Genomic DNA, 114,723 nt, shown 5'->3' with positions numbered 1-114,723 from the left:
AGCCCAGCCCAGCCCAGCCCAGCCCAGCCGGCTCGGCACAGCTCTGCGTCGTCTTACCACGAGGGGGCGCCATCCCCGTGACCGGGCCTCGCCCGGGGATTCCCCGCACAGCTTGTCCCCGCGCTGGTTCTGACAGCCCAGGTGCCCCGAGAGCTGTTTTATCTTTGTCTCTCAGACATAGCTGGGGAGGGGCAGGGTCCCTGGCCGGGGATGCTGACCTCTGAGTAAGGAAAGGAAGTGAGGTCATCGGTTTGCTGCTGACCAGGTTGCTAGGTGAGAACAAGTGTCTGCTAAATAGATTTGTGTCAAATATTGACTGTTCCATTAGCGGTGTTATGTTCTGGGGCAGATGCTTCCTCCGACACTTCCAGAACACACACGGGTAGGAAGTGTGTGGGGTCTGAAGCGGGCTTGGAAAGTTACGGGCCTACGGACAGACAGCTCATCACTCCTGCAGTGGCCCCCGCCTTGGAATCTTCCAGAACGACCATTTCTGTTGTCTCAGCTCCTGTTGTTTGCTTTCCTTTTGACGGGGGCTGTTTACAAAGTCCGAGGGATGCACCATCTGGTCATTTTCACAATGAGTCTTTTTATTTGTTTGTTCGATTTTTTTCCCAGAGTAAACCCATCATTCGCCTGCTTCTCAAACGGGCTACTCCCCCAATGTTCCTCGGCGGATTCTCCAACCAGGAATGCAGGTGTCTTCCTGAGTGTCCCCCCTCCCCCAGCTCAGCGTCCCCAAGCCCGGTGACAGGCTCCTCACTCCGTCTGCCACCTGGACCACCGCTGGAGCACCCGCTAGTCAGCCTACAGCTGGGTCACATCTACTCGGGATCCCCCCACTCCAGCCAGCGGGGTTTTATGGCTTGTGGCCATTTCTTCCTGACACTCAGTGTGGTTCCTCATCACGCTCCACAGAGCCTCCCGCCCATGGAGGCCCTCTGTACACACTGTCTCCACCTGCCCCAAACTCATCCGCATCATCCCCTAGGAGACTGGCAAATTCTTTCCTCCGTCCAGGCGCCATTTCCAGCTCTGCTGTCTCTCCGGGCCAGCCAGGGGTGGTGCGTCCTCCGAGCCTGGCCCTCGGTCTCTCCCATCAGGCCAAGAGCCTCCCACGGTCCAGGGAGGCGGGAGAGGGTCTGTTGCAGAGACCCGTCCAGCTCACTTCTGGGCCCAGTGCCTGGTGCTGCTCAGTGACCAGGGACCCACAGGGTGTCCACTGCATTTAATGCAAGCAGGTCCCTCGGGGCATCTCAGGACACTTCGTGAGGAAGCAGGAGCGGTATCCAATCTTGTTTCCTGTTTCCCGTTTCCCATTTAGGAAGACGAGGTATTTTTTACGTCTTTTCTGATTTGCCCCAGCCTGAACCATATTGTATCTCGTATGCTTTTAAGTTAAAAGTAGCATTCCCGTGCTTCTGTGCCTGGGGTGGCCCTGAGCCCCGTTTCGTGCTCGCTGCTCCCACGGCCGTGGTGCTCCCCGAGCAGGCACGAGCCTGGGGGACTGCAGCGTCCCTTGCAGGGAGCCGCAGGCTTCCCCTGCCTGCTGCTTGTCCGATTTCTTTTTTCTTTTTCAACTTTTAACTCCCTTGATTTCTCTTATACAACAATGACGCACAGTAGCCCCATCCGAAGTCCGGGTTCTCTTCCTGGCCCCTCAGGTGGGTCATGACAAGACAGCAAATTCCTGAGCAAAGTCTCCGTTCAGGAAGGAGTCAGGGCTGTGGAATGGAACGGGGCTGTACAGCCGCTGGCCCAGGTGTGGCCGGCCTCACCGCCTGCAGCAGCAGCAGCAGCAGCAGCTGCAGCTTCTTGGGCAGGGGCCGGTGGGGGCTTGCTGGCTTTGTTCCTGGCGACCCTCCACACTGGGGTGTTGGAAGCTTGGCCGAGGCGGTGGCCCTGTGGACGGCAGCAGCAGCGTCCTGTGAGTGGCCTCCGGTACCAGCCAGGGCTTTGAACCTGGGGCCGGCTTTTACCTCTGCAGGAGCATCACCCTCAGAACCTCAACTTTGAGGGACATCAATGACCTCAGACTTCCTGGTGGGCGTAGTGGGTCGAGTAATGCCCCTCCCCCCAAAACACACGCCCACCCTGTCCCTCGGAATGCCACCTTATTTGGAAATTTGGTCTTTGCAGGTGTAATTAGTTCAGGATCTCAAGATGAGGTCATCGCAGAGGGCCTTTGTTTTGTCCTGGTCTCAACAACCGGTGTTTTGGCCGGACCAGCCCTTGTGGTTCTTGTTGAGATTGCAAGATGCCCTTCAGCAATGAACTTCAGGGCCACACAACAGAAGGGGGTGAAGGCGCATGCATGGGCGGGGTGTTCCGCCTTTATTGGGGTGGAGGATAGGGGCCTAGGGTTTTGCGGACTCACTCTTTACCAGGCAACTGTAAAACCTAAGAGAAGGTTGCCCAATGGTCATGGTCTGTTATTGAAATCAACCAAGATCTCCAAACAAAGGAAGCTCAGTGGGGTGCAGAGACCTGGCTCTTTATCGAGTCACGTGGCTGGAAATGTATTTATTCAAGATAGCCAGTGGGTGATTCTCTGACATGGATATCTCACCATCAAAGCTTAAGTCAGGCACTTGCATTACAAAAAAGGAAAAAACAAAACGAAACACAATGTCGGGCTTACACAACAGCCCTGAATCTAATGACTAGTGTTCTTATCAGAATCGGAGAGGGCAGGGACAATCAGACAAGGCCACTTGGAGACCGATTGGAGAGAGGCTGCCCCCAGCTACGGAAGTTGAGGAAGCCAGGCAGTGCAGGCCGCACCAGAAGCTGGGATCATAGGCCTGAACCAATTATTCCTCAGAAGGAGCCGAGCCTGAGCGTACCTTGGTTTTAGACTCTGGCCTTCAAAACTGAAAGAATCAGTATCTGTTGTTTTAGGCCCTTCCCGCACCACCACCGCCCGTAATTTGTGACGGCAGCCCCAGGAAACTCACGAGCGGTAAAGAGACAAGCTCCAGGGACTTGGTCTTTGACCAGGTGGCTTACTGGGGACAGGTGACAGGTGACACACCTTGTGCTCAGTTTGCCTCCACTGCCCCAGGCCTCAGCCCTGTCCAGCCTCAAGATGAAGCCCCGAAGGCTGGGGGGAGGGGCGGGGGTGTCGCAGAGCTGAAGTGCCCTTGAAGGGTTACATTTGTGCCTTCTCTCTCCCCGGGTCCCAGGCTCCCACTGCCCAACTGTGAGTGTCCCCTGTCCTTTAGTTACTCTCTCACCTAAGCATCCGACCAATTTAGATGCTTCAGAGAAAGCCAGCACTTTGTTTTTTTTTTTTTTTTTAGTAACGTGATGCTATGCAAATAATTGCTGATATAGATTTTTTAGTAACGCGATGCTATGCATAAATATAATTGCTGATATAGATTGCCCACATGACAGTGTTAAAACAATACAAGCTAAGCCACTATAACGTGGAGACGGAGCTGCCGTCCCAGGGGAACTCTCTTGTACGCCTTATGCCTCAAACCTTTGGAATATTAAAACAGGGCAAAATAACCTTTGGACTGGGCCTAAAGAACGTCGTGCCCCAAAGAACTGTTTGCAAAGATAACAAGAAAGCAGACATTACGACTACCAGATTGACGGCCACTGGACTGAAAGTTAAAAACGTCCTTCAGAATGAGGGTCACTGCGTTAGCTCGTTGCACCAATGGAAATGCCTTCCTTCTATGGACGTGGCTGTCCCCGTCCCTTTGTCATAAACACGCCTTGCCTTCGTCTCCTAATCGGAACACTGCTTGGGTTTCTGCCTTCGTCGGTGCCTCCCGAATAGCTGCTCATTTCTGATCTCCAGCAAACGCTTGTCGCCCTTCCCTTTGGCCTTTGCCTGGCGATGTCAGCTCTACCTTAGGACACGATGCCCATTCTGGCTGGAACAGTGCGCTGGACTGGCCCGGAGTTCCAGGCGTGCCTCCCACCTACCCACCCACAGAGCAGGGGGCCGTGGTCACCCCATCCGCTCTCTGTCCCCAGAGAGGCCTGAGGTTCTGCCAACCTGGGGTAGCCCCCAGGCAGCCATCAAATGGTGAGGGGTGAAGAGGAGACATCTTAAAAGGAGTCCACAGAGGCGCTAGGGGCTGTTCTAGCCGGAGAGCCCACAAGGGACTGGTGGGCCGCCGTCCTCTGACGTTGTCCCCGCGGAGGAGCGAGCAGCCCCGACGGCGGGCAGCGGGCCTGGCCCGCGCAGCTCGACGCTCTCCCGTGAAACGTGAACGTGGACAGCGCGCGGGCATCGTCCAAGCCACAAAGATGACCAGGCCTCCTCGGCCCCAGCGCACCGACGGCAGCTGCAGCCTCGCTGGCGGCGGCCCGCGGGGCAGACAGGGTTTGTTAACACACCTGAAGGTAGACGCCCCCTCCCCTTCCCCGAGAGCCGCCAATCCGGAGCGAAGCCCCGCCCCCTCGGGCCTCCGGCATCGGCCCGCACGCCCCTCAGCGAGTCCCCGCTGAGCCCTCTCACCGGTGCCGGTGGCTCCCAGGGGACGTTCTCTGAGGCGGCGAGCCACCCACCCGTTCGCCCACCGGGGTGCTCCTGGCCGTCTTTGCAGGGAGAACTTGAGACCGTGACAATCTTTAAGGATTTAACCAGGGAACTTTCACTAGTTAGACGTGGCCAAGTTTAAAGGCTGGTTTCTTCCCCGAGGTGGCAGGGGCCAGGTTTCATCTTGGATAACAGGTAGAGGCGTTTTATCGCTCCGGTTGGTGCTGCAGGTGTCGTGAGTGGGGAGCAAACAACAGCGGTGGCAGCTGGCCCTGGGCGTGGGGTGTCCCTGCACGGGGACAATGCCCCCGCTTGCTTTGAGGTTGGGGAAGGACCAGGCAGGCCTAGGCGCTGCTGGGGACAAACAGGTAGCTGTTTAACTTTTACAAGGCACATTTCCCACAAAGCCTTAAGGGCCTACTCAATAAAAAGAAGAAATTACCAGCACGTAATTTGGGAACTATGTGATGGTGCCCAGTCCTTCACGCAGTCGGGGCGGGGGCTCCCCAAGGTCACACAGCTATTGAAGGGCAGAGGCTGCACTGGGACCCAGGGCCTGTGACTTCGTACCTGGTCCTTTCCAGTGCGGGAGCAGCCTCCCAGCGGACAGGCAGGGTGGAGGCTGTGCTGGCAGAGAAATACCGGGTCGCGGCAGCAGCTGGACCTTCCCCGGGGATCGAAATGGGAGACTTTAAAATCGATTACTATTGGCGGTCGCTAGCCATAGATAAGGTCTGGGAAATCGGAAGTGCACAAGGGTGACGGCAGCGGGTAATGGAAGAAGGACAGAGTCAGGCATCAGAAGATCTGCCCCTGCCGCTCGCTGGCTCTGTGACTGTGAGCAGGTTACTTAGCCTTTCTGAGCTTTGTTTCCTCATCTGCCAGGTGATTAGAACCTGTGCCCTGCCCGCCTCATGTAGGCATTGTGAGAAAGGGAAGATGATTGCAAAAGTGCCAAACCAGTACGATAATTTTTGCTATAACTTTTGATGTAAGACCTGGTTGGCTGCCCTCAAAGAGGTAAATAAACTGTTTCCCGGAAGGACGAGGCATTTGCAGCAAGGAGAGAGCAGAGGCTCAGAGCTAGAGAGGGGCACTGGCGATGCCCGCTCCAATGCTCACGCCCCAGCCCAGCTGCATGGCCCGCGGCGGCCTCTTCGAGTTGTGTCTTAAAGGATGAGGGGAAGACGTGGTTCCATGCTGTAGCGGTCAGCACGTCTGCTTTACATGCGGAAGGTCCTGGGTTCACGCCATGGTCCATGGTCTGTCCATTCCACGCCACCCCGAACAAGCCCGATGTCTGCTCTCGGAAGCTAAGCAGGGTCGGGCCTAGTTAGTAAATGGAATCGTATAATATGTGGGCTTTTTGCACCCAGCTTTTTTAACTTAGATAATATTTTTGAGGTTCATGCATGTTGCAGCACATATCAGCATTTCATTCCTTTTTATTACCAAACAGTATTCTATCGTGTGGATAGATACACTGCGTTTCATTTACCCATTACCGGTTGATGAAATTTGAATTGTTTTTGCTCGTTAGCCATTACGAGTAATGCTGCTATGAGTATTTGAGCACAAGTCATTGCGTGGGTGAATGTTTTCATGGCTCTTGAATAGATATCCAGGAGCGGAATTGCTAGGTTTTAAGTAAATATATGTTTAACGTTTTTAGAAGCTGCTAAATATTTTCCAAAGCAACTGCACCATTTTACATTCCCATCGGCAGTGGGAATTTCTCTGCGACCTCGCCCGCACTTGTCATGTCTTTTGAGTTACAGCCACCCTTGTGGCTGTGAAGTGGCATCTGGTTGTGGCTTTGATTTGCATCTCCCCGATGACTAAGCGTGTTGAGTGTCTTTTCATGTGCTCATTCCCGTGTCTTCTCGGAGACACCGCTGTAAAGCTCATAGGAGATTATGACTTTTCTCTAACTCTGTGGTGGAAGGTTTCAATGACTCTTCCATGAAGCCCCTCCTGATAGTTCTCATCTATCTATACTGGTCTCTCTTTTCTCTTCAATTCGAAAGCACAAGTCAGATCATATCTGAGGTCTGACCCCCTCCAGAGGAACTTACTCCGAGACTCAGGAAAAGCTGAAGCTCCTTGCCCCTTGCCAGCCTTGTCTCCCACCACGCCCTCCCTCCTCCCTGGCTTGTGTTGCTGGAGCCTCCATGGGCCTGGAGTGTGCTGGGCCTCTCCCTGCCCAGGGCCTTTGCACTCAGTCTTTGTGGGCCCTGGTCTCTTATAACCTTCTTCTGTGTGTGTGTGTGTGTGTGTGTGTGTGTGTGTGTGTTTCCCCAAAGCATTGCTCACCATCTGAAATGATCTTAGTCAGGCATTTACTTGCTTTTATTTTTTTTTTACTTTCTCCCCCACAAAGCCATTATTAGCTCCACAAGGGCCACCACAGCATCTGCCTGGCATATAGCAGGCACCAGATGAATGATAGTTGAATGACTGACTGAAGAAACTTAAGGTGTCTACTTACGTGTGATGGTCCTAGCCCCCGACCTGCGTGACTCCTGCTGCCTGCCTGGGTCTTTGCCATTTACCCCCAGGCTGAGATTAGGAAGAATTTAAGGTCAGGGTGACATCTCGTCCTGCTCCCTCAGGGTCCTTCGATGGTCGCTTGGTGAAGCATTACTGGGCAGTGTTCGCACGGCAGACATTCGGGGGCATTGACAAGCCTCAGCAAGACCAGATGGTGTGTGAGGAATGGTGGAAAAAGTCTGAAGAAATTTAGTCTCGAGGGGAGAAGATTTAGGAGGGACGATGTATGTGAAGGCTGAAGAGCAATAATAGGTAAACGGCGTTGTTTCAGAGGCCAGGACCAGGGACAGTGACAGAAAAAATGAGGAGGCCCGTGTTGGTTCGGCGTAAGGAGGGCCTTTCCGTTAATGTTCTCTAGGTGTCGAATGGCTCATATTGTGAGGTGGTGAGCCTCCCGTCACAGGGATACCGCTCCCAGGGGTGTGGCGGGGAGGATATGTCAGGAACACGGGCGGCCTTCCACCTGGGAGCTTCTAGGAACCGAAGGCCTGTGCCGCGCTGCCCCAGTATTTGTGTGTGACTAGAATTGTCGTCTGGTGCTTCTGGAGAAGGAGAAGAGCCGTTTCAGGGCAGGGGCAGGAAAGAGCAGTGAGCAGCCCGAGGGCCACCGCAGGGATCCGCTGTCTCAAGCTCCTGAGAGAGAATTTTCTGTTCACTCCCCGATTCCTCAGTATCCCTCGCCCCCACAGGAGGTCGGCCCCCGGAGGGCAGGGATTCTGCCTGTTCACTATGCTGTCCCCAGCACCCAGAGCAGCTCCCGGTGTACAGTCCGTGCTCGATAAACCTCTCACTTAAGAGCCCAGCTCCGGAAGCCTCGTCCTCGGGGGAGACCCTGGCCACCTGCCGGCCGTGCGATTTCCAGTTGGCGCCTTCACCTCTCTGAGTGTGTTTCCTTGTCTCCTGAGTGTGCGCGGTGACATGAGGGTGACAGTCATCCCCACCAGCGGGGGGAGCAGAAGCAATGGCTGAGCTCGCACACTTGGGGCCCCACCAGCCCCGGTCGCTCTCCTGCTACGCTTAGCAGTGATGATCCCGTATCTTTGTTGTCAGGTCCCGCCTCCTCCATGCCCACTGTCCCCTGGGCAGGCGGTCCCCAGGTCCTGCCTGCTGGCTTACAGAGAAGGGCAGACCAGCCGGTGGGGCCAGAACATTGGCAAGTGCCCAGGAAGGGTGAGAGCTTGGGGCTGGCAGAGCCCTGGGCTGGGTGAAGGCTGAGTCATGGCCATAAAAACTGGTGTGTGGGGGGTGTCATGAGGACGTGGCACTCACTTCCGATGGGGAGGGTGCTGTGTCTCATGCCTCAAGGCAAGTTAGTCCAAATAGAAAGGCCCGAGAAAGGAAGGAAACAGAAAGACAAATGGGAAATTTTAACCCACAGTGGCCCAGGAATCCCTTCAGCTGGAAGAATCTGGAGCACGAGCTCCCTACCTGCACCCGGCCCGCCCGTCACGTGGCTTGGAGTGCCTTTCCCATTTGCAGGTGCGTGGAACCTCCAGGCATCCCCCTTCCCAGTCATCCGTGCCCCCATCCCCGCCTCGCAGCCCTGCCTCTGGACCACCGCTTACGCTGTTCCTTCAGCCTGGCATAAGCTCGTCCGCCTCCCCACCCCCTGCCTGAAATCCTGCCTGGTCCCAAGGCCCACCCAGTTAAAACGCCCTGTCCTTGAGGCTTCACATCACCTTCTGACACAGCCCCTGCCACTTTCTTCTGCCTGCCCTTGACATTTCAGGTCTCGATGACAGTACCCGGCAGGTCAGTTGGTGTCCTATACTTACCTTCCTCCCTCCTTCCACTAAATCATCCTTCCTTACCCTAGCTTGAATATGGTCTGGTGGCCTCAAACATTTTCATATAGCTCCACACGTATTCACCCAAATTTCTCATAGGTGCCTTTGCTGTTCTCACAGTCACGAGGAGCCGAAAATGTGAAACGGCTGCTCACTGAAAAGGGACTATCACTCTTTGATATTTACCCAAGCGAGCTGAGAACATATGTCCACACAAAAACTTACGCACCAAATGTTTATAGCAGCTTTATTGATAACTGCCAAAACTCAAAAGCCACCGAGATGTCCTCCGATGGCTGAATAGATAAATAAACTGTGGTACATCCAGGCAATGGAATATTATCAGAGATAAAAAGAAATGGGCTATCAAAGCACAGAAAGACATGGTGGAACCTCCAATGCATGTTACTAAGTGAAAGAAGCCAATCCGGAAAGGCCGTGTACTCTACGATTCCAACTCTATGATGTTCTGGAAAAGGCAAAACCATGGAGACAGTAAACACATCAGTGATTGCCAAGCGCTGAGGGTGGGGAGAAGGATGAACAGGTGGAGCACAGAGGACATTTAGGGCAGCGAAACTGTTCCGTTCGATACTGCAATGGTGCGTATGTGACATTATGCATCGGTCGGAGTCCATAGAACGTGTAACAGAGAACGGAGCCTCACGCAAACTGTGGACTTCAGTTAATAACAATGTACTAATGTCGGCTCATCAGTTGTAACAAATGCACCTCAGTAACATGGATGTAAATAAGGAGAAACTATAGCGGGGACTCTGTACTTATTTAAAAACTGATGTTTATGTGTCGATTACAGTCGACTTATAATACCTCTGTGCTTTCTGATCAGCTTTTCTGTAAAACGAAAACTATTCTAGGGAAAACCCACCTCTTCTCTGCAGCACCGAGGGCGTTGCTCCTCTGGAGGCTGTGTGTGTTCCATCCCTGTCATCCTTGCCTTTTTTTCCCAGGGGCCTGAGTCGCAGGAAGCTCTCAAGAGGCGTTCGCTGAGTTTTCCGTCAGGCAGGGTGCTGTCATGAGCTGGCCGAAGAGCTTACGCACCGAGGAAGTGGTCAGCAGATAGTTCTCGAGCTGTGGGTTGGGTGGCCGTGGGGTCAGGTTTCACGTGGGCTGAGGGCTCTTGTGCTCACAAAGGCTGGGGACACATGGCTGGTTCAGACCCTGGCGTTACCTCTCGCCCCCTTGAGCAAGGTTTACCATGTCTCTGAACCATAGCCATTATGATTACTGGGGACTGGGAGAAGCCCAGTACGTGATCTGTCCCAGTAGGTGCTCAGTGAAGGTTGATGGACCAACTATATGAATGAGTGAGTGAGTGGTGGCTGGCTCCCAGGCCCGGGCCCAGGGAGGGCCTGGCTCTGAGTGCCTGCTGTCTGGGCACACAACAAGACTGCTGTGACCTGTAATTAACCCAGGCCAGGCTTGGCGGGCTTGCTGGCTGTGGGCTCTCCCGGTGCCCACATGATACTCCCATCAGCCTCAATGAATGCACGTGCTGCAATCTGAAACCAGAGCCACAGGCTGGAACCAGTTGCACAGAGAATAGAGTTGTCACAACAGGAAGGGTGGGTTCAGAGCCTACAGGAAGGACAGTGGGAAAGGGCTTTAGCTCTGCTCTCCAGAACCCCAGGCCATCCAGGAGCTGCCAGAACCAAGGTGCCTAGAGGATGGCTACCCAGAACATGAATTTGGCCAGGAGCTGGATTCATCCCTGGCCAGCTCCCCCCGACCTTGTTCTTAAACTGTAAGGAGAGTTGTTTGCTCAAGGCCTTCAGGAATCTGCCTGTACTCCACCTCAGGCCTACAGCCCTTCGCTCCCACGGCTCCCATTACCTGCCCCTCAGAAGCGACCTTCCAAGTCCTACTTATCTTCAAGGATCTGCTCAAACTCGGCTTTTCTCGGGACCCTCCAGCACACTGCTTGGGCCCCTCTCGAGCCTTCTCACGGCCTGCCTCCTCTGCCCTCCCCACCACCCAGAACGAGTACTTGAAGGTGGGAAACGTGTATTTTTCATTCATGCCTAGCTCAGTACCCGACGTCACGTGTCTGTTATGTTAGGGGCAGAGTTAGAGTTGGTGTAGGGAAAGGATGCTGGGGAAGGAGCCAGGAGGCCCACGTTTGAGAGGGCTCACCGGTCCTGGTGGCTGGAAAACTTTGGGCCACTCCCTTGACTTCCCTGGGCCTCTGCTTCCTCACCTTAGAAAGAAGGGAGGACTCGCCTGCTCATCCTTGGGGGGCGGGGGGTCTTCTGGCTTTGATGCCGTGCGGTCCCAGGTGCCCCACACAGCCTCCTCCTGCCAGTCCCTCCCACTTGTCTCGCTCCTTGCCCAGTGCTGCACTTCGATGTCCAGTTGTCACCCCTGTGCCCGTTACTCTGACCACTCATTCTGAGCTGCTATTCATCATTCATGCATCTGAAGAAAAAAAGGAATGTTCCTCCGTCACGTGCACTCCTGTGCATCTAGTTCGGATGATTCGAAATGATCTGGAACTCACTCTGGCAGCCTCTGGCTTGCATCTCTCATCTGCTGGCCGGACCCAGAGAAAAGAGAAAGTGGGTGACCATGGGGAGTCCACCGGGCGGAGGGGTTGCTTGAACTTCACACGGAGCTGGCCTCCCCCACCCTCTGGCCTCAGTGGGGCTGTTTGGATTGGAGAGTGAGTTCTGATGGGTCTCAGACTTGGTTGGAGGAAAGGGGGGGGGACAGGGAGACGAGGTGGGGCAGGAACGGGGCCCGGGAGGAGCGGAGGGCCGTGGGAGTGGGAACGCAGGCAGTAGGGCGTGGCGGCCTGTGAGGTGGAGAGATGGGGCCCACATTCCTCTGTGGGTGATAACGCCAGGGAGCCAGGCGCTAACCTGACCTGGAAGTCCAGCTTCCCTGAAACTTGTCCTCTGGAGAGGAGCACCCTTTGGCTCTGACCCTGTCGGGGCGGAGAGTGTGGGAGAGGGAGCGGGAGCTAGCATGTCCACTGCCAGGCATGTCGCCTGCTCACTCTCTCCTTCGCAGACCCGGGGGTGTCTCTGGTGACCATGTGCACGATGGCGTGAGCCAACACTGATGTTGGGGGCGCAAGCACCCACTGCGTGCCCGGGCACTGTGCAAAGTGCTTTCATCCATTACTGCGTTTAGTTCATCAGCAACTCCCTGTCAGGTAGGGGTGAGCCATCATTCCCCTGTCCAGACAAGGACATCAAGGCCAAGCCAAGATGTGGGGTGACTTGCAAACCCCAAAGCCACAAACCTAAAGTTGCTCTAAGAGATAAAGTCTATTAAAACAAAACCCGAAACAGCAACAAAAGTACAGGGAACCTCTGAGCCTTTGACTGAGTCCTAGGCTTTCCTAATTTCTGGGTGGAAACAAACAAACAACCTTTTTAGCACAAGATAAAACTGGGCCTGTGTCACTCCGGCCTCTCCTTTCAACACCAGGAAGTGACTGGGACTCAATTTACTATTTAACAGAGAGTGGGGGTGTCTGTGGAAGCCTGACCTCCACCACTACTTACAATGCAGCTGTGATGGTAACATTGAGCCCCATATAATCTTGGGCCTTGCGAGAGGGGAGGACCTAATACCACCTGGCCTGAGGTTCCCCCCAACCCCAGGTGAGGTATGGGTGACCCTGAGGCAGAGCCCCTGTCCAGTGTTTCACAGATGGTACTGATTCAACAAGACAAGTACAGACACACACAGGGACGGCGGTCCCTCCTAGTCACCAGGACCTTTGGTGACAGCTGGTCTGGGTCTGGGGTCCAAGAGCAGCCTTTGATGGCTCTCCACTGTCTTCAATCATGGTTTCTAAACCATTGTTTTAAACTATGTAACACTTTCCATGACATTTTATATGTAATCAGTAGAAGCATTTTATTGGTATACATTTATTTTATAAGTATTGGTGTACAACTTCTTTTATAAGTTCAAGTTTATTAACATTTATTTGTTATAGAGTGAACCAATAAGAACAAAGTGACTTTTCTGGTGAATTCACATTTCGAGGCTGTTGCAGTTTTTTAAAAAATTAGCTTCGATAGCTAATTTTATTTGTATTAAGGAAATACAGATTCATAGAAATAGTAGCATATGATACCATTGTAAAACAAAAAAAAATCTTGCTTACAATCATAAGATGATTTTCAATTAATCTCATCCGAGGAGCCCATAAAGAAGGGTAAGATGATACTTCATTTTCAGAATGGAATCGTTATCTGTATCCCAAGACCTCCTCATCCCCCTAAATTTTGGGAACTCAAGAAAGGAGTTCCTGAGGGAGTTTCTGTCTTCGCCATGTGGCAGAAAATACTTTACAGTGTATCACATAAAGTCTGGGCTTCTTTAGATCTTCATGTAAAGTTTCAGTCACTTTACTGTATCGATTTCATTGTTGATACTTATTTTACTTTGGTCCCAATGGCAACATTGTAACCCTGAACCCTAAAATGAGTTTTTCCACTTAGTATAAGTTACAAGTGTCTCTCCAGACCAGTGCTTTCAAAATGTATGCGATACAAGAACCAATTGAGGAACTTGTAGAAAATGGGATGCTCCTAATATAGGGTGTCCTGGAGATGCCTGGTTTGGGAAATGGCTGTCCCGATGATGTGACCATATCCTGCATGGGAGGAGGCTCTGGGACCACAAGTCTTGCCCAGTGGCTTTGAGTGGGACATGGCACAGTGTGGTACCCATGAGTGGAGCCGTGTTCTTACTGGTGCGATTTAACATGAGTAGACTTGCGCAGGCCAGGACGAAACAAAACAGAACAAAGCAAGAAAGCCTGGGGTAATTGCCTCCTGATCAATGGCACATTTACAAGGAATTCAGATCTTTACATGACTTGGCAGGGGAGAGCCTCATTCTGAGGTGTATGCAGAAGTGTACTCCTCTGGGCTCAACACTTAATACTTTGGTGTCTCCAGAATATTCATGGTGCACAGCACGTTCTGGGTTGTTTTTGTTGTTTTTTAAAGAGCACTTTTGTAAAATGCATACAGATTCTTGGACGCACTCAGCCACAGACTGGGCCAAGTATTTCCTAAGGTCACCACAGGTGCCATCTCAAGAATCCTCCAACTTTTCCTGAGCACTAGATGCTGTGATAAGCCCCATTTCACAGGGGAGAGCGTGTGAGACCCGGAGTGGCAAAGCAACTTGTCCCCATCGCACAGCTACTCACTGCTCAGCTGCCCTCCCCACCGTTTCCCGCCCTACTTCTCCTGTCTGCCATGCCCCAGCCAAGTGGAACCCTCCTCTCTCCTTGGGAGAGCAGGATAACTTGCCACTGGGCCTTTGCTCTCAAAATTTCCATCTGCCTTGGCTCACTTAGATATCACTGCTTTCAATGTCATTGCCCTCCTGCTGGAGGGTTTCTCCTCCTCTGGGGTCATGGCTGTCCCTCAGTGGGAGGCCTTTCTTCTGGCCCTTCTGGACTCTGTCCCTGCAGGGTCTTCCCAGGAGCCTGAGTAGGACCCAGGTCCACCCCTCTCTTACCCACCCCCCGCCCCCCCCTGCACATTGGAATTAATTATCGTGTGAATGTCTGTAACAGACTTTGATTTTTTTTTTTTAATTGAAAGGAGCAGGTATATCACTGTCTAAGACTTTTACTAGGAATACAACTATATCTGGATGTTTTTAATTTTTGAAGATGTTTTGATCACTGTGAAAGTATATTTTAGCCTGGGCTGTCTGTTTCTCCTGGCTGCTTAGTAGTAAATGGCTAATAAAGGACTAACCTGCTCAGTGCTGGTTCCAGACCCAGATAATGGGCACATTTTGTGGGAAAGAGGAAGCAAAATGGCAGTTGACAAAGTGTGACCACATGTTAACTGCTCAGAATCTGAGCACTCACCTGAGCGCCAAGTCGCTCTCCATGCTTTTCCCTGTTTTGCCCATTTACATCTCGCCATAGCTCTGTGAGGAAGGCTTTGCTAGCATCCTTGTGTCACAGATGGGGACACAGAAGGGCAGAACGTCAGTGACTTGCCCAATGCCCCTCAGTAGGGAAGGGGAGAAGGCAGGATTGGGCTCCAGGCTGGTTTGAATATGACTGGAGGAGGAGGTCGGATGCAACGTTGTGAAATGTTTGTGGGGATCAAAATTGGTTTGCAGCTAGCAAAGGGGAGCTCTCTTTGGAAAAATGCCCTGGTCAGCTGCTGGGACAGAAGATGTGAACCAAAGTGCTCAGCAACAGTGTCAAATTGCTGTGTGGAAGGAAATGAGAGGAAATTGGGTTTTGTCCCAAGAAAGATGGGAAAAGAAGGGAGCGCTGCATGGGTCACATGGCAAGGTGGTGACCTCTTGGGCCAGGAGGCCAAAAGAGCTCAGGAGTTGTGTTGCCAGCCAGCACCAGGCTCAAAGGCTTCCTGCAGCACCCAGTCTGCAGGAACCCCCTGCTAGCCTTGCAGTTGGTGTGACTGGGGATCAGTGTGAGGTGTGTGTAAATGGACATGGCGATGATGCTGAGGACCAGTGGGCATATGGGGAAGGCAGAGGTGACAGACACTGTTCGGAACCCTTGGGAGGGACTCTGGAATTGCTATGCGGGTGGGACTCACCCAGATCTTAGGGGGCCAGCCCCCCAGCTGACGACTGGGTTCAGCGCTCATGCTCCAGAGGTGTTTTTAGGTGGCAGAGTGGTCCCTGTGGGCCGAGTCCTGGAGACCGGCATAGCATGATGCTACCTTTTCTTTCTTTCTCAGTTATTATCGTAAGCACAATGCAACAGAACGGTTTAGGAAGGGAACAGTTCTCTGTCTTATGGACTCTCTTCCAGGCCCGGCACAGGAGTCACAGTTTCAGAGTCCCCACCATTTTGTATCCAGCTTTTTTCTTGTCACATTTTTTGTTTAAGCATTTTCCCATATTTTGTTACACCGTCCTCATAATTGTTTTCAAGGTGGTGCTGTGGAACAGGCCTGGGGTCAGGCTGACCCCGGATTCTAATCCTGGTTCTGCCATTTACTCTTTATTCCGGGCCACACCCCAGCAAGTTACCCGGCATCAGTAGCCAAAGCCCTCCCTTGGGTTCTGTACCGCCCCCTCCACACACACACCTCTCTGCCCCTCCTTAAACTGAGCCTGTTCCAGTAGAAAACACTCTCGTGGCATGCGTCTGAGGAAGCCCTGGTGGCACTGGCTTCTCTGAGTGCCCTAGGGGGAGGAAACTTTTAGAAAGACTTCCCCGAACTCTCGGTCAGGTGCGGCGCTGCCTGCCCTGCGGTGCCACCCACCCCGGGGTGCTCGCAAAGCTGCGAAATCTCGCAGTCCACAGATTCTGAATCACTGCGGGTCACCACCCTCCTCTCAGCTGGTTAAGTAGACACTTCCCCTTTGATTGACAGGGGGAGCCGCCAATGGCGCCCAAGAGAGATCCCTTTTGCGCGCTAGGGGCGTGTCACTCCTCGCTCCCCTGGCCCAATCAGAGGCACCGAAGGAGCTGTGGGGCGGAGCCAGGCGCCCAGGAGCCAATGGGACGAGCGCCGCGGGCGCGGCGCGCTCGGCGCTGGCGGCAGAAGCGGCCGCGGCGGGGCAGGGTAAGGCCGGGCAGCGCTGCCGGAGCGAGAGCGGGAGCCGGGCCGCAGCCGCAGCCGCAGCCGGAGCCGGGGCTGGAGGCGCCGTCGCGGCGGAGCGGGGTGCGCGGCGGGCCCGCGGGCGAGCGGCGGCCGAGGTGAGGGCCGCGCGGCGGCGGTTGGGGCTTCGCGGGCGGCCGGGCCCGCGCCCTGTCAGGCCGCCGCGCTCCGCGAACTTCCTGTGGCCGCGGAGGGGGTGTGTTCCCGGCCGCCGCGCGCGCCGAGGGGTCCGCGGGCGCAGGCGGCGTGGGCCGGGGGGCGGGGGGCGGCGGCGGCGGCGGCGGCGTGGGCCCGCGGCGGGGCGCGGGCGGGGAGCGCGGGAGTGGGCCCGCGGGGTCCGGGGGCCGCCGCGGACGCGGCGCCGCGCCACGTCAGGGCAGACCCGGGGAGGGGCGCGGGCCGCGGGCCGCAGGGGAGCCCCGGGGCGCGTGGCCGGGAAGCGCCCCCGGGAGGGCAGGGCTCGGTCCGAGGGTGGCCTGGACGGAGGGGGCGGAGAGAGCGGGCCGGGCCCCAACGCGGATGCGCTTCTTGGGGCGCCTTGATGACCGTCCTCCGCTTCCTTCCTCCCCACCCTCCCTGGCCCTCTCCTGGCGCTCCGTGGGGGGCGGGGGCAGAGACCTCCCTTGCGAGCAGGTCCCGGGACTGGGGGGACAGGCCGGAGAGGCCGGCCGTGTTGGCGCGTCCGCCCTCGGAGTTTTCCCGGACTGTCGCCGGCTCTCAGAAACGTGAGCGGCGTCCTCCTGGGTTTCCGAGCCCGCCCGGCTCTCCCCGGAGGTCCAGGATTGCGGAGGGAGAGATTTCGGTTGCTGAATTTCAGTGGTTCGTTGGTTTCGGCTCCACCGGTTTTCTTTGCAGGACTTGGACAGGGGAGAGCGCTGGGCTGTCGTCTCCAGCCCCACACAGCTGCAGCCTTTGAGAACGCCGCTCTCTGGTTGGGTGATGGAGGGGAGGTGGTCTTCAAGTGGGTGTCCTTCCCGGGCCTTCTCTCCTTTACCCCAACTGCCCTGTGTTTTGGGGGTTGAGGCCAGTAGGCTGTTCACAGTCTCCAGGGCTACTCATTACACTGTTTACCAAACACTCCCTGGCTGTCCTGGTGAAAATCAAGAGACTAGCTCAAAAAATTTAAACGTGAGCTGCAGACAGTGAGCTCACACCTTCCTTCCTTCTTTTGCGGTTCCTCCCTCTGCAGTGATCCCCATAGCTGAAGTTCTGTTTTAACCCTCCTTGTGGGGTTGGAGCCCAGGGCAAGGGAGCAATGAGGTGGGTGCTCGTGGAATGCCAGCCCTCCCAGTCTCGCCCGAACTGTTCTTTTCCACTCCATTCACAAGCCCGCCTGCAGCCTCCTTACCGAGGCATTAAATAGGAGCCAGTGCAACTTGGGTTTCTTGTGATTCACTCAGGAAGCTCTCATCTCTGTGCATTTAAACTTAATTCCAGAGTCTGGCAACCTCCTTGGTGGTTGTGCTAGTTGAGATACGAGGCTACTCCATTAGAAACTTCTCTGTGGTGTGTTTCTCTTTTAACAATTGTCCTGAAGCTTCAAAGAAACTGGCCATTAGGCTGATGATATTTATTACTTGAGAAAGTAATGTAACACACAGGAGTAGATGAGTGATTCGGTCTGACTCTTTATTCACTTTTTTGGAGAAGAATAAAAACTCGTTTGAATGGAAATGGCATTCTTAGCTCATGCTGTTTGGGAACTAGAACTTTATTACTTTTAGTCTCAAATGTATAAGGTTGCGATGTTGAAGTAGAATAAAAGTATGCATATGTCAAAACAGTTTCCGGGTTTTGAACACAGCCTGCTCCTGGGAAATAAGTTGGCTTTCTCCAGTCCCGGTACCCAGTGCAGATCTCTGATGGCCTGGCCATTTTGGGGGTGGGCACTGGGGGGTGTCTGTCCTTAAGTTTTTTGTTTCATCTCTATTCACTTCGAAGTCCATACAGACTAAGTTAAGAACATGATATTCAGGCTTCCTGATTCCTTCAGGTCATCTGTCGTAGCAGGGCGTTATGGAATATCAAAAAGATTGCATAGATTCCTTAATAATAATAATAGCACCTTTGTGTTCAGAGATCCTGCTAGTATTTACCAAATGCTCTCTGGCCACCCTCACCTGAACCTCTCAGCTGACTTGGGCCTGCCTTCTTATCTGCCATCACATTGTAATGGTGGCTTTGTGGAGGCCACCCTGCAGATTATAGGAGTAATGACCACCTTCCCTCCAGTGATAGTGCTGGCTCAGTTTCTTTCCAATTAGATTGCATGGAACTGCAGCTGCATACCTGAGGGCCGCAACGCCTTAGTTGTGACATCAGTTTGCATTCCACAGGTAGCTACCTTTCTTTCTGGCCCTTGCAGTGATCTTTCACTTACCTTGTCAGTGAAAGCATTGTCAGTGCCTGAAATTAGACTCCTGGCTGGTCCCAGTGGTGGTCCCTGGGACGGCTGCGTAGGAATTCCTTCAGGATTTAGTATCAGTATTAAAGGAATTCCTTAACATTCAGATGATTATGCTGTCTGCTTCCTGGAGACAGTCTTAAAAGAATTCTGAAAGTATTCTGTGCAATGCAACATTCTTGATGTATGTGTAGTTCCAGAGGTAACTGTTTGAGGGAAAACTGCTGTCTAAAAGCACAAGCTTTGGTATTTTGATTAAAAACACACATAAAACAACAACAAAAACTCCTTTCTTTAGTTATGTATTGACTCGTGTATTCTTATGTTTGCACATTTATCTGTTTGCTTGATAAAACAGAGTCCCATGTCTTTTTTGTTTCCTAGAATAAAATCTTTATGTTTAAAAATTGAAATATATTTGACATATAACAGTGCATAAATGTAATTTTTTAAAAATTTCGATATTAAATCATTTAATTGTTTCCTGGCTCCAGGCACTGAACTAGACAGAATGAGAATACAGAAAGGAATACAGTGCAGTCTCAGCTATCACAGGCCTTAGCAAGAAGCCTTAAGAAGGAAAAATAAGGATAGAAACTTTGCTGTAATGTTAGAAACCAAGTGTATGGTGGCTTGTGTAACATACCGTATGACTCCGTGAGGTTTCTGTGACTTTTTTCCTCCCTAGAAATGTGGGATGGTAGAGTGGGAGGAGGACGGGTGATGACTCTGTCTGGCCCTTCCCTGACTAACCCTGAGGCCTGAGACGATCACATTGTCTTGGTTCTCAGTTTTCATATTTGTAAAATGAGGGACGTATAGGTTCTTAACCCTTGAGAATCTGCTAAGTATGGGCTCCAGCCCAGCAAGCACACATGCGGACAGCTTCAGAGGCCTGGACCCAGGTGAAACACTCCTGGATCATCTGTCTCATCTCTAATATTCTGTAATCCTATTTTCCCGGTCATCTTTGAGCTAATAATAATGATGAGTTGTATTTATAGAGGACACACTCCAAAGCGTTTTCACCTCTCATTTTTTTGTCCTTAAAACTTTTCTGAGTGGTGTGGGTGGTGAGGGATAGTCTTTTTTGTGTTAAAGAAAGGGGTACCAGGCAGGCCACCACCTTAGTGGGATCACACAGCCAGAGGCCTGCCCTGGGACCAGAACCGAGGCTTCTGGTTGCCAGCTTGGGTTTTTTTCCATTAGGTTTTATTTCCTAGGTGGTTGTCATTACGAGTTATGTTTGGCAGTGCAAATATCCCAGAATGTGTCACTTGCAGAGGAAACTATTTGTTCATCCGCTGAAAGGACTGTTTATTGTCTGAATTTGGATCACTAAACACCTTTCTGCCTCGCCTTCAAAAGGTGACTTATTTTGTTTTTGTTATTTTTTTTCTTGCCATATTTTCCATAGGGACACATTTGTAATATTTGAGTGTTTTGAACTGACTTGTTTAATGTTTACCAATTAAAGAGTACATTGAAGTGATTACTTCCCAGTTGCTTAGCACTTGAGAAACTTGTGAAATAAATGTTAAGTGAAAATTACAAATCTTTGACTTGTTTCATCCAAATATGTCCTCACAGACAAGACATTCCCTGCAGCCTGGAGGCCCCTCCCTTGGCCCAGAGCTGCTGGGTGGGTTTGAGAATTGAGTATGGATTGTGCCAATGACCAAGACTGTCCAACAGTGGCTTCTTGGGGCCTTCTGGCTAGATTCTGAATATTTTAAGGACTGATTTTTTTCCAGTTTATTGACAGTACAGAGTGTGAGCTATATAAAGATCTCATGCCTACATACTAAGAGTAAACTTCAAAGCCTCATAGGTGTTAGACGGTTTATTACTGATGAAAGAATGATCTGTCATGAGGATGTTTCACATACTTGACATGGGGGTCCCAGGGTGGTGTACGCGTGCATGTGTGTCCATGTGTCCTCCTGTCCTGTCCTGTCACATCCGACACCTGTAAGGAGATGGACCTTCATCATTCACTGTCCAAGCATGAAGAAAGGCATTTGTTCGTTTCACGATGCGTTTCTTTAGGGTTCCCGAGAGGGCGAGGCGGACACACGCAGCCTCTTGGACACTGCACGTGGAGCCTGACGTCACGTGTCAGCTTCCCTAAGCGGATCGCTCACTAGAGAGAGGAACTGGCGGAGGCGTAGAGGCAGTCAGTGAATTCTACATTGAGCAATCGAAAGTTTCCAAAGTAGAAGCCTGGTCAGGAGATGAGGCTGTCAGAGGGCAAGGCCCCTGATGAAGCGTGTAAGCTGCTGCCATGTGCAGGGTTGGCGTCCAGTTAACCACGGACCTGCCGTGAAGCCCCCTTCGTTAGCTCCGTGACTGTGCGTGTGAGCACTGGCTCTGACCGGGAGACCGCACCTGCAGGTCAGCCCTTCTCTGCCAGTGGCCTCCGGCCCGCGGTTCACATATTGATAGGGGGGCAGGGTTGTCAGTAGTGAGCTCGGGATTGCCTTTAGTGAGGCTGCTTTGTTGAAGTGCCAGCTTTTTATTTTAATTTCTGGGCTGAGAGGCTTCGGAGGGAGTGTATGTGGGCAAAGGGAAGTGACTGAGGTGGGTTGGAGGGGACCATCCTGGCCACTGTGTGTGCAGTGCCCCTGGCACCTGGCTCCAACCACGGCTCTGGGGTTTCAAGCTTAAGGTGACTCTGGAACTCTGTAGAGGCAGCTCAGTCAGGAGGCGGGCCTAGAAGCAGTCACGTTTCATAGTGACAGTAGCAAATAGCGTGTACACAGTAGAGGAGACTGAGAAGGGCGAGTGACTGTCCTCAGAACTCTGCAGAGAGCCGACCTTGAGGGAGGTGACTTAGGAGTGGTTTTGCCAGGTCCACAGGCATTTTCCAGGCGGCAGTGACCGGAAGGAGAGGCCAGGCAGAGGCGCAGAGCTGCAGAGCACCTTGGGCGTAAGTGGCTGGCGCGAGAGGAGCCACCGAGGGTGGAGGGAAGGAAGGCTGGTGGGCAGGCTCGGGTCGTGCGCCCCCTCCCGAAGGATGGAGATCCACGCCGAGCCGTTTCGGGGTAGTAGACACAGCAGGTGGAAGCTCTGTGCAGAAGTGGGAAGGCAGTTGACAAGTCGAGGATGCAGGTGGCGGAGGGGTGGTTCAGGTGGCTCATTTTAACAAAGGTCACCTATGTCCCCAGAGACTCGAGGATTGATATCAATGTTTCTAGGAGCAGTGGCTAAAGTCTGACAAAAGAGGCTCCCAGACGGGCTTGGCATCAGTCTAGACTGTGTTTCTTTGCCTGCGTTTACATTTTTGGTTGGTAATGTGGCAGCTGCCTGAGTTTTGCTTCTCTTTCCATGTGATTTGTGCTCACAAATCCATGCAGTCAGTATGTAACTTGCCCTGCCTTTCCTGCAGAAAAAAGGGGATGGCACAGGAAGGCACAGGAAGGAGGTAACGTGGTCAGAGTCACACAGGCCTGGGTTGGGGTTCTACTCCACCTTTAGGTGACTGTGTGGCCTTCCTTGGCCAAATGCTTCAACATCTCTGAAACCCGATGCTGACAGGCTGATGGAGGGCAGTGCGAGGTGATGGACCCGAGAGCACAGCATCTGTCCTGGCCTGTGGCGCTGGCCCAGTAACTTCGGTATTGCTCAAAGTCCGATGTCTACTTAAGTGAATTTGCTAATGAGGTGAACTGTACTACCTTTAAAGTGTCCAAGTCAATGTTATGTTGTCCAGTTTTATTGAAAATCATCCCGAAACGTGTTATTTTCTTCTCCAGCCAAAGTCTATTTATGTATGTGGAACTTTCTTTGGTGATCTGGGTCACAGAATGCTGTCAAGGTTGTCGATATGGGTGAGGCCTCTGGCCCTGTGTGGAGTACCCCCCATCCTGGCCCTACCGGCCCGATTCCCTTCTTCTCGTCACCTCTGAGCTTCTGTCCTCTTTGTTGGGGTGAAGGCCTGAAGGTGGCCATAGCCTCTCTGATTTTCAAGGGCTACCCTGTCACACAGAGGCCTTTGCTCTCTCTCGGTTGGTGATTCTGTGCCTGAGTTGAGTGTTATAGGTTATAGAAAGCCTGACCCTGGGAATGGGATGTGACTGTGACTAGACTTAGTGACTCTTAGAGTTGGAAGGGAGCATATGGGATGGTAACTCATACTTAGGTGATAAAAGATATGAAAACTGGAAAAGGAAATTATAAAGCTATGTGTACACTGATCACGGGTAAAATGTTATTAAAATAACATACAGCAACAATGCCAGGGTTGTAGAATGATGGAAAATTTCTTGTTTTCCAGGCTATACCATTGCCCTTTAATATTTAAGTAATAACTTGACTTTATAATTAGGATAAATATATATAAAACCAGGTTGATTGTGTAGGCATTTGCAGTTTACCGAGAACTTTCCATAGCCCTCATTTTGTTTACAGAGCATGCTGGTTGGTTTGCTCCCTTCTTCGTTGTTCAGAGGAGAAAAAGAAGGGCATTGGAGGGTGGGTGGTTTTGCCTGAGGCCGGTGGGCCAAGACCCCACACAGGCCTCAGTCCAAGTCCCTAGCTCCCTGGGAGCCTAGTTATGGGGCCTCTGCTGGGGCTGGTGCGCCGTCTTCAACATGCAGAATAAACTGTGGCTAGTGTTTTGAAGTTTCCTTTTCCACCGAATGAACTTTTATTATTATATACTGATGTCCAAACCATAGTTTGTGAACATTTTTATGTTTTAAACTACGTTTGTGTTCCATGGTATCCAATTATATTGTTGCCAACTGAGTGTGCCAAGTCTGTGAGTTGTGGTCTTCAGAGGAACCACAGAGCAGGCCCTGCTCCCCACCGGGACCTCCAAGCCCACTATTAGTGGGTTTCGTAGCTGACTGATTGCTGGAGGATGGAGCTGGCTTGCCTGGGTGCCCATTAGCATGGACACGACGATGTTTTAATCAGGGAAGCAATTGTGACCTCTACACCAGCACAGGTATCATCAGCTAAGGAGCCTGGGCAGTGAGTGGACCAGGCGAGGGTGGGGCAGATCAGGAGTGGGGGCAGATCAGGGCTCCTGGGACAGGCCTCTGAGTTCGGGGGTTTCTGAGAGACCATGCAAGAAGCTCTCCATTCCTCATTTAATTCTTGCACAAGGTAGCGTTAACTCCGCCCTTCGTATGGGTAAGCTGAAGTGCTGGGAGAGGACATGACCTTCTCAGGCATGCTATCAGAGCTAACCCTCCACCTGGCTCCCAAGCACACTCATTTCACTTATCTCGCTGCCTTGAATAAGTGAATTCTGAGTCACTCACCTGCAAATATGAAAATAATGTTTAAAAGGTAATCTTCCCCACCTCTCAGAAGCAGAAACAAGGCAAGTCATGTGGTCTTTTGTTTTATTTAAGATAGGATCTGTGCCTGCAACTAACTTGGTTAAGATAATCTGAAAGTTTGTTATAGTTTATGCAGCAGGGAGATAAGGGAAGAAAGGGAGAGGCAGCCTCGCCCGGGCGCTGGTCGGGTTTGTCCACCTGTTCCCTGACTGCCCTGCCGCCCCTGCCCGAGGATGCGGAGGGCCTGGCTCAGGAGTGCTCTTGCCTCACCTTCCACTCGCTGCCTTTTGAAAGGTGTCACATGCTATTATAAAGCAGTTAGCAGGGGGAGAAGACATTCCACTTCTGTAGAGCACTGCTTTTGCTCCACGCTTTGTAAAAATGTGAAAGAGCTACACATTTTGTTGACATCGTGATATCAAATAAAGATTGTTTGTGCAGGTAAATTAGAGCCAATGCTTGTTTTATGTTTTGGATAATCTTCATTTTTCTGTCGGAAGTGTTTTTTTTTTTTTCATATTTTTTAGGCCTTTTAAATATTGAAGGTACAACATAGAAAACAGTTTTCTGAGTGAAGAACTCTCTTTGTATTTTACCTTGCGCACACGCAGGGGTTTATTATGTATCGTAGAAGCCACAGCTGCCACCTACCAACTGCCTACTTTGTTCCAGGCTTCAGAAGAGGCGAGGCAGGTGTGTTGCCTCTGTCCACCTCTGAGGTTACTAGTTTGAACATGAAGACGCCGCAGGTAGTGAGATCCTGTACTTAGTCCAAGGTCACTCAGGTTGTAGACAGGGGAGAGAGGCTTTTAAACCTGCACTCACTACATTGTTATGATTATATAATTCAAATTTGTTTAAAAATTTTATCAAAATTTTTCATGCTTTTACGGATGTCTTTAAAAAGACTTGATGGTTGCATAATCCTGTAATAAGATTAAAACAGCCCCCCCCCCCCCCAATCCTGGGCATTTTAGGTTATTTCCACTTTCTTTGCTATTGTAGGTGAATTTTCAGTTGACAATTTCATTTTTCTTTTTTTTAATCTGTGTAACTAGTTCCTGGGGATAAATTCCCAGAAATAGAAGTGCTGGATTAAAGGATCTGCACATCTTACAAGGTTTTGAAAGCCTGCTCTGTTGCTTGTGAGTTTATTTTTCTGATATCTATGGGTGAAAATGTTGACAGATTCTTTCTCTTTAAGATGCCTTAGCCTTTAGAACTTCCAAGTATCTGTGAGATAAGAAACTTTTGTGAGGGTTTCTTAAATGAGTCACATTTCCTTCCTAAGTTTCTGGATATCGTTTTACTTGAATCAGATGCTTTACTTTTTTAAGCAAGAAACAGTGTTTGAAAAAGTCCTTCCTACTTAATTAATGTGTTAACCACCTGAGCTGAGGTTCTCCATTCCCAGGGTCGTGAATGTTTTTTGTGGCTGCCTGCCTTCATCAGCCCAGTCGCCGGGTACTCCGAACCACAGTGTTTCTTAGAATTCGTTCTTGTTTTCTTCACTTCCAGTCTCCATATTGGGAAAGACTCTGCAAGGTTGTTTGCCCTGGGGCACCCTTTAAGCTGATGTGGGATCTTGGGATCCTCCGATTTATTTGCCAGAGTACCTCGTCGATGCTGCCCTCTCGGATGCCCGTAGCTCTGTTCGTTGCTAGACACACACCTTGAAGAACGTATTGTGCGGGTCATAGGGTTGGTGCTTTCTCTCTCTCTTTCTCTCTGTCTTTTTTGTTTGCTCGTTCGTTTTACTGTTCTGAAGTCACCGTGTTTTTCCCTGTGTCCCTTCGCCATAGGTTGGCTTTTCCCCCTGCTGCTGTCCTTTAGGAATTCACCCTCAGATTGAGTGGAGTCCTGTTTTCCTGGTGGCTCATTTTCCAGAGTCTGCAAAGGAAACCTTACTTAGGAGGGACAAGAAGGGAGCTCAGGTGGGGAGCAGTGTCTGGACCTCAGCTCTCCCCCTTGCGTTTCCGCCCCTGGATTCCGGCAGGTTCTCCATTATGCCCCCTCCCCCACGGGGGCTGCTTCCCCTTTAGTTCTCTGGCCTCACTACAGACAGAAGCTCTTTTCTTGGTTCCTCTTATCCTTGCTAAGAAATGCTGACATTCACAAGAAAACAAAACAAAAAAGACATTACTACACAGTAAGGTAGAAGTAAGAGGAAATGATCACAAGCAACGCAGAAGCACAACAAGAGTCTTGTTTCCCGGGCACAAGTGGGTTTTTGGTGCCAGCACCGTGGGGCTCACCCAACTGCATTGGCTCGGCCGGCATTGCCTGGCTTCCTGCCTCCCCTCTCCGCCCGTGTTTATTCTGTCAATAATTCCAAATTTTAGAGTAATGCTTTGCTCAATGTTTGGCAGTCGGTGTTTGTATCGCAAGTATGGAAATTGTACTTTGCCCTGGTTTCCACCTATGCCTAAACAAGTCTACGTTGGCTGTTGCCTGGACAACTGGCTGAGCTGTTGGTTGTGTGCGTGGTGAAGGCTCTGGCGGGGCTGGACGGAGGCCCCGAGTCATCCCTAAGGCTTCTCAGCTAAGCCCGATGGTAACGACCAAGCCCGAGGCACAGGCTCTTAGCTTCTTTTTGTCCTTTCCTCATAAGTCATGGAAAATATTAATGCGACTGGGTCATTGGAGTGCTGGAGTGTGTCTGCTTTTGTGAAACTGACAAATACTTCGTAGAGTAATTTCCATGCTTATCTTTATTTTACCTTTAATGCTACTTTGATTTCCTTCTGGATTTCTTACTTTCCTTTTTGCTCTTCCAGGTGTGGGTCTGAAGCTGCCCTGCGCCCGTGCTGTGGGTATGTGCAGGAGACACTGTTACATCAGCAGCTCTGCGGGCAGGTTGCCTGGGCGGGAATCCCAGCTCTGCAGTTTATTGTGGGACCTCGGGCCAGCCACTGCCTCTCTCTGCACCTCAGTTTCCTCACCTCTAAAGTGGGGATGAGGATAGGATTGTTGTGAGCACTGGTCGAATGACTGTGCCCCACACCTGAGACAGTGCCGCACCTGGAAAGCCCCACGTGGCGCAGCCATGGGTGTGCCTCTGAGCCTCCCGGCCATCCTGCCGCGTGCCTCTGTGGTTCCCACTTACAGTTGAGGGAAACAGGCTCGCAGAAGCTTCGTCACTCTTCAGACCGGATCTGCCATTAGGTTCTCCCTTTAGCACATTGGTGGTCCCCCACAGGGCCCTGGCTCTTCGGGGCGCTTGCAGAGGGACTGCTCATTCAGGGCTGTGCTCGCCAGGAGTAGTTTGTAGGCAGAAGTTTTACTGGCCCTGTACACACACAGACACCATTTTTATATTACTGTGTATAAATGATGTTGTACTTAACGATTCATAAAATACCGGTTCATTTTAAAACTTGAATTTATATTCAGCCTTTTGCCATCTTGATTTCACTGAATGCCGAAAGTGCATCTAGGGAGCTAGGGACTTTGCTGTTGATCCTAAGGAGTCCTTTTTGTGGGTTCAGTAGATGTTTCTTGCTGCCTTTTTCCTGCCCCGTATTTCAGAGCCTGTGTACGCCTCCCAGGTCAGGGCACGTGGGGGAGATGGAGCCCCCAGTGTGGCTGGGCTGAGTTGTGAACTGGAAGCAAGGTTGGGAGCTCAGAATTCATAGTAGGTTCAAACAGGAGTGCCTGAAGTCCCGTGGGTGCCAAGAAGGAGCTTACATCCAAGAGGCGTCGAAGGACGTCTGCTGGATGCCTCGGCTTCCTGGAGGTGTGGATTCTGGCTCACCCTCCCCGTTGCTCCTGGGGGCTCTGCATGGTGCACGATGATTTTGTTTTGTTTGGTTTTAATCGAATAAATCCCACTCCCTCCTTAACCTGGGACTCTGTTTGGAAGGTACATTCCCACATGCAAACCATGGACCTAAAGTCAGGGCCTGCCGGTGACTGAGCGGCGGTGACATGGCAGCTGGCTCCCGAGAATCTTCTCTTTTCTAGGAAAGCTCTCCTCTTTGTGAGATTTCACTCTGCGTCTTTACTGCCTGACTCACCTAACCTTGGTCGTTGGTGTTCTGAGACATGGGCCTAGAACCCAGCAGTGTTTCTTGACCTGCATTTGGGTCTCAGATCTTCACAGTTTCATGAAAATAGATTCTCTCTATGCCAAAATGGATGCAAACATTTTTGCATGCAATTCCAACAGATTCACAAATCCCCATTCATTTATTCAAATGTTTGAATGTCACGTGCCAGGTAAGGTTCTAGGCAGTGAGGCTACTGCAGGAACACAGTAGACCGAGACCTTCCGTTCTGGTGGGGGAGGGAGGCGGTCCACAGAGCGCGGTTAGACGACCCCTGTCCCAGGGCGGGAGGCCAGGCCTCATTTGCCTGCTTGGGGCTCAGGCTCATCGCCAGCCTCCCCGTTCCCTTCCAGCTGTCACCTTCTCAAACTGGGTTTTGACTTCACCATCAGGGATTTGGAAAATTTAATATTTACCGAGGCTTATTTTGTGCCAGTCGCCCTACTCTCCATGTGTGATCACACTTATCCTCTGACGACTTTGTTTTGCAGGTGGAAAGCTGGGAGTTGAGAGGGGCAGTGACAGGCCTCATGGCTGGGAAGCACGGGGTGCACCTTTGGTTAGTGTGTTGCTTGGTGACCAGCTCTGAGGACATCATCAGAAATGCCAACAGAAATTAAATGTGACCATTTGTTCTAGACCGTCTCCATCCTCTGGTTCCCGTAGCAGCCAGAAAGTTAATCTTTATATGACAGTCACGTCACAGTGCCTTGTCAGGATGGAACATGGGCGGAACATGCTTTCAGGCCTCAACATGGTAGACATTATAGACACTTGAAGTTACCAGATACATGTATTTACCGTTAGCAGAACTGCTGGATCCCATCATCGGTCCCGAGTAATTGCCTCACAAATGACACACTTGGCTGAAGATTTATACGTACACTGGTTTTTCCATACTCGACACTTGTTTTCTTGCTTTAAGTTTCAAGGCACTGCCCAGTGTGCAGAGAAACGTCCTGAAAAGTTGCTTTAAAAAACTTTGTATCCTCCGTAGAGGGTGGAATGAAACAGCGTTTGTGATCTTGACTCAGCCCCTGACATAGCAGAATCATTATTCTGACTGCGAGTTTGCAAGCTGGCATCCTGCTGGCATCCTGCTGGCATCAACAGCTGCTGGTGTGTTAAATATTTACATCGAATAACTTTATAGCTCTGTTTCCTTATAAGGTTCGCCACAGCTTGTGTAAAACGCAAGGCTGCACCTTCGGAGTTACTCTGACACGTGACTAAATGGACGTTTCTGTGCAGCGAACTCCCATACGGAGGACCGGGGTGGTCTGTGGCTCAGCGTCCGGTCAGTCTTCCGTGGTGGTTGGGTCGGGAGAAGCCCCAAGGCTGGAAGTTCTCCTGTCTTTATGTGAGCAAGGGCGGTGGTCAGAAGGCCCGAGAGAGAGTCTGGGAGGCATTCTATATGGAGCTTCCAGTCCTAGGGGGCAAGGCAGGATTGGGGGCGTCTAGGTTTGAAGCCCAATAAGATGGCTAAGATTAAGGACGTGAGGATGAGGTGGCTGACGAGAGAGAACCTGTAGGGTTTCTGAGTGGGGTGGCTTGGGGAAGGCAGCTGTGTGGCTTCTTCCCCTGGCTGCAGGGCTGTGGCACTAGGGGTGGGTGTACCACACAGGACTTCTGTCCTGGGCCCTTTTCCAATGTGACTCTCTCCATGGGGTGGGGAATCTGAGAGGACAAGGGTTTTGCCTACCTGAGACCTGTGCCTCCCTATCTAGACCATACACAGTGACAGAGACCCCGGAATTCCCTGTCCCAGTCACCCCCTAGCTGCTCATGTACAGGACCTTTGTAAGCCTCTTCCCTGGCTGCAGCCCACTGGGGTGGATCATGTCACTGTTTGCGAGGCTGAGGTGGCCACGCAGTGGCTGTGTGTGTGGATGGAGCTTAGGAGTACAGGCTGGAGTGTCCCCGTGAGTGCATGTGGGGGTCTTTGTGGTACAGGGTGCTGCTCTAGATTCATTGTATATTTGGTTTCTCGAAACAACAAACTCCGTGCTTGCTTATTGAGCGTGCTTTTCCCGTGCTCTGCCTGCTCAGGGCACCCTGCAGAGCTTGGCAGGGTACCGCCCTGTCTGACAGCTGGGGCTTGTGGAGGGGGGTTCCAGAGCAGACCTGGCCCCTGCCCAGTTGTTCTCACCACTAAACCAGCCGCAGGGGAGCAGGACCACTTGCACTGTTGCCTTTTTACAGAGTCTCTTTCTAGGGCTTGGCTGATTGAGGTCTTTTGAATTTTGTTGGCGTCTGGCACAGCGTCAGAAGGGTTCTGTCGTGGTCTTTGTTAGAGCTCACGTTTTATTTCGCTTTAGCTCCACCGATGTCAGCCTGAAAGATCCCCGGTGAGCGGTTTACCGTTGACGTATGGAACCTTCTTTGTAGCCAAGTACAGATACTCCGGCTCCAGGGCGGACCTGTTCTTTAGGTCGCGTCTTCAGCAAAGCAGCGCTCCAGGCACGTTCTTCTCGGGACTTGTCCTCAGGAGGGGAGGGACGTTGTGTCAGGCCACTGCCGCAGCTGCCGTGTCCCACAGTACATGTGCCTGTCCTGGGCGCTGCTGGCGCTGGCTGCTGTCCCTCCAGGAGGTGCTGCAGGTTGCTGATGGAGACCGCAGGGGGACGGCCTGAGGAGTGTGGAGGCTTCGGCGGTGTCCCCGGCCCAGAGGGTCACAAAAGCTGGTCTGAGATGGTGTTCTCACCAATGCGAGAAAAATGACAGTGTAATCTTCTGTCTTTCTTGGGAAGGACTCTCTTTTATTATAAAATTGTGACCTTTTAGTTTTAAAATGTCATTTTAGTGTTGGTGATAAAAGCCGGTAGTTTTGAAAGAGTATTCTTTCTTGACAAAATGAAAAGTTAGCGGCCTTATATAATTTTTCTCCAAAATTTTAAACGGTTTTATTGAGTGTGATTAACAGACAATAAATTGCACATATTTAAAGTGTACAATTTGGTAAGTTTTGTCATATGAATACACCCGTTAAACCATCACCACAATCAAGATAAGGAACATACCCGTCATGCCCAGAAGTTTCCCCAAGCTACTTTCTAGTCCCTCCCTCCCGCCTCTCTGCTCCCAGGCAGCTGCCGGTCTGCTTTCCATCACTGTACTTTTAGAATTTTACATAAATGGGGTCATACAGCCTATGCATTTTTCAGTCTGGCTTCCTTCACTCAGCAATGTTATTTCGAGAGTCACCCATGTGATAGCACATATCGCTATTTCATTCTTTTTAATCCAGAGTATGGCTGTGCCGCACACACGTGTGGTTCGTTTATCCATTGCCCTCTGGATGGACATTTGGGCTATTCGATTGGGGACTATTACACATAGAGCTGTTATGAACATTTGCGTACAAGTCTTTGTAGAGACATACGCTTTCACTTCTCTTGAGTAAATTCTGGAGCGGGCGATATAATAATGTTCATGTTAACGAAGCCGTGTTGCATTCCCACCAGCAGTGTGTGAGAATTCGTTTCCCTACGTCTTCACCAGTGCTTGGTATGGTCAGTCTTTTTAATTTTTGCCATTCTGGTAGGTCTGTAATGATGTCTCATTGTGGTTTTTATTTGCATCTCCCTAATGACTGATGTAGAGCAAGCATCCTTTTGTGTGCTTATTTACTGTCAGTATATCTACTTTTTGGTGAACTATCCAAATCATTTGTTCATTTAAAAAATTGAGTTTATATTTTTTATTATAGATGCTCCTTCACTTACTACGGGGTTATGTCCCAATTAACACGTCTTAAGTTGAAAACATACAATGTCCATAATGCATTCAAGACCCCTAATCTATACTGCGCATCATGGCTCGGCCCGGCCCACCTTGAAGTGCTCAGGACATGTGCATCTGCCTGTGGTCGGGCAGAACCTCCCGCACCGCGAATGCGCTCTAGAGCTTGGGGATTCGGCCTCGTGACCGCGTGGCCAGTTGGGAGCTGAGGCTGGTGCCCCCGCCCAGCATCTCTGGGGAGCATCGCTAGCTCGGCAACAAGGTCAAAATTCAAAGTACAGTTTCCACTGGATGTGTGTCTCCTTCACACCATTGTAAAGTCGAAAAATTGTAAGTCGAAGTGGCGTAAGGCAGGGACTATCTGTACTTAGGTTTGAGATTTCTTTGTATATTCTGCATGTAAATCTTTTATCAAATAGGTGATTTGCAAATATTTTCCCTCAGTCTTTTCATTCTCTTAACACTGCCTTTTGAGGAGCAGAAGTTTAAAAAGTTTCATGGTCAATTTGTTCTACGGTTTGTGCTTTTTTTGGTTGGTGTCATAGCTAAAATCTTTGCTTAATCCCAGGTCACAAATGTTTTCTCATTTCCTTATAGAAGTTTTATAGTTTTAGGCTCTACGTATAGGTCTGTGGTCCATTTCGGGTTATTTTTGTGTATGGCGTAAGGTGAAGATCGAGGTTTATTTTTCCGCCTATGGATATCCAGTTGTTTCAGCTCTATTTGTTGAAAAGTCCCCCAGATTTGGGGGGAAGTTTTTTAGTTAGCGAAACCCAAAGGTTTGGGAATTACGGTTCAGGCACATAGCCCTCTTCTGTTTCGTGACTGTTTGCTGTTCTCGTTAGCGTTGCACAGCCCGGCCTTTTCTTTATTGCACATGCGTCTTAAACCTTGTGATGGCCGAGGTGCTGTTGCTAAACAGCGTGTGGGAAAGGGGCTGGGAGATGCTGCCGGACTTCTTTGTGGTCTGTCCCTCTATTCTGTGGCTTCAAGGACTTTCTGGTGGCTGGGTTCTGGGCAGTGTCTCACTTCCAGAGGTGACTGTGGAGGCCTGCCAGGTACAGAGAGGTAAGGGGACAATAAGCCTTCTGTGTCTGGGTGGGTGGGGTGTGGCCCAGGCTGGGGATGTGGCTGCATCTGAGGAAGGTGGGAGGGGCCGTTGCCACCTGCGTGGGTGGCAGCGGTGTGACCTGCCGTCAGACCGAGGGAGCGTCGCTGCACGCTGGGCCCAGCTTCGTGACTGTGTGTGCAGGGCGTGGGTGTTTTTTGTTTCGTTCTTCAGTCACAGTGGGGTCTGAGCCCCTCTGGCTTTGTACCGCTGCAGAGCTGCTTCACAGAGGCCCTAGGGTCTTCGTTGGATTTTGGACCTTGGGCCGTCGGCCTTGACTCATGCCGCTGGCACTAGCATGACTAGTACTGTCACGAGCACCCAACAGCAGCGGAGCTTTCCTCCGCTCGAAGCCCTTTGCATGTGTCACCCGTTCAGTCCTCACAACCCTGTGGGGTGGCCGCAGCCCATTTTACAGGTGAGGGAACCGAGGCACGGAGAAGGCCAGAGGTAAGAAGTGTTTGGGCCACGCCCTCCATACTGAATGTTGGAGGAGGAGTTGGGTTTGTCATGTTTTACTAACTCTTCTGAGCCAAAATAGGAGGACTGGTTTAGGCGATTGTCATCTGAGTTTTCATTTCCTTATCGGTAGTGGGAACAGTTGGGCTGTTTGATCAGATTAACACTCTTCAGTAGCTCCCTGCTGCCCTCGCAGTAAAATGCAAGCTTGGATCGGGCCCTTGCTTCCTCTTTCAACTTCACCTCTTCTTCTCTCCTCAGATGCGCTTTCTCGTCACCTCTGCCGTAAATGCCCGTTCTGCCGTCTTTGCTCGCCGAGCTCCTGCTCGTCCTTTAAAACTCAGCTCTCGTTTCACCCCGTGTCCCTCTGCCCCCCGTGGCATCCTGCCTCTGGGGCCGCAGGGTGCAAGGCCCACACCTGTCCCAGGGCTCCTCGCATAAGGTACGATTGGCTGACCACCTGCTGTTCCTCTTGCTCCGGGCTGGGAGCCAGGTGGGGTGGGGGACAGGGACTGTCTTTTATGTTGGAATCCACAGTCCACATAATTGGATGTAAACGTTTGTGCGATGAACAAACATGGCGCGAATACTGTGAGGAGCCTCAGTTCTCGCGTTGCTGGTTTGTGTTTGTCTGTGGCTACGGGCACCCAGGGCTTCATGGGGAAAATGATATTGATGCATTTAAAAAGCATCATTCAGTGATTCCTTGAAATCCCTAGCAAGGCTTACATAGATCGTTTTTTCCTCTGGGAGAATGAATTTTCTATTTTGTTTATAAAAAAACATACTATTTCTTTGACCATCTTTCAGATCACAGATTTAAGTTCTTACATTCCTTCCCCCCCCAAATGTGTGTGACGCCATTGTAATTTTTATGGTAAGCTCAATACATAAGTTGAGTTTTTGAAAATGTTTCTTTGGAATGCTGGGGTGAGCATGGATTAGAATGAATCAAGTGTCATTTGGTGTCTTTTTGAAAGAGAAGGGTTTGACGAGAAGCGTTAATAAAACTGCTTACTACAGAGAACTATCTAGAAATATTTTGCTGCATTTCACTGTAGTCCATCGTTTACTCCTGAGCAGTTGTAGTCCAAGGAGCATTTAGATTTTTGGCCAGTGGACCCTGAGGCTAGAGTCTTATGGGTTGTTGAGATACGTATGGACCATTGCATTAAATTTCCAGTTCATTTCATAATGTTTTTTCCCTTTCGTTAGTAGGAGTCAGGATTAGTAAATTGCATCTGTCTTTTATATCTGGGGGTGATTTTGGTCCATTCCTGCTCTTGGCATACGCCTGCCTTCTGAACGTGGTGCCAGTAGGGGGTGTGTAGTAGTTGTCCCTGAGCTCAGCGGGTGGTCTTGAACCACCCTTGTAGGTGGCCAGCGAAGGCCCTGAGGGGGAAAGCTGGCTGTGGTTAGGGTTGTTTGCGGTGGACTTCTTCTCTGTGGCGTGCTCACCGGTCCATGTGACAACAGTAGTGATCAGTGTTCCAGCACCTACCATGCGACGGCATCGTGATGTCCGACTCACTGTGCTGCTGCAGGCCAACGCTGTCATCACCTCTGTATACAAAGAAAGCAGAGGCTCAGAGAGGAAGTTAGGCCATTTGTTTAGGGTCACACAGCTAGTAAGTGCAGAGCCAGGATTGGAAGCCACATCTGTCCCGTGTCCCGTGGGGCCAGTAGGTATGCCACACCTTTGGGCTGCTTGGCGCAGCCCCTTCGCTCAGTGTCCAGTGGTCTGTGCCAGGCTGAGCACTTGGCCTCCGCTCACACAGCTCTGCAGTGGGGTGTCAGTGGTGATGTCTGTCCGATGTTTTTCTGAGTGCGGCGATGTGCACGGCTCCGTCCTGGTCGGTGTTGGGGGAGAGATGCGGACACATCCCAGCCACAGGAAATGTCTTCTCATTAACTAAGCACTGAGGGGGTGGTGGACTCCACAGCTGTCAGAGTGGTGTGAGGGGAGAGGGCTCTGGGCACAGACGGGGGTTGGTAGTCAGGGAAGGCTTCGTGGAGGAAGTGGAGATGTGCGTCTCTCTCTGTGTGTATAATTTGGACACAGAGAGGCCCCGGGGGAGCACGGCTGGAAAAGGGAGGGGCGCCAGGGTCCTTCTTTCTAATTTCGTTTCACCACGTGAGCGCTGTGCAGGGTTTGTTCTCGCCGTGCTTCGGTGGGGCGGCCGCCAGCCTTCCCTCGGTCGCAGGGCGTGTGCCGGGCTCGCTGGCCTCCCGGTGGCCGAGCCGCGGCGTACGCCGGGGCGTCACTTTGCTTCATCCTATCGCCTTTGCTTCTCCCCTGGGCAGAGTCTCTCCTCGCTGGCTCTCATTGTCCTCTTCTGAGTCTCCCGGTCTTCTTTCCGTGCTTCTTCTCCCTTGTCTAATGCTTTCTTTTTTGGTATTAATTCCAGAAAAAGAGAAATCAGCTTCGGGTTGCTCAATCAAGACTACAGAGCCAGGGACTTGTCGATTTTGAAATTAAAGCTCGTGCTTCCTGCCTCTGGACATGCGGTGGGCCTGACCCCGAGGCTCTGTCAGGAGACCTTGACGGGTCCTTCGTGCTGGTGGTGTGGGGGATGAAGACGGGCAGCCCGCGCTCTGTGTGAACTGTGGTGGACGTCAGTCCTGCGGCCTGTGGGGGGGGGTTGCGGTGTGGGTGCAGGTGGGTGGAGTTGCTTCGTGGTCATAGGGCCGTGGAGTCTGGGGCGAGAACATGGTTTTCCACAGACATTTCTGGGTGGGGATGGGGTGAGGGCACTTTTCACATTTCAAACTCAGCTCGTTTCTCCAGAATAGGATGCAGAGGCAGACACCGGTTAAAACCAGCTGAAGCTGGGTGACAGACGTGCGTGTATGTGGGGGGGCGGGTAAGTGGCGACAGCCGGGGAGCTGCTCATCGTGCTGTTCCCTTGACCGAGGGGGGCCCTTCTGAGGTGTTAGCCGAGGGCTGGAGGATGGTGTGGCCGCGCGGGGCTGCTGGTTAGTGAAGGGCGACCCTGCTGAGCCCTAGAACGGGTCTGGATGTGAAGGGGAGTGAAGCTGGGGGGACCGGAGGCGGGGACCACCTCGGGGCCTCCAGGCGCTCTCATCTGCTGGTCCTGGCGTGAGGAGCAGCCCCGGGGAGCCAGCCCACCTGAGAGGCATGCTCCTGAAAGGAGAGTCCCCCTCTCTGGTCACCTGGTCGCCACACATTTCCCGGTCTCGTTTTCATAGGAAGCAGCCGGATTTCTGACCTTTGGTCACCAAACAGAACAAAGAAACCAACATAAATCCATCTCTGGGGCTTAATTTTGATTAAGAAGAATGAAGTATCAGCTCCACGTTTGTTTTCCAGCCACCTACCCCCCACCCCCCCCTCTTTTTTGGGGGCAAGCAGTGGCCTCTTTTGAAGTAGTCAGTCACCACCACTTAGCTCTGCAGTCTCGTCGTTATTAAATCGGCGGCATTGTCGATGTGCCAGCGGGAGGCCCGTGTGTCTGTCGCGTCTGTCTGTCGTGGGAGCTGCTGCGCCCTGCTCTGGGTTCAGTTCATCTCGTGACGGTCAAATAGGTCGAAGCCTTGCAACCTTTTGGCACCAGCGAAGTAAGAGAAATTTAATTTCCGTTTCCTCTCGTTTGCTTTGCTCCTTATTCCCAGATGCTCCGAAGCACCGAGTGCAGGGAGTGGTTTTTCTACTTGGAGCCATGATTTCATCAGGCGTCTCTAAACAGCTGTCCTAGGTTAGGCACAGAGGTCACAGTCACCAGGCTTTTGTCCCTGGCAGGTGGGTTTGCACTTCATCTGCAGATTCAGTTTGGAGAGAGGAGCCAGCAGGAGGAGGGAGCAGAGTTTTATTAGGTTAGCATGTCAGCCTCAGAGTACCTGCAGGGAAGCCCGGGGCTTTTTCTTTTGGAAATTGAGAATTCTGAATTAGGTACTTTTCTTTAAGCAAATTCTGCAGCTGCTCTGTTTTCCCCGCTGGCAGGGAAGAACATTCTAACGCCCCGCTAAGGCCCGTGCCCCTCAGCCTGAGCGCAGCTCACTCAGCTGAGTGTTACTCTAGCTTATTTGCCATGAGGTGGCGCCGTCCCAGTACTTGACGTGACACCTGACCAGTGGTCACTCAGCATTTGTCTCGTGGGACTGGGACTGGACAGCAGTGAGACAGCTAACAAAGTTGGATAAAGCAAGAATCATAATACACAATGCATAGTTTAGGCATTTTATTTTTAACTCAAAAAATCCGTGTATCTCATGTGGCAGCCTTTTATTTACCTTTTCCTTTGAATTTGCTGATCAGAACTGTCAGCCGTTTTCTTGCATAAACCACACCTATTGTTTAGTGTGTTTGATATTTGGTTTTTGCTTAAAGAGGATTGAGAACTTAGATGCATGAAGCAACCTGAGTTGCTAAATCCTAGATTTTAACAAAATTTCACTCAATCCTTTATACTTGTCTTACCTGTCTTACACCTATTATTTAGTTAGGATTTTTACAAAGTTTAAAAAATTTTAGCAGCTTATAGTTTTCATAGAAACAACTGTGTATTTATAGGTTTATATAGTTAACTGTGTGTATATGTGTAAATACATATATATGTATGTCTATGTAAATTTGTGCCTACATGTGTATGTTTATAAATATATAAACATATGTACAATTGGGAGAAATAGATTTAGGAAAAACAATTGTTTAGCACCCCGGGCAGTGTGTGGGTCTGTTTGCCACATTTCACTATGCCAAGGGGGGTCCTTTAGCAAATTAGACAGCGATTCTGCTGTCGGGAAGCCTCCAGCCTAGTGGGGGCGATATCTGTGTTCCAGTAACTATAACACAAGGTAAGAAGTGGCAGACGCCTTCAGAGAGAGCAGGTACTCCCAGCAGGAAGGGATCAGAGAAGCCATGGAGGAGCATGTATTTGACCTGGGCCATTCATTTCTTTCTGTGTGTAGTTGAATGTTTTTCTCTGGGTAGAGGTGTAAAAGATGTCAGCATCGCTGAGCCTCGGGCAGTGGTCGGAACACCCGACGGGTCTCTGAAGCCTCTGTGTACATGTCAGTCTTTCATAGAGGTGCGGGCTCCTGGCTAAGCTTTGTAGTTTTATCGTCTGCATTCTGCTGCAGGCGACTGGTCAAGAGGGACAGTGTTCCGTTCAGTCAGGAAGCAGCGGGCCACACACGGCTGTGTGGTCTTAAGCTAACCTGGGCATAAAAGGACCTCCTTGGAAGATGGTAGGTGGGTGGCCTCAAGACTCAGAGGGAACCCGAACAGGAGCCGGGGGAGGGACAGTTGTTTCACAGGGGTGAGGGGGCTCCCCGAACCCCAGTCGGAATGCTGTTATGAGCAAGAGGAATGGCTGGTGGGCAAGGAGCAGCCCGCTCAGAAATGCTTAGTAGCGCGCCCCGTGCAAGGGGTGATGCATGGGCCGAGGCCAGGATGCACCTTGCGAGTGTACTTTGCGTGTATCTCCAGTGAGTCCGCCTGGACTTCTAGAGGCTGAAGAGCAGAGCACATCACTCGCAGGACCTCAGGAAACACTGCAATTCAGAGGAATGTAAGAAATGATGCCAGCGCGCCTCCCCAAGCTTGCTGTCCCTGTGAGCACAGGAGCAGAGCCAAGTTCTGGCCCGTGTGGGTGGAGAAATGTCATCTGGGAGCCAGGAGCCTAGCCTTGCAGTCAGCTACATGGAGGGCACACTCTGCCACCAACTTGATGGGGACCTTGGGTTCTTCTTTCTCTCCGTGTGAACAGAACCTGTTTGCAATATTCTTTGTTAGATTTCTCAAAGTTACGGTTATTGCTTTTGTTACCATGTGCTCAGGCCAAGTGAAACAAAAAGATGGATACCCAGCAAAGTGGTGATAAACTTCCGGCCCAACACCTCGAGATGGTGCAGCAGAGCCTTCCATAGCTTTCCCAGGCTCTCACAAGCATCGGTGCGTGTTTTAGTCAAAGGAAGAGCATTCTGCAGGCATCACTCAGCAACTTGCTGTTTTCACTTCCCTTGGCTACAGACTCCTGATTCGAAACTCTGGGAATACAGATCTAACAGAGTGCCGTGCATGTCGTAGGTGTTCGTTGTTGAATGAATGACGAGTGCTGTACTCTAGAGGACCTTCCCGGTCAGTAGTTTTTGGTAGTTGCCCCAGATTCAGCCGCTTCAGGCTTTCGGAGGACATTCTGAGACCAGCAGTGGATGAATGCATGCTTTGCTGGGCACGTCCACCTGTAGCACGTTTGGTGTCCTTGCTCGTCGGACGGCTGAAATAGTACCCATTGTTCTTGCAGTTTATGTCTTCCTGAGTACTTTTGAAATTGAGCATCGTTTCACATGTTTATTGGCCATTCGTATTCTTCCCTGAATTCTATATCCATGTTCTTTGCCTATTTTTTTCCTCCTATTAGGTTGTTTTTCTTTTCAGTTTTAGGAGTTCTTTGTACGTCAGGCTATAAATCCTTTGTATGTATTGCAAGTATGTCCCCCTGGATTTTGTTTCTGTAATTTGTTTTTATTTTGTTTAGGTGTCTTTTCCCACTAAATTTAAACATTTTAAGTAGTCAAATATGTCTGTCTCTTTCTGTATAGTGTTTAGGTTTCCTGTTCTATCCACGGTCTAGAGGAGACTATAGATCAGTTTCCTGTGTGTGTGTGCGCACGCGCGCGCACACATATGCAGATATATGTTTATATATATATATATTTGCAACATTTCCAAATAAAGTTATTCGAATACAGTAGTATATTAAAAGTTAATTAATTCTCTATGACCAAGTAAGGTTTGTTCCAGAAGTACAAGGACAGCCTAACGTGAAGAATTATGTCAGCTGGAGGAAGTTCTGGCTCAGGGCTTAGAGCATAGTGTGTCCTAGTCCTGCCATCTGCTCACTCTGACTGAGGTCACGTTATTTAATATTCCTGAGCTTTAATCTCATCTGTACGATTAGCAGGACAAGACTAGTCCCACCGTCCAGGGTTGATGTGAGGACCGAATGGGATAATGCCCTGAGGGGGTTAGAGCAGGGCTTGGTGTGTAGTCAGTGCTTAGCTAATGCCACGATTAACAATTTGCTACATGAAATTAGTAGATTAATAGGAAAACCTATGTCGACATATATGAACAGATGTTTGAAAGGCGTATAGTAAAATTCTGCAGCTAATCCTAATAAAAATCTAAGTAAAATGATCATAGAAGGAATCTACATAAATGTAGACATATGTACCGGAACCCAGCAACAAGTGCTTTATGTGGCCACTTCATTAGGCTCCAGGCATGGCAGGGATGCCTGTATGGAACACTGTCCCCCCACATCTGAACCCCCAGAGGATCCTATGGACAGGCTCGTGGGGAAAGGGGCCAGAGGAGCGGCTGCGGCAGTGTGTGTCCAGCCCAAGCTGGTCCTGTGTTTCCTTTTAGCTGTCTGGAGCGTGTGACCACCAGTCCCTGAGGCCTGCACTTCCCAGCAGGCTTTTCACCAGGCCGGGGTGGCTCCAGGTCTCACCCTGCAGGAACCTGGAGTGAATTCCTGGGGTTGGGTGGGGAAGAGGATTGTCAAAGCAACAAGCCACCTCAAACTGGCCAGGGGAGCAGTTTCGTGGTAGCACTGGTAACGAAATGACACCTGAGAGTGCTGAGGGTCAGCAACAGGCAGGTGAATCTGGCAGGTGCTGGCGGCTGTGTTCGCTTTGTGAGGAATTAGCCCAGTCGTAATTTCTAACCTCCCTTCCTCTTCCACATGCAAAATAAATGTACCAGTGTCCTCGAAATGAGAGGGGAGGGAAGGCCCGAATGCTCCGAACGCGGGAGGGCTGCGGGTCGGAGCGGGCCTTCCAGCCTGGCCAGGGGAGCCTTTTTCTTTGCAGTGGGGTTTGGGGGAATCTCAGCATAGGCCGGCTTTTGGCCTGGCATTTGGTGAACACATGTTTCTTCCTGTGTCTTTTCCTATGGCATTTTACTTGGCTACCTCTAGTTTAGAAATGTTTTATTAGATAATTTAAAATTCATGTAAACGATGGGCGATGGCCGTGTAGGTTTTTGAAGCATAATTATAAACACCTCAAAGCCAGCCTCCCAGCTTGACACCATCGTGCACCACAGAGAAGCTCCCAGTGGGCTCGTCCTGCCTGGGGTAGGGTGTTCCAGGACGTTTTATCGTTCTCACATTCCTTGCTTTTTTTCTTTTTTTAAAAAAGAATACTTACATACATACATACATATATATATATATATATATATATGTATGTCTGTAGCTAATATATTCAGTTTTTGTTTCTGAGCTTTATAAAAAGGGAATCAAGTAATCCGCCAATTGCTTTTTTCCTTCGTTTTTACTGCATGTGTTTTATTAGTCAGGGTTCTCCGCTAGGATGTGTGTGTATATAGAGAAAGTGATTTATTTGTAGGAACTGGCTCACGTGATATGGATACCGGCAAGGCGAATCCGCAGTAACGGCCAGCAGGCTGGGGCCCTGGGAGAGCCAATAGTGCAGTTCCGGTCTGGGCCCAGGGCCGGCAGCTAAGCACGCCAGGAGAGTTGGTGGTGCAGGTGAAGGTCGAAGGGCGGCAGTGGAGAATTCCCTCTTCTGGGGGGAGGGTTGGGTTTTTTTGTTCTGTTCAGACCTTCAACTGATTGGATCCCCTCCCCCAAACACACATTATGGAGGGCAATCTACTTAACCAATTAAAACGTTAATCTTATCCACAAACACCCTTGGCGAAACACCCAGAGTAATGATTGACCTAATATTTGGGCACTTTGGAGCCCGGTCACGTTGACACATAAAATTAACCATCACGTGCCAAGACCGCACGTTGTCTTCCTCCTGCCGGCAGATGCCGGCTGCTTCCGTTTGTTGACCATCGTGGGCACTGAGGCGCTGAGCCCTCTACGCGGGCCTCTGGTGCACTCACTCCTTTAGGCTTTACTCGGAGGAGCAGGCTCGCTGGCTCCGGGGGTCGTGCGTGCAACACGCAGAAATGTCACGCTCAAGCGGTCATGCCAGTGTACTCTCCCATCTGCCCTGGGTGCAAGTTCCATCGCCCACATCCTCCCACACACTGCCTATTGTCACATTTCTTTATTGTACCCATCTAGTGGTTGTTGTCAAATGTTCTGTTCAGTTCCGTTCACCTAGCAAACTAGGACTCGTTCACTCACCACAATGTCCCCCTTAGACCCAGCGCTGCATGGAAGTAGCTCACGGCATGTTGAGGTTTTAAGGAACCTGCACATGGGGCATGAGATTGCTGGTCTGAGGGCGGGCAGCTCCTGCCGCTTTTAGAGAGGCCTGACTCTTCCTGGAACTGAGGTCTCTTTACAGAAATGGTTCATAAAATCCCAGACTTTAGGGAATGAATTGTGTGGAGCACCCAGGAATCACATCCCTTTTCTTTGCCATGTGAAATGTCGCATAATTGGGAAAGCCAGCTGCAGGGGATGAAACGCCTCCCCCTGGAGGATGAGGCGCGGGAAAGGTAGGCTTCAGTTGATAGCCGCTTGTTCTGGGGTTTATTCAGGATGAGGGATTTTATAAAAGCCCCATGGGCAAGGGGTGCCCACCACCTCCCTGAGTGTTGTGGTCCCAACTACCCTACAGCTGAGGGGTGACCGACTGTACCCTACAGCCATGGGGCAACCGTACCCTACAGCTGAGGGGTGACCGTACTCTACAGCCGTGGGGCGCTCAGCAGCCTTTCCACTGCCGTGGTGTTATCTGCCTGGGTTCAAAATTCAAAGGAACTCAGTTTATTCTTTCATTATAAAATTAATTCATGCACTTTGTGAAATACAAATACAAATATTCAAAAGAAGAAAATCACTGTTGACACTTTGACGCGCACTTTTCCAGGTGGTTTTATTGACGCATGTGACAGATGTGATTTTTAAAAACGAATGGATCCATACTGTTTAAACTGTTTTGTAACCTGTCCATCTTTAGTTTGTTTCACACATGGGAGATACATGTCCCTCATCTATAGTACTTCTTAAGCCAGGTCACCTATCATAAGTGCAAAGTGACCATTGCCAGGCTGAGCCAGGTTGCTCGCGGCCTGTCCGCAGCAGCCCCTGACCGTCCAAGCCGCAGCCCGAGAGTCGTTCTGGACTTGGCACTCTGTGGCGCTCAGCCCAGCCGGCCTCTTGGCAAAGTCCCCCCTTCATTTTCCTTCACAAGCCCGTCTGAGCCAGCCCCATCCTTATTTAGACTTTGCCCTTTGGGGTCACAGTGCCCTCTGACAGTCACTTCTGTTCAGATTGTTGTGGCATCGAGTCATTGATTTTCTGACATTTAAGAATCGCCTGTCCTCTGAATGCTGCTGCCAGCTAAGTATGCGTCCTCCTGTGTTTGTCATACCCTTGGGCCCCTTGGGCTCTTCCATGACTTGAGTTGTGAATAGCATTATCGGGAGCTTCCAGTTCTGTCATTAGGAGATGATCACAGTGGCCGCCATTTAATAACACACTGTGTGTATGTTTTCTCGCTTAATCTTCGCGACCCCTGAGATGGTTGCTGAGATCACGTCACAGGTAGTGGAACCGGATGCTTAGAAATCTGCCAGGGTCGAGCCTCCCCTCACTGTTGTCCCTCTCAGCCCTGCTTTTCCCTTGCAGGTGTTGGTAGAGGGTCCTGTAGGGGACCAGTCTCTAACAGTTACTGGCCCGTTCCTCACACAGCGGGAGCTCATCCCGTGCTGAAGTGCAACTGGGAACATTGTATTAAAAGATTGTTTAAGAACAGTAGACTTTAATTTTAAATGGTAAAAGTAAAAGAACATAATATTTGTAAATTGAGGTACACATTTAAGTTTGTAGTTGGTATTCTATTTATAATCATCTCCATATTTCAAACCAAAAATAGAAGCTTTCAGAGGTTGGAGACCATGTCTTCTAAATTGAATTTAAATAAGACTCAACAGTGTCTACAGGATTTAGATTTATTTATTAAGCACCTAATATTTACTTATTACATGCCAAATTGAAGTATAGTATTGAAAATTTTTGATAGGGGTTCAAATGTTTCTTACTTCTTGGCACATAGAAGTTCTTGATTCTTGCCCATCTTCCTCATTTTATTTTTCCCTGGCACTGGTCCAAAAATGGAGGAGAAAGGACAAGATGACGGTGGCGTTCTGGAATGCTTGGGATCACGATTTCATTTATTTTCATATTTATAGCTTTCCCGGTTTCACAGAGGATTTGAGTTGGTTGTTTGAGTCTACAAAGAAAAAAAAGGGGGCAGAACAGAATTTTCCCTTTGTCATCCCCAAAGCAACAACAATAAAAATGGGTGTTTACTTCTGATAAGGACCTTGGAGGTAACCTAGAGCCCTCCCACGCATCGTGGCATGCATATGCGGCCAGGATGGGCTCTGCTCTCAGAGGGTACCGGGTGCAGCAGCTCTGTGCACTGCCACCGCTGTGTGACTGTGGGCAGGCCACTTCTTCCTGAGCTAAGTTTTTCATCTGAAAAATATGGACAGTACACCCACTCTTTAGGGTTATCACTGTGTGTAAAGATCCTGGCAAGTACGTATAAAATCATAAAATAATATCTAATTTTATTAACTGTTTGCAGAGTTTCTAAACACCAGGTCCTGATGACATTTTTGTTGCCACTTAGCCAAAATATCAATAATAGTTGTTCTTTTACAAAGCTAAAGATATTAAGTTTGAGACTTTTTGCTTATTCTGAGTTGTATGACTTGTTTTTTAGTGTTCAAATATCTTTTATTATTAAAATGATTTTGAAATGAAATAATGGGAAGTGGTTAGTTTTTATTTTTTAATGTCCTCAGTGGTCAAAATAAAGTTTGTGGCATTGTATTGGGCACTTCTCCTGCCCGTAATAAAAGACATTGGTCTGTAAAGTTGGGAGCTTCCATCTGGCCTCCTGCTGGCCCTTGGGGGAGGAGGAAGCCACAGCTGGAGAGAGGAGGCGACAGCCAGAGGTGCACAGTGACACACCTTCTTTACCAGACTCAGCTCAGTGCCCAGCTTTCCTGGGGACTTTCCCCATATCTCTTCCCAGTCCCCCCCCCCCCCCCAATCCCTGCCTGCCTTCCACATTCCCTGTTTAGGTCTGTTATATGGCACTTGTGTTGTGTGATCCTCTGGCTGCTTATGTGTCTGTCCTACTAGACTCTAAAGACAAGTGTGGTGCATCGTTTAGCTTGTGACTCCCGGAGCCCAGCACAGAGGGTGCATACAGATCAACGAGGGGAAATCACACAGCACCCCTCCGCTGAGACATTAACACAGCCTATCTCTAACTTTATTCCTGGAAGTACCCACAGCTCGCCGCAAACCGTGCTCACCACTCCTTTCTGAATTCATTGTTTCTGGGATCATTGTTCATCTTCAGTATGTGGCCCAAAGAAGGCTCAGGCTGTTTCCAGGACTCTGGGGGCTGTGTGACATCTTCATCACCAAGACATGTGTTAGAGGTTCAAGTGTTACTTTTCACAATGGCTTTTTATAAAATGCACAAGAAAAAAAATTAGCTTTTTTTTTTTTTTTTTTTTTTTTTTACATTGGTGCATTGGAGGTTTTCTCAAGTGGGCTTTCCGCTTTGGTCTGGCTTCATTTTTTTTTGTTTGAAGCTTTGGACAAATGCCAGAAAAGCAAAGAAGCTTATATAAAGGGTTTTAACTTTTTTTTTGCTTTGCCAAAGATAGACCTGGTCCTTAGCTCAGCTTGTCCTGGCACCTTCTTCTTTGATAGAGAATGTTAGAAATTTGGCTTGATTTATTCCTTTTTATGTATATATGTGGGTAAAAGCAAGATGGCTCTATTTATGGCTTGGTTCATGAGAAATACGAAAGGCTAACAAGTAGGATTTGAACATAGCTACGACCCTGTCCCCCAAAGCCCCCCCCTTCCCGTGCCAAAAAAAAAATTGACCTATCATATCGGAATGTTTTTATATAACCTACTTAGGAATATGGTAGGTTTCTAGAATTTAAGATTTACTTATCATTTGAAGACAAAGAAAAGCCGATACCTGTAATTATCGTATTAGATCTTGCGTGTTTACTGACGGTTGAGCAGGCGGTGAAACCTGTCCCTGCAAGCCGCCATTGCTCCGTGGCCGCCTGGCGTTGTCATGCTCTCTTCCACGGCAGTGGGGAGAGCCGAGTTAACCTGGTTAGAGAGCGGACCGTTCCAGCTCCTCAGAATTGCTCGTGTATGTCGGAAGATCAGTTATTCTAAGGGCCGAGACCCACTCAGTGGGTCTCACTCGGTGTTAACATTACACAGAAGTCCTTTCGGCCTTTGCACCTTGCAGTGCGTTCTGGGTGATTGGGGGAGCTGGGAGTGCGAGTCCTGTTATTCAAGGTCTGCAGAGGGTTCCCCTTTCCCCAGGACTTGAGGAGGGCCGAGGGAGCAAACAAACCAAGGCCAGGGAGTCACCTGTTCATCAAAGTCCTTGAATAGTTTGGCTTCTCAGAACAACTCCATTCTAGTTCCCCCATGTCTTCTTGGTCCTTGCCTGTCTGGTGATGGGGAGGTGGGCACTCCTCATGGCATAAAGCCTTGTGACCAAAGGGACACTTCTTGGGTTTTTGCGTGACTTCTGCCCTCCCTGCCACCGGTGGACCTCCCAGCTCTGCGTTTAGGGCTTGCGAAGATCAGAGACATCTGAACCATGAAGCCCGTCTAGCGTGCGGCTGCCAGGTACTCCCACCTCTCATCCGGGCACCTGTCCCTGAGTCGTCCGGCTTTTCCCTCGCCCTGGCCTGGCTCAGCGGTTGGCTTTAGCTCAGCGGGGAGGGCCGAAGCCCAGAGCTATGGTTCACACTGTTTTCTTAACAACCCGATTACCTTGTGCCCTTAACCTCTTTAGGAGTCACCTTGTAAGAGGCGGTGGCTGCTCAGGTGGGGAAAGGATTGGGGGGAGAGAGGAGTGATAGCTAAAGAGTGCGGGGTTTCTTTTCGAGGTGATGAAAATGTCCTAAAATTGACTCAGGTGATGGTCACACATCTGTGGATACACTAAGAACCATTGAATTTTACATGTTAATTGGCTGAATTGTATGGTGTGTGAATTACATTTCAATAAAGCTGGTCTTTAAAAAGCGTGGTATTAGAGCAAGGACAGACCAGTAGAGGAATGGAGGAAAAATCACGTCATAGAAATTCTCTTTTTCTCCGCATAGGACACGACCTGTGCCAGGCGCTCTTAATTTCCCTCAGGGCTAGTTCCATGGGAGTCGTAGAGTATGAGGGGAGGAGGATGGGCTTTAAAGTCTCCGGCGGACCTGAGTTGGAACCCTGTCCTGCCGTTATTCTGGGTCACGGTGGGCAGGTTGCTTAACTCCTCTGGTGGGTTCCCTTGTGTCAATGGGGCTCGTAGCGCTTACGGAGTTGTTAAAGAGAGCTTAGAAAAGGCAGCCATTTTCACCATGTGACAACTGTGTAACGAAGGTATCAGATGGGAGAGGCAGCCTGGTCAGCTCTCCTGACAGCTGTGATTTCTGCCAGGTTAATGACTGTTCCCTGGACTGTCCCCCTTCCCCCTGGTCTCGCCCGACGGACGTCGAGACTCCAGCAGTCTTCAGCTAAAATACTGGACTCTGTTCCTGAAATCTTTTCTGCCTTAATCCACACGGTTCGAGTAGGTCGGTGGCAAGCTCTTCGAGAAGCAGCTCGTGTCCCCTCCTCAGGAAGCCGTCCCCGGCCCCCCTGCCACCCTGGGCCGTCGCTCCCTTTGCCGCATGCCTCGGCCCGTGGTTCCAGCACTTATCAGCTCACGCGTTGTTTTTTATTCGTACCTCTGCCCTGCCCGTAATCCGGGGCAGGGACGCCGGGGCCCTCAGTGCTCTGCCTGGCACCGATGTTTGTTGAATGAATGCCCGGCGGTTCCAAGTCTGCTGCCGGAAGCCGGACTGGAACCAGAAAAACCAGCCGAGGCACCGCATGCTGGACTTAGCAGGTGGGTTTCCCTGGAGCAGTGTGTTTTCCCAGTGCCTCAGGACTGCAGGAGCCAGTCTTGTCCTCTGCCACCGGCGAGGTGGGCGAGGTTATGGGGGGGAGAGGAGGGTGCCCTGGGCGGCTCTGGAAGGCTCGTCTCACGACTTCATACACAGTCTCACTGCCGTCTGCGTTCTTGTTTTAGTTCAAATAAAACTTTTACTAAGGTCTGGTCATGATGTTTCAGAGAGGCCCAGACGGACAGACAGTGTGTGGTGGTTGACAGCCAGACTCCGGAGGCTGACCGCCTGGGTGCGAGTGGCTGCCCCACGCATCAGCTGTGGCTCGCCCGCTGGGCACGTAACGTGACCTCTCCGTTACCTCAGTCCCCTCACCTGGAAAATGGAGGCCGCAGTAGCGCTTACCTCCATGGGGCGAGTCTCGTGATCCACCATACGTAAAGTAAGCACTCTAAATGGTTATTGATCAGCCTGTTGGATTAAAAAAAAAAAAATGAATGAGGATCTTGGACAAATGAAATGAATACGTCTCCCTTGCTGTGAGTGCTGTAACTGTCCCCTCCCATAATCCAGAGCCCCGAGTGGGGCCTGGGGTGAAGAAGAGTTTCCTGTCAAGCCAGCGGATGAAGGCATTATTCTTTCTTAGTGGAAGAGAATACTCCCAGAAAGGGCTTTTGCGATCGTATTTTTCTGCAGCTTAAATTTAGTTAAAATGCTTTGCAAGGTAACTGCCAGACCATTAGTTTTAGAAAGCCCCGTGTATTGTGGTCAAGGACGGTAAAAATCAGTCGCTGGAAACAGTAATTGACCTATGGCTCAGCCTTTTCCAGCCAGGGTGTCTGTCGCTGGACAAAATGACCGCTAGGGCCATTAGGCCCTCAGCTCCTGATCCTGTCTGTCCCACAGCAGACCCTGGGATGAAGTGGGGGGCCTCTGTGCTGCTGGTCGAGTGTGGCCGGCCCGCTACTCCTGTGTGCGCCCCTCCCTCTGTGTAGGAGGAGCTGATTTCACTGGGCTGGCTGCAGAGTACAGTGACAGTGCGAGCTGAATTGGGTCGACTTCTCTGTTTTTTCAGGGGGGAGGGCGGGAAGGGAGGAAGGTGGTATAATAATCTTCCACGTAGTGTTAATTATTATTATTTCTCTATGTCAAGTAATCAAGCCTGTGTTACTATGGTCTTTGCTTTCTTGATGTTTTTCCATGAATGAATTTCTAAACACATGATTTTAGAAAGATTTTTAACTTATTCTGTGTTACAAGGTCAGACTAGGTGGCTGTTTTTAACAACATTTTGAAAGAATATAGGTAGTAAGGACACGGCTGGATCGTACGGCCACTTAGCGTTATCCCCCGTTCCCCTCTCAATCTGTTCCTTGGTCAACTGCATGTTTGCCCTTGGCCGCAGACTCCCCCTCAGGCCCATCTTGCAAGGAGGATGCCGGCTGGCCCTCTTCAGGCCACCGCTGTCCCAGCTTGCCGTGGCAGTTGGGGGTGGACATGTATTTTCTGGGAGGACACTTTTGGGAAGCTGAGCCCTTGAAATATTTGTTTCTTGTCTGTTTTTGCAGGTTAGCTTCAATATCTGCTCTTGTAGTATTTATATTTTTGATATTATCACATATGTTTTTCAAACACTTTTTACTGAGTTATACATACATTAAAGAACACATTTTATAAGTATCAATGCATTTTTACAAACACAGCACACTTGTAAGAACTCAGGAAACAGAGCACTGCTCTGAAGTGCTCGCGGGACCCCTTCCCGCCCTGTCCCTTGCCGCCCTGTCCCTTCCTGGGCTTCAAGCAGCAGATTAGCTGTGCCTCCTCTTTGCTTTGTCTAAGGGAAGTATACAGCATGTATTCTTGGGGACACGTACATTCTAAGTGAGGAGATGTAGGATCTCTTCCTCACCCAAAAGTACATTATTCTTTTTCTTTCACTTTCAATTCTTTGTAAAACTCTAGGAAGTAAGGTGTTTTGTGTTTGGTTTTTACTTCTAGGTGGTCACACTTGCGTGTTTAGGTACCCCAGTTCTTAGGAGGCAGTCGTGCTGTGGGGACTGGGGTGCCCTGCCTGTCTCAAGCAGCGAGCCTGCTTCCCCTGCGTCTCCCCCTAACAAGGGGATCAGTTTTGGTATGTGGGGGTAGGAGTTGCGTTTTACATATGGGGACAATGTGAGACTATCTCATGCAAGTAAGTCCCTGTCACGTTAACTCCTGTGAGTCTTGGCTCCTTAGATACCGAGCATGTCTTTTTTTCTCCTAAGTAGAAGGATCGCGAATACAAGAAAAGATTCTAAGACTATCACATATGGTGTAAGTTAGTGTGTGTCCTACAGTTGATTTGGGGGGGGGAGTCATATGACTTTTGTCCTTAGACCTCATCTCTCTGATTTTCCATGGAATACAGAGGTTTCTATTTGGCCACTTTCTGAAAAGAAAGCTCTTCTGTGCTGGTCCCAGAAGGCCCTGCGCAGCGGTCTGAGAACCTGGTGCCTGCAGGGCGAACGCAGCAGTGTAGGGGACTGGACTTATCTCTGCTGCAAGCCATCGGCAGCCAACAGGAAATGATGAAATGCACTGGGAGAATTCAGCTGGGAGCCGGAGGTCAGACATACCAGCAGGGTCGGAAGGAGGCAGGTACGGAAGCTGATCTGCAAAGCCAGGCAGTCGGAGCTGGCATCTGACAGAAAAACGTGAGTGTGCTATTGAAGGCGTACATTTCCTTTAAAGTAGACCTTTTTGAAAGTAGAATTTTCATTGATTTTGTTTGTTTTTTTCCCTGAGTGATCGCTTTAACAGAAATCTCACCTTTTCAGCACACCTAGTTTTAGAGCTTCCTGAAGGAAATGTTCAGGCAGTTTGGTATTAACCGAACAGTGTGGAATGTTTTATCTAAAATGCCTTGAGAAAATGTCAGAGTAAGTGATTTTCTCAGTGTATAGATTTTGGCCTAAACAAATGAAGAATTATGCTTTATAGTTTTCACTCTGGTTTCAGAACATATGTGCATGCTTCGTTTCAGAATAGATGGACGCAATTAGAACCTTTGGCATATTTTAGACTAGCTTACATATTTCTAGCTGTGTTTTTTCTTACTGGGTTGTAGCTAAATGAGTTACTTAAGTTAACTGTTAATAGAAGGTTGTTTTTTTTCCCCCTACTTTCAGGCATTATGGTTATTACATGCTGCCATTTCCTTTCTTAACAGCCAGTCTAATCTACAAACACATAAGTGGGACTTGTGAGAGAAATGAACAGAGTAGCTTTTCCATTTGACCTGCTGCCTCGGGACCGTCTGTAATTAATCGTGCTTGCTCCAAACCCCCTCTGCCTTTCTGGCTTTTATTTCTCTTCTCAGCTGGACCCTGGACTCTTGTCCCTATCTGACTGCTGTCACTAGACACTTTGTTTTTATTAGATAGCGAAATGTAAAAGTTTTTTTTTATTGTTTCAATAACTGAGCAGGCTTATATATTTGTTTCTTATCATGGACGTAATAATCTGGAATTGAAAAATTGTAGCCCTTTTCCCTTCCTCTTTATTTATGTAGTACTGTCATTCTTTTTTTAAAAATCCCGATAACTCGAGTGACCCATCACTAAGTGAATATGTGTCTGTTGGATTACCTGCCGCTGTGACCATTAGGAAGACGGTGTCCCCTTCTGTTCTCCAGAAAGTGCCACACTGCTACAGTCCCTGCCACGTAGAGAAGCATATTTTCTTGTTAGGTCGTTACCTAGTGTGATTTGTGTATTTCTAATACTTTTAGGGTGGCATATTTTCTTATTCTCTGGGAATTCCCCAAATATATAATATTTCTCTCAGACCTTAATCAGGTCCATCAGTTTTGCTCTTGTTCCTGTAACTCTGAATATCTCCTTACATCCTTTCTTTTTCATTCTACACTGTCTAACTGAATTCTAGATGAACTTTAAATGCTGCATTTATGAGAATAATAAAGAGGTATATAACTCCAAACCGAAGCATGTCTTGCAGGTCTGAGATTTATGCCAGAAGGAAGAATGAGTCTCTCTTTTTTCCCTTTCTTTGTATACACTGTCAGTTTTCTAACAGTTTTCCCCAGCTACGTAATTCTTTATTATTCATTTGGTGGCATAATTAAAAAGAGGGAAGGGGACATGTTATTTAGAGTTGTGATGGCTCTTGGTGTGGATATAGGCAGGCCCCAGCATTTTTTTTTAAATAAAAGAAGTAAGACCAAGAGGTGAAATGCCTTGTCGACTTGTCCAAGGTCACACAGCTTGTTGGTGGCTGAGACTGTAGACCTCAGGTCTCCTGTTCTGGGTCATTAGCTTTTCCTTTATTTGCTTTCTCCACATAGTATCTCAAGATTAATAGGGCTTAGTTAAGAATGGCCTTTTTTCTTCTAATGAGTCCATTTTCATTCATTTCATTTTCAAATACTCAGCTTCTATTTAATAATTTTCTTAAGTGGCACAGGTCCGCATTGAATTACCTCAAACTCAAAAAGCATTGACGTTTCTCCCTCTGGAAGATTTTTCTTTAAAATAAGAATTTCTATTTTATAAAGTTTTTCTTCTCCCCTAAACTAGGTCTTACTCAGTTGTTATTGTTATTAGCGAACATCATTATGTGATTATCTGCAAATGAGAAATCCAAACTTAATAAAATCACAACTAATAAAAGTAGACAAAAGTAGTCCATTCTTTGAAAGAGAATTCAGGATGTGAAAGGAAAACCCGAACTCTTCGGGGGACATTTATGGAGCCCATTGGGCGTACTGACAACTCTAAGTCTTGCTAGCTCTTAGTCTAGACGTTGGAAAGGAAAGGCTTATAAAATAATACATTATGATACAAATAAAACGGGAAATGATTTAAATTTATAAACAAATGGAGTTTACCCACAGCTTTCCAGAATCAAATAAAAAAAGTCCCTCCTAAAAATAAAATAGTCCCTCCTAAAAACTGAATTTGAATCTTTCTGAAATTCGAGTATAGGAATTAGATGCAAACAGAGGCCTGCTGAGAACAGTGGGCGACTGTTCTGAGACCTTGATGTGGTGCCCACCGTCTGTCCAGTCACCTCAGAGTGCCGTGGGGGAGGTCCATGAAGGAGCACTTATTTGTGTTTTCCTAAGTATTTGGAGTATATATGCCTTGAAGAATTTCTAAATCAAATATACCATTTTCATAAATATTTTAATTGTACTCGAAATTATGGTTCATTGCTTTATACCTCTTTGAAGTCATAGAGCCCGAGAGCGGGGTGGGATACACGAGCAGTGTTTCCGTGCAGTAGGTTGGAGCTGCGCCGCTCCGCCTGGTGCTCTGGCCCGCACTGTTGTCGTCATCCTCTGAGAAGCTGCTGCTTTAGCTGGCGAACCGGAGGACCACATCCGGGGCCAAAGGAAGGCGAGGGGCCCGCTCCAGGGAGAGGAGGCTCACTCACTGCTCCCACAATTCAGTCACCTTTGTTCCCCGATTACGTCCTTACCGTTCTGTTTTCTGTACATGCTAAGTATAGGATGTTGTAACTAGCTTCCTTTTCTTAATATATAATTGGCCCTCTTAACATATATTTATGCGTAAATACATTGTGGGGGCTGAAAGAATAATTTTCCTTTCACCTTCTAAGTTCTTCTAGCTGGGCTAATAATCAAATTAACAGAGACAGATTAACAGGATAAAATCACATTTTTTAATATACCACATAGAGAATTCACGTAAGCATGAAAATCCCGAAGACAGTGAGGCAACATTGGGTGTATATATGACATTTTTCAACAAAAGAGAAAATGGGGGGACGGGCTGTTAGATTTCAGAAGTAAGAACGGGTGATTTACAGGTTTTTGGGGAAGGGGCCAATATACATGACAGACAAATTCTTGCTGGGCAACTCAGAAACAATGGGACACTGGGTATCTAGCTAACTGGCCCCCGCCTGAAGCCCCGCTAGTTACCCTATTTAATTCAAATTAGGCTAAAGCACGGATCCTAAGATTTCCTTCCTGAAGCAGATTTTTCTGTCTTAATCTCTTGGGCCGGAAGGGGGGAAGGTCAAAGATTCTTTGAGTCTTATTTCTTAATAAATAGCTTAAAATCGGTATCCCAAAAAAGCAGCTTCAGGGTGACGAAACTTTGATTCCTTTAATATGAATATAGAATTAACATATATTTGCACCAGTTAGTAAATAAGGTTTGATATTCCTGTTTGCTCCTAGCTTTTGGTATGCCCGTGGTATGCCCGTGAAGTGCGCAGGCGTGAGGCGGGATGTGGTGCAGGCTCCGCTGCAGCCCCCGGGGCTCTGAGAGTCTGCGCTGTCGGTATCATCGGGGCCTTCCTCACTTCTCTCTCCGTGGGCCTCCCAGACCAGCTTCTAGTGGTGGCCTTAGCACCACATCTCAGCTTTGAAGAAACGGCTCCAAGGTCCCGGGTGGACCCTAGGCCCTAGAGCCCAGTAAGGAGGAGTGTGCGGGTGAGGACGGAGAGGTGGGAACAGTGGAAGACGTGGGCCGTTTATTTGAACGAGCGAGTGAACGATGAATGAATGATTTGCAGCCGTCCCCTTTCCACTTTGGAAGAGCTCTGGAAGGCACTACGGTCCCATGTCTCTGGGCTGGTCCAGACGCCTTCGCATCTCGTAGTTCTGCCTCAATACCAGGTGACAGACGAGGTGCCTATATTTAACGATTCCTCCAGCTCTGGGAATACGGCCTGAATTTTTTTCTCATTAGCCTCTGTCATACCTGAATCATAAGACATGAATCTTGATGTAGATTCACAAAGCATATTGTCATATTTTTGGCTAACTTATTCTGAATTTGAAATGTGTGTCAATGGCCTTCGCAACAGTATGGGATTTAAATTTCCTTTCCGTTAACGTGAAGACTGAATTTCATATTCAGTCTCGTTTCTTTTCAGGATTTGTCCTGCAGCAGAGTCCTTGAGGGAGATCAGGGGAGAATTATTCTTGTTGGGAAATGCTTACTTGACAAATGTCATGGGTGTAATTTACAGGCTAAAAGCGTGACCTTCCCAGTGTGGAATTCTCTGATTTGCAGGTCCCTAACGTGTTGGTACTGCTTGTTCAGCAAAATAAATGAAACTCAGTGCAGTTTGGGGACAGCACAGGGTCTCTTCACGGTTCCTCTCCAGTGTGAGCTGACACATAAAGAAAAAGCGGCACAGGGCACAGTGGACTGGGGACCACGTGACCTACTGACTCTGGAATGCGCCACCTTGGAGGTGCTCAGCTCAGGGTCCCGTAGTCACGTCAGCTCCAACCTTCCCTGCGCGGGAACAGCGTGATACAGCAAGACCAGGTGGCCAAGCGTCAAGCAGCAGGACCGCTGGGGAGGGGGCGTCTCAGTTTCCTCATCTATAAAACGCGGACTGCAGTGGGATTTCCCTCGTGGTAAATGGAGCCAAATGCGCAGAGGCCCCAGCACTGACGTGCGCAGAGGGCTCTTCAGTCACAGCCGAGAGTGGTCGTTCTCAGCAGATACCTGTCCGGTGTCCAAAACCACGCCATCTGTAGATAATGTTTTCTTTCTTCTTTCCTATTCTTATACCTTTTACTGTTTTTCCGAGTGCATTGTCTGGTACCTCTAGTACAATTTAAATATAATACCGAATAGATACAGCCTTTTCTTGTTCTCGTGGCTTCTATTTGCTGTGGATTCGCTGGTGAGGTTTTTTTTAATCTTCTTTTGTTTCGATTGAGTTCTGTCATGCTCCCCCACCCGCTTCCTTGGATTTGTATTCTCGCTTCATTTAAAAATTAAATTCTCTGTTTAGTCTCTTAGTGGCTATTCTAGATATTTTAAAGCACTTAACAAAGTCTAAAGTAATGTTTTTACTTTTTTCTTGACTAATGGAAGTATTTAAACACTTTTAAATGGTTTAACTCCACATTCCCTTCCAACTTGTTCAGTATTTTCTGAAATTTTTAATTCTACAGATTAGATACTGTGTTTTGTACAGTCGGTGCTATTTAGATTTACCCACATGTTTACCAGTGTATTCGCTTATCATTCTTTTTTTTGTGCTTTGAGCTTTCTGTCTAAGATCATTTCTTTTTGTCTGAAGTATATTCTTTAGAATTTCCTTTTCCGCGAGGGTATTTTATGTGGTAGATATCTTACCTGCCAGAAAAAGTCTAGTTCTTTGTTCCTAAAAGCTAGTTTTGCGGGGCATGGAATGATTGGTTGTCACCTCCTATTGCTTATCACCCAGAGTGCATGATTCCAGTGTCTTCTGGCTTTCACCGGTGCTCTCGGCCCCGTCAGCATTCTTCGTGATCTTGTCTCTCTGGCTGCTTTTATGATTTTTCTGTAACTTTGAGGTTTTACAGTTTTCCTTTAATACGTGGTGGTATGGCTCTTTTAAAAATCTTGTTTGAGTTCACGGGGCTTCCTTAATCTGTGAGTTAGTATCTTCTGGCATTCCGCAAAAATTATCTTGAGGTAGTGATTCTTCCCCATTCTTAATGTTCTTCTCCCTTTTTGGAACCTCATTAGATGTAAGTTAAACTTCACTGTTTCCTCCAAATCTGCGAATTTTTCTTTTATATTTTCTCTCTTTGTCTCTCCTCGTTAATTTAGAGAGAAAGCTGATTTATTTTTCTAGTTATATTCTAGGGTTCCTTTTTTAAATTTGCCTTTTGGATGTCTTGAATTTTATTTCTTGTCAGCTCAGCGCCACAGTTATGTTTTATTCAGCTTTTAAATTTTGCATCAGGAGAGTTATTAGGCTGCCTGGTGCCTTGCTGCTGAAACGAGAAGTCTGGTCTGTCACGCTGTGCGTTTGCACCAGAGCCTCACACGTTCGCCGACACATTCTTTCCAGACGTGTTTATCGCGCGCCTGTTACCCATCAATGCTAAGGCTACAGGATGAGCAAGATGAAGTCTTTGTTCTGCAGGAGCCTGCATGCCTGCGAGTGGAAAGAGACTGTATAAATACACAATTCAGCACCTTATCAAGAAAATGAAGCCAAGTCAGGGGCTGGGATGTCAGGGAATGGCGATGGTCAGGGAAGGCTTTCTTAGGAAGGAGTGGTGTGTAAGCAGGTATCTGAGTATGTGAAGCAGCGAAGCCTGCAGACCATGGCGGAAGCATGTTCCTGGCGGAGGGGAAGCCAGTACAAAGGGGGGCCTGCGCCCGGTGCCTTTGGAGACCCACTGGGAGGTCACCGAACTTGAGGAGTCAGCAGTGGGGATTGGGAGGAGCTGAGACCAGAACTGGAAGCCGGGGTCAGATGGCATGGCAGTCACCCACTTTTAAACACATTTTTAACTAAGTTAAAGTGTTTAGTGTTTAGACCTAAGCATGCTGCTTACTGCAAAGCCATTCGTGCCCTCCGGGCCTCAGGCATGTTTTTTGGTCTGTCTTTGCAGCTTCTCAGAGGAATCCGCGCCTGGGTTGGAGCCTTGAGCTCACCCTCACTGGGCTGCAGGCAGCAGGCCTCTCCCTTCTGCTTCCAAACTGCTCCCCGCCCCTCCTTCTCTTTTCTCCTTCCCCTTCCCCCCTCCTCTGGCAGCCTAATCAGGTGTGACCTTGACTTATCTTTCATGCCCCTATGCTGTGTGCTCCTGCACTTTGAGGCCCCGTCTTATTATAAATTTATTTTACTCCTTTCTCCCCAAGCTCTTAGCAAGTTTTCTGGCACTCAAAAAGTAAATATTTTTAGGATACTGGAGTAAATATACGTAAAATGATAAAAACATCATTGTTTTGACTTCATATTTTACTGAGTTTTTCAGAATAAATTACATATTTTATTGAAAATGTTTAAAAATTTGGGACACAGACTTTTTATTGCCAGCCACTTGACAAATGTTTTATTATGGATAGGCTCACGCTTGTGTGCCGCGTGTATATGGGGAGAGTGGGAGAGAAAGGGCACGCGTATGTGCATGTGTGGGGTGCTGTGCATGCACTTGCGTGTGGTGTGTATGTGTGTGCCTGCGTAGATCTGTGCTTCGTATTATAATTGAAGTTAAGACAGTAACCAAAGTGTCTTCTTCAGGGCTTCTCAGATTATACTTACACATGGTAGTTGAGCATTTTATCATAAGTAGAAATATCATTCATTTTTCTCCTTTGTAATCTCGTAACTGGAAATTCATCAGACAGGTGGCATCATGAAAGAAGATTTCGGAGGCTTAATGTTACAGGTGTTTGTTTTGTGTTCCTGGAGTTTTCAGTGGCACAGCTGAGGAGTGGGCGTGTACATCCTGTTTGCCGAAGTTACACTGTGCCCTGCAGGGTGGGTGGTGGCCAGAGAAACTGGGAAGAGTTGTACTAGGGAACAGCTGGCAGAGAGGAACATTTACTAAGTGCCTGCTGTATTCAGACACTCACCTATAATGTGCTATTTAAATTCCTCATAACTTACTCCTGAGGTAGGTCAGCCACCTTTATCCTCATTTTAGGGATAAGGAGAATGAGGCTTAAACGTTAAAACTTGCCGGTATCACAACTCATTTGAACTCCGTTTTCTCTCTACTCTCCCTGTTCAAGGGAAACTTTTGCTATTAATTTTATACTTGGTTTTAGCCCATTAGTTTCAGATTGTTGTTTGATAGGTCAGTTCCTTGTTCACTTTTTCAAATTACTGGATAGTCAGTCCCTCATGTTATGTGAAATTTTTTAAAAAATAAAATTACTGTCAAGTTAGAACTGAGTTGTCAGTTTGTCATACCAGGTCCAGACTGGCCCTGTGTTTTTCTCTAGAACAGAAGACTTTGGCTCCAGTTTGTACATTTGAATGAAATGGAATAGTTTCTTGAGAAACTGGCATCATAGTTGAGTACGTAGACCTATAAAATACTTAAGACCCAAATCTCTTTGTGGTTTACATGACTTTTTTAACTTCAAAGGCACGTACTCAGCACTGCTTGAGAAGTATTTGAACAGTTCACTTCCTGACAGCTCTGATGGGCACGAGGTGTGGTCAGTGGTTTCCTAGGCGTCTCGGGCCGGGCAGCTTACCAGGACGTGCCGCTTTTCATCACGGGCAGGTCTCTCTTCTTGCAGCGCTGTGAGTGACTCAGGCTGGCAGCTAGATCCGCGTGCCCACAGGCTCCCTCGGTAAATCCTCTCTCTCCTCTCCCTGAAAGCCACAGCCTGCGCCAGGGCCGGCCCGCAGGACCTGCGTGACCTTGTGCTGTGCTGGCTTTTACCGCCTTCTCTTTGCCATGCGGTTATTCTACCTGGGTGCCTGTCCCTACTTCTCTGGCTGACGGATTCCCATGCAGATGTCAGCCCTGTGCACCCTTTCTGCACCCTACTGTCTGTTCCCATTGTGCTTTGTGTAGAATCCTCTCCCCGCACTTGGCACTCCCAGGGATGGAGGAGGTTAAGTGTCCATCAGCCCCCTGGGAAAGGGGATGCCTCAGCGGCTGTGCCAGGCTTGTCTGGCTGGGGCTGGCCTCAAGTCACCATTACTCTGGCAGCTGCCAATTATTGAAGGCCCCATACTGGCCCTGTGTCATATCCCAGACGGATATCATTTGATCCTCAGAACCTCTAAGGCAGATTGGGTTCTATCTTAAAGATAAGCAGTGTCAATCACAGACCTCTTGAGTATTTTAGCTGAGGTGACTGGGCCATTAAGCGGTCACACCAGCATGTCTTATGAAGAATGGTGGGTCCAGATTTTAGAGGCCTTCTAGATTTATCCGGGAGCGCCATGTTCTTTGGTGGTGTTCTCTCTCGCTGCCGCAGGGTTCAGGTGGGTGACTTTCACCCCTTCTGTGGGGCTGCGGTCCTTCTAGAGGACGAAGCGGGGTGGCGTGCGCAGTTAGATTTGAGGGAACCGGCCCCCGCTGTGCACAGGAGAAGAGGCAGCGGGGGACTGTCCACAGAGGCCCTTTGTGTGACAGGAAGTCCTGCCTCTGTAAGGGGCTGCCTCAAAGTGGAGGGGTTGAGAGAAGCTGAAGTGGTTGACCTGAGGCCACTCTGACTCATGAGTGTTGTCAATAAAGCCCTTTGTGGAGTCTTGGGAACCTGCCTTACAGACCTCGGAGCCGCCGGGCAGCGTGCCCCCCCTCTCCCCAGCACGCCTACCCTTGCCGAACACCCCCACTTTCTTTTCCTTTGCCTGAACAAGGGACAGCCTCCTGACACATTTCGTATTTTTTCCTTCTGCTTTTGCCAGGAGAACCTTTCTGTCTCGTCTGGGCCTACGTGACTTCTTTTTGAGGCTTTAAGTATGTCTCTTGAGTTAGAAAACTTGCAGCTCAAGGAAGAAGTATCCCGCTGGGCAGGCGCTTCTGCTTGAGAGAAGGGATCTTCGGGAAGGGTTAGATGTGCCTCGAGAGCTCACGGTTGGTGGCACGGGCGGCGGAGCCGCGCACAGCTCCGGGAACAGGCGCAACCGCGGTGGCCGCATCGACAGCCCCGTCCCCGGCGGCTTCGCTGTGCCCCTTGCGTCTGGCCTCCGTCGTGTGCCGGGTGCTGCGGGTGGGACGGAAGGACACTCTGCAGTGAACGCGGCAGGAAGTGCTGCCGAGGAGCCCATGCGTCCTCACGTGCTCTCCCGCCCCGACCCCCAGCCGGACCTGAGAGAGGAGCAGCGGAGGCCCAGGAGACAGACAGACAGACGGATGGAGAGAGTCGGGGGAGGAAGGTGGGGCGGGGAGATGCTGCCGGTGCGAAAGGCTTCTGAGAGTATGTGGGGGCGACGCCGGGCTCCGTGACGACTTGGCGTGGTGGCAAGCCAGTGACGCTTGTTCTTTAGAGCCGTAAAGGGGGTCTTTGTTGAGTGTGACTGCCTGGGCAATCAGAGTAGAGCGCTTACCTTTGTGGGGCAGAAGCCACATCTGTTGAATGCGTTTAATTGTGGTTAATAGATACTTTCTTGAGACTTTGGTGGCTGGAGGTCATAACCCCTTTCTGCATTTCGAATGGTAGAAAATCGGAACTACAAAGACCCTTTCATCGGGCCCACTCCCCGCGTTGTGGAGAGGGGAGAATGCGTGTCAGGAGGGTGGGACCCGAGAATGACTCCGGCTCCCTCGGGTGATGGACCCGGGCAAGTTACTCAAAGGTGGCCTAGGGCAGACTGCAGTGAGCATCGGCGGCCACGTGCAGAATGGCCCGGAGTGTGGCGGGCACACAGTGCGTTATCACTGTCACCAAGTCAGAAGTCAGGAGGGACCGGAGGAGACGTGTGCTCCTCTCTGACTCGGGGCGCTCAGCCGGCGCTTCCTCCCCCATGTCCTCAGGCTTTCTCACGGCTGTGCGGTTTAACGCTAGGGCGAGCGGGAGCTGGAGGCGGTCAGGAGTCAAGGCTGCTGGGTGGGGTGAGGTCCTGTGGCTGCAAGAGGAAGCGGGGCGAGGGGCGGCCTGGGGGAGCAGACCTTCGAGTGGTGGCAAGAAGTGGAGGGGCTTCGGACTGCCCACCTGTCCCTCCGTGTTCTGTGAGGTGGGACTTGTCATCTGCCGAGAGTGAGAGGGAGGAGGTGGCCAGGGAGACGGAGGGCAGTGCGGAGGACCCCGAGGGTGCGTTTCCTGCGGCACCCAGCAGACTGCTGCGACTGGGGCAGGCGGAGGCCAGTGCGACAGGCAGAGGGGGTGTTCTCGCCAGGCCCCTGAGACGGGAGAATCAGACTCGGGGGGCAGACAGTGCTGCCAGCCCAAGGCAAAGGGGAGGGGGGAGGAGGGGCGGGCTGTGGGCCATCAGGGCTGAGAAGCGAGGAGGGTTTGTTGGGTGAAGGACAAGTCAGTGTTACTGCTCTTTGAATTTCCGGTGAACGTTTTTCATTAATGTGGGTATCAGTCCAAGGGGAGACATAGTTCTTAGAGTCATGGAAGGAGGTCCTCTGATTACACATAGGCGTCAGCTGGAAGTCCGCGGTGGAGGGGGCTGAGAGGGCGCGGTGTCCGAGTGACGAAGCCCTTCTCGTGTGCGTCCCCCGCTCTCCTGGCACGTCGGCGTGACCTTGCAGGGGCCTCATCCCACTGCTGCGTCCGCCTAATGCTGACGGGAGGCCCGCCAGCCTCCCCTTGAACTTCAGGGACCCCACTTACTGAGGACTCCTTAGTGTTGGAGAGCTAGAAGTTTTGCGAGTGTTTCTTTGTGAAAAGTCATGACCTGTCGCCTTAAGACACGAGCCCAGCTTTGGCACGCGAAGGAAGAACACGTTTCCCTGTCCCTCATTCACATGCAGGCATCTTAGACGCCACACTGAAGTCGTTTTATGGAAATGAGGCGAAAGAGGATGGCTACATCACCACGGGCTCCTCCACTCGCCACCCGCCTCACTTGGTCATTTGTTGGCTCAGACATTCAGTCACTTAGCTAATACTCAGCGTCTACCTCACGCTAAGCCCTGGGGCTACAGAGATGAAAATCCCCAGTGCTTGCCTTTAAAGATTCCGTGTGACCAGTGGCCACGGGCTGTTTCCTCCCCTTTGTAGGACTGTACCCAGTTTCGAATGTCAGGTGGCTCTCCCACTTGTCCCTTATGCTGCGTCCACCTAATGCGGTGTGTTGTCCACGCTGTCAGCTCACCATTGTTTTCTCTGCTTGTGAACGTTTGACTTGTCCTCAGTTTCTGCTGTTAAAAATATTACCGAAATGAACATTTTGTTCAAGCTATTTTTCTTTGAGTTTATCCACTTGAGGCATATTCCCCAGAGGGAGACGGCAGGGTCAGAGGTTGGTAACTATTATCTTCCTTGTTCTGTGTTTCCAGATTTTTCCATGAAGCCTGTTGGCAACGTTAGAGTACATTTCTGTTTTCCTATAGCCCCACCAAAGCTAGCATCATCATTTTGATTTTATTATTTTTATAAGTTAGTTCCACTTTTTAAGGGAGTTCAGCTTTTCTCCCCACACAGTAATTCGTTGTGTTAGACCCAACTAGGTTATGCCGCAGTGACCAGCGAACCCACCTCTCAGAGGCTGAGCATAGCAGGAATGTCTTCCTCGCCCACTCTGCGTGTCTCTCGTGGGGCGCTGGGGCGCAGTTCCACGGCCACCCTGGAGCCGGGCTGGTCAAGGGGCTTGCTCTCCTGTGGCTGCACCGTGATGCTTCCCAGTGGATGACAGGCAGAAAGGAGTGGGCCGGGGACGTCACTGCTTCTTCCTAGCCGTGCGGCCTCTCGCGGCAGCTGGAACTCGAGGGCGCGTTCCCGTCTGTGGCCCCCGCTGTCCTTTCCCCTGTCTGCTCATCTGTGACAACCTCTTCGTGCAGTGGAACTGGATCCGCAGTCTTCCCAACAGCCCTTCACATATTTTAGGTCGTGAGGTTTTTGTCAGTTGTGTCAAGTCCCTTTTCCACGTGACATTTTATCATGCAGAGGTTTAAATAATTGCATTAAGTTTTGGGCACATCCATCTTTTTTCTCTGGTATCTTTTGTTTTGTTAAAGACACAATTTATCTTTTCAAAACCAGAGAATAAGCTGTTTTCTTTGAGTTGCTTAAAATGGATTTTTATTTGGTTCCATATGAGACTTCAAACTTAACCAAATAGATAATGTACTGTCAAGAGATTTTAATCTAAGTTAACTTTGGCCCTCGGTGATATCAGTTTGCTCTGTAACATTACAAAACCTGAGCACAACAGTGCCACACCCCTTCATGATGAGAGCACTCAGCAGACAGGCACGTCCTCGACCCGATAACGGGCACGAATGAACCTCGCGGGGCCGCGAAGAGGAAGACCCGAAAGGACAAGGACACAGCTCTCGCCATTTCCGTCCACACCGCACGAGGGGTACGAGGCAGGGAGTGAGGCAGGAAAAAGAGGAGGCATCTGGAGCGAAAAAGAAAAAGTCACGCTGTCTGCGTTCATAGATGATACGATCTCATGTAAAAGGTCCTGTGGAATCCACTGAAAAACTATTAGAACTAACAGATAGGTTCGGCAAGGTTGCGGGATTCAAGGTCAATATATAAAGATCGCGGTGTTCCTGCCCGTAGCTGTAAGTTGACTTTCCCCAGCCCACAGCCTCACGTGGGTATTCCGGGTAGTCCCGGCCAGGCACCCTGCAGGGGCCAGTGCCACCCGATGAGAGAGTGACGGCTGTACCTTTACAGTTCTTGCCAGTTTTCCAAGAGCAACAGGAAACGAACAAATCACAGGGACTAATGTTGTTCAAGGATGTGTCAGTCAGCTTCACCCAGGTGGAGAGGCAATGGCTGGACTTAGCGCAGAAGGTCTTGTGTAGGGATGTGATGCTATGAAAACCTGGTTTCTGTGGGGTCTCTCGAAACCAAACCAAATGTGGGCTCCTCGTTGGAGCAAGGCAAAGACCCATGCATAGCAGAGTTCCCGAGCCAGAGTCTTCCAGCACTGTTCACAGTGGCCACGACATGGAAACAACTTGAATATCCTTCAGCGGATGAATGTCATGACTCCTGGGTTGAAGAAGATGCAGAAAAGTCTGGAGAGGCCAAAACATACAGGAACAACAATTGAGGCAACTTAAATTAATCAGGACTGAAAATAGTGATTAAGGAAAGAAATACTTCATGTGGAAAAGCAATTAATGTGGGTATGAATCCTGTAGGTTCAAAAAAAGTACATTATAAATGTGGCTCATGAGAAAAGTTTGAAATACATTTCAGAATTAATGATTAATAGTAGAAAGTGTAAGAAAGATGACTGATGAACATAATGTATGTGGGAAGTCACTTTTCAATATTAAGCTTAAAGAAAAGACAGTGGTATTTCTGTAAGCTAGCAATGAATAATCCAAAAATAAAATTATGAAGCAGTTCCATTTATAATAGCATGAAAAAGAGTAAAATATTTAGGAATAAGTTTAATAAAAGAAATACAAAATTTGTACACCGAAAACTATAAAACATTGTTGAAAGGAATTGAAGGTGACCTCATTACATGGAAAGATACCCTACGTCCATGGTCAGGAAGATTTAAATTGTGAAGATGGCAGTGCTCCCCAAATTGATTTGCAGATGCAGCGCAGCCCCTGCGAAATCCCAGCTGCCTTCTCTTTGTAGAAATCAACAAGCTGATTGTAAAATTCATATGGGAAGGCCAAGTACTTAGAATAGTCAAAATGATTTTGAAAAAGCAGAACGTGATTGGGGCACTTACACTTCCCAATTTCAAATATTTCTACAAGTGTTTAAGACAGTGTGGTATTAGCACAGATCAGTGGGATAGAATCAGGAAGACAGAACTGATTCCTTACATTTATGGTCAGTGGATTTTGGACAAGAATGCCAAGTTATTCAGTGGAAAAAGAATTATGTTTTAAACAATTAGCGTTGGGACCACTGGATAACTACATGTAAAAGAATGAATTTGGACCTCTGCTTCACACCACATATAAAACTTAGCTCTAAATGAATCAGAGACCTAAATATAAGAACTAAATCTAGAAAACCCTTAGAGGAAAACACGTACATTTTCATCACCTTGGACTAGGCAGTGATTTCATAGCTATGACACCAAAACAAACAACAAAAGGAAAAAATCGGTGACTTGGACTTTATTACAATTAAAACTTTTCTACTTCAAAAGATACTATCAAGAAAGTGGAAAGACAGCTCACGGAGTGGGCTGCTGGAGGAGGCGCAGGCAGTGGGGGCTGCCAGCTCGAGGGGAGAGACGGGAAGACCAGGGACTGGCGCGCGGCCCGTCTCCAGGCCACGCTGGTCTCCCTGTCCTCATTCTGGTGGCACCGCGTCCTTCCTACCTGACTTTCTGACCTCAGCGGTTGGGCTTCTCTTCTCCTCCCCCACGTCTGTGAAAGGCGGCGTGGATGTGGGACGCGCCCGTAGCGGCGCAGGGCCTCTGCGCACCCTTCGCTGTCATCAGCAGGAGCCGGGTTATTCGATCAGTGAACGCACCCTAATGCCCTGCCATGCGCAGCTGCCCGTGCCTGGCACGGGAGATGATGGAGAGGAGGCGGGCTCGCCCCCGAGCCGCTCACAGTCTAACAGCTTACTCTGCGATGCACATCTTTGCTTTCATTGCATAGGATACAAAAACCTGCTTTTGGAGTAAAATGCTATCCTAATTACCGAGTAGTTAAGAAGGAATTTAAGTTTTTATTATGTCAGTTATTTCTTTCCACTTTGTTTTAATTTTTATTCTTTAATGGCTGACTCCGTAATAATAGTAATAGGGAATATTTGTCTGGCTGACCACAGCACCGTCCTGCTCAGCCCTCACCACCACCACCTTCCCTGCAGCAGGCTGTACTTTGAGCTATTAGGAAAAAATCTGGCTTTAGGATCTGCTAATTGTGTTCGGTGCTAGGTGGAGCATCCCACGTTCAGCAGCTTAACGGGAGGCCCGATGTATGCAAACCGCAATGAAGAGCAGGCTCCGAGAGGTCAGCCAGGAACCGTCCTGCTCCCTGATCTTCCACACCTGGGCCATCGTGCGTGTTCCAGGTAGGGTCGTCAGTGAACGTGAACGACTAGAGGGACTGCCCCCAGGACGCAGTGACACCGTTCGCATAGCGATCTAAGGGAACGTCTCTCCTTTAGTAGGTGAGCAAACTGAGGCTGGAGGGGAAGTGGCTTGTGGAGGTCAAATCCAGAGCGAGCACCAGCACCCACGTCCTCCTGTATGTTCTAGTCCCACCCCGACGTTGAAAAGAAAAGTGTCATATTTCTCATCAAAATATTGCCCTGCGGGAGTGGATCCTATGTCTGCAGCAGGCTGGCCCCTTGTAGGGACCGCGAGGAGAGGCCGTAACTGGAGTCAGGCTGCTCGTTTCTGGCTCCACCTGGCCTGCTCTCAGTCTTTCTTTCAAGTCCTGGGACTCTTCCTGTACATTTTCTTGCACCGTTTACGTTCTCCATTAATATCAGATCGGAAAATGTGTCATTTTTGTCCTTTTTAAAGTAACTTTTTCTATTTTTAAGCCTGTGGAGCAGCAACTCAGTATTTAGCTTAGGGAGCTCTTCGGCCTAGTCCCACGTTCCCAGGGTGCTTGCCAACCAGAAGTCTAAAAAAGTACCGCCGCGAAAGTCAGTCCAAGGCCCGGACCTGTCAGCTGACATGTTTCCATTACATAAGAAAAATGAGTTTGGGGACATTTCCAAATGCCATTTGCTCCAGCTCCTCGTTGAAACGTGGGTGAACTAATGCCGATGGGCTGGACTGAGACCAGGAGACTTTGGGTCTCATCCTACCTACCTTTGTCGCGGATTCTCTGTAACTCGAGGCCGTTATCACCCACAACGGGAAAGTGAAAAGCCATCTGAAGATGGCCACGGGCCTGCCATGACTTGTTTTCTTTGAGCTGTTAGGATATAAAAGACACCAGGAAGCAAAACTAGTCATTTTGACAGTTACTACTTGACTCCAACTTAAGTATTTTTAAATGGCTAATTTTTTCCATAGAAAATCTGTCACTTTCTCTAACCTTCAGGATCCCGCTCAGATAGTACCTCCCCTCTCTCCTCCTCCTCACCTTGTGGTCCTGTCTCATTTCTTGAGACCCGTTCGGGGTTACACGTAGCTTAAAGGGACAGAGACCTTCCCCTGCGGAATTCCAGGAGGAGCAGGCGGAGCAGGAGAAGGGCGTCGGTGAGCCGGCTCGGGTGGTGCATGGCGGGAGTGCTGACTCGCCAGGCCGTCTGTCCTACAGGACGCCGAGGAGTTGCCCGGTGGCCTGTTTGGTCCTTGACACGCCGTGCGGACTCAGTGAGCCCTTTGGAGAGAACAGCTCCCCAAACTAACTGCCTGCAGAGGTGCCGTGTGAGAGAACAGCCAGTTTTAAGGTTTGAGTTCATTCCCCGTGTGATGATCGGAAAGGAGAGGTCAAGCCTTTCAAAGGCGGAAGCTTTATTAAGCATTTTCTGCACCTGGGACTTTCCTTCCTTCTGGGCAATTTTAAGAATACAATGATCTGACACACCTTTCTCTGGGATCTTCAGAACCATCTTCCTTTCCATTCTCAGGCCTTAGGAATTCACTGCTGAGTATTTGCTATTTATATACAACTATGAATTAGAAACTAATTCAATCAATTTCTAATTTAGAAGTGAAACCCCTAATTTAGAAATTTAGAAATATAGATAGAGAGTGAGTGATTTCAAAAGACCTTCTCCGTCTTACCCAAAGAGACTCCTTGGCTTGTTTCAAACGCATTTTACATTCTTCTCAGTCTAAATGATATTACTTTTTAGGGTTGTCGGCTTGAACCTAGCTTTTAGCAAGGTTTTGTTTTGCTGCGTGCGGGTAGAGGGTGGTGAGGAAGTGAGCTGGGAAGTCTGCCAGCCAGGAACAGGCAAACTTCTCACCTGAGCGTCTCACTCCGCTGTTACTGACTGAGCCGTCTGGAGATGGGGGTCCAGGACCGCTCGGGTGGGGAGGACAAATTGTTCCGGCTCCCTGTCCGAGCAGCTGGCCCCCAGACCGCTTGGGCCCCTGGGGTGCCAGGCTTCCTGCTTGATGGAGCTACCTGGGTTTGGCAGAAAGGGCTCGGGGCCGCCCCTGCTCCCTACATGTGGTGGGCCTCGGGCAAGTCTGGGTCAGGGAGAGCTGAGTCCCGGTGGCAGTGCAGGCCTCGTGACTAGGTGAGGGGGTGGTAAGTGACAGCATCGGAGGTATTGGTTTACATGCCTGACACCTCGTACAAAACTCCTCTTTGAGGACGGGGACCATGTCTGAATGTTTAGGACGCTGGTGGTCACCGAGCACATGCTTGTTCGATGGCTGAGCCGGGGAACCTAGTCAAGGAGTCGGGGATGGACGCCGTGGGGTACTGAGAGAATGAGGTCGTCTCGCTGTATCCTCAGTATTCTCTCCGTCTGCACACATCGTCATTTTTACTGCTGTCCGCTGGTCTCAGCCACCATCTCTCCCTGGGGAGTACCGCAGTGGCTGTTTCGATGTCCCTCCGCCACGCTGGGCGGGCCCTCGCGCCCCCACATGTGCTCTCCTTCGCGGGGCGCCTTCCCGGAGGCCCTCCCGTCCCACCCCTTCCCTCTTCCTCGGCTGTCCCCTTTTCAGGGAGGCCTTCCCGGCCAGCGGCCTTCCTGCCTCCGCCCTCACCCCTTTCCTCGCCTCAGTCCTCTGCAGAGCAGCCACGGTGTGGCAGTCACCTGCACTGGAGCACAGACTCCGCGAGGGCAGGGGTCGTGTCTGTCTGATAGCCCGTCAGAGTCCCCGGCACGAGGGCATCATGCGACTTGAGTGGCACCCAGTACACAGGTCTCGAAAGAACGGAAAATAAGGAGTAGAGTGGGTAGATCACCACTGCCTTCCCAACGGAAGGAGGCCAATTTAACAAAAATAAAACCCTCTTCTGGTTGCTGCTTTATTTGAAAAACCATCTTTTTTTTGGTTTTGACACAAATTGTGCAATGCACATTTTCACTGAAAACTTTGAACGGGGACTGGCACGGCCAGCCTTGCCCACCGTTCGCTCGCGCGCCCTGACTCCCCTTAGCATGTCAGAGTCTAAACAGAGCGTAAAGGTCACCTGCGTTAGGAACAAGGACACCGAAGGCCCAAGAAGTCTGGTGCCAGTCCAAGGTCATCTGCTTCATCTCATGAGGTTTGCTGTGTAGGGGACAGGCGTCCTTGCGTCGCCAACCCAGTGCCCATCACGCAGTCTGCGGGGTGGGCATCGTCTTCTCGTTTTCTCCTGTGGCAGCGCGTGCTCGGGGCTGCCCCCCGCTGGCAGCGTCTGCAGCGGGTTTGCTGAGTGCATGCTCTTTGGAGGTGCTGCTGCTCGGTCACCCGCGTGTCCACTGGCTCAGTGCGTTTCCTGCCCCGAGGACGTCTTCGTCTGCGTGGGCAGCACCTTCCCCTGCCCAGCGGCACTGTAGGTGAGTCTTCTGGGCTTTTGGTAACAAACCAAATTGAAATCTCAGTGATTATGGGACTTGAATAATCTTTGTTGCAAAAGATTTTAAAAACTAGCCCTCACAAAGTGAATTTTAAGGGGTCGCCTAAGTACAGGCACATTGTTGAAACTTCACCAACCGGCCACAAAGCTTTCTCACAGAGGACTTGTGCGGGTCCTCTGACTTCAGACAGGATCGGACGCGAGTAGCAAGTATGTAGTGTGTCCAAAACCGGCGTCTGGGCGTGTGGCGGAGTGGCAGGGTGCACAGGAGAAGGAGAGAAGGATTATGGTGAGCAGAGCAGGAGGCCGAGGCTGTCGGGGCAGGTAGGGCAGCCCAGAGTGGGACCCCCAGGGCTGAGACCTGTGAGTTTATTCCAGAAGAGGGTCTTCTGTGTGCAGCTGCCACGTTAAAAGGTTTGTAAGTGTAGTTAGAGGACACGCCGTGCAGACAGGGTTCAAGTGAAGAAGGAAAAGGTGACCACGCACAAAGTGCCTTACAGGCTGTTCACTGCTGGTAGAAATCGTGCTGAGGTTCTTTGCCACATTTACTAGTATTTGGGAACTCGGTTTAGTACACTCTAGAGCCTCAGTTATGCCTTTTGAACTCAGTTTGGCTTTTATGAAAAGCCTCAAAGCTGTTCTTGCCGCCTGAATGTGCATTTCCAAACTCAGATCAAACTCTAAAACACATAAGGTCTTATTCATATCAAGCTGCTGGTAAAATTAGAGGAAATCTTTAAAGCTTCCTTTGCTCCTTTTCACTTTCTTTGTCTCACATTTCTCCGATGGGGAGAAAGCCTGGCAGACTGACAACGAACTGGCTGTTCTCGTAAGTGTTTGAGAACAGTGTGAGTCATTATAGCTTTTTGCTGGTATTTTCATATCCGGTTTATTTTTAAATCGTTCTGTACAACTGGAGTTTCTTCCGTGGTTTCTGTTACCATGGCTCCATAATATTTCCTCAAATCTGCTTATTCATACTTTCACACACTCCAGCATCTAATTTACAATTCCTTAGAATCACAATATCTTATTCATGATATCTAAGAATGTTTCTCCAGCTGTAATAGCATTTTTCTCTAAAATACGTTTCCCCCAAACTGGAATTAGTTGTTTTCCCCATTGTAGACATTAGGAAGAGAGTCCGGATGTGAAGGACATATGTCGTGAGTGGGGTGGGTGGGGGCTCTTAGGGGGCTCAGCAGTCTGAGCGGGGGACCTGTGTCATCTGCGTGGTGCCCACAGTCAAGGGTACGGGATGGGCAGGCCGCCACGTTTACTTTGGAAGTGCTGGCGTTTGACATTTTGGTCCAGACATCCACCGACTCTGGGTTCTTGGTTCTTGTCAAGTGCGACCGTGTGTTTATTCTCTCACTCTTATTTATTCATTCATTTATTTTTGGACTTGATCGAGGCTTCCATTTTGGGACGGTCTCTTGTTTCAAGAATCTGCGGTCAAAGGAAAAACGATGCCGGTCCTGGCGGCCACTGACGAGGTCTGCTTTGCTCTCTCTTCCTGACTTTCCGCATTTTTCAAGGAGATGCTTTTCCGCATTTCACTGCTTTGAGAAATGTGTTTCTTAAAGGACTGTTTAGGATTTAAAGAAAGTCCTAAAGCGATATGGAATCATAGAGATATTTTCTCTTCAGTATCTTAAAGTATTTGACCTCCTCCACCCTTCTGGGTTAACCAGGTTTTCCTCTGACACATAAATGAAGTATCAGACTAGGTTCTGGGTATGTGCATAGCACTTACTGTTGGAGGCTCATCTTGACCAAATGTTTTCAAATTGTACTGTAAATATAAATGCCGACTCAATGATAGAGCAGTTCTTCATACTGGAGAATTTAAAGTATGTTATAACCTACTGGAGCTTTTGTCTCCTAACACAGTTGCATCCTCGGGTTCAGAGAGGACCCTTTTTGATGAACAAAAATACAACGAAACATGTTTCCGGGTGCTCTGGAGGCTGCCTAGGAGGCCCAGGGGAAAGTCTTCCAACTGAGGGGCTGTACGAGCTGACCGTTGTGGAAGAATCAATTTAAGAATTACTGAAAAATTAGTTTCGTTGTCAGCCTAAGAAACACTGTGGTTAAGCATCTGAGTAACTAGTCTTCTTCTTTCCTTTGTGATCCAAGAGATGTCAATGTACACGGTTTCGTGAATGAAATTGCTAACAGCAGTACATTATTGTAAAGGCCTTATCCGATATCATTTTATAAAGTCATTGCTTTGCTTTCTTTGCCATTCTTTCATTCGTAAAGATCCCAGCATGTGTCTCTGTCAGTTTGAACGGAAGTTGGGGAGGACCTATTGTGGATGAGACACCCCGGTGGAGTTTACCTTCTAGAGGGGGAAGGGGACTGTACATGGGGAAAAAATTCAGGTAGTGATGTACATTTTGAAGGAATATCCAAAGAGAATAGAAAGTAGCAGGTGGAGGTGGAGGTGGTGGGAGGCGGAGCCGGATGAGGGGGGTGCGGGGACAGGCCCCTCTGAGGACCTCTGGGCAGCAGCCAATGCTGTCAGGGAGCTGGCCTTGCAGTTATCTCAGGGAAGAGCATGGCGGGGAGAGGGAACGGCATGTGCAAAGGCTCTGAGGCGGGAACGAGCTTAGTGCATTTGAGAAACAGTGAGAGAATCATCGTCTGGAGCAGAACAGGTCTAGCCAGTGAGTGAGACTGGAAGGGGACAGACCGGGGCCAGATCAGATGGGACCTGCAGCAAAGCTGAGGAGTCAGGCTTTAACTCTGAGAGCAGTGGGTTTGGAGCAGGGAAGTGACGCGATTCAAGTATTTAAAAATGTCCTCCAGAGACTAGAAAGTAGAAGTAAGGGTGGATTTTCTGTTTTACCTAACATTGGGATTTCTTCTGGGAAGACATTGAACTATTGTTTTCATTTTGGCTTTAAACTTTTAGCATTTATGCAATACCACCTGTGGGCCTTGTGATGTGGGATTATGTGAAATTTTCTGGGCTCTTGAGGTATTGCATATATTAAGTACACTGGTTGTTAACAACGATAATAACACTGATCTCCGCATGGTCCTGTCAATTAATAATTGTAACTACTAGTAGTGTGTAAAATAGTTCTTAGCCTAGCAGCAGCTGAAGATGACAAGTTATGAGAAATTCACCAAGTTTAAACCACATGGGGATTTCTGTGTAGAAATGTGACACCAGTTCCTCCTTTCTTCCTCACTGTTTCTGTTTTAAGGCGGGTACCCAGCTGTGCTGCGTGGCCCCCTGAATCCTGGGTGGCCCCGTTGACACTCCCTGGCCTGTACTCCCTCTCTGTACCCCCATTTTCCCAGCCTCCCCCTCCGCTCAGGACGCCAGCTCCTACCCCTCTGTATGTGCCCAATTCCCATTGGCTCCTCGCAGTTCAGCTCGCTGTCCCCAGGCTGGGAAGCTGCCTACGCTAGACATCCTGTTCCAGGGTTGCTTAGCACCCCAGCGGGCAAGCTAACCCTGAGAGGACCTCGGGGGACCATCTGTGGGGTTCAGAGACACTCTTCTGCCCACGCTTTGGAGGCAGGTTAAGCCATTTGCAGGTGCACGTGATACTTCACAACTCGCTGAACCCCCAGTGTTGTTCCCACGCCTGACTTCCTAGCAGCCATTGACAGGGGGCCTTCAGTGGAAGCCCTGGGACCCAGGGTCCAAGTGCCTGTCACAATGCACGAGGCCATGGTTACTGACAGTCATGCCTCTTTTCAGTTGTTTTGTAAAATGCACGCTAGTTGCTGTCGGCTTTTTCCCTTTATACCGTGGGATTTGTATGTGCCGGACTTGTATCACAGGTGGCATCCTGTGTCACCAACACTGTGTGTCATTTCTGTGATGTGGACGTGCTCAGGAAGCACGGGCATTACATTGACGGGGAGCCTCTGAGAATGAGTTCAGGCCTAGACTTTGGGGTCACAGGGCGGCTGTACGGCTCAGATCTGATGGAGGAGGAAAGCCCTTTGCAACCATGAGCGAATGCATAGTGCTTATAGTTACTTGGCTTGGATCCTCTCAAGTTCTCCCACAATCTCTTGCCAGTAGGAGGCTCTTTGAAAACATTTTAAGCTCAGAAAAATCTGAGTTTGTTTAATACCACACTCTTCCTTCCAAGTCAAGGTAGCAGGATACTGAACATATGCCCAAGGTCCCATATCTGTTTAATGGCAAATTTGGGACCAAACTTCCAAATTTAGGCCCTGAAAGCCCTTCATGAGAGTGAAAAATGACTTCTGAATCATCAAAAGTTAAAGTTTATTTAATGTAGCTTTATTAGTTTTGTTTGTTTGGGGTGTGTGAATATCTGTGTGTATTTTTCTTTAAAACTGGCATTCCTAGCATTCCCAGTGATTTCCTAAGCCACCTGATTAACTGCCACCATCACTGCCCTCACTCTGCCCCCTCGGGGGGAGTAATTGTGTTTAGACGGTCGCACCGTCCCACCGAAAGGGACGTTAGTCCGGGTTACCCGTGTGTTGATAACTAGTGTCCACGCAGGGTTGAATCGGGAGTGAGTCTGAACATTCTGAAAATTTACACATTAAAGTAGTTTCATATTTAAAATCGTGTAAATGCTTATTCATTTGAAGTTTGTTAAACAAAAACAACCAACTTGATTTCAGTACCTACCAAGGGAGAAATTAGATGCTATGATGAGGCTCACTTGTCCCCGCTACAGCTGAAGTCTGCTTTTTCATGAGACCTCATTCTTTTTTTTCCCCTTTTCTGCCCATTTCTCATTTTCATGTAATGTTATAGGTGCTGTTTCACCTGAAACATTCTCAGATTCATCGTGTGAAACACAGAGGACCCCCACAGGCAGCACGTTTTTCTGCCGAGGTGTTTTCAGGGCCATTTTTTCTCCGCCGCCGCCCGGGCGTGTTTCCCTCCTTTCTCATGGTCGTGTGAGCTGTCCCTTAGATGAGATCGAGGATGTCGGGCTGAAGTCTTGCTTTTTTAAATGGCATGGAGCGGTTCCTGAACGGTCTTTGGGTTGCACCATTCCTTGAGCCCCCGACAAGGGAACGGGACAGAAGTGGGAAGCCGCGCGTGCCGTGGCTGTGACTGGGAAGGAGGACCCCAGCCCCTGAGGCCTGGCCCAGCGGTGATGCGACTCAGCCGTTGGGAGCGACGGGGGGGACGAGATGACGGGGACGAGCTTACTGTGCCTGGGAAGCGCGGACCGTGGGTGGCGCCTCTGCTGCCATCGCAGTGAGGACCCGCCGGAGGTGACAGGCGGCAGGGCTGGTGGTGAGAACCAAGGCCGGCGGGACAGAGCCCGGCCAGGAGGAGCCCTCGTTCATTTTGACAGCCCACGCGACCCGAAAGAATAGATGTTTGGACTCGGAACTGATGTGGGCTTCGCCGTCTGGGGCGAGTCGAAAGGGGAAGGCAGAGGAAGCCGCGCGACGCCCCTGGGCGGGAACGTGCCCGCTTCAGGCCGTGGGCTGGCTTCCCGGGCTTGGTCTGTTTAGGGGAATTTGTTTTTTTTTTTTAGCCTTCCCCAACATGATTTTTTCCTGTAGGAGGAAGAGGGCTGCTCTGTCATGTTGGCTAAAACAAAGCAAGGTGTGTTTTCCCCTCACTCTTTTCTTTCGAGCTGTGATGTTTAAGAGTGTGAGCCATGTTTGTTTTCAGTGAAGTGGCTCCGCGTCCTAATAGGGTCCCTAGCGTCTCCTCTCTTACCAGCTCTTCAGTTTGCAGCCGCGTGTTCTGTACCGTGAAGTCCCTGGGAATCCAGCAGTGGTTTCAGGAATGGTCTCCATGGCGACCCCACGGCGACCCCATGCTCTGTCTGCCGAGAGATGCGACTGTTTTTAATCTCTGGGAGCACCTTTGAGTGTGTCCAGCCCGCACTGCCCGCCCGGTGGCGGTGGGTGCTTCTGAGGACCGGTCCCGTCCGGCCGGGGCCTGGGGCTCGCCCAGCTGCAGACTCGTGTGCTGCCCTCCAGGGGGGCAGCCTGCGAAACCCAGCAGCTCACCACGCGTGAGCTGTTTTCCATTGGTCAAGCAGACGCACTATACACGATGTTCCAGAGATATAAGTCACTTTGTTTGCTGATCTCTATCTCTTCCTTTGAGGAATGTGCACTTTTCCAGATGAAATCACTGGAAGCAAAATAGGCTGTGCCAGATAGCTGAGCTATTTAAAAAATAAGTGTTCCTGCTTTGCTGATGGTACGAAGCAGCGTGTTACCCCCGGCCTTCCTGCGTCCCCACCATGTGGGAGGCGGCTCGAGGCTCAGCAGCAGACCCGTCCTTTCTCACAGGGGACAGACAGGCGTAGCGGGCGCTGAGGCTGGAGGCGCAGGGCACCCAGGAGCCTGTGGGCCCGAGCGGTGGTCGGGCTTCCTGTGCGGCTGCTGCCAGACAGCTGGGGACTGAGCCGCACGTCCCCACGACGGTCGCTAAACCCATGTGCAGTTTAGTTTAACGTGTGAAGTAGCGTCCATAAAAGGATTCTAACCAGTTGAGTTAAAACATCTTCACGTCAATACTCCGATTATTTTTCATCTGTAGATCTTTAGTCTGTATAAATCAAACTTACCCAGTCTTTCCTCCTGAATTCATCCACTCAGTTTTTAGCGACTGCTGCATGTCAGACACTGGATGTGGCCCTGTAGCAGCGAACACAGCAGACAGAACCCCGCCCTCCCTGAGCTTACACTCTGGCGGGGGAGGCCGACCATGAGCAGCACAACTAAGCAAATGCCGTGCCTGCGGGAAGGAGGTGTGCGCTTGGGAGGAAAGAAAAAGCCAAGGGGCCTGGGAGCGTGGGAGGGCTGGGGGACCGGCCGGAGGGGCCGGCCCGAGTGGCAGGGGGCGGCGGCCAGCCTCTTGCTGTGGGTTCTCTGGGGGAAGACAGTTCCCGGGGGCCAAGGAGCTAGCAGGGCTGTGCCTGGCACGCCACAATCAGCTGCGGTCTCGGTCTCGGTCTCCTGGCGTGGCCGCAGCTGGGGAGCCGGGGAGAGGGCAGCCCGTGGGAGGGAGCAGGGCGGAGGGGTGCACGGGGGGCTTTTACTCTGCGTGAGCGTGAGCGTGAGCGGGGCAGTGTGGTCTGACCTGAGTTTTGAAAGGGTCACTGTTGGGAACAGACTGCAGGGCCCGGGCCGCGTTGGGTGACGAGCGCGGTCATGTGAGGACGAGGCGGCGGCGGAGGCCACACTGCGTCCTGTCCCGGAGGCGCGCGGACGTTCCGCTCTGCAAGCCGCGGTGCAGTCGCATGCAGGGACCGCATTAATGAGACGAAGTGCGGCATTCTTATTAACTAATTTGTATCTTCTAAAAATATTATATGCCAATTAAAACTTTCAAGTAGTTGAGAGGGTTACGAGGTGAAACACAAAGGTCCCCTCTGTCCCCCCACAGCTCCCCACCTCCACCCCGAGCCAGCGTGAGACCCACTGGGACCTTCTGTGCACTGGCAGGTTTTCGTGGGCATCTAATTGTTTTTTAACAGCAGCGGGATCAGACTGCCTGCCGTGCCGCACCCCCGTTTTCACCCGACGTGTGGGCACATCCTTTCACGTCTGTGCGCACCGTTCTCCCCGCCCTCCGCCTCTGGCGGCCTGCGTTCCTGTCCGGAGGCCGAGGCCGACTGCCACGGGCATTTTTTATTCTTGATGGACAGTGAGGTGGTTTTTAGTGTTTCTGTTTTGTTGCCACTGAGAATACCTAGCATTTGACTCGGGTGAGTTTGTCTGTGGGATAGAGTTTTAGAAGAAATAGTTGGGTCGAAGGCTAGGTGTTTTCTCTTGTTAAATCTACCACATATCGAGAGACATGTAACACCGCGTAAGGACAGGTATGCGTGCACGTGCGTGGTCTTAATGGCACATCCTACCAGTTCCTGAGGCGTGAATTTTCCAACCAGTAGTGCAGATACAAGAATCTGAGTTGCCACGAAGCTATCAGTGCCATCAGGATGGGCCCAGCACGCCTCCGGGACCTTTGCTGTCACCCGCCCTCCGCTGTCCTTCACGCGGCCGCCTGCCGTCCATCCGGGGTCCCCAGCGCCATCCTCCCGTTCTCCCACCAGCGTGCGTCAGTCTGTGCTATTAGGACGTCAGCTCCAGGCGTGCAGGGACCATGTCTGTCTTGTTCGCTGCCCCACCCCTGGGACTTAGAAGAGCGCCCGGCACATAGTAGGTACTCAGACATGTGTTTGTAGAATGAATGGGTAAATAAATAAGTCCCAATTTAAGGAATTATCCTCCCCTCACTCCAGGCCACACAGTAGCTTAGCCGAGATTAACGTCATTTCCCAGTTAATGAAGACTTTCCCACCCGGTAATGAAGAAGCAGCAGACCTGGGTGCAGCGTGAGCTCACTCTGAGGCCTGCGGGGCCGCACAGAGCTGTGGCAGCGCCGTGCGCGGGGCGGCGAGGACACTTGCAGCTGGGGGGCTTCCGCGGCTGCAGAGGACTAGGCGGCCTGCTCTCTTGCTGCTCTCGGACACGAGCGCATGGTGCCTTCACTCAGAATGGCCTTGCTTTATAGTGTAGTCTTTTGGCCTGACGACCGGTTCTGTTTTTTCTTTTTTGGAATAAATTAAGGGCATTGAGAGGGAGCTAGATGTACTTATGTAATTTGTACCTTTTGTTCACCTGATACCGGCTATCAGGCCCAGAGGGGAGGAAGGAGGTTTTGCTGGCTCCCAGCATGGGCCAAGGTCAACCTCCCCTAACCTCTGGGACTCAGCGCACCAGTTTAGGAGTGGCTCTGACTCCCTGGTGTTTATATACCTCGGTGGCAGAAGTCTCCAGAACCCAGAGATCTGGCACCATGTCCCCTACCTCAATCCTGGATTCCTGGATTGCTGACAAATGCCTCTTAGAATGTGTATTCAGTAAACGTTGCTCGGGGGCCTACTGTGTGCCAGGACACACCTGGGGGGCTGCAAATGTGTTTTTCAGGAGGGCAGGAGGAAGAGGCGGTGGTTTGTACATCCTGCTTGGGCTCGCCTTGCTCTTGAGTCTCGAGCTTGCTGCTTATCCACCTTTGATGGGCAGACAAGGTTCCAGGCTGAAGCACGCAATCCCTGCCCCTCCGGCGACTGGAATTTTAAGGTCTCCAAGGGGAACCAGCCTGCACAGGAGGAGTGTCCGACAGGAACATTCACTATGTGTTGCATTTGTTCAGTTAATGGAACTCATTCAGCATTATATGCGAGTATTGGGGTTCAGTTTCTTTAGGAAGAAACAACCCGACAACTGCCGGGTGGCAGACAGTCTGAAATATCCTGAGGAAGTGCCAGACCCCGTCCCCATTCTGAAAAGGCAGCACTGACTCACGTACGTCTCTCTGCACTTTCCCAAACCTCTTCACACCTGTTACCACATCTGTTACCACATCTGTTATCACCTGGATCCGCCTCGTACCTTGGGAGGTAAGGAGCTGGTGATGTCCTTGCTTCCCAGGGGAGGACAGGGCTCTTGGAAGGGACAGACGAGTGAGTCCCCAGCAGTGGCACCGAGCCTCGTTCCCACTCTCCGCCATGCCAGGAGCCTCGCCTTCCCGTGAGGGAGCCCCCAGCTAAATGCACACCACGCCTTTGGCGCTGATAACTGCATCTCAGCCAGCGCTCACGAGCGTGGCTGGTGCCAGCCTGCCTTTGGTCAGGGCCAGCTCCTTCGCCTTTCCATGCCTCAGCTCCCCAGCTTCAACAGGAGCATGGTGCCAATTGTCCCTTCATGCGGTGGTCGTTAGCGCTAACCGAAGGCCCTAGGACCCCAGGTAGCAGCCCACGAAAGGCCCTCCCTCGTCGGAAGCCTCGTCCCGGGCCAGCACCGTGCAGGTTGCCTGCCCGTACAGAGCACCTAGCGCGGTGTCTGGCTCGTGAGGAGGCTCCCTGGTGGCAGTGATGACCGGCCTCCTCAGTGTCGGGTGGTGGGGGAGCCTCGGTCGAAGTGCTTATCCCCGCGGCAACAGTAGTGGGAAAACAGCAAATCCAGCCCGTCGCTGGCGCTTCTCCTCGTTTTCGGTGCTTTGCTGGGTGGCGGTTTTAAGAGCAGTGGCTACCACTTTTAAGGTGCCAGGCGACTTGGATCCCTTGTCTCTAATCCTGTGAGGGAAATACTCTCATCCTTATTTTATTGAGAAGCTGACCCCCGAGAGAGCAGCTGCTGCTGCTCACTTGTCGGTGACATTGATGTCACAGGAGACAATGAGAGTGGCTGGGAGGTGCAGGGAGGACCGCAAGAACGGACCGTGGGCGTGCCAGCGACGGGGAGAGGGAGTAGTGGGGTTTATCAGACGGAGGGGGAGCTGGGAGGGACCAGCATCTCCGGGGTTGGTGCGGTGCGCTTCGGGACGGGAGGGGCAGGTGGACAGGGCCCCAAGGCCGAGCTCCCGGAGCAGGGCAGGAAAGAGGGGGCCTTGGGAGCTCCAGGCTGTGTACTAACTCCACTTGGGCGGCTGCAGCCTGAACTCTGGCTCACCCCCACACCCCCAGGCTGGCGTTGCTCTGTGAATGTCAAAGATGAGTCCTCAGGGGTTCCAGTGCTTTAATCACAGTTGGGTTTTCTCGGTGTGCAGACCCTTGTCCCCCAGGCCCTCTCTGCCGCCTGCCTTCCTTGTAATTGTCATGTGGCTCTGAAGGAGGTAGCAAGGACACTTGGAGCCAGGCCAGGCTCCCACCGAGGGAGGCCTGCTGTGGGCTGCAGCCTAGGCGCCCTGGTCCTCCATGCGCCGTCTCGTTGACCCCTCACTGAAGCCTGGCGGAGCGCAGCTCGGGAGACTAGGGCTCAGGGAACTGAGTCATGGCAGAGCTGGGCGTTGAGCCTGAGCTTCCCCGAGAGCTGGCATCCGAGGCTTCCATCCGCAGTATCCCGCCTGCTCGTCGGGCAGGCAGCCAGCAGTTCTTCCTCTCACCTCCTCTGGTTCTTTCATGCCTTGCCTCAGTTTCCTTTGTAGGACTGTGACTGTCTGCTGGTTTCTGACCTCTCAGAGGAGAATGAGCAGTTAAGCGTGACCCCACGTGAGATCTGCGAGGGTTCAGGAGGAGAATGTCATCAGCTCTGAGCCGCCGCAAGTCAGAACCCAAGAGGTGCTGCTGCGCTTCCGGCCGTCGTTTGTGCCAAGTCCGGAGTGCCGTGGACAGCTTTGCAGGAGATTCGTCTTTCCGATTTGGTTTTGCTTAGATTAATGATGATATTCACGTGCAAGCTTGGAGAATGGATAAGTGGGGAGGTGGGGATCAAAAACGGGCGAATTCGTGCGAGGGAGCTGGTTCGGCTTTACAGTGAACTCTAAATGGCACACAAGGATAGTCGAGCCTCCTGGAGTCAAAAGCTATTGGGCTGTGGGTACACAGGGTGCCAGCTTGGCCCTCGTACAGCTGTGATCTTGGGATGTCACAGTCACTGAACATAGACCTGTGGGGACTGAGGGACTGAGGGAAATCAGCGAGTTGCCGCTGTGTGACTTGGGCGAGGAACACTGGTTTTTCCTTGTTCCCTCCGGTCAGCTGAGAGCGCGCCTCACAGCCCCTGCCCTCTGCCGCTCCAGTGTGTCTCGGTCTTGTTACTTGGCAGGGCGTCCCTTCTCAGTGATTCTGGTCCTTGCTCCCAGAAGTCTACTGTGTCTTTGCATGCCGAGCTCAGTGACAACCACTTCTTGGCTCCTGGCACTTAGTAGGCACGTAATAAATCTTGTGCAGAACTGATCTTCCGTTAGTGTCTAAACCATGGCTGAACCCAGGCAGAAATGGATTCCTCTGCCTGAGCTTTTCAGGTGTCGAGCTGCTCCTCTGTCCAGAGCAGACGCCTACCCCTTCCTGCACCTGCTCCTTGGGGCTGACCCAGCAGCCCACCCAGGGGCTTGATCATGACACTTTGAGATTCGCCTGAGCCAGAAGCCTGGATTCCCTGGAAGATTCTGAAGCAGAGACCTTCTGCTCTGGGGAGACCTTTTGCTGCAGCAGACATGGGCCGGCGTGCTTCCTGTGGGTAGGGAGCTGGCTAAGGGCACAGGAGTCCACAGAGAAAGGGGGTGCTGTGGAGCATGGGCGGCTCCAGAGCCAGGCTGGAGCAGCTTGTCTGGCCTTTGGGATAGCCCTGTGGTTAGAATGACCTGCTGCCCCAATGACCACGGCGCAGAGGTCCAGCCGGCGAGTTGGCAGGAGGAGTGTGCGGTGGCTCATGTGTGCGTGTGGGCACTTGGCCTCGAAGTTCCACAGTCCGCTCTCTACTTTGAATTTGTTGGCAATGCTGTATTCACCTTCGGAAGCTCTGAATCCCACCAGACTAAGCCCTTTTAATGCAATTAGATCTTAGGCTATAGGATACCTGATTTATTTAAATTGGAAATAGTTTTTAGAAAACATCTTGGTATGGAAAAAACATTGCCTTAGCCAACAGGCAGAGTTGGTGTCAGATGCTGGTCTCCACCATTTGACCACGGGCAAGTTACTTAACTTCCCCAAGCATCAGTTTTCTCAAGATAAAGTAGAGATCAAAGTAATGACAGTAATAATTACTATCTATTAATAATTGCATTATTATTATTTACCAGGTCCATAGCACTATGGGCCATGTATTGTTCCAAGCCCCTGGATGTATTGCTTCATTTGACCCTCACAGCAATTCCAATTCCCTTATTGTCTCTCTTTCACGGATAAAGCCATTGGGGCACAGAGGAGTTAGGTGACTTGCCCGCTGTAGCCCAGCCAGTGAGTCACGGGTTTGGGATTGGAGCCCAGGTAGCCTGACTCTAGAGCCTGTGTTCTTTATTACAGTTCTAGACTTCCTCACAGGGAATCATGAGGATTAGATATGGTAACGTATGCAAAAGTACCTAGAAGAAAGCCTTGCACCTTGTAGGTATAGCATGTAGATCGCTCTGCCCACCTCACCCGACCTGCTCCCTCCTGCCTCTAAGCCGTGGCTTGGGACTCCTCAGTAGAGCGGGTTAGGAAAGTCGGATCTCTGGCTGTGTGATCTGAACACAGGGTGATGTAAAGGAGGGTGGAGTCTCCTTTTCAACAAGAAGCAGGTTGTCTCATCTGGCTGCAGACAGGTCATTCCATTAAAGTGATTCGTGCTTCTGAATTAGCGGGGCTCCTTCAACTTCTTCCCTCCTGCAGGGGAATAACTACCCCGTTACCCTTGCTGGATTGAGAACATTGAATCTGCACTCAGAAATTGTCAGTCTAGCTTGTTTGTCTTTACTCTTTCTAGCTGGCTCTCACACAGACGGTGTCAGAATAAACTGGTCTGAATCTGGGACTTCAGTGGCTGAGACGAGTCAGACATTGGGGGGTGGGATGGGCAATGCCTGACACAGTTGGAATGTGCTGGAAACTGTGGAGAGTGCAGTCAGAAGTGGGGTTATTTCCACTCGCATCTTCCCCCAGGTCCTAGCCCTGCTGGGTGGGTAGGACGGGGGGACAGGGCGAGCCTGGAGATGCAGGGCCTCTGCCGGTTCTCCTCACGTGCTCTCTGTCCCTTTCTCTGAGGGGTGAAGAGGAACATTTAGGAAGTGCATCAATCTATTGATCTAAGAACACGACCTGTTCAGAAAGCTCTTTGAACTCTTTAGCAAGACTTTGAGAAGTTTTACTTGGTATTGGCACAAATACGAGTGCGTAACATATGCATAGATGTCCGTGCCCAGAGTTTGGAGTTTATCGGCCTCTCCCACCGCAGGGAAACGTGCTGTTCCGTACGAAGGCAGTGATGGAAATGGAAGTGGGAAGACGGAGAGGGCTTGCTCTTTTACCTTGGGAGTTGAAACACCTCAATGATATTTTTTTTCTTTTCAGGGTTGTCTCTGGATTTTGAGCATCTGACGCTGACCTCTGAATTTGAGCATTCCCTGCTGCTCCCTCACCCTTCGGAGAGATGTCTGTCACTTACGACGATTCCGTCGGAGTAGAAGTGTCCAGCGATAGCTTCTGGGAGGTAATGCCCATGTTTTCTCCGCCATGGTGCAGAGACCAGGCTGATAGACTTTTTGGGGGGCAGGGATAGGGGGTACGAGATGAACAAACCCCCAAAATTTTTCAGCCAGGCGTTTGTGGGCAGCAGGTACAGCTGGGCTATCAGTGAGGGTAGAGAACTCGCCTTGCTAGAAAAATCTGATGCCCAAAGAGGTTAGAGCTATTTTAGAGACTTTGTCAATTTGTCCATTCTTTGATCTACTTTTTCATGGTTAACTCTGATGCGACTTGGAGTGAATACACTAATCACTGGGCTTCGCCTGAGAAGCAGCTTTGCTTTGGGGTATTGTACAGAGAAAAGGGACAGTGGTGGTGGATGTGGCATCATGCTGGCCACTGCGAGCAAGAGGCCAGAGGACTGAACAAACTGCATCTTCCTGAAGTCCGTTTTTGATCTAAGTTTGTTCTTGTGGCAAAACCTCTACCTTTCCCAGCAGCCAGGGTCTTGGCAGAAAGAGCGCCGGCTGTGCAGTTGTAAAGCTCTGGGTTCTGATCCCAGCTGTGTCGTTGCTCGGCTGATCTGGACCGCAGGGTCTTCATCTGTACTGCCAGGATGAAGTGAGAGCGTGGACGGTGGCACCCTGTGGGTGCTCTCCTGACGCAAGGGGCTCGGTGGGGCAGGAGAGGCGGACGGGCGCGGAGTAGTTTCGTAGACTTAGGCTGATTGGGTGAGTCATTTTGTTTGATATCAAGTACCATCTGCTATAGTGGTAATAGACATGATCACAGGTGAATACGTTTAGAAAATATGGACAAGGAGCTCAAAATTCTGCCAGTACCTTTCTTTCCTATGAATTGGGAAAATGTGAGTACTGACTTTTAGCTGAATACATCATTTTATTTCAAGTATGTGTTTATTGAACACTTACTGTGTGCTAGGCCCTGTGAGGTTCCAGCAAGGAATGTGACAGTCTGAGTCCCTACCCTTAAGCAGCTGGCTTCCGTGGGATTGGGAATACATCGAAAAGCAGAGAGGACGCCCCTTGGCTGGTGATAGCCTTCCTGGCGGGTATCCAGGCCAGAACACGCACACACGCGGCCTAAAATCTGTTCCTGCAGGCTGCGTTTGCATCATTGTAATTACCCAGTGGATGGCAGACGCTGCTCTGGAAAAATGCAGTTGCTAAACAGAGTGCTATTACAGAAGTCTTCAGCTACTTGGTAAAAATATCTAGGTGAAAGTTGCCAGTACATATTGTCAGCATATATTAAATCAAGTAGCTTTAACAAGTCACTGATTTAAGCTCTTAGGCTCCTCACTGAAATCTCGGCTGCGATACTGTCAGTAGACGAGAACATCGCCTTTTGCCTGAAGAGCGCGAAGGCGCGTGGGTTTGTTTTACAGGCGGGCTCTGCTCGTCTTGTGATGCGTCCCCTGGAGTTGACGCCGCGGCCTGTGTAAATCAGCAGTGCTGTTGGCTTCCTCCTGTGCTGTGGCTGTTCGCTGACTGGTGGAGCGATTGCTCAGCCCCAGCTGGCCCTCTGGCTTTGAGTGACTCAGGTGCTCGCTACCAGCTGCCCCCAAGTCCCCTCTGTCCCACGGAAGGCAACTTCTCCGTGGTGTGGCACTCAACGGGGTGCACAAATCTAAAGAATGCCACACGGTCTCAAGGTGGAAGAGTCTTTGTGCTTAACTGTACTCGTTTCCACCAAAAGCCGACTGGAGCGAGCCATTAGAGCCGTCTGTGTGCTGGCCATGTGCCTGCACAGGCAGGGCATGGCCCTGCTCTCGGGACTCTTTGGCTGTGACATTTGCAGGTCAACTCGAAGGACACCGACACTATGCAGATCATTGTAAGGTGCCGTAGGATGTGCTGGGGTGCACGGGGGGAGTGGGGCTTTCCCGGGGAGGGGCAAGAAGGTGCACAGGCTTGGTACTTAGAAAGCAGTCACATGTCCACAGGACAAATGAGTGAACAGACACTGAGCTTGGGGTGGGGAGGAGACGACCCGCAAGGACAGAACATCAAACAGGAATATTTAGAGGAGTCACTTTCCGTGGTACCTAATAATACTATAGTAAGACTTGGAAAATGAGCAGGCGATCCGATTCCCACAGTGCACGTGTTTATAACGCAGCAGGGAGGAGAAAGGCCGGTGGCCTCTGTGGAGTATAGCGCAGTAGGGCCAAGCCACAGCTGTGCCTCTCAGTGACATGAGTTCAGAGAAGGGGCTGGCATCACCAGAGAAGGCACAGGGGTAGGGGGCTGGGCTTTGAGTTGGAAGCAGGGAGAGGAGATGGCGTTTCCGGCTGGAGCAAAGTCTGGAGGTTGGAACAAGCGTGGCCTTGCAGAGGGCTGAGGACCTTGATCTCTTTGGAGCCGAGAGCCTGTCTTAGAGGCGAGAAGTCACGCACGATTGGGTAGGGTGCAGCTGAGTGGAGGCTGTGCCCCAAGTTCTGGCTCCTTCAGAGGTCGGAGCGTGGGTGGCGCAGTTGCTTCTGAGAGGTCTTCCGGCTCCCTCTGGGAGCCCGTGGGCCCTCCCGCCGCATCCCCGCTCCCAGGCTCTGCCTGGTCCCCGAGGCGGGAGTTCCGCTCCGCTGTCAGCAGCGTTTACAGCTCACCTCTTGCCAGGGCGGCCGGGCGGGGCTGACGAGCCGAGCCGCGCCCTCTGGGTGCTCAGAGCTCTTGATGAGAGCGTTCGAGGACATAAATATCTTGCTGTGTACACTCCGGGAAGCCAACGAGCTGTGTGCGCATCGCTGTATGCATGTAGTCTGGGTACTTCTCAGCAGGAATGGTAACCTACAGCAAAAAGTTTAGAAATAAGGAACTGATCATGGCTAGCATATCGCACACCACGCTGTGCCATGCCCCTGCTCTGGCTTATACGGCTGCTCTCAATCTTCACAACTGCCCTCTGAGATCGTGGTCTCTATAGGTGGGGAAACTGAGGCTCGAGGGGCTTGGCACTGCTCAGCTTCATAGATAGTAGGTGGCGGAGCAGGATTTGGGCCCAGCACCTGCTCAGATCTTGCTCCCCAGGCAGAACAGGTAATAACATAGAGAGAGAGGAAGGGTGTTTAAATAGTTATTTCAGACCGAACTCCTTAAGGCTGGCCAGCCAGGCTCGCTGCGCTCTGCGCCCTCGGCACAAGTCGCTCCCACGGCACTAACGGCCTGGCGATGCCCTGTGGCACGTTCGTGGGCACCCGCCCGGGAGCCATCGCCCGCCCCTAAGACCTCGGCCCGGAGCGCACGGTCTCTCGGGCACAGCGCGCACACACATTCACCCTTCAGTCCCGTGCCCAGCAAAGGACAGCTGTCCAATGCCCAGTGACCAGGTCACCGCCCTCGAGCCCACCCACCCTCAGCCCCCGCATCAGAATCCCCGGTTTCCCCCTCATGACTCCTGTTAGCACCCCCGACACGAACACGTGCGCAGGACCACGAGCTCCTCCGCCCCGTCTCCAGGCCTGGGCCCCTCAGCGCCAGCTTCACGGTGCCCTCCCCAGACGTCTCCGTGGGGCCAAAGCACCACAGTCCAGCGAGCACTAAAGACCCCTCCAGCGCTAAGTCATGTAATTCTGCTTGTTGCTGAGTAGGCAGGGCAAGTGTTTTCTCTAACACAGCTTAAACGAGTTACTTTGCCATCACTGAAATCAAATGACAAAAATTAAAATTTTCTTCAGAGGATTGGCTTGACAGCAAAAAACCCCGAGTGCTCAGTTCTGTCCAGGAAGAAACGGAAGGACCTTTTATCTGGCACTTAGAACAGTAGTAGCCCTTGGGGAGGAGAGGCCACCTGCTTCATCCACCTTCGCCTGTCTCCACACGTGCCGCATGCATGTGTGGCCGAGAAGGAGTGACAGGTGACAGCGTGAGACTACCCGGGCTTGGGAGTCGCTGGGACTCCAGCCCTGCGGGTGTCAACGGCGATCCTTACGACCAGCCTGGGAAGTAGGAGCTGGCCAGGCCGCTTTACCCCTAGGTCACCGAGCAGGTTATTTCACTTCTCTGAGCCCAGAGTCACGTGCTAGTGAACAGTGGCACCAGCGTCTGAACCCGGACAAGGGCTGCGGCTCTTCTGGGCGAGGCAGAAGCATTTAGGTGAGTGGCAGGCGCTGCCAGGGAGGGCTGCCCTTCTCCCAGGAGCCCCCCGGGGCCTCCGCCTCCCGTCTCGGCTCCAGCCTTCGCAAAGCGGCCCTGCCCCGCGGCGTTTCCCTCGACTCTCACCTCGAGCATCACTTCCCCCAGGCAGCCCGACTGCCCAGTGCTCCTTTCGGAACGTGTCACCATGAGTCAGTCCCACGAGGGTAGGGACCACAACAGTTTGTTCACCATTATATCCCTAGTCCCTCGCATAGTCCTTGGCTCGCAGTAGGTGTTCGTTACATATTTGTGAGTGACAAGAGGGTGTTGCCAGACCCTCAAAAATTGAGTTACGAGAGTCAGTGGGTAGCCAGCCCGCTGGTGGTTTGACACACTGTTCAGTTAGAAATCCTGGAACTGTGAAGGGCCCTCGGAGGTGATCTAATCCTGTCCTCCCTCTTCATTCTGTCTCTGAATGAACAAGATGCAGAAACAGCCAGGTCCTGTGGAGCGACGGCCATGCTGGGCTCAGCGTGCTGAGCGGGGAGGGGCCCGGCCTCTGCTGTGGCTCCACCGTGTCCCGGTGCGTTTGGCCCTCCGCACCAGCTCCGATTCCATGCTAGAGCTGAAGGGCTGGAAGTGCAGGAGGCCAGACCTGTTCAAGGCCAGGCGCTCGGGAGCAGGGCCAGACTATGGCAGCCCCCCTCACGAGAGAAGGCGGAGGGGAGGCGGCCTCATCAGGGAGGGCTGGGGCCGGCGGACCCAGACAAGCTGACAAGAGCTCATGGAGCCGCTCCCGGTGCCATCTGCAGGACTGGAATTAAGGAAGCCTGAGAGGGTCGCCCTTCATACTGTCTTTCAAGCTGATCGAGAGTATCGTGGAGCCTCATCAGCTCTGGGTGAAACACGTGACTGGCTCTGTGGACTGGTGCCGCCAGGGGCTCCTCCTGTCTGCTCAGGCTGGCACTGCTGGCTCGCCCTTGGACGTGCCTCCAGGGTGTAGAGGGGGCTGGGGACTTCCGAGTTGCAGGTCAAAGCGCATGAGCATTCTGAGGATAAAATTGAGGTCGTCTTGGGCAAGCGGTCCTAGTAGCTTTCAGGTTTGCGATTCCCAGCGTGAGCCTCGCTGGCACACAGTGGGATCGGGGCGGGGTCGTGCGTTGCCTTAGTCTTGAACTCTCTGTGGCCTTCCCTGAACCTGTCTGTGGGGCAGGTTGGAAGCACACATCACCCGACACCGACCTGTTAAGTCTTTGCCCTGTGCCCTCTCTGTTCTTGGCCTGAGGAAGGGTCTAGAAGTTGGGCTCTGCCTCCTTCTGGCTACATGATCATGGGTGACTTAACCTCTTCAAATCTCAATTACCCTTTCTCTAAAATGGGAACACTAATAATACCCGCTGCCTAGGATTGTGACAGGATTCAATGAAGTGACACACACAGTTGTCAGCATACTGCCTGGCAAAGCATAGACGTGCCGTATTATGATGCTGCTGATGATGAAAGACTCTCAGCAGCGGTGCCCGCTGCCAGGAGGCCTCCAGTCCGCGGGGGCAGGGAGGCCAACATGCGCGCTTGTTACCCGTGTGGCACAAGCTGTGACTGCGGGGCATGGGGGCAGTGCTCGGAAGGGCCCTCGTGGCCCCCAGGTGGACCGGCCAGCAGGAGCCCGTGGTGGGGAACTGGTCTCGCCTGTCTGCAAGTGCAGGCGATGCAGGTGCCGCCCCCGGGCTGCCCGGCAGGGACGGCCGGCGTCCGGGCGGCCGCGGGGAAGACGTGCCGAGCCTCAGAGAGCTGAGGAGGGGACAGGTAGGACGGGACCCCTGCCAACGCGCGTCTCCTCCCTGTCTCTTCCACCTGTGACCTCGGCCCTGTCCCCGTTCGAACGGCATGGCTGTGCCGGCGCGTGTTCTCGGGAGCTCCGTGGCCTTGTTCTTTGTGTGCAGCTGTGTTAAGTTCACACGAGGACGGGCCGTTCCCTGTCATTCTGTTTCTTTTTCTCCACTCCGCTGTGTTCGCGAGCGCTGTTCAGGTCGGGGCATCTCCACCGAGTCCCGAACTTTCTCTCCTGTGCCCACTGGTGCCCGCCCCCCACATTCACTGGCGCATTCCCCAGGAGAAGACTCCTTGTGACCCAAGCGAACATTTACGTGGAGATAAAACTCGGGAGGGAGGTGGCTGGGTCGTCCTAAGGCGTGTGTGCAGGTCGTGACCCAACCACCCGCCTCGTCCGCTTGCCGCCAGCGTCCACAGCAGGGCGTCCTCGCGTCCCGCCTCCGCCCCACACTTGGCATCTTCAGTTCTCTAGGGTTTGCGCATCCGCAGGGGCGAAGAGCTACCTCGGTGCTCTCGCGGGCACTCCCCTACGGCTGCGCACCCTTGGCCCCCCACACCGCTCCTTCTCCCCGAAGTCGCCTGTTTCTGCCCTTGGCCCACCTTCCCAGGGGCCTGTCTTTTTCATGCTGATGTGTCGGGCTTCCTGGCACAGTCCGGATTTTACTCTCTTGGCAATTTAGATGCGGCAGATTGGGAGACGACATTTGCTCTCTTGTCTGTTAACTTTGTCTTTGGTATTGGTTTCTAAACGTGGCCTTAATTTTTGATGTAATAAAGTTAATTTTTTATGTACACACATGTGTGTATCCTTATAACTTTTACTGTTGAAATTTTGTTTAGAATCATACCCTGCCTTGAGTCACAAAGATTTTCACCTACATTTTCTTCTTGTAACTTTATGGTTTTACCTTTCACGTTTTTCTCTGGTGCCTGCCGTGTGGCAGACCCCGTGGAAGGCGGTGGAGAAAGAGCAGTAGATAGAAAGACAAAGGCCCCGCGCCTTGCTGGGACCGAGTCGGAAGGTATTCGGGGTGATGTCGTCTGCGCACGGCGGGCTCTGGTCCACACCGGCCTGGGACAGCTGGGAGGCAGGCCGCCTGGGGAGTGAAAAGAATAACATGGAACGTGTACGTAAGATACCGGTGTGTGGTACCCAGTAGGTCTCGCTGACCTGATGGCCCAGCCCTGTCATGGGGGCCAGCAGCTGGGAGGCTTGGGGGAGCCACAGGTCTGCATTCGCTTCCCCGCTCACCCAGCGGGGGCCCCACTGGGTCCCGCTGGCCTGCTTCCAAATTTCCAGCTGTCCTGTTGCCTTTGGCCACTGTGTCTCACAGAAAGGAGTTGGCCAAGATAAGTAGGCTGTAAAGTCAGAGCCGCCAGCATTCTCCATTGTCCTTGTGAAAGGCAGTTCCGGCCTGTGGACACCCAGTGGACGAGGGAGGAGCTGCTGCGACCCTTCTGAACAGCTCTTCCCAGCACCCTGTGGTCACAGGCTCGCTGGTTTTCAGGTGGAGCCTGTGTCTCCGCTCCCATCCCCGAGTGTGCAGGGACCGCCTGCAAGTCCAGCCCAGACTCGTCCCAGTCGACTGGAACCGAGGCTGGTCTAACGTTGGGTTCTCAGGGTTCGGGGCAGAGGCCAGCCAGAGGGACGATGACAGCCAGACTTAGAGCGAGGGAGAGGTAGGCAGCCATGGGGTTCGGGGCCTGGGCGAAGGGTGTTGTGGGTACAGAGGGGATCACGTGATTTGGATTCCTAAGGGGACATCAGGATAGGTCTGGCTTCCAGAGTACCCAAGGCAGAGCTTGGCATTTGGGAGGAGGAAGGTGGGAACATGGCTTCTGGAAGATTCTAGAAAATCTGGTTCTGCTTTTTTCTGAGCCTGAGAGGTCTGGCAGTTGAGAGGAGGGAAGATTCTGGAAGATTCTAGAAAAGTTTTCTGCTTTTTTTTCTGAGCCTGAGAGGTCCAGCCTGTGCAATAGGACCTGGGATCCTGCTACCTCTGTCCTGCCCCCACCTGCCGCCTGGAGGACAGGGCAGTTCCTTTTTCCTGTTCTGCGGCTCTCCATCCCCGCTGCTGGGGTCCAGTCTCAGGAGGCCCCCCCTCACACCTTCACTCCAGGAGCTTTACCCTCCTGAAGCCCACCGGTCCACGAGCACAGCACCTTGATGAAGGCCCGACCCGCGAGACTTCTTGCTATCTGACCCCGCCTCCCACCCTACCCAGGGCTCCCGACCCCGGCTAGGCCGCCAGTCATCCCCCTGCATTCCGCGTCCCGTGCTCCACGGCCAGCCGCCGTCTCACGTGCCCGCAGGCCTCCATGCGGTCACCTTCCTCATTTCGCCAGCGCCGTTCTCTGCCGGAACCTTTGCCCTCGCCGCCTCCGTCATGTGGCCGGCTCCCTACTCGGCCCCGCACACTCAGCTTGGACGTTGCCTGCAGGATAGCTCCCTCCCTCCGCCCCCCTCCCAGGGCCAGGCAGGCCCTAAGGGAGAAGAGGACGGGCATCGTGGCCCTGCACCCGACGCATGCGTGCTGAGCCTCTGTCCTTAGTATCCTGGTGTCTGAGGGGCTGAGCCCGAATTTAGAGGATGTCAGAAACATAGATGGCTTTAGACCTGGTTTTTAAAAATGGGCGTTTTGTGAATGAATCAAGTGATGATAAAGTTTAAAAGAAAGCTTATTTTTAATTCCTACATTAAGTTTCCGTCATTTAGCCATCTCAAAGCAAGCTTGTATTTTGAAAAGAGAGAAGCTTTTTAATTATAAAACTGATAAAACAGAAATAGCTAACAATAGATATCCCGACTTTAATGTATGATCAATTTGTCATATATTTGAGAGTTAATTTTCTTGTACTTAAAAAACTTGTCATTATATCTCAATTAAAAAAAAAAAGTGTTAAAAAGAGAACACACTCTGCGGGTGGCTCCATAATGTAGTGATTAGCACGTCTGCTTTACAGCAGAAAGTCCTGGGGGTGCCAGGCCCCAGGTGCGCTCTGTGAGCCTGTGGGAGGAGACACCCCGCCTTCAGAGAGCCAGTTCTTAAGGGGAAACGGCAACATTCATAAGGTCAGGGGTGGAAGGGTCAGGAGGGGGCATTAAAGGGGGGGGGGAATTAAAAAATAGAGAACACACTCTACCAAAGAAGACAGGTAGCTAACAGGAGTACGAAAAGGTGCTCGGTATCATTAGACATTAAGAAACTTGAAGCTAAAATCACAGTATTACCACATACTAAACAGAGTGGCTAAAATAAAAGATTACAAAACCTGGCAGTAACAGTGCTAGTAGGAATGCAGAGCAGTTGAGATTCCCACATTGCTGACGGAGTGCACAGCGGTGGAGCCACTTTGGATGACAGGCAGTGTCTCGGCAATGCCACTCCCGGGTATTTATCTACACAAGAGAAATGAAGGCGTATGTCCACACAAAGACCTGGGGCTGAACGTTTACAGCTTCTCGATTTATAATGGCCCCAAACTGAAAACAGCCGAGGGTCCTTCAACAGGACGGAAGGATAAACAAATGGCAGGCAGTCTCTCCATACAGTGGAGTACGACTTAGGGATCAGTCTCAAAAGAATTGTGGCATGTGACAGAGCCAGTCACAAAAGGCAGATTACATGCCGTGTGATCCCATTTACCCTGGGTATCTTCGAAAAGGGACACAAATCAGATCAGTGGCTGCAAGGGGGCTGTATGGGGGAGGACATTGAAAGAGGGCACCGGGGAACTCGCCGCGAGATGAAAATGGCCCCGTGTGGTGGTGGCCGGACATGGCGTACGTTCATCCGAGCTCGTCCAGGTGTCTGCTGTAAAGGGTAAGCGTAGATTTACCTCAGTTCAGAAAAATCGGGCGGCCCTGCTCTGAGGACTGCCAGCATCTTGCTCAGGGAAGCCAGGAAGCCACATTGCTCTGTCACGGGGTGGGTCACAGAGATGGGAACAATGGCATCTGAATGTCCTCATGCTTGGACTAAAGGGATGGTCCGTCACAAGCCCATACGGAGCCTTTTCGCTGAGCAAAGGACAGCAGGGCAGGTGTCATGGCACATCTCCGTGCGCGTTGCCGTGAGCATTCCCTCTTCCCCTTCGCCCCAGCAATGGTCACAGCGCCGGCATTCGAACCTGAAACGTGGGCCTCCGGAAGCAGCCCTCCTGGATCCCTTGATGCTTTTCAGATTCCGAGAGTTTCATTTCAGTAAGTGCCGATGGAATGAGACACCCTTTCCCCTGAATCACCTTAGAAGGGCTTTGGAGATCAGAGAGAGGGCCAGGTTTCTGGGGAGCGACATGTTTCGACGTTGATTACCAGTCTGAATGTTGCTGGTCGCGTGCGATGACAACCGGCCCCGCGCGGTGGCCGTGTGTGGACCGCCGGGTCTGCGTGGAACTGTGCCCCGAGCTCCTCCTGCCACCAGCTCAGCAGTACTGAGTTGTGTTTTGTCAGTTCGCTTTTTCATCCTGCTGTAAATTTCAAAATGACAGCAAGGCCCTCTTTTAAGGGAAGTGAGCGTGTGGTGTTTGGTTGTGAAACGCTCGCATTTGCCTTCCTAAAACGGGGCTGCTGAAGGTTGGAGCTGAGAGTTGGGGGTCTGTGGCGGGGAAGGCGACACGTTCGTGACCTTCGGCAAGCCTGCCGCAGACTGTAGTGGGCCTCTGGAGAAGGCCGCTCAGGCCCCCTGACTCCCGGGGCTCCTCGCTGTCCCCACGCGAGTGTGGTCATCTCAGCCTGTTGAGAGCCCTGGGCTCGGGCAGTTCTTCCTGAAGGGGCTGGAGTCCCTTCCCCCCACTGCCCATCGTCACGCAGGGCCCGTGAGTCATGTGCCTCCGCAGGGTCTTACCACACCACCTCTCCCCCAGGCCCTCCTCTTCACCCGGTTGCCTCAGCTCAGGTGAGAGAGACGCCCATGGTAGAACTGAACTGTTCCTAAGTCAGAACCGATCAGTCCGTGCTGCTGGTCCCCGCAGCCTGCGCCGCAGACAGGCCTCTGTGCCCTGCAGGGGAGGGGCCCGCACCTCCCTGTTCTCCAGGAGCTTCCAGAGCCGCTCGAGACAGACGGAACATGACAGTGATGGGGCAGGCACAGAGACTTTGAGAACCAGTAAACTGACAAAGGGTCGACTAGGATTTTTGAAGACAGAGAGGAGAAAGGGTTGAAAATACAATAGATCATTTTTCGGTCGTGTTTGCTCTGAGAAGTATGTATTTCTGACATCCGGCGTGAGCTGCACGGTGTCCTTTCAAATCAGTGGCTCGAAGAATGAAACACACCGAACACTTGATTTTCACTCCATGTTAGCCACTTACGTTTTCTCAGTTATTCTTTTATTATTTATAATTTAGATGAGCTAGTCTCACCTTTCACATGTGAGAAAAGTAGTTAAAACTCATCTTAATCCTTGTCAAAGCCGGTAAGTCTGTGACTGTGGGACTCTCGGCAAACGTAACTTGTCTACACCTTGGTTTTCCCACCTTAGAAAGGGGACAGTTATTCCCACTTGTTAGGGCAGTGGCAGTATTGCAAGGTGTAGAGCACCTTATTGTGGTGCCCGGCACATAGCAGGTGCTCAGTAAGTGTGCACTTAGTCAAGGAGTGACGCTAGTCCATGGGGTGGTAACATCAAAGCAGCAGGCACCCAGACACCTGTTTGTGCCCCTGATGGTCATTTAGCCAGGAGTCTAGAATGTAAGATCATTTTAATCTGAGTTACTAAAAAATTATTTTTTACTATGTTAAGTCTCTCTAGCTAGACATCACCTACTCTGGGAAGCTGGCCCCTCAGTCTGCCCCAGATGCCCTCCTGGGCATCCTCAGCCCCTCGCTTCCCTCCGTCACATTCCTTCCCGAGCTGGTGCATCTCCCTCCCTGACCTCCAGGTCAGAGCATGGCCACTGGCTGTGTGGATGTTGAGAAGTTCTGAATCGCTGTTTTGTATGTTTCTGCTAGGAGTAAAAACAGGGGTGCAGGGTGCCTTTCCAGTGGGAGAGGGGATGAGCATCTGGGGGCCTGGTTGGCACATGGAGGTTGTTTGTGCAGCAGCGGGGGTCAGGCTGCCCCATGCTTGGGGGGTTTAGGGGATGCTGGCAGGTGGGCCGCTGCCCGGAGCCCCAAGCCTCACCGTGTGCTTCCGTGTCCTAGGTCGGGAACTACAAGCGGACGGTGAAGCGGATTGACGATGGCCACCGCCTGTGCGGCGACCTCATGAACTGCCTGCACGAGCGGGCGCGCATCGAGAAGGCGTACGCGCAGCAGCTCACCGAGTGGGCCCGGCGCTGGAGGCAGCTCGTGGAGAAGGGTAGGGCGGCCACCGCCCAGGGCAGCGGGGCCCCGGGCGCTCTGGGCACATTGGGCACCTCTCTGTGCCACTTTCCTCTAAGGAAGCGGGCAGGAGTGCATCTCGCAGTTCTGGGGGCTGTGATTTTTTAGGGGGAGCAACAGGGGGCTGTCACCTAGCAGCATGGGCTGCTCGAGACTTCCTTCCTTTTCCTTAAGACACAGTCTATGCTGTGAGCAGCAAACAAGCCTCCCGTTCAGCTCCTGTCCCAGGACATGCTGCGCTTGCCCATTTAACTCAGAAGAGCCCCCCGCGGGCCCAGACTCGAGTGAGCTCTGCTCCGATCCGAGGCCCGGCTGCTCAGTGCCGTGGTTCTGACACTGAGGCCTGTTGATATGTCAGCATGGCCACGTAGCAGGTCAGATGGGACCGGATGGTGATGCCCGCCAGGACTTCTAATTTTGATCTTAATGGGAACGACAGGTTTTGCCCAGTCTGTTTGTCCCCTGATGCTGAACCGGGTGGTCTGTGGGGCTGAGCACGGCGGTTGGTTCGGAGTAGGTGCCAGGGCGTGGGGCAGCGCTGTGCGGGTGGGGGTGGCCGGGACGGGTCGGCTCCCGCAGTACATGGTAGCTGTTGTCATTCTCCTGTCGCATCTCAGGATCCAGCTTCAGTACAGTCCCCGCTGTCTGTTGAGAGCTTGTGCCCTTCCCGCTGTGGGTCCCTTCCCGCTGTGGGTCCCTTCCCGCTGTGGGTCCCGGCATGGTGGCGCAGGCCCAGGCAGCACAGGGAGCTGCGGTTTTAGAGATACAAAGGGCCAGAGGGTCAGAGGGGCCCACCCCCCGCGGTCACCCACTTCCCGCCCGCTCCTCCGTGTCATCGCCCAGCCCCAACGGTGATCATCCCCCGCGAGTGCCGTGGAGACGGGACCTGGGGCTTCCATTGGCCTCCCCGGCTTCTGTCATAGCCTCTGGTCCTCGCCCACCTACGCCACCCCAACCCACACCCAAAACAGAGTGACGGGCAGGTTCCGAGTCTCCTGCCTGAGAAGAGTGAGTGAGGTGAGCGAGGCACCCGCACACCGCAGTCTGGAGGTTTCCGTGGGGGCCAGAGCATGTTTCTGCCCCCCGCCCCTGTGTTTTTAACCACTAAAGCACATGGTGACGCTCCCCCCAACCCCCCCCCCAAAAAAAAAAACACGGCTTCCATGCTGCTGAGGGGACAGCCCTCCATTCGACAGGCAGTTCTCTAGTTCCTGCAGTGAGCCGGGCTCTTCCTGGGGGTGAATAACAGAGGTCCCAGCCCTCGGCCTCGTCCCTTCTCCCTTGGGAGAATGTGCGGTGCGGTAAAGAGGGAGCCATGGTGCTGTGGAGCCGCCCGGAGGGGAAGGGACAGGCGGGCTCAGCGGCCGGGAGAGAGGGCAGCTCACTTCAGAAGGCCCCTCCTGCAGCCAGCCTTACGCACATTAAAACTCCCGAGATGCAGAAATTTGAGATTTTAAAGAGCCCAGTGACTTTTTAAAAAGGAAATTTGTGCAGTCCCCCAGTTTCCCTAATAAGAGTGGCCAGCGGAGTCGGCTTCAGTTCCTCCTTCTTTTCATCATCCCGGGAACTGAAAAAGGAACAGCCGCTGAGAAAGATGTCTGAAGCGGCAAAAAGGAAACCTCCCAGCCAGACAGCGGGGCTGCTGGCCTCAGGCCCCCTGACGGTGGAGTGAGGCTGACAGGGAATCCCCACCCGGGCCCGTCCACCCCCAGTGCCAGTGACCACTGCTTCCCTCCCATGCAGGGCCCCAGTACGGGACCGTGGAGAAGGCCTGGGTGGCCGTCATGTCAGAGGCTGAGAGGGTGAGCGAGCTGCACCTGGAGGTGAAGGCCTCGCTGATGAACGAGGACTTCGAGAAGATCAAGAACTGGCAGAAGGAGGCCTTCCACAAGCAGATGATGGGGGGCTTTAAGGAGACGAAGGAGGCCGAGGACGGCTTCCGGAAGGCGCAGAAGCCCTGGGCCAAGAAGCTGAAGGAGGTGCGTGGGTCCTGCAGGTCGCTCCCCGCCCAGCCGGCGCCCAGCGCTCCTCGCTGGTGACCCTGTGCCACAAGTGTCCCCCCCCTCCTCCCACACTCCCAGGAATTCCTGCGGGCCACCCCTCAGGCCAGAAGCCCTTACTAGCTAGCATTTGCCCAAGTTTACCTCTTAAATGTCATCCGTATCCACGCGTTTTAGTCGTGGAAACCGAGCATCGGAACCACATGTGGGTGATGGAGCTCAAACCCCAGGCTGCCGCCCGCTGGCTCTGCCTCCTGCAGCCCCGACAGCGGCCTGCTGGGCAGGCTCGGAGCCCCTCTGGGCTGGCAGGAAGAATTAATTTTAAATTTTCTTTCTCTCATATGAGTTTTTCTCTCAGATTTGTAAATGATACTGAGATTTGATTTTCTGAAAGTAGTGAGGAAGCCACTGAGTCACCCAGCCTCGGTCAACTGGAGGCTCAGACACCACACATCCCCTCCCCCGGCCGCGGCACTGCTGACCCCCCACACACACGCGCACACGCACATGCTCACGCTCACGCACACGCACACACAGGCGGCCAGCCCCGTGCCCGGGTGGCCGTGCCACTTCCTTCTACCCCCCTCCACTCCCCGGCTCCGCGTAGCTGCTCTGCCTCCTCCTGGGGGTCGCCTGGGTCTTTGGGCTGGAAAGGGCCTTCCTTTTTCTCTGTCTCTGCTCTTGCCACATCCCTGGCCCTGTTTGTAATGACACTGTCCCCCTCATGGGGCCCTGGCTACAAGCTCATTTCTACTCTTCCTTACTCTCAAGTAAGGAAGCTTCCACTAAGTAAATATACACACGCTGGCGTATGTGGGTGTGTGTGTGTATGTGCGTCACACGTACATAGCAGCCTTCAAAAACATGGAAGACGTGGCCCACAACCCTGCCCCCCAATATCACCCCCCTCGCGTCAGGCTTCTCCTTTGCCATTCCCGCGGCCCGCTGTGCTCTTCTTGTACAGCTCCTCGGCTAGGCCGTAAGCCCCATGGAAGCCCAGGTTCTTTGTCTGGCTCTGAACCCCGGGTGCCGAGACCAGAGCCCGGCGCGCAGCGGGCGTCCGTCCGGTCAGTATCTGTTGCACGTGCCCCGTTGGAACCAGTTGTAGTTACACCGGACTCATGGCTTTGTCACGCTCTTTCCTCTCCCCCCCGCAAGCACCAGCACTTGGCTCATCTGCGTAGCCTCCGCCAGGACTTTGACCTTTCAGAAACACGATGTTCAGGAACTCATTCTCCCTGTAGGTAGAAGCAGCAAAGAAAGCCTACCACGCGGCCTGCAAGGAGGAGAAGTTGGCCATATCGCGAGAAAGCAACAGCAAAGTGGACCCGTCGCTCAACCCCGAGCAGCTTAAGAAACTTCAAGACAAAATAGAAAAATGCAAGCAAGATGTTCTCAAGGTAAATCTTGGACATCTTTATGTGTCGAGGGCACCTGCCTCTCCCGCTCACATACCTGGCACACGGGGAGCCTTTGTTGCCGCTGGGTTGATGGGTGGATGGAGGCCTACACCAACAAGACACATTCCTGCCCTCAGGAAGGTCGCACGGTGAGCACCTCACCTCACCAGAGCGCGTGTGCCCACCTCAGGACTGGGGACCGATGCCACCCGGTCTCTGGGGGCAAGGCGCGGGAGTGACTGGGCTGCCGCAGGCGGGGTGTGGGAAGCAGGAGCTTGTGCAGGACATGGAGGTGGGCACGTCAGCTGCGAGGAGCCGGTGTGTGAGCTGGCACGGGCTCTGGACCCCAAACTGCTAGTAGCCTTGAAAGTCAGACGAAGTAAGGTGCTTGAGACACCGCTGGCCGGGAGCCCCTGAGTAGGGTGCGGCAGCCTCGGCAGCGAAGGCCCAGAAGAGGTGCAGGCAGAGGCTGAGGGGTTCAGGGTGGGGGCAGGGGCAGTGAACAGGCGTGTTGCATCTGGGGTGCTCTTCCGCTTCTCCTGTTGCGCAGGGGAGGTTAGCGAGGAGAGCAAGCGCCGTGGTCACGCAGGGCGCCGCAGACGCAGGTGGCATTCTGCCCAGAGGGCCTGAGCCACGGCGTCTTCTACCTTAGCAGTTCCCAGGAAGCGAGGGCCGACGCGGGCCAGGCCGTGGGCCTGTGCACCGGGCCCCGCCCCACCCCTGCTTTGCTCTGTTCTAAAGTGGGGGCTGGAGGCCGCCACTGGCAAGGGACTTGGGGATGCAAAGGAACTAGATCGGGGTGCTCCTCAGGTGCCGGGTCACAGCTCCTCTCTGTGCTTGTTTCTAATAAAGTCACCCAGAGAGTCTAGCTCAATATCGCCACCTGATAAGTAAATCTAGGCATCGATGAATTCAGAAGTGGTGACAAAGGACAGAGGTGGGCAAGGACCCAGGTGACAGAGAGCCCAGCTCGCTTACTCTCAGCCAGAGGGCACCCAGGTCGAGTGGCAATGAACCTTCATTGTGTGGCATCTGGACTTGCTCGTAGACCAAAGAAAGGTATGAGAAGTCCCTGAAGGAGCTGGACCAGGGCACGCCCCAGTACATGGAGAACATGGAGCAGGTGTTCGAGCAGTGCCAGCAGTTCGAGGAGAAGCGCCTGCGCTTCTTCCGGGAAGTTTTGCTAGAGGTTCAGAAGCACCTAGACCTTTCCAATGTGGCCAGGTAAGTGTCCCTTTAGCTTCAAAGCCCGTCACAATGAAGTAAGTGGAAGGTTGCTTTTGAGTACAGCTCACTTGCTGTTCTGCAGACTGGGGGCGGCGGTCTGTCCGAAGGGCTCCTCAAGGTGGTTACGTTCTCCTGCCCCAGGAGGCCCGTCCGCTGAGCCTGTCTGCGGCCGCCCAGAACGGCCAGTCACTGGCCTGTGCCCGACAGCCTCTCGCCACGCGATAAGGAGGCCATGCTCGGCCAGCTCTGTGGACAGTGCTCTGGGGCTGGGCAGGAGAGGGGTGGTGGCTGCAACTCAGACCACAGTTGGCATATTTGAAATCAAGCTGGCGCAAGGCCAGCATTTCTGGTCTGACTTTGAGGTTCCCCGTGAGTCCTTCCAGTGGTTCTAGGCCCAGGCAGCGCAGACCCTCGGAGACTCGGTCGTGAATCATGACTTGAGGCTGGGATTATTTCTCTCACACTTTCCTGTCTTTGGCCCTGTGATGCCTTGGCCAGGGGAGAGGTCTGGGCTGACACCAGACGTACACTTCCGTCTCCACAGAGCCGAGCAGTTCAGAACCAGCTCACTAGTCAGGGCTGGAAATTACATTCCCTCTTGCTCCTTTATAAAAAAACAAAGCAACAATTACCGTGCACCCACACTCCCGCTCCCGCTCCCACTCCCACGTTTCATTAATCTTCATGATCGCCTGCAAAGCAGGTGGCATTATTCCACCTCTTAGGGATGGGGAAGCTGAGGCGGGGTGAGGTTAAATGACTTCCCTGAGGCAACAGCTCGCTGGTGCAGGGCAGGTCAGCGTCAAGCCTTGCTGTGCATAGACCAGTCTCCACCTGTGAGTGCTTGTCCTCGGTTGCCTCGAGTGCCTGGCCTCACTCAGTGCTCCAAGCCACCCTGGCACGTAGATGGTATAGCAGTGTCTTGGGGCTGCCGTAACAAAATGCCACAAACTGGCTGGCTCACATCAGGAGAAATTTACCCCCTCACGGTTCTGGAAGCTGGGGTCTGAAACGCCAGTGTGTGCAGGGCCGCGCCGCCTCTGACGGCTCTGAGGGGGCCTGCCCCTGCCTCTTCCGGCTTCCGGCGTGTGCTGTCAGTCTGTGGCCTTCCTTGGCTGTAGACATGTCACTTCAGTCACATGGCCATCTCTGCGTGGGTGTCTGTGTCCAGATTTCCCGTTTTATAAAAAGCCGTCCATAGGTTGGGCCCACCCCTGATGACCTCATTAACCAAATTGCCTCTATAAAGACCCTCTGTCCACATAAGGTCACATTGTGAGGTACTTAGGGGTTAGGACTTCAACAGGTCTATTTTGGAGAACATGATTCAGTCTGTGACAGGTGGCATTATGCCCGCTCAGCAGAAAAGCAAACTGAGACCCAGAGAGGGTAAGTGACTTGCCAGCTATACGTATAGGATTAGGAACAGAAAAGTCCAGGACCCACAGGGCCACTCCTTCTCCTCATGGTCAGCTTCCTGGGCAGGGGAGCTGGAGTGAGCTTTCAAACAGGGCGCACCAACCCACGTGGCAGGCGGCCTCTGCCGTGGTCTTAGCACGCAGCTTTCACATGGCCGAATACGAACTTCCCAGCCTTTTGGAAGGGATGACGGGGAACTTGCCTGACACTTGACTCTGGACCTGATTAAGGGGGACCACCCAGACTGGAGCCCCATGTGGCCCAGATGCCAGCGCCTTGTGCATTTTTTGACACAGCAAAGCCAAGTCATTGCCCTCCCCGTGATTTAAAGCCGATTTGTCAGAAGCCAGAGCTGTGACTTCCACGCCATGGTTATTATTTGTTCCCATCTGTGCATGTCGAAGCCAGATGATCGCCCAGCTGAACCAGGGTGGGCGTCCTGATCTGGGCCGTGAAGTCAGCTGCAGACCTCGGTGCCTGCTGTGGCCAGGCGCTGGGCCAGGACAAATGAACGGTGGCCATGCCCGCCTCCTGAAAGAGTCCCGTTCCTCTCTCTGATTTAGCTACAAAAACATCTATCGCGACCTGGAGCAGAACATCAAAGCTGCCGATGCTGTGGAGGACCTGAGGTGGTTCAGAGCCAACCACGGGCCGGGCATGTCCATGAACTGGCCGCAGTTCGAGGTAAGAGGAGGCAGCGCCAGGCCTCGTTGGCCTGGCAGGGGCCTGGGCCCATAGGGTCGGGTACAGTGTCTCTCTCATTCCAACTCTGTTGGCCTTTGCCCTGTTTACGAGGCGGCCTTTGCCCATGGCTGCGCTAGAAAGTGAGCAGACGCCCCTTGTTCCGGGGCCTCAGGGTTCCCGAGGGTCTTCTGGACCTCCAGGGAGGTGCGGTTACGTTCTTTCTCGTTGGGGACTTTTCCGGGCACTTGCTGAGTGCTGCCATTCCCTTCCCGGTGAGTCCCAGGAGTTACAGGAGTGCAGGGCTCCCCGTTGCCTGCCCCACCCCAGGGGTGACCGGGAAGGAAGTGGCCACAGTGACCACCAGGCCAGGTGGGCCAAGGGCACCGGCTCAGTGGCTCCTGGTCCAGGATGGAAGGGGAGCGTGGCCTCAGCGCATAGCTGGGAGACTTTATCTCCGTTTCAGACAGTTTATTCAACCAGTTTAGGTTCAGGGTTAACTTTCCTCTTTCCCTAGTGTCAGGGGTTCGAGTTCCAATATCTTTATGTGCAACATGCCTGGAGATCTCGGACTCTGCCAGCCCTAGGACTGGGCCTCCAGGCCCACGTCCCCGCCTCCCTCCCGGATGGAGGTAGAGCAGGTGGTGGCCTCAGGTCCTGCCGCCCTGTGCTCCGAGGGAAGGGATTCTGTCTTCCTGGGGTGAAGCAGGGCCGGGAGGGCCCCACAGGGCCGCGCCTGTTGCCTGTTCTGGGGAGGATGCTGGAGGTGACAATCTCCGTCCACCTTGGACTCGGGCCGAGTGGCTTCCCCAACACAGTAGCAGCCGGAGCCCAGGTTGAGTCAGGGCTCGCCTCACCCTTTCTCAGTTGTGGAACACTAAGCAAGCCGTTTGTCCTTCTCGTGACTCAGTTTTCCCACGTGTAAACTGGGAAGACAGTAGCGGCCCTCTCCTCCGGTGGCTGAGGGTTTGGTGACCTGGTCCATGCTGCGTACTGGCCCCGGGCCCACCACACAGAAGCCTGCGTGGCCCCATCTTGGCCTGCAGTATTGTCGGTTCTCACATGAGCCTCTGTTTTCTGGAGCTTCTCAAGAAGGTGCTTCAGATGACCATGCGGGTCCCTGCAGCTGAGCGTCCCCCACCCTGGCACCATGTTTAGGACATCTGCTCCTAGCAGGAGGCGCAGGGCAGGCTGGGCCCTTTCCACAGAGGCATTGGGACAAAGCAGGGGTTCAGGGGCCTCTAGGAAGTGAACTTGAGGACAAGCCACCCCCACACGGGGAAGAAGGGAGTTGATGCCATGTCTTGTGCCCATGGGGTGTTCACTGCTCTCTTGAATGCTCAGGGAATCGCATATGAAACCCCCGCCACACCCCAACCCCGTAGGTCGGCGGTCAGTAGTCAGGACCCAGAGAAGGGAGTGGTCTAAGAAGGAAGACTTGACAGGATGTCTCACTGGGCGAGTTTCCGGGCCAGAGCCATGGGTGGCCCTTCTCTCTGTGGGTCCCTCGGGCTGGGGGCCAGCGCCCGTATGTGGCACACGTGATTCTTACGGGATCGTGCTTGCCCTTCTCTAATGAACTTATTTGTTTTTTTATTTTCCATGCCACAAGGATGAAGTAAGTTTCTATTTTATGGCTAATTCATTGAATTCCAAACCTCCCGTAGGGCGCGTGCAGCCCACGTGGGTCTGTGCGCGGAGTCCACAGCCTGGTTCTGGCACCGTGTGCTGGGTACAGACCCATGGCAGCAGTTCCGCTTGCTGATTCTGTTGTCCAGGTTAACAGCTGGCCCTCCCTTTCAGAGTCAGCCTGGGGTTAATCACATCAGCCCTTGCGAGCCACCTAAAGGTCACTGTGGGGACTGTGAAATTCCAGTTGAGTTTTCAATCATCTTATTTCAATTGAGAATAATTAATAAGAATATGTATATATATAGATATAGTTGAGCTGGTCTGGAGCCAGGGGCCCAGTCCGCTACCGCGTCTGTGTGGGCAAGGCGCTTGTTCTTCCTGGGCCTTGTCTCCTCATCTGAGAAATTGGCAGGTTAGACTGGATGCTTCCAAGATGGCGTCTAACCTTAAGGTTCTATGACTGCCTGCGAGCAAAGGTGGGGACTCAGCTGTTAATTCAGTTAAAGCTGTCTGATGATGGGTGGAGGCACGAGGGAGGGAGAAGGCATTAAACGTGCCCCACACATGCTTTTCTGGAAAATCGTGCTAGAGCTGCTCTTCCCTGCTCCCAGTGCTTTCCAGGGCAGCTGAGCAAAGGCTGCTCACGTGCTGGGAAGTGGCAAAGCTTTGGAGAGAGAAACACTTTGCTCCGTCAGCCCCAGCCTGCTGCTCTGATTGAAAAGAGACTGATCCAGGGGAGCAAAGGGCACCGAGGTGCGGGGGGCTCCACTCCTTGGAGACTTGAGTGGTCGGTGGGCTCATCCGCCCCTTTGGCGATGTGGTAGCCACCCAGCCCCAGGCTTCATTTGCAGCCCTGGGTTCCAGTTCCCCATTGCAGGCTTGCTCAGGGCCCGCAGCCAGCTCTCTTGCCACCCTGGGAACGTGACAGTTTGGGGCATGGCTGGGAAGGGGTTCAGCTCTAGGTTAGACTGATGCCTCCTCAAACACGTGAACTTCCCGATTTCTCTCCTTTGGGCCTGTTAGGAGTGGTCTGCTGACATGAATCGAACTCTGAGCCGGAGAGAGAAGAAGAAGGCCACTGATGGCGTCACCCTGACGGGCATCAGCCAGACGGGCGACCAGGCTCTGCAGAATAAGCCCAGCAGGTGGGTGCTGGGCGGCCTCCATCCCTGGGAAAGGTCCCTGGGCCAGGTCCCTGAGCCCTCCGCAAGGGCTGGGGCGCCCCCACCTTGGACATCCGGGAGAGTCCTTAGTGGGGCCTCCCAGGGACCCCCGTGAGCATCTGTCCACATGCTGCCTGTTGGGCAAGGGCCCCAGGGCATCTCCGGAAGGGTCATCCATCCATCTGGTGCCAGAGGGTAGCTAGCCACAAATGTGCTTCAGGCCCCAAGCCAGGCGAAGAGCTGGTGTCAGGCGCTGGTCATCATGTGTCCCCAGTGGTACACACAGGCAGGTGGAAGTCACTGTCCGTGGTTTCCTTCAGGCGGGCTCAGGTATCCCGGCCAGGTTTGCACTCACTTCCAGGGCTGTGTGCAGGTGCGGGGGGCGGGCAGGAGAGCATTGTCAGTTCTTTCTCAAATCACCTCTTTGTTGAGAGCCTTGCTTATTCCTAACCTCACGTTTGTAGAGGCTGAGTTTGGATTGAAGAGGTGGCACCGAGGTCATTAGAACCTCATCAGAAAGCATGTGCTAGACAAGGCCCACTTCCGGGCCTCGTAGGCCTCGCCGCCCTCTACAGAATCGTGGCCTCCAGCTGCCCCACCGCAGAGGCCTCCACCTCGTACCGTGTGACAATAATGTCTCGTGATCGTGGCTCCCTAGGAAGGGGCAGCACAGGTCCCAGTGGCCTTTCTGTAGCCCCAGTCACTACCCCCTACCCAGCCCCTACCCAGGCTCCCTGGGCAGACGGGCCTGTCTTCTTTCAGCTGCTTTGTCTCCATCTGGGCAGGTGGGCGTGGTTAAGCGCCGAGGGCAGGGGTGGGGAGGAGGAGAAACCGCCCTGAGGACCTCCTGGGGGTGGGGTCTAGACCCCCAGGGCTGCTGCACAAGTTCAGCCGCCCTGCACCAACCCCTCAGCAGGTCAGCTGGAGAAAGGCGCCAAGGAGCGGGGAGGGGCTGGTGGTCTCGGGCGGAGGGCAGGTTTGGATTCAGTGCCCCTCACTGGGCCTGAAGCCAGCGAGGCCACTTGGGGTCACCCTGGTGGCGTTTGCAGCATCTCCTCCCCTCCCCTCCCCAGCTCGGAGCCGTCCGCCACACACTTGGAGTGCCCGCTCCATGCAGCCCCGGGCCTGAAGGCGAGAGGTGGTTCTGGTCGGGGTCCTGCCCTGTAACTTGTCAGGTCCCCCAGCTCCGAGTTAGATGGTGGGGCGCCGGGCTCGCGGGGCCTGTCCTTCTTCTCTCTGCTCTGGTCCGGCACGTAATACCTGCAGTCACTGCGTCTCGTCGCCCTTGGCCATCAGCCCTCAGGCCAGGCTTGGGCCTAATTTCTCTCTGGTCCTCTGGAGCCTGGCACACAGTAGGCAGTTGACACACTTGTGCAGACTCTCTGGGGAGCACGGGAGGGGTTCTTCATTCCGAGAACGCTGTTCAGCAGGCCTGGTGTTGGTTTTAGGAGCTCTAGACCCAGAAGGGCCAGGGAGGGCACCCCCTTTGGTAGTCAGCAGGAGAGGCGTGCTGTGCCCCAGGAGCCTATCTCCGGCCCTCGTCAGCAGGGCTCCAAGCCTCCCAGGCTGTCACCTCCCCAGGCCGAGCCCCACAGCTGTCTGGCCGGCCAGCTCACAGCAGTGGTGACGAGGTCCAGGTAGGGAAGACTGCAGAGAGACTCCCCGTGGGCTCCATCGCAGGGCTCCTGGCCGGGACGCGTGGCATCCAGACGCAGGGCAGAGAACGGAGTCTCGCGCTCACACACTGGGAGCGTGTCCAGGGGCCGAAGTACCGCCCAGTGTTTGCCCGAAAGAACCTTTTTGCTTAAACAGCATATTCCTCCTGTCTGATTTGTCCCTGGCCCCATGATCCTGCAGCCAGGAGCACCCTGGATGGCAGGGGCCTTGAAGCTGGGGTCCCCTGAAAGCTCTCTTTCTCCCTGTAGCGACCTTAGTGTCCCGAGCAACCCTACACGGTCAGCGCAGTCACTGCCCAGCTACAACCCCTTCGAGGATGAGGACGACACGGGGAGCACCGTCAGTGAGAAGGAGGACATTAAGCCCAAAACGTTGGTGAACAAACGTCTCCCTCTGGGGCCCGCCTCGCTCGCTCTGTCTGTCTCCTTTCCTCTGCCCAGGGCCTCGGCCCCTCGGCACTCAAAGCAATGCATGAGGCCCGCGGGCGGTGGCCCGGCTGCCAGCTGTGGACACTCAGGGAGGGGGGCACCAGTAACAGTCTGTGGTTGCTTTTTCTCTGACCTCCATTAACCCCCGTCAAGGCCCCGCACAGGAAGACAGGTCCACTGGGCGGCCGGCCCTGCCTCTGCAGGGACCTGACGGCGCTGTGCTCCTGCAGGAGTCCCCAGCCCGGCCCTGCCAGCCCCACGCTCAGGCCCCCGGTTCCCCTCTCTTGCAGCGTGAGCAGCTACGACAAGGTGCAGAGCTGCCCCACCGACTGGTCGGACGACGAGTCTAACAACCCGTTCTCCTCCACGGATGCCAACGGGGACTCCAACCCGTTCGACGAGGACACCACCTCGGGGACCGAAGTGCGGGTCCGCGCCCTCTACGACTACGAGGGCCAGGAGCATGACGAGCTGAGCTTCAAGGCCGGTAGGCGGGCTCCCCAGTGGCACCCAGGCGCACGCTCCCGCCCTGCTCGGGGAGACTCGTTTGATTTAAAGGCCGGTAAAATGGCACCATTTCAAAAGTAGCAGGTGCTCGATGCCAGAGTTTAGAAGACAGGCGCCTGTGCCTTTGCCCAAGGCGTCGGGGCATGCCATGGCAGGGCCACCTTGTCCACACCCCGGAGTCGCACACAGCGTGTGCCCTGGGCCAGCAGAGGCTCACCTTAGCGCCTTCCACCTCTCTTCCTGCAGTCTCGCTGTGTTCCGTTCACCCTAGCGCACCTCCGGGCCGTCGCTGAACCCGGCTTCACAGAGCCGTCTGCGCTCGGGTTCTGTGGCTCTGCGTGCAGACGTTTTCTGTCCTGCGACTTGTTATTTTTCAGCGCTGGCTGCACTTTACCAAGATGGGTTGTAACTCCGTTTGAAAAGCCTTAGAGCTCCTGTCTTAGAGGCTTGAGCCGCTTAGCGCCTCAGTGGCCCAAAGGGGAACCAGATTCCCTCTTCTGCCTTGTCCCCTCTGCAAAGCCACCGCAGATCCAGCATCCACCCCTCCAAGGGGCAGCTGGGCCAGAATCAACCCACAAAGGCTGGCGACGGGGCGGGGCCCGCGGAGCCTGGGAAGGAAGATGTGGGTTCAGCCTCTGTCCCTCCACGCGCGGCGAGCCAGCCAGCTGTCCCTGGCCCCCGGACCCCAGGGCTGGCCATCGGGCACGCCAGCGGGTTGTGGGAAGTTCTCGTGCTTTTGAACAAGTTCTGCCTCGTTTTCTGATGCCTGTGGCTGGTGTCGTTTCCCCTTTACTTCGTTGATTTAGTTATTTAACGTCTGATTCTTTCTCGGTCTTACCTATCAGATTTGTCAGCGATTTTTGAGATTTAAAATGTTTCCTTCTGCTTCACATGAGCTGTCAGAAGCAAGTTGACTGAAAGGACCGTCTCTAGTCACCGGTTCACATTTTCACAGCTTGGAGCTTTCCTCCGAGTGTGACGTTGGTTCCCGGCCAGTGCCGCTTTCTTCTGTGTGTAGCAGGCTCCGGCTGCTCCCACTCCTCCGGGTCTTAGGTGCACTTTTCACCACGCAGAAGTATCACCTTGCTGGTGCCCCACTGTGCGCCCAGGGGCCTAGTGGCCTGCGAGGACAGGAAGAGGGAAATGCCAGTGTTCCCAGCGAGGGCCCTGCCGGGGGCTCCTGGGCCAAAAGGGACGCAGAAGAGGTTTGCCCCTGTGCTGCTCACCCTGTGGCCCCCTGCAGGCACTAGGATGTTGCTAAGTCTGATTCACACGAGCCGAGCTGGGGCCGAGGGGGTGGCCTGACTCCAGGAGGAATCACCGTCTCATAAGGGAGTATTGGCAGCTCCCACTACATGCTGGGCACTGTGCCGGGTCCTTTCTTGTTATAACTCGTGGTCCCCACAGCACCCTGTCCACCAAGGCCCAGGGGGCTGGGCAGTTTGCCAGGCCTCTTAGCCTGTGAACAGCAGCTCTGGAATGCCAGCCCGGCAGCGCGCAGCCTGGGTACAGGCCCCCAGGCATCTTCATCAGTATTGCTGCGGAATAAAACAGTCGGGCAGGTGTTGCTAAACAAGGCATAACGGCCTGGAAAAATTGCAGCTAAGCCTGAGAAATGGACCAAAATGCCAACGAGAAATACAAAGCTCCAAACGGAACAATAGACAGAATCATGCCCGGGGCTACTGACCCCGTCCTGCCCCTGAGAAGCCTGAGCTGGAGGCTCCCGCGCCCTCTCTGCAGGGCGCTCAGCGGCCAGAGCGCCTGGCGGCTCCTCGCCTGTTCCCTGGTTCTGAGCTGCCCTGTCCACTCTCAACAGAAAAACCAGACCTGGCCCTTCCCCCACCGCAGCCCTGATCACACCTGTGGTCCTTGTTCCTTTGTCTGTCTCTTTAATACCCAGGGCTCCATCTGTCTCCCATCTCCGTATCTCCTCTGCCACCCAGGGCCTGTTCCATGGTAGAGGTTCCTTCATGTTTAAACAAACGAAACAAATCAAACGGCCTAACACACAGAGCCATGGGAAAATTCCAGAATGAGGCCAATGGCTTCCATCCAAGTGTCAAGATGGGTTGATTCTTTGAGTCAGAGGACATGTCCCAGCTCTGTACTGGAGATGGTGCCCCCCACCCCACAGCCTGCTATCTGGACCCGGATTAAATGATGGCTCAGGACCACGGGCAACAAGTGCCGGGAGAGAAAAAGAGTGGGTGGGCTGGGCCCAGGGGAGGCAGGACAGCAGTGGCGGGGGGGGGGGGGGTGGCGTGACCCTGTGAAGGATTCTTTTGACCCGGTCCGGCCCGCAATGGTCAGGAAGGCACAGAACTACAGGCAGCCATTAACCTCGGAGTCTCCAGGAGCCGCTGCGGCATCTGAGAGAGCCGCCGTGTGAGAGAGGTCTCCGATTTCTCAGAGGCCCCTCCAGAGGCAGCTTAAAGGCAAATTAGTAGAGAAATAAGTGGTCCTTGCCCCACTGTACCCCCAGGAGAATGCCTGCCCCTCCTTCCCAAGTCAGAGACCCTCCGTGGGCCAGGGGCGGGGGCTACGACTTGAGGGAGACTGACCCAGTGGTCACTGTGTCGCCTGCCGGCTCACCAGGACCCCTCTCTGTCTTGCAGGGGACGAGCTGACCAAGATCGAGGACGAGGATGAGCAGGGCTGGTGCAAGGGGCGCTTGGACAACGGACAGGTTGGCCTGTACCCAGCGAATTACGTCGAGACGATCCAGTGACGGCCCCGTGGGCTGGCTGGCAGAGGGGTGGAGGCTGTGGCCCCAGGAACTCCGTTAGCCGTCGGCCTGGGCAGCACCTCTGGCGCCCCCAGCCGGCTGTGTGGGCGTCCACTTTTTCCTGTAAAAGATGACGGTTCCGTTGCTCTTGGCTTCATGGTGTCTCTCGAAGACAGACGAGCCGGTCATTTCACCTGAGACTTGCAGCCTCTCCGCGGTGCAGACGGAGGTCGGAACACAGGAAGACAGCGCGACAGACATCGCCCTCCCCCCGCGCTCCCCTGCTCAGTGTGCGTCGTCGGCTTATCATGGACCTGCCCGTTCTCGACCTCGCCTCTCCGCCGCGTCAATGGTGGGTTCCACTGATTCTTGCTCCACTGCTCCTTCCCGGATGCGTCTCATCACCCGCAACTCAAATGAACAAATTTACATGTCATTTTCCGAGGTTTTTAATTTAAAGGCCGTGTACGGTTGTACTTTTTTATATACCTGTTCCTCCATTCATTTACACTTAAATTATGGCACAGATCGATGTGCACCAGGCTCGAGGGAGTGACGCCTCTGTTCCCGCGTCGTACTGTTCAGTTGGCCACGCTGCCGCCTGGCCGATTTGGCTGGACGGTGCGTGAGGCGAGGGTTCGCAGTAGGGAGTTCTGGGACGCGTGACGGCTGCGTCTCCGCCGATGCTGGTGCTGAGTGCTCTGTGCCCGCGGGCGCCCAGACGTGAGTTTCAGAGGTAACCGTACGCCATGCTTCCCCCAGTCACCGTATTTAAAACCTGTTTCTGCTCTGTTCGTGCACAGAAGTTAACTCTTAACAATTCTGCAGTGATTTGGAGGTTAAAAGAGAGAAGACTAACTTTTCAGGCAAATGCATCTGTAGGTTAAGATGCTTTATGATAGACATAAAGTCATGTCTTCATGTATATCTGTATATATTATTTGATATTCAGAGAATCTAAAGAGCTTGTCTACTGTTTTAATGAGATTAAAGGCTCTTGACAGTGGGTTTAATTGGTTAAACTGCTCGAAGGCTGTGGCATTCGGGCCGCAGCACGGGCCTAGCTGGTCAGCCGGGCCGGCTCCGGGCTCGGGGCGTGGGCCCTGGGCCTCTCTGGAGACCGTTGGAGGGTAGTCTGTCCTCCCCAGCCAGCTGTGCGTCCAGCTTCTAACCAGCTTTAGTCCCCTCTGTAGCAGAACACTGAAAAACTCCCAGGTCTTTCCAGTGATTGCAAATTTCAGTCAGTCATCTGTGTTCCTCGTGAGCAGACAGAAGCTGGGTCTCACCCCGTAGCACAGGGGTCTCTTCTGGGCGCCCTAAGTCATCAGGGAGCAGACGCGCTGCCACCGGAAGCTACACTGAACTCACGGGCGTGGGAGGGAGGGAAAACTTTTATTTTGTGTAACTCAGACGTTGGCGAAATGGCCACCGCCATCACAAGCTATGCATTTATGCGACATTTCCAGGGAGCTCGATGTCTTGCTTGGAAAGTGAATGTGTGTATGTGTTTCTCTTGAAGACTTACCAGCAGAAATCCTTATTCCTTTGCTACAGATTACCTACCAAAAATAGTTGTCTTTTCAGTTTAGGAGTTTCTTTAAATGTATAGTATTTTAGAAAAAAAAAATCAATAAACCGTTGATCTCATGAATGACAGTCTCTGTGTCACGCGTGTGCCTCACACTCACATCCGCTGGTGGGCTTGTCTTCATCAGCGCTTCCCAGCTGGGAGCCGGGCGAGGTCCTTCACACAGACCGCTGCCCACGTGGCTCTGCGCCCGTCTCCCTGCCCCTGCCACGCCTGAGCTTGGGCATTTTGTGGCACTCAAGCCCCTTGGGTTTCCCCTGTCCCCCAAACCTGCCACTGTGTGGCCTGGGCCTCACCACTGGGGATAGCGGGCTGGCACTTCCTCCCTCCCCAAGGCCCAAATAGCAGGGTGGGACCAGAGACCAGCTGTCACCAGGCTCCTGTGAACACATTTCGTGGGCACGTGCTGTGCACGGGGCCCCGTGCTCTGCTCTTACAGCTCCGTTTGACAGAGCGAGAAACAGGCTCCAAGAGCCAGGCTTACCTGCGGGGACCCCGTGGGACCCTCCACCCTCACTGGGTGGGGGGAGGAGAAAGGAGGCCAGGGTGAGGCGAGAAACAAGGTGTGCGAGCTGCCACACCCAACCTGGTAAAACTGCCCAGAGAAGCACCCCATCTGGGCCCCTCAGCCGGTGCCAGGAGGGGTGAGGTGGGCAGCCGCCACTGCAGCATCACTGCCTGGCTCACCAAGGGCCCTGGATGCTTTGTCATCTAGCCACCTGGTCTGATGGGTGATGGGTCCCCTGCTCTCCGCTTCTGAGGAGGAGCTGGAGCCCATCAAGCTGCCCGCTGCCCAAGGCAGAACCAGCCTCTGCCTCGCCTGCTGGCCCAGGCAGCCTTGGAGAGACAGGCAGGACGAGGCGGAGGGAGGGCTCAGAGCGGGTTCTTGGGCCACCTTCCCTGTCCCGACTGCCTGTGGTGGAGGCCGGAGTCACATACTTTGCAGAAGGGCACGTGGAAGGCCTGGAAACTGGTTCAGTGCATTGCCCGAGGTCCCATGACAGAACTGCCATTCAGACTCATATCTGCAGGATTCTTAAGGGCGGGCCCTTACGTGATCGATCCCTGCACTGGCCAACGGGGAGCAGGGGGCCGAGTGGGAGGAAGCCTCAGCGGGGTGGGCCCACCTCTGCTCCGCGAGGCTCTTTCCTGTCTTCCCCAAGGCTCCTGCAGAGTCCGAAGGGCCCTCACTGCGTACCTGCTGCTCCTGTCCTGGCCCTTAGCGGGGAACTGGGAGCCTTTACTCCCCTTCTGGGCCTCAGTTTCCCCAGAATAGTGGTGCTTGCCTTCCCAGTTGGAGGGTTCAAGGAAGGGGTGAAAGGCCACAGGTACCCAGGAGGTGCTAACTAACCGTTTATGCGTGACACCCCATTCTTCTGCTCCCCAGCCAGGACCCTCCCCACCCCCCATGCTGGCCACCAGTCCTCCTCGGCCCTCCATCCTGCCCCTCCCCACAGGCACTGTCTGGGTCAGGCTGGTCCTTCTCCCCTTAATCACTGCTGCATTGGCACCACCCTCGGGGGGCCCTTGGCAGCCTGCCCAGGTTTCCTCTCCTCAGCAGGGACTAGGAGGGGGTTTCATCCTCCCTCTTGAGCAAGCAAGCCCAAGACAAGTGACCTGGACAGGGTCTGCCGAAGCTTGAGCTAAAACACTGGGTCTTCTGAGGTCCCTTAAGACGGAGGATGGGTCTGGCCTGGCTTTGCTGCAGGGACCTTATCCACCTAAACACACGCAAGGCCTCTCCCACGCCTGACCTGTCCTGCACTAGGCGGTCTGTGGGTGGGGGCTGCACCGAGGCAAGGCTGGGGGAGACCTTCTCACAAGTAGGATACGGACGGGGGAGGTTGAGAGGGGCCCCCATGTGCCTGCCACCTGACCAGCCCCCTCCTCATTAATGAGGAAACTAAGGCCAAGTGAGGGGAAGAAGTGACATGCCTGTGGTCACAAAGCAAGTGGCTGGGGGAGCTGA

The 114,723-nt window shown here is 52.2% G+C and overlaps 1 protein-coding gene across 2 annotated transcripts; it reads left to right on the top strand.

Moving 5' to 3' along the window:
- The first annotated feature begins 16,400 nt into the window (after window positions 1-16,400).
- Window positions 16,401-112,822, top strand: PACSIN2 (protein kinase C and casein kinase substrate in neurons 2). Of its 2 annotated transcripts, none has more exons than XM_016135780.2 (11): window positions 16,401-16,528; window positions 83,938-84,076; window positions 96,125-96,281; window positions 98,048-98,283; window positions 99,549-99,704; window positions 100,753-100,928; window positions 102,914-103,034; window positions 105,687-105,808; window positions 107,752-107,874; window positions 108,222-108,418; window positions 111,057-112,822. In XM_016135780.2, exons 2-11 carry the CDS (start codon window positions 84,017-84,019, stop codon window positions 111,167-111,169), a joined length of 1,461 nt encoding a protein of 486 aa, XP_015991266.2. In that variant the 5' UTR covers window positions 16,401-16,528; window positions 83,938-84,016; the 3' UTR covers window positions 111,170-112,822. The 2 variants fall into 2 exon arrangements, with proteins under 2 accessions (XP_015991266.2, XP_015991264.2); XM_016135778.2 differs by lacking the exon at window positions 16,401-16,528 and adding an exon at window positions 49,534-51,080.
- The last annotated feature ends 1,901 nt before the right edge of the window (window positions 112,823-114,723 follow it).

Source organism: Rousettus aegyptiacus, unplaced genomic scaffold (assembly GCF_014176215.1).
Source record: "Rousettus aegyptiacus isolate mRouAeg1 unplaced genomic scaffold, mRouAeg1.p scaffold_m13_p_2, whole genome shotgun sequence".
NCBI lineage: Eukaryota > Metazoa > Chordata > Mammalia > Chiroptera > Pteropodidae > Rousettus > Rousettus aegyptiacus.
This window is presented reverse-complemented; position numbering and strand designations above follow the sequence as displayed.

Excerpts from the sequence above, each read along its gene's own strand:
- PACSIN2 (XM_016135780.2), top strand. The coding sequence starts at position 84,017 with ATGTCTGTCACTTACGACGATTCCGTCGGAGTAGAAGTGTCCAGCGAT. Across the intron at positions 98,284-99,548 it reads GGGCCAAGAAGCTGAAGGAG|GTAGAAGCAGCAAAGAAAGC; the intron begins GTGCGTGGGTCC and ends TTCTCCCTGTAG. Across the intron at positions 107,875-108,221 it reads GAGGACATTAAGCCCAAAAC|CGTGAGCAGCTACGACAAGG; the intron begins GTTGGTGAACAA and ends CCTCTCTTGCAG.